The sequence below is a fragment of the Anomaloglossus baeobatrachus genome, chromosome 4 (genome assembly GCF_048569485.1).
Source record: "Anomaloglossus baeobatrachus isolate aAnoBae1 chromosome 4, aAnoBae1.hap1, whole genome shotgun sequence".
Classification (NCBI taxonomy): domain Eukaryota; kingdom Metazoa; phylum Chordata; class Amphibia; order Anura; family Aromobatidae; genus Anomaloglossus; species Anomaloglossus baeobatrachus.
This window is the reverse complement of record NC_134356.1, coordinates 321,309,702-321,453,880: the sequence shown is the minus strand read 5'-3', so window position 1 is coordinate 321,453,880 and position 144,179 is coordinate 321,309,702. Positions and strand designations below refer to the sequence as shown.

Sequence of the window (144,179 nt, the reverse complement as noted above, 5' to 3'; positions counted from 1 at the left end):
AGTCTCATCATCATCGTCATTCTGACCTTGACACACTAGTGGACAGAACAGGGGCCCTTCCTCCTGCACTTCTGTGTTGCTGTCTTGTGTGTTGACTAGTCCGCATGAAACAGGGAAAGTCCACTCCCGGTGACTTTTCTGTGGGAGCTGTGGCCCGCGAGATATGACCCTTGGGATTTTAACAGGCACTTGCAGACGCCCTATGCCCCGCTTTGGGCTTCCTTCTCGCTCTATCTGGGCTGCTAGTGGGACAAGACTTGGAATCTTGTCCCCTGCTGGTTAATTAGAAAGGTGCTTGCAGCTGTCCTCGCCCTAGGGTCCAGGCACCCTGACTGCGCACGGCCTCCGGACCGGATTCCCACTGTCGGCATCAGCGGGCTATAACCCTGCCTCGGTCCACTTAAGGTCTCCCGCGACCGGATGTCCGTCGCCTGTGGCCTTGCTCTGCCATCTGCCACCTAGTCAGCTCAGGTAGTCCGGTAGTCCGGGAGCTACAACCCCCGACTACCACTTCACTCCTCTCACTTCCACTGTCTCCTCTCAACTGAACACTATTTAACTGTTGTTCCCTCCCCTTGACACCTTAGGACCCCTAGGTGGGCGTCACCATCTGCCTGGCCCCACCCACTGGTGTGTCCCTATTGTCCTGGGGGGGTGACTAGGCTTTTGTGGCTGGTGTATGTACCTGTGTGTGGGTTTTGTTGGAGAGCCAAGGAGGAGGGAATCCTGCACCTGGAAGATGGATGCAGTCATCTGTGACACCCTGATTTTGTCAGGGCGTCACACAGCCACTCACCCACAGTCCAAAATAGTAAACAACCACGTTTCCAAACTGCTTTCCCTGCAAATGTTTAGGCTTGTGGACACAGATAATTTCTGCAACCGGATGGCGGCACTCAATCCCCAGCCCTCGCTATTTCTCCCGGTGTGGCGTCCTTTCCTTACACAACCTCATGTCCCATAACATCATCCGTGCCTCATAGTCATTTTGACTAGGCCTCTCACCGCTTTCATATAATTTTCCTGTTTAAGTCATTTAATAAAAGTGTTGTAAAAATCTTTAAAAAATTGGAATCAGACTGTCTCCTGTACGTCTGTTTATGCCTACAGTTAGGTCCAGAAATATTTGGACAGTGACACAATTTTCGTGAGTTGGGCTCTGCATGCCACCACATTGGATTTGAAATGAAACTTCTACAACAGAATTCAAGTGCAGATTGTAACGTTTAATTTGAAGGTTTGAACAAAAATATCTGATAGAAATTGTAGGAATTTTACACATTTCTTTACAAACACTCCACATTTTAGGAGGTCAAAAGTAATTGGACAAATAAACCAAACCCAAACAAAATATTTTTATTTTCAATATTTTGTTGCGAATCCTTTGGAGGCAATCACTGCCTTAAGTCTGGAACCCATGGACATCACCAAACGCTGGGTTTCCTCCTTCTTAATGCTTTGCCAGGCCTTTACAGCCGCAGCCTTCAGGTCTTGCTTGTTTGTGGATCTTTCCGTCTTAAGTCTGGATTTGAGCAAGTGAAATGCATGCTCAATTGGGTTAAGATCTGGTGATTGACTTGGCCATTGCAGAATGTTCCACTTTTTTGCACTCATAAACTCCTGGGTAGCTTTGGCTGTATGCTTGGGGTCATTGTCCATCTGTACTATGAAGCGCCGTCCGATCAACTTTGCGGCATTTGGCTGAATTCTGGGCTGAAAGTATATCCCGGTACACTTCAGAATTCATCCGGCTACTCTTGTCTGCTGTTATGTCATCAATAAACACAAGTGACCCAGTGCCATTGAAAGCCATGCATGCCCATGCCATCACGTTGCCTCCACCATGTTTTACAGAGAATGTGGTGTGCCTTGGATCATGTGCCGTTCCCTTTCTTCTCCAAACTTTTTTCTTCCCATCATTCTGGTACAGATTGATCTTGGTCTCATCTGTCCATAGAATACTTTTCCAGAACTGAGCTGGCTTCATGAGGTGTTTTTCAGCAAATTTAACTCTGGCCTGTCTATTTTTGGAATTGATGAATGGTTTGCATTTAGATGTGAACCCTTTGTATTTACTTTCATGGAGTCTTCTCTTTACTGTTGACTTAGAGACAGATACACCTACTTCACTGAGAGTGTTCTGGACTTCAGTTGATGTTGTGAACGGGTTCTTCTTCACCAAAGAAAGTATGCGGCGATCATCCACCACTGTTGTCATCTGTGGACGCCCAGGCCTTTTTGAGTTCCCAAGCTCACCAGTCAATTCCTTTTTTCTCAGAATGTACCCGACTGTTGATTTTGCTACTCCAAGCATGTCTGCTATCTCTCTGATGGATTTTTTCTTTTTTTTCAGCCTCAGGATGTTCTGCTTCACCTCAATTGAGAGTTCCTTAGACTGCATGTTGTCTGGTCACAGCAACAGCTTCCAAATGCAAAACCACACACCTGTAATCAACCCCAGACCTTTTAACTACTTCATTGATTACAGGTTAACGAGGGAGACGCCTTCAGAGTTAATTGCAGCCCTTAGAGTCCCTTGTCCAATTACTTTTGGTCCCTTGAAAAAGAGGAGGCTATGCATTACAGATATAAGATTCCTAAACCCTTTCTCCGATTTGGATGTGAAAACTCTCATATTGCAGCTGGGAGTGTGCACTTTCAGCCCATATTATATATATAATTGTATTTCTGAACATGTTTTTGTAAACAGCTAAAATAACAAAACTTGTGTCACTGTCCAAATATTTCTGGACCTAACTGTATATTGCCATTCTTCATGCCCATTTTGCTAGGCCTCGCATTGTCTGCATGTCCTTTACCCCTTTGAGTCAAGAATTAATAGTTTGTTCAACACAAATCCAAAACTGGAATCAGAGTTTCTCCTGTTCTTCTATTGCTGGCTGTACTGCCATACCTCTTGGTCATTTTCGCTAGGTCTCACATTTACTGCAGAACTTTTACCACTTTGAGAGTCATGAATTAACCCCTTCACCCCCCGGCAATTTTACGTTTTTCATTTTCGTTTTTTCCTGCCCTTCTTCAAAGAGCCATAACTTTTTTATTTTTCCATCAATATTGCCATATGAGGGCTTGTTTTTGTGGGATGAGTCTTACTTTTGAATACAACCCTTAGTTTTACCAAATAGTGTACTAGAAAATGGGAAAAAAATTCCAAGTGTGGTGAAGTTGCAACACTTTGAAATTGCACGATTGTTTTGGGGGTACTTTATTCACTCTTCACTATATGGTAAAACTAATGTGTCAGTATGATGACTCAGGTCAATACGGGTTCATAGATATAAAATATGTATTACTTTTTCTAAGGGGTTAAAAAAATTCAGAAGTTTGTACAAAAAAAGAATTTTGCTTTTGTAGCCATTCTCAGAGCCCCGTAGCGTTCTTATTTTTCGTGATCTGGGCTCAGTAAAAGCTTATTTTTTTTAATCTTGAGCTAGTATTTTTAATTAAACCATTTTTGTGCAGATGCTTCATTTTGATTGCCTGTTGTTGCATTTAAAAAAAAATGTTGCAGTGACCAAAAAACCTAATTTTGGCACTTGGGATTTTTTTCTCACCATGCCATGTACTGATCAGATTAATTTATTTTATATTTTGAAAGATCAGGTATTTTTGAACCCGGCGATACCAAATATGTGTTGAACTGTTAGTTTTTTTTTAAAATTTTTAAACTTATTTTTTTTTTACTTTCCTTTATTGATTTTACTAGTCCCCCTATGGAACTTTATCACTGCACAGCCTGATCGCCTGTGTATTTCTGCTGATCAGAGCAACATTGCTCTGATCAGCAGAGAAGCAATATTCCTATGAGAGCTGGCGCTCTGTTGGCTCTCACAGGAAATACATCACGCTAGTGTCAAGGGTCTTCAGCTGACCCTGTGCTACCATGGCTACCCATTGGCGCCCCGTGATAGCGTCAAGGTGCTGCCGATGGTGAAGGGGGAACGAAAAACCAAATACCAAATATGCCAAACTCTGGCCAGTGGCCCAAATCTATCCTGCAGGCTGATTTAATTTGGCCTGCAATGCTATTCTGTATGAAGGGCTATGTAGAGCTCATTTTTATGTTTGGAGGACTATGTGGGGCACATTATTCTGTATGGAGGATTATGTGGGGCCTGCGATTAGGGTGGCCCATGACATTGTCCAATTTTTTTTAATTTTGGCCCACTGTGTATTTGAGCTTGACATGCCTACCCTATAATATGCCATCTACTTTAGCCATAGGCAACATGGAAATACGATAAATGATGGCTTGGCTATTAAGGCTGGTTAGACGTTTTAGACGTTAGACGTTAGACATTTTTGGCAGCATTTGTAATGAGTTTGATGCAAATTAAAAGCTCATTTTATAGTCCCAGTTTATGTTGGCTAACTAAAATGGGAAAGTGCTGCATTTCTGAAAAAAACGTTAAGTGTGAATATAGCCAGGCAGTTTTTCTCTCTAGTTAAAGGGAAGGTGTCGTCAAAAAAAAAATTTAATAACTGAAAAAATGTAAAGTATTAATGTTTTAATGTTATGTTTAAATAAAATCATTTGTTTTTAGTTGAGAAAAATATAAAAACAAATTAAAGTTTGTTATAGTCCACTCTCAAACACTAGGGGAGCAGCTGCTGAAATCCTACAGAAATACCACTGTAGAAAAAGCCTGGATTACAGCTGCAGTAAAGTGGGAGGAGTCTGCACTCCTGTGTGTGTGATGTCACCTCCCCCTCCCAATCTCGGGGTTTCCAAAAGAATAAAAGAGAATGAAGTTTAGGATCACAGTGCGGAGCCATTTTGTTGGTGACCACAGAGTGATCCTAATATATCTAAAGTGTTACTAAGGTCAGCTGCATAGTGCCCCACTGTATCCTGCACTGCACTGTATCTTAATGCCTCCACAATGCCTGCTGACTGTATCCTAATGCCCCCACACTGCCTGCTGACTGTTTCCCAATGCCCCCACAGTGCCTACTGACTGTTTCCCAATACCCCCAGACTGCTTACTGACTGTTTCCTAATGCCCCACACTGCCTGCTGACTGTATCTCAATGCCCCCACACTGCCTATTGACTGTTTCCCAATGCCCCCACACTGCCTAATGACTGTTTCCCAATGCCCCCTGTGAGACTGTGACCGGGGTTATCTATGACGACCGGTATGTCTCGCCCCGGTTGTGCTCACTCCATGATAGAAAGTGGATCCACTCTAGGGTTAATGCTGTTTCCCTACAGGCTGAAGGAAGGGTTAAATAGAATCAGGAACGAGGGCAGGTGTGCCGGGTGTGAGGGAGTGAACAGAACTCCCTGAGTTTTCTGCTGGAGAGGCACATGTATTGTGTTATGGACTTTTGTTTGGACATTAAAACCGTGTGCTGTGAACCTTAATGCCTGGATTCCATGTCTTCTGCTGCGCAGCCGATCGTGCTACCTCACATATGGTGGAGAATGCGGGCATTACAGCCGGTGAGGTGTAGCATCCATCCCTGGTGACCCAGCTGCGCATGTCCTGGATTCGAGCGGCTATACTACGGCCCAAACCCGGCGACGCCATGGAGGACATACTAAAGCATTTGGCTCAGGCTAATGCACAGCAGCAACAGACCAATGCACACCTGCTCCAATCCTTGCAAGTGCAGGAAAGAAAACTCCAAGAACAGATGGATCAGGCCAATGCACGTCAGCAGCAATCCTTGCAAGTGCAGGACAAAAGGCACCAAGAACAGATGGAGCAGGCCAATGCACGTCAGCAGCAAGCCTTGCAATTGCAGGAAAAAAGGCACCAAGAACAGATGGTTCTCCTGGCCAAGTCGATCCGTGCCGGACCGACAGCAACAACCCCGGGACCGGGTGACGACGGCAGCGTCCGGAAAGCGGTGAGACAAGCGTTGCAAAAGATGACCCCGGGTGATGATGTGGAAGCGTTCCTGGCGGTGTTTGAGCGGGTGGCCGAGCGGGAAAAGCTGCCGACCCCGCAGTGGGCTGAGGTATTGTCACCCTATCTGACGGGGGAACCCCAAAAAGCGTACCTGGACCTCTGTGCCGAGGACGCCATTGACTATGTGACCCTGAAAGCCGAAATACTGGCTCGGTTGGGGGTGAATACCTATGTACGGGCTCAGCGGGTAAATCAGTGGTTCTATGAGGAAGCCAAACCCGTACGCTCCCAGGCCTATGACTTGTTGCATCTTGTAAAAAAGTGGTTGCAGCCTGACACTCTGAGCCCGGCGCAAATGGTGGAAAGGGTAGTAGTGGATCGTTTTGTGCGCACTTTACCCGTCACCGTTCAACGGTGAGTCGGACAGGGTGACCCGAGTACCCTGGACCAATTAGTGTCCCTGGTAGAGCGGCATGTGGCTACGCAGGACTTGATACGGGACACTGAGACTTTGCGTACCGCCCGTCGGTCCGGCCCCTCCAAGCCTAGGGCCAAGGACCCACCGCTGACAACGGTACAGGAGTCCCCTACCGTCCCGTCTGAGGCCGCGGCCGCCATTCCTGAGGTCCGGAAGGTTCTGTACCCTAAACGACAACCCGTCAAGGGGGTTTCCATCCCCATTAGATGTTGGCGGTGCCAGCGGGTGGGACATATGGAAGCCCAGTGTCCACTCACCACGGAGCCCATGGATTGTGGGGTTACCCGGCGAGGTTCAATGTATGCTCAGGTGGTGTGTACCGCTGACCTGGTCTCCCCAGAGATGGAGCCCCACTTGTGCCAAATACAGGTGAATGGATGTCCGGTTACAGGATTGTTGGATTCCGGAAGCTTAGTGACCCTTGTGCGATCCACCTTGAGAGCTAAAGTAAAGGCCACAGGACGCACCGTGGGGGTGGTTTGCATACATGGGGACCGCCGCGACTATCCCACGGGGATTGTCACCATCACAGCACCTTGCGGTCAGGTGCAACATGAGGTGGGACTTCTTAACACTCTTCCTTATGACGTGATCCTAGGAAGGGATCTGCCCTATTTTTGGACTTTATGGAGGGGACCCCCTAAGTCCCCTCAGATATTGGTCGGTCCGGGACCTGAGCCCTACAATCCTGAATCCGGGACACCTGCCGTAGGGGTCACCATGATAGGGACAGAGTGTGAACCCGATAGGTCGCCCCTAGAGGTATTGGCAGGAGAGGCTGAGACGGTCGAGCCCATCACGGAGTTGGAGGCGTCCCCGGATACGTTTGGGACAGCCCAACTCCAGGACCCTACGTTAATACATGCCCGGAGTCGGGTGACAGTAGTTGACGGGATGGCACAGCTGCCCGGTGCCCAGGTAAGGTACCCCCATTTCGCTCTTAAGCAGGATTTACTCTACCGGGTAGATGAAATACGGGGCGTAGGGGTAGAACAGTTGGTGGTGCCCCAGCCGCATCGCCGGCGGGTCCTCGACTTGGCTCATAAACACCTGATGAGTGGCCACCTAGGGGTCAAGAAAACGCAGGAGCGAATATTGCAAAGGTTCTATTGGCCCGGGGTCTTTGGGGAGGTAAAACGGTTCTGCGAAACCTGCCCGGAGTGTCAGCTTACTGCACCCCTGACCCATTTTCGCAGTCCGTTGGTACCGTTACCCATTATAGAAGTCCCTTTTGAACGGATAGGGATGGATCTGGTGGGGCCCCTCGTAAAGTCCGCTCGAGGGCACCAACACATCCTAGTGATCGTTGATTATGCCACCCGGTATCCCGAGGTGATACCTCTCAGACATACTGCAGCAAAGCTTATAGCTCGGGAGTTGTTTGCTGTGTTCTGCCGGGTGGGATTGCCCAAGGAGATCCTTACGGATCAGGGGACCCCATTCATGTCTAAAGTGACCAAAGAGCTATGCCGGCTACTCCAGATCAAGCAGTTGCGTACGTCTGTGTATCATCCTCAAACGGACGGTTTAGTCGAGTGTTTCAATAAAACCCTGAAAACCATGCTAAGAAGGGTGATTTCAAAAGACGGGAAAGACTGGGATATGATGCTTCCCTATTTGATGTTTGCCATACGAGAGGTGCCACAGGCATCCACGGGGTTTTCGCCTTTTGAATTGTTATACGGGCGACATCCCCGGGGATTGTTGGACCTGGCAAAGGAAACATGGGAACAAGAGCCCACCCCCCATAAAAGTGTGATTGAACACATTTTGGGTATGCAGAACCGCATAAGCGCGGTCATGCCAATTGTGAAGGAGCATTTACAGGAGGCTCAGGCCGCGCAAAGCGGCCGCTACAATAGACAAGCCACCGTGCGGACCTTTAAACCCGGGGATCGGGTGTTGGTATTGATCCCCACGGCGGAGAGCAAATTCCTGGCTCAGTGGCAAGGCCCCTACGAGATAAAGAAAAGAGTCGGGGTGGTTAACTATAAAGTATTGCAGCCCGGTAGGCGGAAACCTGAACAAATATACCATGTCAACCTATTAAAACCTTGGCAGGAACGGGAAAGCCTGATGGCTGTTTTTTCCCCACCTCCCTCCTCTTCGGGTCGTTCACATCCGGCTCCAGCGACCTCCGGAGAGGACGAACCGGAAGTAAGGATTGGAGGAGCCCTCACCAAGCAACAGAGGCGAGAGGCCAGACGGTTGGTTCAGCAGAACCCCGATGTCTTCTCCGAGCTGCCCGGTAGGACCAGTCTGATACGACATGATATTGTCACCGAGCCCCACCTGAAGGTACGCCTGAAGTCATACCGGGTACCGGAGGCTCGACGACAAGCCATATCGGAGGAAGTAAAGACAATGTTACGCCTGGGGGTCATCGAAAAATCCCGGAGTGAATGGGCTAGTCCGATTGTCCTAATACCAAAACCCGATGGCTCCTTAAGGTTCTGCAATGACTTTAGGAGATTGAACGAAAAATCCAAGTTCGATCTCTACCCCATGCCCCGGGTGGATGAGCTGATTGATAGGCTGGGACAGGCGCGATATTTTACCACGCTCGACCTGACCAAAGGGTACTGGCAGGTGCCACTAACGGAGTCCGCCAAGGAGAAAACCGCTTTTGTTACGCCGGAGGGTCTCTTCCACTATGTTGTCTTGCCTTTTGGGTTACATGGCGCTCCGGCCACGTTCCAGAGGTTGATGGACTTAGTGCTGGAACCCCACCAGGCGTATGCATCAGCGTACCTGGATGACATCATTATTTACAGCTCCGATTGGCAGACCCACTTGGAACAGGTACAAGCGGTGGTGGACGCGCTTCGAACAGCCGGATTGACAGCCAATCCCAAGAAATGTGCATTGGGACTCACGGAAGCCCGCTACTTGGGCTACGTGATAGGCCAAGGAGTGATTAAGCCCCAAATTAACAAGGTTGAGGCGATCCAGAAGTGGCCTAGACCCCTGACCACGAAGCAGGTTAGGGCCTTCCTGGGTATCGTGGGGTACTACAGGAGGTTTGTAAAGGATTTTGCGGAACTATCAGCCCCCTTGACGGACCTTCTCAAAGGCAAGAAGTCCGTCATGGTGCGCTGGACTCCGCAGGCCGAGGACTCCTTCCGGGCCCTGAAGGAGGTCCTGTGCGGACAGCCCGTTCTGGTCAACCCTGATTTCCGGAAGGAGTTCATAGTACAGACTGACGCCTCGGAGATCGGCCTGGGGGCAGTGCTGTCTCAGGTGGTTCAGGGGGAGGAACACCCCGTCACCTTCTTAAGTAGGAAGCTCACCCCTCCCAAGCGGAATTATAGCGTAGTGGAGAAGGAGTGCCTGGCGATCAAGTGGGCCTTGGAGTCCCTACGCTATTACCTGCTGGGACGGCAGTTTCGCTTGGTGACGGATCACTCTCCACTGGTCTGGATGAGGTCCGCCAAGGAACGGAATGCCCGGGTTACCCGGTGGTTCCTTTCTCTGCAAAACTTCCGGTTTACGGTTGAACACCGGGCCGGTAGGTTGCAGGGCAACGCCGATGCCTTGTCCCGCGGCCCGTGTTTGATGGCGGGAGTTCAACCCCGCACGCTTGAACTGAGGGGGGGGTATGTGAGACTGTGACCGGGGTTATCTATGACGACTGGTATGTCTCGCCCCGGTTGTGCTCACTCCATGATAGAAAGTGGATCCACTCTAGGGTTAATGCTGTTTCCCTACAGGCTGAAGGAAGGGTTAAATAGAATCAGGAACGAGGGCAGGTGTGCCGGGTGTGAGGGAGTGAACAGAACTCCCTGAGTTTTCTGCTGGAGAGGCACATGTATTGTGTTATGGACTTTTGTTTGGACATTAAAACCGTGTGCTGTGAACCTTAATGCCTGGATCCCGTGTCTTCTGCTGCGCAGCCGATCGTGCTACCTCACACCCCACACTGCCTACTGACTGTTTCCCAATGCCCCCACACAACCTAATTACTGTTTCCCAATGCCCCCACACTGCCTACTGACTGTTTCCCAATGCCTCACACTGCCTACTGACTGTTTCCCAATGCCCCACAGTGCCTACTGACTGTTTCCCAATGCCCCACAGTGCCTACTGACTGTTTCCCAATGCCCCACACTGCCTACTGACTGTTTTCCAATTCCTCACATTGCCTACTGACTGTTTCTCAATGCCCCACACTGCCTACTGACTGTTTCCCAATGCCCCGCTCAGCTCACTGACTGTTTCCCAATGCCGCATGCACTCACCTCAGACCTGCGTCTCAGCAGCCTGTCTTGTCAGACATCACAGTAAGAGCAGCGAAGGCCCGAGGTGAGCACATGCAGGGGGAGGGGGGTTATCATGGCAGAGTGCGGGGGATGGGGTGGTCATGGCAGAGTGCGGGGGAGGGGGGTCTCGGCAGAGTGCGGAGGAGAGGGATCGCGGCAGAGTGCGGGGGAGGGGGGTGGTCACGGCAGAGTGCGGGGGAGGGAGATGGTCACGGCAGAGAGCGGAGGAGGGTGGGGGTCGCGGCAATGCATGAGGTAGGGGGGTTCGCGGCAGAGTGCGGGGGAGGGGGGTCATGGCAGAGTGCGGGGGAGTAAACGGCAGAGTGGGGAAGCAGCGCGCCAGGATCAGTAGTGGTGCAATCACCGTTGCCTGGTGCCGATACTCACCCCATCCATCCCGGAGGGTGACAGGGGGAAAGTGCAGCACACAGCACACACTGTGTGCTGCACAAAGATGGCACTGATCTCCTCCCTCTGCTGTGATCTGGACAGCCCAGGGGCGCGTACATTTTACAGCAGACACCTTCTCTAATGTTACTAAATGGGGTTGGATTCCGACCACTGTCCTCTATGCCCAGGGGGCTGCCATAAAGGAAGTGAGTAACTGTCGTTACAAACACCAAATCCAAGATGGCAGCCCCCAGTGCTTCAGTAAAACTAGAATTAAATAAAAACGAAATAAACAGTGAATTTAATTTTGTATTAAAAATACTTGATTTCATAATCCCTATTATTAATACAAAAATAAAAAAACACGAGAACTTACGTTCAAATTTGCCTCAGAAACATATCATTATACAGGAAAGAATTTTAAAGAAGATTTTGTCAATTAAAACCTATGTTATTGTCGGCTTTGTATGTTTTATTGTCAGTCCATGAAAGGGACATAATACACAGAGATGTGTCCCGGCATCTTTCCCATGCTGTTTCCATTCCATTTCAGCGGTATTTGAATCAATTTCAGTGATTTCCAGGCTGCCCCATAGACCTCTCATGAGGGTCTGTAGGAAAAATGCTTGAGTTTCCTATTAACTATTATTCTTGTTACTTGAGAGGAGCATCCAAGCATTAGAAATTGCTTGGCTCAAGTAACGAGCACCCTAGTATTTTAGTCACTAGTAAAAATTTATTTTTTTATTTTCATGGCTCAACGTTATACAATTCTGTGAAGCACGGGGGTCAAGGTGCTCACCAAATAGCTAGATAAATCCCTTGAGGGATCTAGTGTCCAAAATACAATCACTTGTGGGGGGTTTGCACTGTTCAGGCACTTCAGGGGCTCTCCAAATGCAACATGCCATTCGCAAAAGATTCCTGTAAATTTTGTGTTCAATGGCGGGCCTTCGCTTCCAAGCCCTGCTGTATGCCCAAACAGTAGTTTTCCACCAAATGTGGGGTATTGGCGTAACCAGGAGAAATTGCACAATTTGTATGGTGCATTTTCTCCTGTTACCCTTGTGAAAATGAAAGATATGTGGTTAAAGCAACATTTTTCTGAAAAAAAGGTATTTTTTATTTTCGCAGCTCAACATTATAAAATTCTATGAAGCACCTAAAGATTCAAGGTGCTCAGCACACATTAAGATAAATTCCTTGAGCAGTCCAGTTTCAAATAGTGTCACTTGTGAGGGAGCTCCACTGTTTAGGCACCTCAGGGGTGCTTTAAACGTGACATTGTGTCTGCTACCTATGCCAGACAATTTTGAGCTCTAAAATTCAAATGGCATTCCTTCCCTTCTAAGCTGCATGCACCGAAACAATAGATTTCCACCACACATGGGGTATCGTTGTACTCAGGAGAAAATGCAAAACAAATTGTAAAATGAGTTTCTTAGTTACCCTTAAAGGGGTTACATTGGGGCAGGTAAGTAGATAGTGACCACTTACCTGCCCTGCTGTCAGCCCCTCTCCCCCAGCTCAGAGTGGTCATGTGACTGCTCCTGCCGCGATTTTGCTGCTTCCGGTCAAGTCATGTCAACAGGGGCAGGATCATATTGACATGCAAATCAGGGAACAGCATGCTGCCGCCCTGCTGGGCAGGTACAGTGCGTGGAGTCCCTGCCTCCCTTCCCCGCACCCTCCCACACATTCCCCCGCACCCCGTACTCTCCCCGCAACCTCCTCTGCCACTGCTGTTTGGTCCGTGACCTGGGGGAGGGGCCTGGCGGCGGCTGCCGTGGTGTCACCGCCAGCAGTGGGCCCCCGGCACAGGATCGCACATTCAAATGTATCGGCATCACAGATGCCGATACATTTGAAAGCACTGATTAGAGGAAGCGCTGCGCTGCCTCTCAGCACTGTCCCGCTGTCTGTGTCTGACAGTTCAGGACAGCGGTGACATCACTACTGTGCTGATATGTCCAGACCAGACAGCGCACTAACGTGGAGCAGCGGCGGGGACCGAGGAGGGGTGAGTATGTATTCCCTACATGTGTTCCCAATGGTGGGGTCGGTACAGAACACCATGTGTGTGTGTGAGGGGAGGGTTGCAGAGCCCGATGTGTGTGTGTGTGTGTGTGTGTGTGGGGTGCAGGGCCCAATGTGGTGGGGTGCAGAACCCTATGTGTGTGCAGGGTGCAGAGCCCGATGTGATGTGGGGTGCAGAGCCCGATGTGGTGTGGGTTGCAGAGCCCTATATGTGTGTGGGGTGCAGAGCCCGATGTGGGGCTGTTATTTCCAATGCTAGAGTGATAACAGGTCAGGTGCTGGGGCAGAAAACTGACAGGGAATGTGTGTGCAGGGGGCAGGCAGGGGGCGGGGCTAGACACTGAGGCCGGGCGATGCCAGCTCTGACTGAGGTTTAGCACAGGAAGTTTGGTTGTGCTGAATGTAAACAAACAGCTGCAGAGGATAAAGGGATAATTCAAGAGGAACAAAAGTTAAAAAACAAAAAATAACAATAAAGGGGAGATTTATATGACAATACAGTACGGATTAGCTTACCAAAAATTTTTGAGTTTATGTCGGACAACTCCTTTAAGAAAATGCAAAATTTGGGGTTGAAGTAAGATTTGTGTGGAAAAAAGTGACATTTTCATTTTTTCCTTCCCCATTTCTTCAATTCCACTGAAGCACCTAAAGGGTAAACTTCTTGGCTGTGGATTCCAGCAGTTTGAGGGGTGCAGTTTTTAAAATGGTATCACTTTGAGTATTTTCTAGCAGCTAGGCCTCTCAAAGTCACTTCAAATGTTATTTAGTCCCTAAAAAAAATTGTTTTGTAAATTCTGTTGGAAAAATTAGCAATTGCTGATGAACAATGAACTCTTGTAACTTCCTAATAAAAAAAAAATCATGTTTGAAAAATTGTGCTGATGAAAACTACACATGTGGGAAATGTTATTTATTAACTATTTGTGTGACATAACTCTCTGGTTTAAGGGCATAAAAAGTCAAAATTTGAAAATTACTAAATTATCACCAAAATTTCCAATATTTTCACAAATAAATGCAAAAAATATTGTCCTAAAACTACCACTATCATGAAGTACAATATATCATGAAAAAAACAGTCTGCGAATCACTGGGATTTGTTGAAGCATTCCAGAGGTATAACCTCATGAAGTGACTCTTCAGAATTAAAAAAAAAATGGCCCGGTCATGAAGGTGAAAGTAGTTTTGGGGGTGAAAAGGTTAAGAGCACCTCCTTCAGACCAAATAGCTATATTGGCCCACTTTCAATCTATGCTATGTACAGAAATGTCCAAAAGGTTTGCTAAACTAACTATAGACCTCACCAAAGAGAGTTGGGAGCTTGAACCTTTGCCTAGAGGATGAAATGGAACAAGCAGCTCAATTCTTCTTTCTCATGTAAAAGAAATGGCGATGTTACAAGAAAAATCAGTGCTTTTTACAATAAATTGGAGGACATTCAAAAGCTACGCTACATGAGCAATATCTGTATCCAGGGCATTGTACAAACAATCACAGACATAAATGAAAAAAACTCCAGCGGGTCAAAGACTTGGGTGAAGTAACAATACTTACATTTTTATTGGTGCAGGTTTAAAAATCCACATCACAGGTGGCCTCCACGGAATCAGGATAGTAAATTTTATATCACCAACGCATTTCAACATGAGAAATTGCCGTATGTTCTTATTCATGGATGCAATATCTGTATCCAGGGCCTCGTAGAAACAATCACAGACATACAATCGACTGTTACAGGCCTCCTCCGATAACACCCATCAATCATTTAGAGATGGATTGTATTCACCGAGCTCTAAGCAAACGGAAGTTAGACAGTCTACTCCAAGACATAGTTATTAAGGTGCTACTCTTGTGTAGTAATGGGCGATCCCCCCGATGGTCAGGATTGGGGAGACTCGCCCAATCGTTTTGTAAAGATCGGGATCGAGATAACATGATCTTGCGTCCAATCACCGATCTTGGACTTTACAGTTATGTGATGGGGCAGGGGGGGCTGTAAAATAAAGAATATAGTTAAAAATAAACATTGTCATTATACTCACAGGTCTCGCAACGCGTCCTGCAGACTCTGTCTCCTGCAGCTTCTTCTTCCGAGTCCAATCATCGCTGTACCACCCTGTAACCAGCACTGACTAAAGGACCGTCCGTGATGTCATCATAGCCATGTGACCAGTCAGATATGAATTTTGAATTACCTTGTTGGATACAAACTGGTCACATGGCTATGACGTCATGCAAGGACCTGTAGTGTCAGGAGATGCTCGCCCGTACTCGGTGCTCACCCAAGCATCTCAGTACTCGAGATGCTCGGCAAGCACCGAGTACCGGCGAGATGCTTGAACACATGCTCGGCTCCCCCCTCCCTGCATGTTGGCGCTCTACATGCAGGGATTGGTTGCAACACACTGTAATGCCACAGTCGGTGAATAGCGGCGCTGGGAATCAGCTGATATGAGATCACCATTGCTATAGTAACCCGCTCGTTAGGTTACTATGGGAATGGTGTCAGCGGTGATTTCACCGCTTACCAACCCGCAGTCTTTGCTCACTCATTGAGTGATTAGACAGCACGGGGAGCAGAAGCATCTTCCTCCCCCCATGCTGTCTGATATAGCAGAGCTAGATTGCTGACAGAAAACAGAAGACCAGGATCGTTGAAGGGTGAGAGGGAGTAATAAAGATGGAGTCCCTAAATGTGTCTGTGTATTTATTTCTAATACAGTATTTTTTCTCTGTGTGGTGTCTTTTTTTTAACCCTTTTTTGGAGATTCTTAATGGCTGGGTCAAACTTGGCCTTGGCTGGTAAAATAAAGCTGGTATTAACCCCTTATTACCCAACATGCCACCTGGCACCAGGGCCACTGGTAGATTTAGATACAGTGACAGAAGATAGTGCTTCTATGAAAGCGCCATTTTATGCAGCGGCTGCGGACTGCAATTCGCAGCGGGGGCCCAGACAGCTTGGACCACCCTGTGCTGCAGATTCCAACCTCCAGTTGCCTAGTTGTACCTGGCTGGACACAAAAATTGGGCAAAGCCCACGTCGTATGTTCTGCCAGGAGGAGGTACCAAGACACCGCAGGCAGCTGACAGTAGACTGTAGGCTGTGATTACTGCTCTCCTTGGACAGCACTGTCAGTGTTGAAGTACTGGCGGGGAGTGGGACATGGCCCCACACTTTAACACTAACAATGCCATCTGGGGAGTGCGGGCAGCCTGTGACTCTTAAAATACTGGCAGGGTGCAGGATGCGGCCTCGCATTTTAAGAGTGCTTCAGGTCACCAGAGGTCATAACGTGTGAACCCGGATATGACCTCCGATGAACTGAGTGACGTCACCGCTGCCAGCCAGGTCCTTCTTGTCAGTATTCCCTGGAGCCTGGAGAGATCGGACATGTTTTTAGTCTGTAGTAGAGCCAGGACCATCGTGGGATTATGTCGGACTTAAGTGTTATTGGGGTTAATAAAGTGGTGAAAGAGGGTGGTTTTGTATTTTATTCCAAATAAAGAATTTTTCTCGGTGTATGTGTATTTCTTTTTACTTTTAGGATTAGTGATGGGGGTCTCATAGAAGACTCTTCACATCACAAATTCTGGGCTTGATGACAGCTGTGCGCTGTTATTAACCCCTCATTACCCCAAGTGCTACCACAGTAAAGTCCCGGAACTGTCGCATCTAATTGAAGCGCCAATTCCGGCGGCTGCTGGCTGATACTTTTAGGCTGGGGGGCTCCCAATAACGTGGGTCTCCCCAGCCTGAGAACACCAGCCCTCAGCTGTGAGACTTTATCTTGGCTGGGTGACCGGCTGCTGTAATTGGTTGCAGTCAGACAGCTGTCACCCAGAGTGGGGGCAGGTTTGATTAGTGTGCAGGGGAAGCAGTGAATATGTATGAGCCTAATGAGCGGCTGTAGTGAATATGTGATGAGGCTAATGAGTGGGTAGGGAAGAAGAACAGAGGCAGCAGGAGCAGAGTGACAGCCGCACCGTGATCAGTGAGTATGAAGCGTTTGGAGAGACGCTGGCAATGTAATATGAACAAAATGGCGGTGGCCAGCCAATCACAGTAATGCCGCAGCCAGGCTCGCTGGTTCCTTTTTTTTTTTTGTTCCTTATGATTTTGTTGTTACTTATCTCCCTGGATCCAAGAATGTCAAGGCTGACACTATGTCCTATAGCTTTGTTTCGGAGTTGAGGGATGACTATCCAATCAAGATTCTTATTGAAGGGGTGGTGCTTGTTGCTCTTGGGGGTAGCTCTCAGGCAGCACATTCAGGATGCTCAGAACAGTGCGATGAAAGGTTTAACTATAAAAAAACTTTATATACCGCCCTCTTTACACATAGATCTACTTAATGAAGTACATGATTCAATTTAGCTGGATATCCAGGTTTTTCTGCTACTTGGAGATGTCTTTCTAGGTCCTTTTGGTGGCAGAATGCTCATATTGACATTGAGGAATATGTCTGTAAATGTACAGTCTGTGACAGTGCTAAAGCCTCTCACTAAGCTCCAGCGAATTACCTCTTGCCTAATGATGTTCCATCATAACCCTGGACCCACTTGCCCATGCACTTTGTCAACGACTCGCCTAGCTCTCATGGTAATATATCAATATAGGTGGTGGATTTAGCAAAATGGTCCATTTGGTCCAACTTAAAAAGTTTCCAATTGCTAAGAGCTTAACAATCTTGTTCATTTCTCATATCTTTAAATAGCATGATGTTTCCAGAAAGATTATTTCTGATAGAGGGGCTCAATTTCTGACTAACTTTTTGCATAGTTTTAGCTGCAGATTGGGTTTCAAGCTGTCTTTTTCCTCATGTTATCACCCTGAGACTAATGGGCAAACAGAAATGATGAACCAAAAGGTAGAACAGTATTTGAGATGTTTTGTTTACTCTAATCAGGAAGACTAAGTGGAATTTCTGCCTTTTGCTAAATTTCATACAGGGATCTAATTTTTTTTTTTTTTGCTGCTGGGGTCTTCATTCAGTTTTTAGGAACTTTTCAGGGTTACAGTCCTCTGTGCCAGATGATGAGAGATTTTATTTCCGATTTAATTAGGGTCTGGAAGGAGGTTGAAAAGGGTCTTTTGGTAGCTGGTGAACGGGCCAAAAAGAGGTGCTAACTGCAGCCTTGGGAAGGCTCTTGTCTTTAAAGGGGTGGTCCCAAGGCAGAAGAAATTTCAATCAAAATCCATATTTACTTATTGCTGACCCTTCACTGACTACACTAACTACTTTTGATTTTGTTTTCCTACTTATTGTCTGATGACACTTTGTTTGAAAATCCCAGTGCATGATTCTTATGCTGCAAAGGTGGAGTTTCCTTGATTGCTTATTGTCTGAGGTCTGTGTCTTCTATAGTACCGAAACGGCCCAGGTGTGTTAATTCTTGCTTCTCCTCTAACTCCTTTCCCATACAGAGTGGAACATGTCAGGGACACTCCTTTGCCCAGCTGCTTTTCCTTCTCCCCCTCAATCCTCTAGCTATTAGCCTTCATTTTGGTTGTGGTCATGTGCAAACCTTTCATGTTTACAGACAACATACTGATATTCCTCATCTCTCCCCACACTTCCCTACCCATCCTACTGCACCCTTCAGATTGGTGTTGGATTTAGAGGTTAACCAAGGTAAATACCAGTCACTGAATATTTATCTTCCAGCCTCATTAGATACTCAAATTTCAGGGTCTGACAAGGGATATGTATCATATTTGGTGGCTTTGCCCTAGAGTACGCAGGCTATGGATTAGAGAATATTTTCTCTTCCTCTCTTTGACTGGTCACAATTTTGAAAAAAACATTGAGAGTCTTTAATGAATAAATTATTAAAAAATGTTTCTAAACATGCCCACACACTCGTCTCACTTATATTACTTGGAACTAAGCAGTGCATTGCCTCATTTTAGATGAATCCAGGCCTGGATCTCTCAAAGATGAAAAGGCAAATCTCGCGGTAAATGATTAATGAAAACTTACAGCTTTGCTGATTGATAGGGAGGATAAGATCAATGAAATTGGTAACCCTGGCCTAGTACAGCAACCACACCTTTTATTCTAGACTGACATGTCTGTAGAATATTGAATGTTCCTCCAGCATAAGCTTCAATTAGAGTCAGCACGCTAAGTCACTCTTGGGTCACCCTACCCCTTGTTGACTTAAGGGGGCTTTACACGCTGCGATATCGCTAATGATTTATCGTCGGGGTCACGTCGTTAGTGACGCACATCCGGCGTCCTTAGCGACATCGCAGCATGTGACACGTACGAGCGATCTTAAACAATCGCAAAACAGACAAAAATCGTTGGTTTTGGAAAGGTCGTCCTACAGCCAAATATCGTTGCCTGTTTATTAGCGATGTTGTTCCTCGTTCCTGCTGCATCACACATCGCTGTGTGTGACACCGCAGGAGCGACGAACATTTCCTTACCCGAGTCCACCGTCAATAAGGAAGGAAGGAGGTGGGCGGCATGTTACGGCCGCTCATCTCCACCCCTCCTCTGCTATTGGACGGCTGCTGTGTGACGTCGCCGTGACACAGCACGACCCGCTGCCTTAGAAAGGAGGCAGATCAGTGGCCAGAGCGACGTCGCTGACCAGGTACAGGGGCGGACTGGCCCACCAGGAGGTCGTGAGAACCCCCGGTGGGCCCCTGCTATTGATGGCCACGCCCCCTAGGCCCCGCCCCCCTACCACCCCTGGGCCCCTATGGATATGTGTGAGAGGCCCTCCCGGTCGGTAATTTCACTAATCATATCGGCACATATCGCGATTTCAATTATATCGGCATCCCAGGTGCCGATACAATTGAGAGCAATGATGAGAGAGTGAGCGGCGCGCTCCCTCTCTTATCATTCTTCCCGATGTAACTGTCGGCGCTCTGACAGCTATGCAGCAGAGCGCGGTGACGTCATCACTGCGCGCCTGCTGAGAGGTCAGAGCTAGTGACAGCAATGGACGCACCGAGGAGATCGGATCAGCGGGGGAACGAGGAGAAGTGAGTATTAATCATTGTATGCTGCATGAGGGTGCCTACTGCTATCCAGCTCTGCGCTGTGCTGTATACAGGCTGTGTTATATTATATAGCACAGCCTGTATATAGCACAGTGCAGAGCCAGATAGCAATAGGCAGCCTCATGTAGCATACAGCTTGTATATAGCCTATATACAAGCTGTATGCTACATGAGGGTGCCTATTGCTATCTGGCTCTGCACTGTGTTATATACAGGCTGTGCTATATACAAGCTGTATGCTACATGAGGGTGCCTATTGTTATCTGGCTCTGCACTGTGCTATATACAGGCTGTGCTATATACAAGCTGTATACTACATGAGGGTGCCTAATGCTACTGGCTCTGCACTGTGCTATATACAGGCTGTGCTATATACAAGCTGTATGATACATGAGGGTGCCTATTGCTATCTGGCTCTGCACTGTGCTATATACAGGCTGTGCTATATACAAGCTGTATGCTACATGAGGGTGCCTATTGTTATCTGGCTCTGCAGTGTGCTATATACAAGCTGTGCTATATACAAGCTGTATACTACATGAGGGTGCCTATTGCTATCTGGCTCTGCACTGTGCTATATACAGGCTGTGCTATATACAAGCTGTATGCTACATGAGGATACCTAATGCTATTGGCTCTGCACAGTGCTATATAGGGGCTCTGCACTACATGAGGGTGCTTAATGCTATCTAGCTCTGCACTACGGTATATAGGGGCTATATACTACATGAGGGTGCCTAATGCTATCTGGCTCTGCACTGTGGTATATAGGGGCTGTATACTACATGAGGGTGCCTAATGCTATCTGGATCTGTATTGTGCTATATGTGGGCTGTATACTACATGAAAGTGCCTAATGATATATGGGTCTGCATTGTGCTATATGGGGGCTGCTTAATGTTATATGGGGCTGCGTAGTGCATATGGGGGCAACATAATACTATATGGAGGACAATGGGGGCTTCATAACACAATATGGGGGCTGCATACTACTATACCCCCAGAGCTGTATGTCCCCTCCACCCAGGTGCTGTTTACCCCCCAGAGCTGTATGTCCCCTCCACCCAGGTGCTGTTTACCCCCCAGAGCTGTATGTTCCCTCCACCCAGGTGCTGTATACCCCCTTAGAGCTGTATGTCCCCCCCACCTCAGAGTCACTGCCCTCCTCTAGAGCTGTATGCCCCCCATTGCTGTATACTCCCTTCATCAGTAATATGTATGCCCCCAGTAATGTGTATGTCCCCAGCCTCTCTTGTGATGTATATACAGCAGTGTTAGTGTGCTCTATGTGCAGCCATGTCTGTTAGACAAGCCGGGAGGTGAATGAGGCTGTTGCCGGCTTCCCAATATTAGAAATATATATACAGGATAAATATATAAAAATAATGTGTGTGTGTGTGTGTGTGTGTGTGCATGTATGATGTGTATCTATGCTTGTCAGTGTATATGACTGTGTCTAGATTTATGTCTATTTGTGTTTTTGTGAATTTCTCTTTAAATAAGTATGTGTACGTATGCCTGTATGTGTATGTATCTGTGCATGTCTATGTGTGGATGGGGCCCACTGAGACTATTTCGCCCAGGGCCCACAAAAACCTGGAGCCGGCCCTGTCTGCACTGACTGCTCCGGTATTCAGATGTATGCGTGTCTTTCAGGCGCGCATACATTTGTACAGTGCGGCCGGTGACAGGAGGCAGAGCAGCGCTGCTCAGCCCCACACCGCGAAGTACCGTCATCACCGGGGCTGCAGAGGAGCGTGCCTCAGTCCTGCACCGACTTCATCATCACCGGGCCGCAGCTGCAGGGATGAAGAGGAGGACGCACAGGTAAGCGCTGCAGAGGAGCCGAAGATGTACTTTTATATGAGCGGCTGCAGGTGTTGGAGGAGCAGTGTTATTTTACAAGTGGCATTAAGAAGCGGTGGGGGACTTTATGGAGCATATTATGGGTCAGTGGGGGACATAATAGGGCAGTGGGGGACATTATAATGCAGTGGGGGACATAATAGGGCAGTGGGGAACATAATAGAGCAGTGGGGAACATAATAGGGCAGTGGGGAACATAATAGGGCAGTGGGGAACATAATAGGGCAGTGGGGGACATTATAGGGCAGTGGGGGACATTATAAGGCAGTGGGGGACATTATGAAGCAAATTGGGGCATTATAGGTCAGTGGGGGACGTTATGAAAGAAATTGGGACATTATAGGGCAATGGGGGACATTATGAGGCATCAAAGATTGTGGAAGGCAGCATAGTATAATGAGGAGGGGGGGAATTTATACAGGGAAGTAGTTGGGGGAGATATTATAAAATGCAAATTTTTGGGGGACATTATGGAAAGGGGCACTTTGTGGGGCTATTTTGGAGAGGAGCAGTGTGGGGGGATATTTTGTGCAGGAAGCAATTAAGAACCCCTTCTGATTCCACTTGTTTCCCCAGACATTAAATAAAAGGGGCCAGGATGAGGGACAAAATTACTATATGGGGCCAGAAAGAGGGACATACATTATTAGTTTATGGTGGCACTTGGGGCATAATTACTGTAGGGGCAAATTAGGGGACATTATTACTGATGAAATATAAGTTAATTTTGAGGATACTGTCTCCAATGGGGGAACAAGAGTCTGACGTGTAGAAATTGGGGAAATAGTGAGGAAGTGCTCTGGGAGTGATTGGCTATAGGTGACTGTTATTTTCTGCAGAGTCGCGTCATGCAGGAGGAAGTGATGGCGGTCAGCACCGGATGAAGAGGAAAAGCGAAGATGAATAAAGTCAGCTAGAGACGTCACTGGTAAGTCAGTGTGTTACATGTACACACGCACTATACTGTACACTGTATACAGAGCTCCTGTGTATAATGTCACTGGTGAGCACTGTATTACCTATACACTATATACAGAGCTCTTGTGTATTATGGCACTGATGGCAATATTAGTGTTATTAGTGTTGTAGTTTTTATTCATGATCATTATTATAGTATTATATGTCCTTGTGTGGTAGTAATATGTCGTCTGGTCATGTTGTACTGATATTTGTCTCGTGTGTGGTATTATTTGGTCATTATGTGGTGTGGTAATAGTGTCACGGTATTTCTCCCTTGTATGTGGTTGTATTCGGTCACTATGTGGTCTGATTATGATGTGGCGGTATTACTTTCTTGTATGTAGTTATAGTCGGTCATTATGTGGTGTGGTTATAGTGTTGCGGTATTTCTCCCTTGTATGTGGTAATATTCGGTTACTGTGTGGTCTAATTATGATGTGGTGGTATTACTCTCTGGTATGTGGTTGCTTTTGATCACTATGTGTTGGTAGTATGTTATCTGGTCATAGTGTCACGGTATTTCTCCCTTGTATGTGGCTGTATTTGGTCACTGTTTGGTGGTAATATGTGGTCTGGTCACAGTGTGGTGGTATTTCTCCCTTGTATGTGGCTGTATTTGGTTAATATGTTGTCTGATCACTGTGTGGCGGTATTTATCCCTTGTATGGGTTGTATTTGGTCACTATGTGCTGGTCATATGTTGTCTGGTCACGGTGTGGCGGTATTTCCCCCTTGTATATGGTATTATTGATTTTGGTATAGTGGATTGTGTTGTGTATGGAGGTCACTTTTTCTCTCTATAAGGGGGAGATTATTTCCAGTAGAAATTAAATACTTAAACATTTAACCCCTCCCTGCCCTGTGACTATTACACTGCAGTAAATATGCACTTACAGAGGTTCTCCAGTGAAAACAAGTAAGCACCTTTACTAAGGCCACGTGCACACACTGAGTATTCAGTGCGTTTTTTACCTCAGTATTAGAAGCCTAAACCAGGAGCGGTAAAATCAGAGAAAAAGTGTAATAGAAACACGGGCACCACTTCTGTATTTATCACCCACTCCTGGATTTGGCTACAAATACTGATGTAAGACACTGACCAAACACTGAACGTGTGAACGTGGCCTAAGGATAAGTGATCATTTATTCATCAGTGGGGTCTGATTGCTGGGACCTGCACCGATCGTGCAACTCTTATCCCCCATTACACTGGAGCTCGTGTCCGACTCAACCCCTGATCCATTCATTCCCTCAGTGGCTGCGAGCGCTGCGCTTGTTATTATCTGGCAGCTCCACAGAGGATGAATGGAGCTGCGGTCACACATCCCACCCCACAGAGGATGACTGGAGCTGCGGTCACACATCCCACCCCACAGAGGATGAATGGAGCTGCGGTCACACATCCCACCCCACAGAGGATAAATGGAGCTGCGGTCATACATCCCACCCCACAGAGGATGAATGGAGCTGCGGTCACACATCCCACCCCACAGAGGACGAATGGAGCTGCGGTCACACATCCCACCTGCCATCTTCCGATCGGTGCGGTTTCCACTGGTCTGGTTCCACCGATCAATAAGTTATCACCAACCTAACCTGTGGATCGGTGATAACTTGTTTTCACCAAAGACCCCATTACTGCAAACTACTATTAATTATACATCCCAGTTATGGTGCACAATATAGATGTGCAGGAGCCGCCTGTGTATACAGTCAAAGCAGCACAATAATGGGGATAACACTAATGGGTGTTTATATTTATCTGTAGGGTGGGCCCCTGGAGTCAATTCCCCTGGTGGGCCCCAGACACCCCAGTCCGCCCCTGACCAGGTATGTGTGGGTGACGCTGCCGTAGCGATAATATTCACTACGGCAGCGATCACACAATATCGCACATACGACGGGGGAGGGTGCTATCGCGCTCGACATCGCTAGCCGATGCTAGCGATGTTGCAGCGTGTAAAGCTCGCTTTACTCTTGTCGCCTAATTCTAGGTCCCATTTCTCATCATATGCTTAATGACTGTCCTCAATAGACAAGTCTCATTTTACTTTTAAGTGCCTTCTAGGCGTGGCCCAATAGTTAACTACCTGGTACTATGCTGAGGGTCCTTACTTCTAACTATCATAATCAGTATTTTATTTCACTTGTGATACACAGGATACTGTTTTCTCTTAATCCTAATTATACTTGGAGGGGAACTGTTTTAAGCTTGGGAGAAAACACCAAAAATCGCAAAATGTTTTCACAACTTCACATTGCATATATGTTTTGAAACTATTCAAAAAGTTTTACTCTAGTTTTCTGGCTTTTTTATAGGGACTATATGATGCTCTAAAAGACTATGTACTTAGCTTGAGCTCACTGTTTCTGTTTAATAAAATGTGAGACGCAGAGGGGAAACCCTAAAAATGCTACGACAGAATTTGATATTCAAATCATTGCACTTGTTTGAAATAATCCATTATTTCACATGGTTTTAGCAGTGAAATATACAAAAAGGAACTTCCCAAATCATGTGAAAAAGGTAAAAAAAATACCTTTGTATGTAAACGAAAAATATCTACAAAGAAAAAACACCCAATATCATCAGTGTTCTGAATAAACTTTTCTTTTACCAGTAAAACAGCTTTACCATCTAATGCACAAATATCCATTGATACCAGTTGGCTTTAAACAAACAGATCCTTTTTACACAAAAAACGAGTTTACTCGGATATGCTTTTATTGTAAAGCAGTACACTTTGATCATATTTTTTTTAGAATACCACCGCAAGTCGGTTTTCTTGACTTGGATGAAAACAATGTGCATGAGTTATGCAGTTTGTTTTCCACTGCCTACAGCTGTCCATGCTGAGTTTAATGATGCTCTCCATCAAGACATCAAAAGTGAGCCGATTACAGGGAAGTTAATGAATCAAGGCTTTTTAGAACTCGGATACTGTATGGATCCCAGCCAGACCCTTGTTATGATCACACACAAACAGAAACATTTCCAGAGCACCACACAATAGATTGGGATGCCCAGAATAACCCTAGCTTCACATCAATACTGTCTAGAAGCAAAAAAAAAATCAGAGACTGCGATTAAAAATAAAAAGAATAACAAAAAAGAAGCTGTATTCTGCTGGTCACATTCTTCACAGTCAAAACACTGAAGCCAGGTAGCACGAGCATTTCTCATTAAATTCATGTCTTTCAGAAAATAGGTTTCATGAGTAGCTTCAATTCTTTTTTTCAAAATGTAAAAAAAAAAATAATTTTTACATTGTCCAACACGGAAATCCTTGCTTGTGGTTACCCTATATAAAGTGCTTGCAGCACCGTGCCTTGGAGAACAAGGTCACGTTACCAAGAGGAAACCACAGGCAAGATGCAGATGACCACTGTATGTGCAAATGCAAAACACTGCATGCTTTCCCACTTACATAAAAATATTACCATGATTCCAGAATAATACAGAACCTCTCACTCATTTATTGCCTCAGAAATAAACATATGTAAGCATTGTCCGGAGGAAGGTAAGTATTATGTAATCATGCCATATTATTATACTACAAAAGTGCTGTTCTGTAATGTAAAATGCAAGTGGAGACACATTTGTACACCGATTCTCCATTAATGAATAATACTAGAAACTTTACACTGAAGGCATACTATACAACCGTGTTTCTCTGAAAATAAGACAGGGTCTTATATTATTTTTTGTGCCAAAAGATGGGCTATGGCTTAATTTCAGGGGATGTCTTTTTTTTTCCATTAACAATTCACATTTCTTCTTGAACAAAAAAAATCAACATATATTCAAATATAACAATATACACTAGACAAACAATATAATCTGGCTAAGAACATGTTGACAAAATAGCTATAAAATAGGCTGGGAATAAACTCTTACAACAAAAAAAACTGTGTGTGACCACACATTGGAGTAGTATATTTTTATATTAAAAATACAAAAGCCTATATTGATTTAATTAAAATATGAAATCTCAATATGTAATAAAATACATTGAAAGAAGGTATATCAAGGAAAAATTCAGTAAACACCCAGGGAATTGGAGATGTAAGTTTAATCAGTATGCAAAATATACATAGGCACATATATCACATAGATTGCAGTTTATATGAAAGAGTGAAATATTATAAACCATGACACACAAAGGTCAGAGTAGTACCATGTCGTATGTGCCTTAAAAATGAATATAAAGCAGAAACTCTGTGAAGTCAAGGACACTGTGACCAATAAATAATAACATATAAAAACAGGTTTATATATTAAAATATAATGTCATCACACACACACACACACCGCACATACCCATGTAAATACAGTATACACACACTGCATATATGGTACATACCAACCTGTCAACTCTAAAGTTCCTCTAGACTCCTGCAGTTAGAGGACCTTTGGTGATATCACCCTGGCACTAGCCAAGGTGAGTCTACAATAAGCTTTCTCACTCCAAGGTGGTCAGTTCAGAATGAATCTAGGGTGTAGATTTTATAAGGACAATAGAGCTAGACATATAAAAGCAGCTATTTTCACAAAAACTGCCTCAGTTGACAACTTCTCTAGACCGCCAATCAACCACCGGATTGTGTTTTATCAGCAAAGCTAGGTCCAAAACAATGGGAGTGGGCAAATCCTCCACGGCGTAACAGGAAAGGAGCTCCTTCTGAAGAGTCCCTATGTGCAAATACACATTATGCATAACTTGGGAAAAACTTCTCTGGCTGAGAGGACCAGAATCAGTGGCCAGTATGAGAATGGATCTCAGTAGTGCACTACAGAAAAAACCATGGTCCGAGCAAAATGAGAATCCACCATGTTTACTCCTACCCCACTGTCTATGAGAACAGCAAGAGACTCAGATTTTGTGCCAAAAACCACATCAGCGGTTATGGTGAATTGAGATGTAAAGATGGAGAAAATATACACACGCAGGTCGCCTCTCTCCACACAACCTGGGAGGCACGGCTTTTTACTTATTTGGATAAAGATGGACAAACCTCTTAGACCAAAGTAAAAACGAGGAACAGCAAGCAACCTAGACTGAGGGGAAGCATCCCAATTGCGTGGGTTTGTCAAAATGCACCTGTGGAACCTTCCCACTAGGAGAGCAACTGGGGGTGGAATTACCATAGGTCTCTTCCTGAGGCATCTATCTATCCTTATACTAAGGGCTTCCAATAACCCTGGAGTAGCATACTGAGCCAGAGAGTCTAAGCCTACCTGACAGACCCGGACAAAAATTACTCCTAAAAGCAGGATCATTCAACTTGGTGTCAGTTGCCCACCTATGGAACTCAGAGCAGTACTCCTCAGCTGGCCGTGCCCCCTAATGGAGCTGACGGAGTTTAGACTCAGCAAGGGAGAAGCAATCAGGGTCATCATAGAGAAGTACCAGAAGGTGCAAAACATTTGTCCATTGACTGTAACGACAGAATTGGTTGGCAGAAATAAGGCCCAGAACTGGGGATCTCCCTGAAGGAGAGACACTACAATCCCCTCTCACTGTTCTTCACTCAATGAGGAATGAGAGCGGAGCTTGAAATATAATTTACAAGCTTCCTTACATACCATGAATTTATCCCTCCTCCAAAAAATCTGTCTGGGAGGGCAATCTTGGTTTTAGCCTGAGTCTCGGAATGAGTCCCGACCATCAGACCCGCAATTGGGTGCAGCTTTTGCACAACCTGAGGCAAAAGATCCATCACTTCCTTCAATAAAGTCAGGATCAGTTTTGCAAAAGACGCAGCCTTAGGTACAGTTAGGTCCAGAAATATTTGGACAGTGACACAATTTTCGCGAGTTGGGCTCTGCATGCCACCACATTGGATTTGAAATGAAACCTCTACAACAGAATTCAAGTGCAGATTGTACCGTTTAATTTGAAGGTTTGAACAAAAATATCTGATAGAAATTGTAGGAATTGTACACATTTCTTTACAAACACTCCACATTTTAGGAGGTCAAAAGTAATTAGACAAATAAACCAAACCCAAAAAAAAAATTTTTATTTTCAATATTTTGTTGCGAATTCTTTGGAGGCAATCACTGCCTTAAGTCTGGAACCCATGGACATCACCAAACGCTGGGTTTCCTCCTTCTTAATGCTTTGCCAGGCCTTTACAGCCGCAGCCTTCAGGTCTTGCTTGTTTGTGGGTCTTTCCGTCTTAAGTCTGGATTTGAGCAAGTGAAATGCATGCTCAATTGGGTTAAGATCTGGTGATTGACTTGGCCATTGCAGAATGTTCCACTTTTTTGCACTCATGAACTCCTGGGTAGCTTTGGCTGTATGCTTGGGGTCATTGTCCATCTGTACTATGAAGCGCCGTCCGATCAACTTTGCGGCATTTGGCTGAATCTGGGCTGAAAGTATATCCCGGTACACTTCAGAATTCATCCGGCTACTCTTGTCTGCTGTTATGTCATCAATAAACACAAGTGACCCAGTGCCATTGAAAGCCATGCATGCCCATGCCATCACGTTGCCTCCACCATGTTTTACAGAGGATGTGGTGTGCCTTGGATCATGTGCCGTTCCCTTTCTTCTCCAAACTTTTTTCTTCCCATCATTCTGGTACAGGTTGATCTTGGTCACATCTGTCCATAGAATACTTTTCCAGAACTGAGCTGGCTTCATGAGTTGTTTTTCAGCAAATTTAACTCTGGCCTGTCTATTTTTGGAATTGATGAATGGTTTGCATCTAGATGTGAACCCTTTGTATTTACTTTCATGGAGTCTGCTCTTTACTGTTGACTTAGAGACAGATAAACCTACTTCACTGAGAGTGTTCTGGACTTCAGTTGATGTTGTGAACGGGTTCTTCTCCACCAAAGAAAGTATGCGGCGATCATCCACCACTGTTGTCATCCGTGGACACCCAGGCCTTTTTGAGTTCCCAAGCTCACCAGTCAATTTCTTTTTTCTCAGAATGTACCCGACTGTTGATTTTGCTACTCCAAGCATGTCTGCTATCTCTCTGATGGATTTTTTCTTTTTTTTCAGCCTCAGGATGTTCTGCTTCACCTCAATTGAGAGTTCCTTAGACCACATGTTGTCTGGTCACAGCAACAGCTTCCAAATGCAAAACCACACACCTGTAATCAACCCCAGACCTTTTAACTACTTCATTGATTACAGGTTAACGAGGGAGATGCCTTCAGAGTTAATTGCAGCCCTTAGAGTCCCTTGTCCAATTACTTTTGGTCCCTTGAAAAAGAGGAGGCTATGCATTACAGAGCTATGATTCCTAAACCCTTTCTCCGATTTGGATGTGAAAACTCTCATATTGCAGCTGGGAGTGTGCACTTTCAGCCCATATTATATATATATATAATTGTATTTCTGAACATGTTTTTGTAAACAGCTAAAATAACAAAACTTGTGTCACTGTCCAAATATTTCTGGACCTAACTGTATATTGACTCCTTCACCCAAAATTTATGAGCTGGACATAATGTCACGCTGAGGCAAGGGATCGCCCGGAGCATCATAGAGGTTATAACGGTTACAGTAGAGAGGGGAGACGGGTCACCACCTGACACTAACCTGTGTCTGCACTCTTAGTTCCCTAACACCCCTAAGCGGGTCCTTCCAGCTGCCGCCGTCACATTTCTAGCGTATAGCTATCCCTCCACTCACCCTAGTTATTGTGAAGGCTGGTGAGTGCACTAGGCTACAATACTGGAGTAATAAGACACAGGGGAAGGAAGACAGACAGTGGAACAAAAATAAAAAAGATATACTCCAACTTCCCCAGTTGCAGTCAAGCAACAGGACTCCAGCAGCTAAAAGAATCTTTCTCACTCCAAGGTGGTCAGTTCAGAATGAGTCTATAATCAGCATCAGGTGATGGAACATGTGACTATTTAAGGGGAAGGGGAGTGGTCACAAACCGGTTACACCTGAGATTGGAGTAGCAAGGAACTTCCAGAAAGAAAAAGGTCCTTAACCTTTTCTGCACCAAAACAATGCAACTACCTTTAAAACGCTGAGTTTCAGAATACAATCTGAGACTTAGATCCCAAACTTGTCCAAAATCTCCCATGGACAAAAGGCCCATGAGACACTTTGATCTGACTAAAGGTTCTTAAGCAGTCTTAACCTCAGAATAGGAATGCTGGGAACCACTAAGAGAGTGGGGGCCCTGAAAAATTGCCCAGTTTACCCCATCTTCCACCTAACACTGAGACTGCATACAGCCTGTCTCCTCTTCAGTTTCTCTAGACTCCTGCAGTTAAAGGACCTTGCTGTCACCTTAACCAGTTTTAACTTTGAAATGGAAATGTTGGGGACTCCTAAGAGAGTCCTAGGCAATTCGCCAGACCCCAACCCCATGAGTCGGTCCTAACTGTAATTAGGGCTTATTTTTGGAGTAGGCTTATATATCAAGTATATTCGAAAAATCCTGTAAAACCACGCTAGGGCTTATTTTCAGGAGATGTCAAATTTTTGGAGAAACAAGAAATTATTGTCGGTATATGCTGATGTGGACAGAAGTGGACAACCATCTAAAGTCTGTTTTGCAAATCATTTTTTGGGTGTACTTAATGTATCCATTTGTACTGTAAAAATCTTAGTTCCTTACCAGTAATGGTATTTTCCAGAAACCATGACAGCACCACCATAGAGAAAGTCAGCCCATACAGGACAGGAAATCCCACTAAAATAAAAGGGTAGTACCTCTTCTCCACATCAGTTTGGTTACAGAGCCAGAGAGGCCCTCCAGAAAACATTAGTACATACCATCACCAAAAAACAATGCATAAGCTTTCTTAAAACAGTACACCCTCAATGTAATATGAACTGAAGAGGGAGGGAATATAATGGTGCTGTCATGGGTCCTGGAAGATCCCATTACCGGTAAGTAACTAAGATTTTTTCCCATCCCCCATGACAGCACCACTAGAGAGCTTTAAGTAGATAGAACCTAGGGAGGGACCACCACTTGTAGCCCCCTTCCTCCAAACAATAAATCAGACGTTGGCAATAGATCCAGTCTATAGGGCTTAAAGAAAGTAGAGGGGGCAGACCATGTCGGCACCTTACATATCCGGTCAATTGGCACCTATGCCCTTTCAGCTCAGAAACCTGACTCAGACCTGGTGGAATGGGCTGTAATACCTTCTGGCACAGGGAGGTCCTTGGCCACATAAGCTAACTTAATGGCCGCCTTAACCCACCTAACCAGAGTGGTTTTTGAGGCTGCAAGACCCCTTCTAGCCCCCTGGAAATTTATGAACAAGTTCTGGCTTTCCCGCTATGTCATAGCGGTGTCTAGGTAATGTAGCAAAGCCCTTCTGACATCTAGAGTGTGAAATCTCTCCTTTTTTTTCGTTCTGCTGAGAGATGCAAAAGGAGGGGAGAACGATCTCCTGAGACCTATGGAACTTATTTGCTGCTTTGTGTAGGTATGTCAGATCCGTTCTTAATATTACCCTATCCTCTAAGACCTGAGTATACGACGGGAAGAGGATAAAGGGGGCTTTACACGCAGTGATATCGCTAGCGATATCGCTGGTGAAAGCACTCGCCCTCGTCGTTTGTGTGTCACGGGCAAATCGCTGCCCGTGGCGCACAAAATCGTTAGGAGCCGACACACATAATTACCTGCCTAGCAACGTCGCTGTGTCTGGCGAACTGGCTCCTTTCTAAGGGGGCGGTTCGTTCGGCGTCACAGCGGCATTACTAAGCAGCCACCCAATAGAAGCAGAGTTGCGGAGATGAGCGGGACATAACATCCCGTCCACCTCTTTCCTTCCGCATTGCCGGCGGCCACAGGTAAGCTGTTATTTGTCGTTCCCGGGGTGTCACACGTAGCGATGTCTGCTGCCTCGGGAATGACGAACAACCTGCGTGCACAACAATCAACGATTTTTTGAAAAGGAACGACATGTCAACGATGGACGATAGGGTGAGTATTTTCCATTGTTAATGGCCGTTCCTTGCTGTCACATGCAACGACGTCGCTAACGATGCCAGATGTGTGTCACAGAATCCGTGACCCCGGCGATATATCGTTAGATACATCATTGCGTGTAACGGGGCCTAAAGGCCTGCATGTCACTAATCATCCTGGCTGGTGTCAATGAGACTAATAGGATCGTTTTAAGGGCAAGATCTTTAATTGAAGAGCCATGCAAGGGCTCAAAGGGACCTCTGTTTAATGAATCTAACATCAAATTCAAATCCCAGAGGGGAATCCTAGGCCCAGCTATAAGTGTTAAGCCCCCGTCACACATAGCGAGATCGCTAGCGAGATTGCTGAAACGTCACAGGTTTTGTGACGTATCAGCGAAGTCGCCAGCAATATTGCTGTGTGTGACAACCAGAAGAGAGCGGGCTCCTGCTGCCAGGTCGCTGATCGTGACAAAAACATTTTTTGCTTGTTGGTCTCCAGCTGTGCAGCACACATCGGCTTGTTTGACGGTGGGAGACCAACGAGCGCCACTTCTGAATGTGCAGGGAGCCGTCGTTACACGGGTCGCTGGTGGCTTATGGCTGGTCGCTGTGAAGATCTGCCTGATCTACAACTCAACAGTGACCATGTAGCGACATTCCAGCGATCCCTGCCAGGTCGGATCACTGGTGGGATCGCTGGTGCATCGCTATGTGTAACGGGACCTTTAATCTAGAACAGAATCTGATGAACCTCTTCACCCACGTGTTACTGTCCAGATTATGTTTTTATATTGCCCCAGACAAAATCTGCACTGTAAGGGTACTCACAGACAGTCCCAAATCCAACCCCCTCTGAAGGAACTCTAGGATGGACCTGATTGGCAACTCTCTCCAGCTGGAGAGAAACTTATTCCATATTCTACCATACATCCTGGTGATCACCACCTTCCTACTCTTCAGCAGGGTAGTCACTAGGGCTGGAGAAAAACTGTGCTCTAACAAGAGCCCCCTCTCAAGTTCCAGGATGTCAAATGGAGGCCCGGATCTTGAGGGTGGCAAATCGGCCAATGCATGAGCAGGCTTGGAATTTCCGGTAGAATCCACGGAGGGGGGGGGGGTGTCTGACAGGTGATTGACCCCAAAGAAAACACGGCTTTGTTGTCGGCCAAAAGGGGCAAACAAAATGACTCTGGCCTTGTACTCCCTGATCTTCCTCAAAACCACTGGTATTAGCAGGAGAATAGGAAAGGCATACAGGAGGCCCATCCCCCAGGATATCTGAAACACATCTACAACCAGGGAGTTGTCGTATGGGTTTATGGAGCAAAACCTGCTTAACCCACATCTTTCTGTAATCCAAGCAAATATCCCTCAATCTAGGGACCATTTTGCGAACTTCAATTGATACCACCACAGGTAGTCTGCAGTGATATTCTCTTTCCCCTTTATGTGGAGAGCCGACAGGGATAAAAGATGGTGTTGTGTCACGGTATAAATGTCACAGGTTGCTTCCATAAGGGAATCTGACCTTGTCTCTCCTGGTGATTTATGTAGGCTACCAAAACCTAATTGTACGAAAGTTCGCGGACATGTCGACCTTGAGGGACCAGAAGAAATTCTCTCAGACCCTTCCCAATTGCCCAGAGTTCTCTCAAATTGGAGGAAGCCTTTATTTCTAGAGAGCTCCATGTTCCCTGAACTACGCGTTCTCCCAAGTGAGCTCCGCAACCAAACTAGCTCACATCTATAGTGACTACGCCCAACACTGAAGCCACCCAGGGGACCCCTGACGATAGATTGTCCCAGTGCAGCCACCACCAGAGGGATTGCAAGGTTTGTAGGGACAGAACTACCTTTCCCTCTAAACAATTCCTTTATCGCTTTTGCGCTGTCAACACTTTCCACTGTATGTGACAAGAGTGGAGCTGAGCCCATAAGACTGTGGGAAAGCATGCAACGAGGGAACCTAGAAGGGACATGGCCTTTCTGAGGGACATGGATGGGTTGTCTATTGCTGAGGACACAAATGCTATAACTCTGTGTGCCTGTTCAGGCAGAAGATAGTTGAGACACTGAGTCCAGCAAGACGCCTGTCTCTGTAGTGGCTGCATGCTAGATTTTTCCACATTCACAATCCACCCCAACCGAGACAGGATGGACCTGACCCTCAGCATCTGGTTGTGACAATGTTGTTCTGAATGTTCTACCACCAGGCAATTGTCCAGGTAGGGCACTATAAGGGTGTCCTGCTCGTGTACATGGGCCATCATCTCCGCTGCGATTTTGGGGAAAACCCTTGGCACCATAGAGAGGCCGAAGGGCAGTGCCCTCAATTGGAGGTGCAAAAACTTCTGACCACTACCCTAGTACCTCTATCCTGAGATATTTCTGCTGGTATTTGTGAATCGGGACATGGTAGTATGCATCTTTTTAGTCCGATACTGCCATGAAGCAACCCAGGAATAGAAGTTTTATCCCTGTCTTCACCGATACCATCTTGAAGTGATGATGGGGCAAGAACCTGTTGAGTTTCTTTTAAATTGATTATGACCCTGAAGGAGTCATCAGGGGTTTTTTTTTACTAGACAAAGAGTGGAGTAGAAATCTGTCCCTTCCTGCTCTTTGGGAACATGGGCCAAAATATTCTTTCGTATAAGGGATGTAACTGTGACGACATGGACTCTGAGTGCCTAGCATGGGTTACCTTTCTTAACATTCAGACAGACATGAAGACAGTTTGTTTATAGATGGGGGATAATCCCTCATTGTTCTACAAGACTCTTGGGAGTTTAGTATTGAAGTTTTTGTTGACTCATGTAATTGTTTTGGCCACTGAAGCCAGACACCCAGATAACTCAATTATGCGAACTTCCCATTTTATTACTAAGTGAATTGCTAGAGGTGATGTAACTTACCTGTGTCACCCTTTTCTCTGGATATTTGAATACAGCTTGAAATTCATCCAATAAGAGAATCAACCTTGTACAACCAATCCAATAAGGCCTCAGTATATCCTAAGGGAAGGCGATGGCTATAAAAGGGGACTTCTTGGAGTCACCAGGGTTGATGGATGTTGCATGATCCAGTCTAAGCTCTTAGGAGCTGGCTAGGGGATCAGAACCAGGATGCCTTGTGGACTCGGTCTAGGGACTTTGTTTCCGACTAGAGGATCACTTGGCTACATGGCTTCAATCTAGGGACTTTGATTCCGATTGGAGACCATAACCGCAGTCTAGGGATTTCGACTCCGGCTGCCAAGATTATATCATTTTATCATACCAAAGACTCTTGCTACATGCTACCAATCTATGACTTGCGGATCCGATTGGCAAGCCATAACCAAACCTGGATTCTAACACTATATGGACTTCAGCATTGAATGCAAGGATTCGGCTGTGATATCAAGGACTACCTAAGGAAGGAATCCAGCTTGGGACAATCCATTCATCTGACTACAGACTTTGCAGACCTCAGCCAGCTTCCTAAATCTGGCGTTATTTCATTCTCGGTGGGTACTCGCCAAAAGCGGGGTGCTGCTGGATTGGAGTAAGTAGCCCTTGAAGCTCTGAGGCACGGAAATTTTAATCCCTGGTAAGCCAGCGGAAGGGTGAGACTCTGTTGCCTGTTACATTTGTGTGTTTTGCTGGTTATGTGTTATGTGCCGTTAATATTTTGGGGATCCAATAAAGTCTGAATATTGTGATTCCCTCATCCTGTGTTGTCTGAGTAGTGTTCCGCCAACGGTTAAGGAGGTTGGGCGTTCAGTTGGGATGAGCCCTGGGCCATGCTGTCTTTCTAAAGGCGGCCAGGCCAGCGGACGAGAGCACCCACTGACCCCTGTGTCTCCACAATTGGTGGCAGCAGTGGGACACTACTCAGCCTGGTTTATCCAGGGGAGCTGCAGAGGACTGGTGTTCGTGGACATCTGCCAGAGCTCAACAACCAGGGAGGCACATAAGCATACCTATCAGGCCACAGGGAAGGCATTAAGGTTTCGGACGCTGCCATGTCCAACCCCACCAGCTCAGCCATGGGACAAGGACCAGAGAGGAGTTACGACAGCAGCAGTAAATGGATGCTACAGGATCTGTGCCAGATGCGAAAGATTGACTACAGGAACGCTGACACTCGGTCGGACTTGATCCGGAAATTAGTCCATTGGGATGCCCAGAATGATGCAGAGGACGATGAGGATCCCACCGATATTGACCCAGAGGATTTAAACTATGTGCCGCATCATAGATCTAGTGACAATCGGGAATCAACTTGGTCCCAAATGGCCCAAGCCACAGCGTTGTTGGCTGCATTGGGGCCTAAATCCTCAAGAGAAGAGAGGGCTTGGGTTCTGGAATTTGTTTATGGGTTTCCAGCTGCTGTACTGCTAACACCAGCCGCTTGAGAAGGATGGCCCCGCTACCCAGCAGAAGCTGCACCAAAACAAAGGTCTACAAACAGGGCCTGTGACTTGCCCAATCTACGGCGCTGTTATACATGTGGGCACCTTGGACATATGGATACAGATTGTCTCCACAACTGAGGCCCCATGCTTGGAGCCCATCTGCCAGCTCAGCCGGACAAGGTCTGTGACATACAGAGCCAGGGACTACGAGACACTGGTTCCTCCATTACCCTGGTAAGCCCAGTTATTGTTTCCTCAGAAGACCATTTACCAGATTCCCAATTATCCATCTCCCTGGCTGAGGGCCAGCGCTCGGGCACCCCTCTGGCATGTGTGCAGTTGGACCTAAGGACCGACCAGGGAGAGGTCGAGGTGAAGCTTATGGACAGCATCCCTACACCAGTAATTTTGGGAAATGACCAGGGAGAGGTTGATGTGAGACTTGTGGACAGCCTCCCCATACTTGGTATTTTGGGGACTAACCAGGAAGCGATCGATGTGGGACTTGTGAACAGCCTCCCCACACCTGATATTTTGGGGACCAACCAGGAAGCGATCGATGTGGGACTTGTGAACAGCCTACCCATACCTGTCATTGTGGAGACTGACCACAGCAAGGCTGATGTGGAGCTTATGATCAGCATCCCTACACCAGTTATTTTGGGGTTTGACCTGGAAGAGGTCCATATGGAGCTTAGGGACAGCTTCCCCACACCTGTTATTTCAGGGACTAACCAGGAGGAAGTTGATGTAGGGCTCATGGATGGTCACCCCACTTCTGTTATTTTGAGGACTAACCAGGAGGAAATTGAAGTGGGGTTCATAGATGGCCCCACCAAGTCTGTTGTTTCGGATACCACCTAGAGGGAAGTGGAAGTAGAGCTTGTGGATTACCTGCTCACACCAGTTATTTTGGAGTATGACCTAGGACAAGGACTATCCAGCCAGTTTGTAGCAACCATCACCCACTTCCAAGCCAAGCAGGACCCTGATGTGGATCTTTCTAACATCTTTTCCAAGGATAATTCACATTCCCAGTCTCCATCATCCACTTCTGAGCCAACAACCGTGAGTAAGCCTAACCAGACTGTGGCTATTGTCTGGGGGAAGATTAATAGTAAGAAATTTATGCAAGCCCAACTCATGGACCCCACCTTAGTGCTTGTCCGCAATATGGCTGCTCAACCTGGGGGAGGTAATCAGGGGGAGGTGTATAGATGCGAGCCTCTGCTGCTGACCTCACCATTAAAAAGGACAATGCCATCAAGAGGAGAAGGGTGATCGGAAGCCCATCCTGTCTGGCTAATATTAAGAAGGGGGAGGAATGTGACGACATGGACTCTGAGTGCCTAGCATGGGTTAACTTTCTTAACATTCAGCCAGACAAGATGACAGTTTGATTATAGATGGAGGATAATCCCTCATTGTTATACAAGATTCTTGGGAGTTTAGTATTTTTTTTTTTTACTCAATTAATTGTTTTGGACACTGAAGGACAGACACCCAGATAACTCAATTATACGAACTTCCCATTGTATTACTAAGTGAATGGCTAGATGTGATGTAACTTACCTGTCTCACCCTTGTCTCTGGATATTTGAATACAGCTTGAAATTCATCCAATAAGAGAAGCAACCTTGTACCATCAATTCGATAAGGGCTCAGTATATCGTAAGGGAAGGCGATGGCTATAAAAGGGGACTTCTTGGAGTCACCAGGGTTGATGGATGTTGCATGATCCAGTCTAAGCTCTTAGATTCCCTCATCCTGTGTTGTCTGAGTAGTTTTCCGCCAACGGTTAAGGAGGTCGGGCGTTCAGTTGGGATGACCCCTGGGCCATCCCAACTGAACTGTCTTTCTAAAGGCGGCCGGGCCAGCAGACGAGAGCACCCACTGACCCCCGTGTCTCCACAGTAACCTCCTCTTCTTATGCCAGACGACTGTCCTGCGATTTTATGATGAATGTTATAATTAGAGGCCCCCGAGGAGGGGAGAGAAAATTCAGTCTTAGGCCGTTTCACACGTCAGTGAAAAACACTGACGTTCTTCACTGACGTGTAAAACACGCACATGTCCCTCCATGTTATGTGATTCACGGCACACGTGGGTTGTCCATGTGCAATCCGTGATCCGTGATTGCAAATGGACATTACTCACCTGCCTTCACTACTGCTGTCCATGGTGCTGAACTCCTCGGCTCTGCAGCGTCCGCCCACCGCTCTCTGCAGCTACTTCCAGGTCAGCTGTTCCTGCTTTCATGAATATTCATGCACCGGGCAGGAGCTGCAGAGAGCAGAGGCTGCACAGCGAATCGCTGGAAAGGTGAGTTGAAAATGTTTATTAATTGATATGTCAGTGTTTTTCTGGTACGTGTTTCACGGATCACACACGGATCACACCATAGTGTGGTCCATGGGTCATCAGTGATGCCAGAATAAAACTGACTTGTCTCCGTGCAGAATCACGGACATGCGTGTACGCTGCACGGAGACATGTTCAGTGAAAAATCACTAATGTGTGAGCAGACCCATTGATTATAATGGGTCTGCGTATGTCAGTGATTCTGGTAAGTATAAAAAAAAAGCACATACGTACCAGAATCACTGACGTGTGAAGGGGGCCTTAAGGGTGCTTTACACGCTGCGACATCACTAACGATATATTGTCGGGGTCACGTCGTTAGTGACACACATCCGGCGTCGTTAGCGACATCACAGCGTATGACACCTAGGAGCGACGATCAACGATCGCAAAAACGTCAAAAATCATTAATCGCTGACACGTCACTCCTTTTCATAATATCGTTGGTGGTGCATGCCGCTGGTTGTTCGTCATTCCTGCGGCATCACACATCGCTATGTGACGAACATCTCCTTACCTACGTCCACCGGCAATGAGGAAGGAAGGGGGTGGGCGGCATGTTCCGGCAGCTCATCTCCGCCCCTGCTCTGCTATTGGGCGGCCACTTAGTGACGCCGCTGTGATGCCGAACGAACCTCCCCCTTAAAGGACAGATTGTTCAGTGTCTCCAGTGACGTCGCTAAGCAGGTATGTGCGTGTGACGCTGCCGTAGCGATATTATTCGCTACGGCAGCGATCACCCCATGACGAAACAGCGACGTGGGCGGGTGCTATCGCGCACGACATCGATAGCTATCGCTAGCGATGTCACAGCGTGTAAAGCACCCTTTAAGCCATCTTTTACTATGTCGAAAACGCGACGAGGGAGGAACTTCCTCTGTTAGACGCTACTCAAAAGCAGCGTGCTGACCAATCAGAGGCAAGCGGCTCTTGCCTTTGATGTCAGCACGCTGGCAGAAGAAGCTCCGGGGCATTGGTCGCATGGTTACCCGATACACATCCTGTACCGGCGAACTGAAAGTCCCAGGAGGCCAGAGATAGAACGGAAGGTGAGGTGAGCATAATATGTGTGTGTGCGTGTATGTTTGTGTGTGTTTGTGTGTGTTTGGGCGTGTTTGTGCATGTGTGGAATGGCACAATAGGGGACCAGGATGGGACATTTAACAAGTTGTGGAACGCATTCTCTGCATTGCAATGATTTCCTATGGGAAATCTTGCTTTGCTGAACAAGTAACTTTGTTAACAAGCACACTCCCAGAACGGATTGTTCTCGTTAACCAAGGTTCCACTGTATTAACATTGAATGACAGTATTACTGTGAAAAGCCAGTTACGCTTTTGGTGATCGAACCGTTATCGAATATAACCTCGAACTGTCGAACTTGAAGCTAATTGTTTGGGTTCCTCGAACGACTCAAACATCACCTAAAACAGGTCGAATTTGAAACTGGCGAACAGTTCGATTCGAACACCGCTCAACTCTATATACAAGTATTAGTTTGACATAGTTTTGTGTACATATCTCTTTTGATTCAATTTCTTTCATTATGCAAATAGCAGTCTGCTGTGCTTTTTCATCCTGTAAATGTCAAAAATGTGTCACAGTCTGATATCATCTCGAGTGGATTTCGAATCAGTAGGTCACAGCGTGTTGTTCATTGCAGATTTGCTTTAGTGCCCACTCTTCGATTACCCTGAGTTAGAGCGTATTATTCCATCCAGTTCTAATAGGGTTAATGTTAATTTCTGTCCTACAGTGCTCTAACAGGTAGTTGTAACCGCAGCTGTAGCCACTCCTTTCTGCTATAAACATTGGCTCCTTACTTCTCCCTATGAGAGCTATGGCTCATACATACCTATGCTGTCCACTTTGAAGGAGCCCGTCTCTGGAGAAGCAGTGGTGTTGCTTCTGTTGCAGCTGAGAAGTTCCAGCTGGAGAAGATATGGAATGTTGTTGTGCCTTTCCCCACGTGTTTGTCTTTCCTTCTTCGTGTTGTCTTATTGCAGTGGCAAGACTAGCATCATACTGCCCTTCACTAGTCAGGGTGAGTTCAGGGCCTGTGAGGGCCTAGGCACGTGACTGGACATTAGGGGAAGGACCCATCTAAGGATGTTAGGGAGTGCAGGGATCAGCCTCAGGTGAGTGTTAGGAGGTGACCCTGTTCCCCTCTCCCTAGTGTCAGGGCTTTCTGTTGTATTGCTACCCTGGTGTTTCCTTAGTGTTGCACCGCTCACCAGAAGTCCTCTCCTACCTGGCGTGACACCTGCAGTCACATCATAACAGTAAAGCACCACTCAAGCGTGTGGTTTTTATTTCAGTGCTGGAGTGGTTCTTTAAAACTAAGTCAAGTGCCCCGTCTTATGCTCATCCTCCAGCATTTTCATCCTTTTTCAGCACATCTTCAATCCCGCAGCGCCATCTTGTGCCCGTAACTTCTGCCTGACTGGAAGTAAGAAGTTATGTCCGAAGCTATCACTGCAACTCTATTGAAGCAAGAACGAGGCTCTCATAGAGTTTAGTTGATTTGAGACCTCCGTCACGCTCCATGAAACGCTGGAGAAGACAGCAGGTCACCAGCGATGCTGGAAACATGAAAACTGTAGCAGGAGACAGCCATCAAGTGACTAACATTTAAATCACAACTCCTGCACAAAATAAAAGAATGAAAAAAACCTCTATTTTTGTAACATTTCATTCGTTTTTTTCTGCCATTTTCTTTCCCAGAAAACAAGTCACTTGATCTCCTGACACTCCTTCCTATGACTTTTAATAAAAGTTAAAAAACAAACAAAAAAACGAATGCAAATAATCTCCAGTCTCTAACTAGAGTAACATGTCTTGTGGTGGTACAACGCAGTTGTAAGTTGTACCTGATTCATTAAAAATGCATGCGCCTCTTTATGAATACGAATGTTGCCTTCCTTAAAGTGAACCTGTCAGATGCAATATGCACCCGGAACCACAAGCAGTTCTGGGTGCATATTGCTTAATTCTGCCTAACAGTGCCAGCCTATAGTAGCATAGAAAAAGTATTTCTAAAGATTCCATATGGTATGCTAATGAGGCTAGTGACTGATCACAAGGGTGTTAGTTTCCTTAGCTAGTCGGCCCCCTTAGCATGTAAGCACGCCCCTGCAGATCTCTTTATGATCTCTTTATGCATGCTACTATAGGCAGGGATTGTTAGGCAGGGATTAGCAATATGCACCCAGAACTGTGGTGCCCGTGCTGTCACCGGCCTCCCCCCCCGCGCGAGGATCGCGCTTTCAATTGTACCGGCATCGCAGTTGGCGATACAATTGAAAACAATGATGAGAGAGGGAGCAGCGCGCTCTCTCTCTTATCATTCTCCCCGCTGTGTCTGTCGGTGCTCTGACAGCTCTGCAGCGGGGCGCGGTGACGTTGTCGCGGGCGGAGGAGGGGACGCCGCGCTCTCACACTGCTCGGGTCCGGCTGCCGCGGCTGCTGCGGCCGGCCGCTGCTCGGTGGCTCGAGCGATGGGCCGGATCCTGGTGACTCAAGCGGCGCTCCTCGCCCGTGAGTGAAAGGGGGTTTGGGGTGTGGGGATTGTTAATTGTCCGTGACGCCACCCACGGTTGGGGTGATTGAGTGTACACCACCGCTGCTCTGGATGGGGATCCCGGGAGTGATGGTATGGAGCAGCCAGTTGTTGTGTTGCCCCTCCGTGGGTAGGGGTTGGTGATCCCGGGGCCCAGTGATGGAGTTGGGATGGTGGACAGGCGGGCTATGGGGCCTGTGGAGGTGCAGGGGCGCAGGGGCAGCGCTGTGCCGCACGGCACGGATGTACTCACTCAGCCAGTAAACACGACACAGTTCTCGGTAAACAAACGGCTGGTTGGACGGGTCCTTCAGACGGTTGCGCTGCTGATATCCCATGCAGTTGACGGTGACGGTCTCTTCCCTGCACCTATGTGTTGTTGTTTGGTAGCGATGGGTTCCCACCGGTAACCCGCTCCCCGGCTTGGTTATGAACCGGAGGAGCTCCACTCTTGCCCGCAGGCGCTGGCCCTGGGAAACTGGTGCCTTGGCGGTGCCGGTGTCTCCCCTTACGGTTGGACTGTTGCCTTCAAACAGGACTTGGTTGTTAGGAGACAGTCGTCCCCTTCACTGACGGATTTGGCAAATTATGGCGACTCCTAGCCTTGCCGGGATCCGAAAGGCCCCTGCCCTGGTGCTGACTAATCTTTGTATACCGCTCCGGTACCGCCGGGTCACCACCTGTCCACGGTCCTTTCGGCAACCTCCAATCAGTCTCGCCTGCAGACGGTCACTGCCGTCTGCCAACCTTGCTATCTCAGTCCGGGGCACACACACGGACTAACTTCAGGCTTCTTGCTGTCACTTTCTCTGTTGCTCTTACTTTAGCTCCTCTACCACTTCCTCCCACTTTCAACTTCCACTTCTATCTGCCTGGTTTTCCCGCCTCCAGAGCTGTGAACTCCTCGGCGGGTAGAGCCAACCGCCTGGCCCACCCCCTGGTGTGGACACCAGCTCCTGGAGGAAGGCAACAAGGATTTAAGTTTTGACCTAGTGTGTACCTGCAGGGAATGTGGGGTGCGTGTGGTGTTGTGACCTGTGACCCCTGGCTTGCCCAGGGCGTCACATTCCCCCTTAGCAAAACGCAGACCGTCCTTGGGCTGCCCGTCCAACACCGGTTTTATTTTCCTTTTTGTTTTCTGAAAAATAGAAAAACGGTAACATATTTAAAAGTTATGGCATCATCCCACACCGGGAGGTTCTCTTACTTAAACGGTTTCAAACGGTTTACGGTTACGGTTTCCGCTCTCTCCCACCCAAGCAACCTGGCCCTGATGCTGCCCCTAAAACCCAGGCAGCACCCCTTGACCCAAGTCCAGCACAAGTTACCCGAGCGGGATCTGTCCTTCCCCTCCAGAGGGTAGCCACCGGTTCCTGTGGTGGCTGGGCCCCAGCCGGCTCTACTGCGGGCCCTCCCTCCAACCTGCCTCTCCGGAGGTGGCAACTGCAGAAACGGTAACGGTAAAACAACTTATTTACATTCCACTTAACGTTTGTGGTTGCCCTGCAAGTTCACGGGCTTGTCCATGGAAAGTCCTCCATGCAACTTTTTAAACGGTCCCCACGGGGACAACGGTGTCGGCAACGACCGGTTTCAAATCACGGTTTCAGATCAGGTGACTGTTCGGTAATTATCATTTTTCATCATCTTTCAAACACTTTTCAAACTTTTTCAAACAAACACAGTGGTGGTCCCAACGGGGACTACTGCAGCGGGCATCCGCTGACCTTGAGGCGGCTACCACCGCAGGGGGTCGGCCCACTCCGGGACCGAGCGGTACATGGGGTTTTCCTTCCACTGACAGTTCAACACCGAACCGCTGACAGCCGTTAGGAATGGCGGCGGAGGCGACATACTTGGGACCTCTTCCTCCATCAACGACATTCTCTCCGGACCCCCGGCCGCGGTGCTGATGTCCGTCTCCCACTCAATCAGGGCCAGTTCTGGGGTTTGGGTGGACTGATCGCGACGCGGCACGGCCGCAGCGGCCCCTTGCTCACGGGCCCCCACCACGGCAACCATCCTTCGCATCTCCGCCTTCCAATCCATCAACTGCTGCAAGCTCTGCGCCCTCACCTTCAAGCAGAACCGACCCAACTCCCGCTCCAGCCACTCAGCGGTCCCGGCGGGGAGCTCACCTGGGCCGCAGTCTTCAAAAGCTACTCCTCCTCGTTTCCCCCAGAGCTTGGGTGCTCCGGTTGCGGGGATTCCCGCGCTCCAATTCGAGGACGCCGCCATCTCTCCATTCGTGTCCCTGTGTTTATAGCTGCGTTTACTTGCAGCCAGCCGCCATCGCGTCCCCCTTAGCTTCTTTCCGGCCCCTCCTCTATCGGGGTGGGGTTTTGGCCTTCGCGCCTCCACTACTCGAGAAGACGCTCGAGCGGGGACTTTTCGCGCCAAAGATGGCGGCTTCTGAAATTTTCTGGCCGGACACCTCCAGCGGTAACAAGGCGCATCTCTACCAGACGGCAGAGCGGTAAGATCCTGTTCGTGACGCCAAGTTGTCGCGGGCGGAGGAGGGGACGCCGCGCTCTCCCACTGCTCGGGTCCGGCTGCCGCGGCTGCTGCGGCCGGCCGCTGCTCGGTGGCTAGCCACAAAATTAGTGAAAAAATGACTGATCAAACACCCTTGATCACTAGTGCGGGGGCCAGGACCTTAGTTCTAGTGACCAATAGGGGTTCTAGCGATTTGGTACATAAGTGTTCTCATTCAAGGGAACTAGAATTTGATGGTGTATCCATTAGATCACCAAGGAATCCTTGGTGATCAATAATAATGACCAATTCTGAGGATAGTCTATCAAGATTTAAGTTCCAAAAACCACTTTAATTCCATGTCCGTGATGAAAATCTGAATCTTGCTAAATACTTTTTGCCTGATTCAGGGCCGGCTCCAGGTTTTTTGTGGTGGGCCCTGGGCGAAAGAGTCTCCGTGGGCCCCATCCACATATAGCCATGCACAGATACATACACATACAGGCATACGCACACATACCTATTTAAAGAGAAATTCACAAAAACACAAATAAACAGACATAAATCTAGACACAGTCATATACACTGACATACATAGATACACATACATGCACAGACAGACACATTAGAGATATTTCTAATATTGGGAAGCCGGTAACAGCCTCCATCACCTCCCTGCTTGTGTCCATCCAGCTCTTCCTGGGCATGTGTCTGTGCCACGCTGATTGGTGGCAGTCACTAACAGACATGGCCGCACATACAGAACACTAACACTTTTGTATATACATCACAAGAGAGGCTGGGGGCATACACATTACTGGGGGGCATACATATTACTGAGGAAAGGGGTATACAGCAATGGGGGGCATACAGGTCTAGAGGGGAGCAGTGGCTCTGGGGTGGGGGCCTACATGCAGCTCTGGGGGTATACAGCTCTGGGGTGGGAGGGACATACAGCTCTGAGGGATATACAGCATTGGGGTGGGGGGACATACAGCTCTGAGGGGGTGTACAGGAGTGGAGGGGACGTACAACTCTGGGGGTATAGTAGTATGCAGCCCCCATATTCCTCCATATAGTGTCATGAAGCCCCCATAGTCCTCCATATAGTATTATGTAGTCCCCATGTAGCACTATGCAGCCCCCATATGGCATTATGCAGCCCCCATATGGTACTATGCAGCCCCCATATGGCATTATGCAGCCCCCATATGACTTTATGCAACCCCCATATAACATTAAGCAGTCCCTATATAGCTTAATGCAGACCCATATAGCATTAGGCACCCTCATGTAGTATACAGCCCCCATATAGCACAATGCAGGCCCATATAGCATTAGGCACCTTCATGTAGTATACAGCCCCATATAGCACAGTACAGACCCAGATAGTATTAGGCACCTTCATGTAGTATACAGCCCCATATAGAACAGTACAGACCCAGATAGCATTAGGCACCTTCATGTAGTATAAAGCCCCATATAGCACAGTACAGACCAAGATAGTATTAGGCACCTTCATATAGTATAGAGCCCCATATAGCACAGTACAGACCCAGATGGCATTAGGCACCTTCATGTAGTATACAGCCCCATATAGCACAGTACAGACCCAGATAGTATTAGGCACCCTCATGTAGTATACAACCCGTATTAGCACAGTGCAGACCCAGAAAGCATTAGGCATCTTCATGTAGTATACAGCCCCATATAGCACAGTGCACACCCAGTTAGTATTAGGCACCTTCATGTAGTATACAGCCCCATATAGAACAGTACAGATCAGATAGAATTAGGCCCCTTCATGTAGTATACAGCCCGCATATAGTACAGTGCAGACCCAGATAGTATTAGGCACCTTCATGTAGTATACAGCCCCATATAGCACAGTACAGACCAAGAAAGCATTAAGCATCCTCATGTAGTATACAGCCCCATATAGAACAGTACAGACTCAGATAGCATCAGGCACCTTCATGTAGTATACAGCCCCATATAGAACAGTACAGACCCAGATAGTATTAGGCACCTTTATGAGTATACAGCCCCATATAGCACAATGCAGACCCAGATAGCATTAGGCACCCTCATGTAGTATACAGCCCCATATAGCACAATGCAGACCCAGATAGCATTAGGCACCTTCATGTAGTATAGAGCCCCATATAGTATTAGGCATCCTCATGTAGTATACAACCCCATATAGCACAGTACAGACCCAGATAGCAATAGGCACCTTCATGTAGTATACAGCCCGCATATAGTACAGTGCAGACCCAGATAGTATTAGGCACCTTCATGTAGTATACAGCCCCATATAGCACAGTACAGACCCAGATAGTATTAGGCATCCTTATGTAGTATACAGCCCCATATAGCACACTACAGACCCAGATAGCATTAGGCACCTTCATGTAGTATACAGCCCCATATAGAACAGTACAGACCCAGATAGTATTAGGCACCTTCATGTAGTATACAGCCCCATATAGCTCAATGCAGACCCAGATAGCATTAGGCACCCTCATGTAGTATACAGCCCCATATAGCACAATGCAGACAGAGATAGCATTAGGCACCTTCATGTAGTATACAGCCCCATATAGCACAGTACAGACCCAGATAGCATTAGGCATCCTCATGTAGTATACAGCCCCATATAGCACAGTACAGATCATATAGCATTAGGCACCTTCATGTGGTATACAGCCCCATATAGCACAGTACAGACCCAGATAGCATTAGGCATCCTCATGTAGTATACAACCCCATATAGCACAGTACAGACCCAGATAGTATTAGGCATCTTCATGTAGTGCACAGCCCCATATAGCACAGTGCAGACCCAGATAGCAGTAGGCATCCTCATGTAGTGCGTAGCCCCTATATAGCACATTGTAGACCCAGATAGCATTAGGCACCTTCATGTAGTATACAGCCCCCATGGTCGTCTGGCCACACTCACTTCTCCTCATTCCCCCGCTGCTCCAGTGTCCTCGGCGCGTCCACAGCTGTCGCTCTGACCTCACTGCAGGCGCACAGTGATGACGTTGTGACGCCCTGGGCAAGCCAGGGGTCACAGGTCACAACACCACACGCACCCCACATTCCCTGCAGGTACACACTAGGTCAAAACTTAAATCCTTGTTGCCTTCCTCCAGGAGCTGGTGTCCACACCAGGGGGTGGGCCAGGCGGTTGGCTCCACCCGCCGAGGAGTTCACAGCTCTGGAGGCGGGAAAACCAGGCAGATAGAAGTGGAAGTTGAAAGTGGGAGGAAGTGGTAGAGGAGCTAAAGTAAGAGCAACAGAGAAAGTGACAGCAAGAAGCCTGAAGTTAGTCCGGGTGTGTGCCCCGGACTGAGACAGCAAGGTTGGCAGACGGCGGTGACCGTCTGCAGGCGAGACTGATTGGAGGTTGCCGAAAGGACCGTGGACGGGTGGGGTGACCCGGCGGTACCGGAGCGGTATACGAAGATTAGTCAGCACCAGGGCAGGGGCCTTTCGGATCCCGGCAAGGCTAGGAGTCGCCATAATTTGCCAAATCCGTCAGTGAAGGGGACGACTGTCTCCTAACAACCAAGTCCCGTTTGAAGGCAACAGTCGCTAGAACCCCTATTGGTCACTAGAACTAAGGTCCTGGCCCCCGCACTAGTGATCAAGGGTGTTTGATCAGTCATTTTTTCACTAATTTTGTGGCTATGTGATAAATTAATATTGTACAATCCCTTTTACAAGAATATTGTACACTCATGATAGGGGAGGTGTGCATAAGTCAAGGTTTGCTGGAATTCCCTCAAGTTGTTTGCCACTTCTCCTTTCAAGCCTCCAACTTCCCCAAATTAATTTCTAATATAAGCATTTTCTCCTCTGAATTTGTTCTAGACAGCATTTTAATGTCTGTGTATTTTTATATCATAGGCCCAAAGTATTTAGGAGGATTCAGATAGTCATCATGGACAGGGAATTAAAGTGATTTTTGAAACTTAAATAGTGATTGCCTATCTTAGAATTGGCCATTATTATTGATCACGAAGAATCCCTTGTTGACCCAATGAATACACGATGAAATGCCTGTTCCCTTAAACGAGAACACTTATAAACTTAATCGCTAGGGCCCCTAATGGTCAATAGAACTAGGTTCCTGGTCCCCACACTAGTGATCAAGCTGGTTTTAGCAGACATTTTTCACTAATCTTGTGGATATGTGATACATCTATGTTGCAGGACAAACTGTTATACGAGAATATTGTACACTCATGAGAGGGGGAAGTGTGTATGATTCATAGTATGCTGGAATTCCCTCAAGTCATTTGCTACTTCTTATTCAAGCCTCCAACTTCCCAAAATTAATTTCTTTTTTTTTTTTTTTAAATCAAATAGTTTTTATTAACATTTTGGTTTAACAACAGATAAATTCCAGATAATATAGTTCTAGCGCTATACCCTGTATAACCTGGCCGGCAGCTAGATAGTGGCAAACACCCTTATTTATGCCAGAGAAATTAATTTATGTGTAAAAATAAAATTTTAAATATCAAATTTTATAAATATCTGCGCCAATATCAGTTAGTAATAAATGTCTATATTACGATTAATAATTTTTTAAAAATCTAGTCGCAATTCATCAAAGTCCATATATAAAGTGTTCATTAAAAGATGTTAGTTCTTGATAAAAAACTGTGGTAATTTATTTGCTGCCCAGAGGACTCTGTGCACTTAGATATTGGGATATGGAATGTTTGACAGGCTGGAGATAGTGATCCCTCTATAATATCAGACCTCCCTGTGCTGCAATTGCGACAAAATTTTTAAAACAGTGACATTTTCAAGTAATATTTATACAAGAATCTAAATGATCATTTAAAGAACTAAAATTTGTTTTTCTCACAATTAGCTAGTTTGGTACAAACACCAAACTCTACAACTATATGTATTTGGAGATTGTGAATTTTAGTTGTAAAGCCGCCTGCCGGGGCAAGAATTTATATATTTTCATATAATTCCTTTCTAATCCTTTGAATTAATAATATTCTGCCACATTAATTCAGGAAATTTCATATGTATTTTTATCATTTAATTTTTTTTTGTGTCCTTAATGGGTTAATTATATACCGTATTTTTCGGACTATAAGACGCACTTTTTTTCCCCCAAATGTTGGGAGAAAGTGGGGGGTGCGTCTTAGGGGTACTTAGCACACTACGACATCGCAGCTGTGATGTCGGTGAGGTCAAATCGAAAGTGACGCACATCCGGCGTCGCTGTCGATATCGTAGTGTGTAAAGCGTTTTTGATACGATTAATGAGCGCAAAAGCGTCAGAATCGTATCATCGGTGTAGTGTCCGACATTTTCATAATTGCGTGGCAGCGACGGTACGATGTTGCTCCTTGTTCCCCTGCGGCAGCACACATCGCTGTGTGAGAAGCTGCAGGAGCGAGGAACATCAGCTTACATGCGTCACCGCGCCTCACGCCGGCTATGTGGAAGGACAGAGGTGGGTGGGATGTTTAAGTCCCGCTCATCTCCGCCCCTCCGCTTCTATTGGCCGCCTGCCGTGTGACGTCGCTGTGACGCCACACAACCCGCCCCCTTAGGAAGGAGGCAGGTCGCCGGCCAGAGCGACGTCGTAGGGCAGGTGAGTGCATGTGAAGCTGCCATAGCGATAATGTTCGCTACGGCAGCGATCACAAGATATCGCTGCTGCGACGGGGGCGGGTACTATCACACTCGGCATCGCAAGCATCGGCTTGTGATGTCGTAGTGTGCAAAATACCCCTTATAGTCTGAATGTAGGGCTGCGGGGAATGAAGGTGCTGCGGTGGAGCCGGTCATCAGCAGCACGAGCAGGCTGAAGCAGCCTGCCGTGACCACGTGGACCCGCTCATTTAATATGGATGCCCATCATCTCTCAGCACTGAAGCCATCACTGACAGGTGGGCGGGGTGATGGGCGGAGAATGCGCGCGTATTAAACAGCCTGCCCACATGATAACCCCTGGCAACTACAGCCTAGAGTGATCATGTGCGGCTGTATTCACTGCCCCCCGCGCATCATCATCAGCGCAGGGTGCAGTGAATCAGTATAACTTACCGGCCACAATCCCTGCAGCATCGCGATGTCCTCCTGTCTGTGCCAGCGGCGGCTGTGTGGAGACTAGTGGTGCGCACAGCGATGACATCATCGCTATGCGCATATGTCCACATGCAGCCGCTGGCACAGACAGGAGGACATCGTGATGCTGCAGGGATCGTGGCCGGCTCCACACAGGTAAGCGGCGCTGCTGCTGACACAGACGGAGGAGGAGCGATGCTGCAGGGAGTGAGGTGAGGTGAGTATGAACGTTTATTTTTTTTTTATATGCCACAGAATGTGGGCCGTATACCAGAATGGGGGTATATAGCAGGATGGGGGTATATAGCAGGATGAGGGTATATTATGAGCAGGATGGGGGTATATTATGAGCAGGATGGGGGTATATTATGAGCAGGATGGGGGTATATTATGAGCAGGATGGGAGTATATTATGAGCAGGATGGGAGTATATGAGCAGGATGGGGGTATGTTATGAACAGGATGGGGGTATATTATGAGCAGAATGGGGGTATATGAGCAGGATGGGGTATATAGCAGAATGGGGCCATATGCCAGGATGGGGTATATAGCAGGATGCGGCCATATGCCAGTATATAGCAGGATGCGGCCATATGCCAGGATGACGGTATATAGCAAGATGTGGGCTATACCAGGATGAGGGACATATACTGTATATACAAGGCAGGAGGATAATTACCAGGATGGGGTACCTTAGTAGAGAATTTGGGGACATTAGCCCCATAACAGTATCAGCAGAAGATCCTCGCCCCATAACAGTGTGTCATGACCACATTTTTTGCTTAAATTTTTATTTTCCTGTTTTCCTCCTCTAAAACCAGGGTACATCTTATGGTCCGGTGCGTCTTATTGTCCGAAAAATATGGTATATTTTTTTGGTGAAAAGTAAAAAGTGCAAATTTTAAGAAAATTTCAAAAATATTGTTTCCTTTCGGTCTATTTTACTCTATTAATCATAATATAGACGTTTATTACTAACTGAAATTGGTGCAGATATTTACAAAAATTTTATATTTAAAATATTATTTTTACACAACAGATAAATTCTGCATACATGCAAGTATGCCAAACATAGAACTACATTTTCATCATAGTTTTGTAACCCCCTCACAGTACCTAAGATACAGAGATAGGGAGAGAAGAAAAAAAGGAATGGGAGCAGGGGGAAGGAAAGAAAGAGAACAAGAAAAAAAAAAAGGAAACACAGAAGAGCAACTAAGGGGGCCCGTGGACCAGAGGTAGTCCAAGGAGACATATTTTGGATTCAGCAATACAGTATAACCAATCCTTCATGTAAAATTACCACACGAGTTCATTTATCCACTAGGGAGGGCAGTCCTTGTCCCCTCCCCCCACCGAGCATCTCTTTTCCTCTCAGCATCAGTCCCGGAGGATGACCCCTTTCGGCAACATAAAGTCAAGTAGACCCGAAGCTAGTAGAGAGGAAGAACATAGGGGAGATCTCAATCCCCCATGAAAAGAATAACATAAAATAGAAGTCAGCTTCATTCAACAGGTGGGCTCCGCTGCCTCCTTGATTCCCGGCTGGTTTTCTCATGTTTGTCTAACCATCCCAGTGCATCCTTTGGAGCTTCAAACAAGTGTGTAGATTTCACAGCCACCACTCGGAGTTGTGATGGGTACAGCATCGAGTAGGATATATCCAGCTGATGCATTCTGCGCTTAATGCTTAATGTCCAAGAACTGTGCCCTCTTTTTTTGGACCTCTGCCGAGTAATCAGGGAATAGCAACACTTTCTGACCATTTATAGAAAGATTTGGGACGTTTCTTGCTGCTCTTAAGATAATGTCTATCTCTGTAGTACAGGATCTTCATAAGCACCATACGTGGAAGGCCTGATACAAATCCCTTTGAATCTAATATCAATATTTTTCTAAGGTATATTGATGACGTGATAATTGTCTGGGAGGGAGGGTTGGAAGATATAGAAAGATTTACTTATTACATGAACAATAATCCCTGTAATATTTTTTTTTTACCCATCAAACTGATCTTATTTCAATTTCCTTCCTGGACCTTCAATTGACAGCTAATGCTGGTACTGATAGTGTGGATTGTGACCTATTCAGAAAGGCAACTGCAGGCAACTCCCTATTATATGCCTCTAGTTGCCATCCACACCATGTCATCAATAATATACCTGTGGGAGAATTCATTAGGGCCAGATGCACATGCACTTCTGAATTCTCCTACCAGAAGTAATGTGATATTATTAAAAACAGATTCAAAAACAGGGATTATTCCCTAAAGGTTATTGACCAAGCAAAGCTAAAATCTGAACAGAAAAATAGAGCGCAATATTTGGAACAAAAATCCACTTCTTTTCCTGTGTCTGCACAAACTTCTCCTCAGGTAGTTTTTTCAACCTGTTTTAGTAGTGATTATTATCATGTCATCGATATTGTCAAGACATTTTTACCTATCTTACAGGTTGACAACACCTTAAAAAATATATTGGCTAATGGTGTGAGATTTGAGTCTAAGCGCAATACTACAATAGCAAATCGCATCTCACCTAGTGACCACACAATGCTCAATAAAAATATAAGTCACTGTTCACAAAATTGGTTACACACATTAGGCTCCTACAAATGTGCTCAAAAAAATTGTGGTTTATGTAGGTTCATGCTTAATACCACCAAATTTACATCTTGTGCTAATAATCGAGAATTTATCATTAAGTCATTTATTAATTGCGGTACCGCTGCGGTGGTCTACATCATCACCTGCACGAGCTGCCACGTCTAGTATATGGGAAATACCTCCCGTACATTACGCCGTCGCATCTCAGAGCACGTCTATGATGTAAACCATACCACTACACGGAGCTTGTCTGCCGCATCTAAACATTTTTTAAATGTGCATGCTGGCAATCTGACATCGCTCAAAGTGAATGCTGCAGAAAAAGTGATCCTCCCTAAAAGGGGTGGCGATTTGACAAAATTGTTACACCGCTGCGAAGCAAAATGGATAATTTTACTTAATAGCAGAATGCCGTATGGGCTCAATGTGAAAAATGAAATTTCAAATGTTTTGTAAAAAGTCTCTCATGTGCTACCTATTCAGTCGTATTTCTACACATGTGATGTCATTTCTTTGATTTTTTTTTTTCTCTTTTAAGGGTATATGCACACATTGGGTATTTGCTGTAGATAGTTCTGCACACAAAAAAAATGAAGCGTTAGAAGGAAAAACGCTGCATAAAATATGTAATTTTTGACATGTTTATACTTGTGGATGTTTTCCTATTAATCCACAAGCGCTACAAAAAATGCTGATTTAACATGCTACAGGTGTGAAGAAAAAAACCCCACTTTTATGATTCAAATCCTCAAGAGGAACAAAAATGAGCATGTGCATGAGATTTCAGAAATCTCATTTCATTTACTGGTACTGTAAAGGGCAGCTTTTTAACCCTTGAAAAACGTGCATATAAGGCTATGTGCGCACGTTGCGTATTTGCATGCAGTTACGCTGCTATCTGCACCGCAGCGTAACTTCATGCGTCCTGCGTCCCCAGCATAATCTATGAAGATTATGCAGGAGACGTGAACACGTGGCGTATTAGAGCGCAGCGCTTCGGCTGCTGTCCGAAGCACGCGTTCTAAGAAGTGACATGTCACTTCTTTCCTGCGCTCTGCATGCAGTCCCCGCTCTGTCTATGGGAGGGGCTGCACTTAAAGCGCATGGAATCAGCTTTTTTTTTATTTATTACTGACTCTTTCTGCAGCGATTTGAAGCGCACGTGTGCTATTCAAATCGCTGCAGACATTTCTGCAGGGCAGAACGCTACGTGCGCACATAGCCTAAAAGTATGAAAAACGCAAGGTGTGAACAAGCCCTAATAATGAGCCAGTGATTTTTTTCAACTACACACATTACCCCCCAGTCTTTGAATTCTCTTTGTACCAACCTCTGATGAGGAACACATCAGAATTCTACAACTCATGCTCGACTCATTAGCTTGTAAAGGTTAATAAAATAGGTTTTATAAGACGTATTCCTCATATCAAGGAATATACAGTAATTAGTGGGGGAGGCACCATAAAAGAACAACTAACCGAGGGTCATATTCCCTAGCAACTGCTCTGTAGTATAAGTAATATGGAAGACTAGAATGCAGATATATGGCAGCACATTACTGTTCAAAAATAATTAATAAAAAAATCTATGGATTACATAGTAATAAATACCATATGATATTTCCAATTACAAAGCCTACAACAAGCATATGTGGACAGTCGTGGGTTCTAAGTGGTTCTCCTAAACCGGATGATAAAATTACAACCAGTTTGGAGAACTTTCACCAAACACTTGCAGTTTATAGAAGCTTCTTGATGTCGGTGTCGGACCTTATCCTAAGACGGGTCTCACACAAACGTAACACACGAATTATGCCCACATTACAACACCCATTAAAGTGAACCTGTCAGCAGATTTCGTGACTATAAGCTGCGGCAACCACCAGTGGTCTCTTATATACAGCATTCTAGAATACTGTATATAAGAGCCCAGGCCGCTGTGTAGAACATAAAAATCACTTTATAATACTTAAACAGTCAGTGCGGTGCAGACTGGTTGAATGAGTGTCTCCATTCTCCGGGTGCAGCGCCTCCTCTTTTAGCCATCTTTGTCCTCCTTCTTCTGAAGCTTGGGTGCATGACATGTCCTATGTCATGCACACAAGCCAGCATTGAGGTCTTGCGCACTTTGATCTACCCTGAGCAGGGCAGATAAACGTATTGTAGTGCGCATGCACAGGACCTGAATGCCGGCTAGTGTGCAAGACATAGCACTCGTCATGCACCCAGGCTTCAGAAGGAGGACAAAGATGGCTGAAAGAGGAGGCGCCGGACCCAGAGACACTCATCCAACCATAAAAGTATTATAAAGTGATTTTTACGTTCTACACAGTGGCCTGGGTTCTTTTATACAGTATTCTAGATGGCTGTATATACTGTTAGGTCCAGAAATATTTGGACAGTGACACAATTTTCGCGAGTTGGGCTCTGCATGCCACCACATTGGATTTGAAATGAAACCTCTACAACAGAATACAAGTGCAGATTGTAACGTTTAATTTGAAGGTTTGAACAAAAATATCTGATAGAAATTGTAGGAATTGTACACATTTCTTTACAAACACTCCACATTTTAGGAGGTCAAAAGTAATTGGACAAATAAACCAAACCCAAAAAAAATATTTTTATTTTCAATATTTTGTTGCGAATCCTTTGGAGGCAATCACTGCCTTAAGTCTGGAACCCATGGACATCACCAAACGCTGGGTTTCCTCCTTCTTAATGCTTTGCCAGGCCTTTACAGCCGCAGCCTTCAGGTCTTGCTTGTTTGTGGTTCTTTCCGTCTTAAGTCTGGATTTGAGCAAGTGAAATGCATGCTCAATTGGGTTAAGATCTGGTGATTGACTTGGCCATTGCAGAATGTTCCACTTTTTTTCACTCATGAACTCCTGGGTAGCTTTGGCTGTATGCTTGGGGTCATTGTCCATCTGTACTATGAAGCGCCGTCCGATCAACTTTGCGGCATTTGGCTGAATCTGGGCTGAAAGTATATCCCGGTACACTTCAGAATTCATCCGGCTACTCTTGTCTGCTGTTATGTCATCAATAAACACAAGTGACCCAGTGCCATTGAAAGCCATGCATGCCCATGCCATCACGTTGCCTCCACCATGTTTTACAGAGGATGTGGTGTGCCTTGGATCATGTGCCGTTCCCTTTCTTCTCCAAACTTTTTTCTTCCCATCATTCTGGTACAGGTTGATCTTGGTCTCATCTGTCCATAGAATACTTTTCCAGAACTGAGCTGGCTTCATGAGGTGTTTTTCAGCAAATTTAACTCTGGCCTGTCTATTTTTGGAATTGATGAATGGTTTGCATCTAGATGTGAACCCTTTGTATTTACTTTCATGGAGTCTTCTCTTTACTGTTGACTTAGAGACAGATACACCTACTTCACTGAGAGTGTTCTGGACTTCAGTTGATGTTGTGAACGGGTTCTTCTTCACCAAAGAAAGTATGCGGCGATCATCCATCACTGTTGTCATCCGTGGACGCCCAGGCCTTTTTGAGTTCCCAAGCTCACCAGTCAATTCCTTTTTTCTCAGAATGTACCCGACTGTTGATTTTGCTACTCCAAGCATGTCTGCTATCTCTCTGATGGATTTTTTCTTTTTTTTCATCCTCAGGATGTTCTGCTTCACCTCCATTGAGAGTTCCTTAGACCGCATGTTGTCTGGTCACAGCAACAGCTTCCAAATGCAAAACCACACACCTGTAATCAACCCCAGACCTTTTAAGTACTTTATTGATTACAGGTTAACGAGGGAGACGCCTTCAGAGTTAATTGCAGCCCTTAGAGTCCCTTATCCAATTACTTTTGGTCCCTTGAAAAAGAGGAGGCTATGCATTACAGAGCTATGATTCCTAAACCCTTTCTCCGATTTGGATGTGAAAACTCTCATATTGCAGCTGGGAGTGTGCACTTTCAGCCCATATTATATATATAATTGTATTTCTGAACATGTTTTTGTAAACAGCTAAAATAACAAAACTTGTGTCACTGTCCAAATATTTCTGGACCTAACTGTAAGAGCCCACTAGTGGTGGCCGCAGCTTATAGTCACTAAATCTGGTGACAGGTTATTTATTATTATAGCGCCATTTATTTCATGGCGCTTTAGAAGCAAAAAGGGTATCCATAAAAAAACAAGTACAACAATCATGGGCATTACAAAAACAGACTGGTACAGGAGGAGAGAGGACCATGCCCGTGAGGGCTCACAGGCTACAGGGTCAAGGTACAATAGGTGAGGACAAAGCTGGTTGCGCAGTGGTGTAATGGTCTGATAGTTAAAGGTGCTTTACACACTGCGACATCGCTAACGATATATCGTCAGGGTCACGTCGTTAGTGACGCACATCCGGCATCGTTAGCGACATCGCAGCATGTGACAGGAGCGACGATCAATGATCGCAAATACGTCAAAAAACGTTGATCGTTGACACGTCACTCCTTTTCATAATATCGTTGGTGGTGCATGCCGCTGGTTGTTCGTCGGTCCTGCGGCATCACACATCGCTATGTGTGACACCGCAGGAATGACGAACATCTCCTTACCTGCGTACACCGGCAATGAGGAAGGAAGGAGGTGGGTGGGATATTCCACCCGCTCATCTCCGCCCCTCCGCTTCTATTGGACGGCTGCCATGTGACATTGCTGTGACGCCGACGAACCGCCCCCTTAGAAAGGAGGCAGTTCGCCGGCCACAGCGTCGTCGCAGGGAAGGTAAGTCCTTGTGATGGGTGTAAGCGATGTTGTGAGCCACAGGCAGCGATTTGCCCGTGATGCACAACCGACGGGGGCGGGTACGCTCGCTATCGATATCGCAGCGTGTAAAGTGCCCTTTAATGTAGGTTGTAAGCTTGTTGGAAGAGGTGGGTCTTCAGGGTCCTTTTGAAGTTTTCCACAATAGGCGAGAGTCAGATATGCTGAGGTAGAGCCTTCCAAAGTATGGAATTGTGGGAAGAGGAGATGAGAGGGGAGTAGAGAAGGAGATCTTGTGAGGATCTGAGGTTGTGTGCAGGTAGGTACCGGAAGACTAAAGGCCTCTTTACACGCAACGACATCGCTTACAAGATGTCGTTGGGGGTCACGGACTTCGTGACGCACATCCGGCCTCATTAGGGACGTCATTGCGTGTGAAACGCACGAACGACCATTAACGATCAAAATTACGTACCTTATCGTTGACACCGTCCATTTCCCAAATATTGTTTCTGTTGCAGGACGCAGATTGTTCGTCGTTCCTGCGGCAGCACATGTCGCTACGTGTGACACTGCGGGAACGAGGAACTACATCGTACCTGCAGCCGCCGGCAATGAGCATATTCCGCCCGCTCATCTGCGCCCCTCCGCTTCTATTGGATGGCTGCCGTGTGACGTCGCAGTGACGCCGAACGAACCGCCCCCTTACAAAGGAGGCGGTTCGCCGGCCACAGCGACGTCGCTAGGCAGGTAAGTCCGTGTGACGGGTGTAAGCGATGTTGTGCGCCATGGGCAGCGATTTTCCCGTGATGCACAACCGACGGGGGCGGGTATGCTCGCTAGCGAGATCGCAGCGTGTTAAGTGGCCTTAAGGCTAAGACCGCACTTTGCGTTTCCACCTGCGTTTCAGGTGCTTTTTAGGTCAGTTTTGAGCACCTTTTTCATGCCAAAAGGCATGCGTTTTGATTTTACAGCAAAGTCTATGGTAAATGTTGATTTTCAGACCGCACTTTGCGTTTCTAAACGCTGCGTTTAATTTGCATATTTTGTGGCAAAGACCATGCGTTCAAAGAAGCAGCATGTCAATTGTTTTTGCCATTTCTGAAGCGTTTTGATAACATTGAAGTCAATGAGAAGTGTCAAAAAGCAAGCAACATCAAAATTCCAGCGTTTTACATGCTTTTTAGGTGCAGAAACACTGCGTTTTTAACTTCAAAAACGCATGCTTTTCACACATTAAAATAATGGAATATGTCCCTATACACACACACACACACACACAGTCCGACAATTAAATTAGTGAAAATGTTTTTATTGCTATTTTTGCAATAAATTTTATTAATCCGCTATATTTTCAAGAAATTTAACATATTTCATTGTTAATTTATAAATTATATCTGTTTCTTATTTTTTTCTCTTTTTTTCAGTCTGTTTGACTATTAAATCTTTATTTAGCAGTGTCTTCATGTTCAAAACGCATCTGTCGAAACGCAAGGGAAAAAGCATCTGAAAACGCATCTTAACCCCTTAAGGACGAAGCCAGTTTTGTACTTAATGCCCAGGCCATTTTTTGCAATTTTGACCAGTGTCACTTTATAAGGTTATAACTCTGGAACGCTTCAATGGATCCCGGTGATTCTGAGACTGTTTTTTCGTGACATATTGGGCTTCATGTTAGAGGTAAATTTAGGATGATATTTTTTTATTTTATTTGTGAAAAAATCTGAAATTTGACAAAAAAAATTAAAAATTTTGCAAGTTTGGGGGGCGGAGCCGGACATGACTGTGTAAGGACGCTTTCTCTCTGAGCTCCTCACTGCAATCCCCCATAAAACTGGTTTTTACTGCTAAAATGGGCAAATCCTCTAACAAAAAGGCTAAGCCCAGCACCATGAAGCGGCCACCTTCATCCCAGAGCAATATTGGAGCCTATCTCACCCGCTCCCGGGAGCCTGGGACAGCACCACAGCCAGGACGGGAGCTGAGGCCTGCAGACCATGATCCTTTACCAGGCTCGTTGCCTAAAATCACGGCACCTTCAGAAGCCCGGAGGATGGGAGCAGTGGCCGGGAGTTCTCGGGCCATGGAAGAACCCACAGCGGGAGCCATAACTGCGGTGGCTAACAGGGGAAGCCCGACGCTGAGTGAGACAGCAAAGCCTGCGGCGCCATTTCAAGATGGCGGCCGCGCACGGAGGGAACAAACCGGCGGTTCAGTAGTGGAGGTCAGGACACCCACAGCCAGTGCCTTACCTGCTACGCGTCCCATTGCAAAGCTGCAGGATCCGGTGAGTTCACACAGCTCGCGTGTGGTCGGTGCGCATGAGAAGCTGGGAGCTGCGGCCGAGGAGAGCGGGGCGCACGTGCATCCAGGCACAAGCGGTGACTCACCACTGCAGGCCCGTGCACGGGAGAAGATGTCGCCGCGTTGTGTAGCAGAGGAGATGAACACACCATCCTTGCACACAGGTGCTGTGGAGGGGGGGTTGAAAACGGCTACAATTCACTCTGCTAACCCTGATAAGTTGCCTGCCTGCAGTTCACAGATGCTGGGTCTGCGTGAGGGCTCAGCAAGGGGAGCCCTAACTAGAGACTGCGGTGGTATTACATGCACCTCTCCCCTACCAGAGATTAAAGGGCCCCTGGAGAGCATTGGGGAAGGAGAGGGTCCATATAGTCCCCTGGTGGCTGCAAATGAATCCTGGGGAATTCCCCAGGGGGAGACATTCCCCACCCATTCAGAGAGCTGGTCCACAGGTTCCTCCTGGGCAGAAAGCCTGGCAAGCCCAGGTGAAGAATCAAGGAGGGGCACTCTGATGCCCATGAATAGTGGGCTACAGGTGCTGGGATCTCCCCCACTCCAACATGCATTAATGCCACAAGCGTGGGGAGGCATGACTAACCCCCAGGGTACTCAGAAAGTGATATATGGTCCGGCGTTTCAGGACTCTTTTCGGGCATATGCCAACATACCCCATACTGATGCCCCGAGGGGTGAGGATCGTCCGGCATCCTTAGCAGATTTGCGCTTGCTGTTACAAGCGATGCCCACCAAGAATGATATTGCAGCATTAGCCAACCAAGTAGTGGCGGAATGTAAACAGGAATTCACCCAATTGCGGTCTGAACTTTCCTCACTCTCCCATAGGGTAGATACCCTTGATGAGCGTCAATCAAATTCTCAGGTCTCTATTCAATCTATCCAAGAGACAGTGAAAATCCAGTCCAAACAATTATTTGCCCTCCAACAGCATGTAGATGATCTGGAGAACAGAAACAGACGAAACAATCTACGGGTTAGGGGATTGCCTGAGTCCATTGCCGCCCCGGATATTCCTGTAGTTCTCTGCTCAATCTTTAATAGCTTACTAAAGAGACCACCAGGAGCTTCTCTTGAACTTGACAGAGCTCATCGGGCCCTACGTCCCCCAGACCCAAAGGACCCTCGGCCAAGAGATGTTGTATGTAGGGTGCATTTTTTTGCCGCCAAGGAGGCCATCTTGCTTGCCGCTCGGAGGAAACAGAACTTATCATATAATGGTTCAGCCATCCGCATAATGCCTGACCTCTCGCGGCACACTCTGGCCCAGCGTGCTACCCTTAAGCCTCTTCTGGATGTCTTAAAAGAGAAGGGCCTGCCGTTCCGATGGGGATTCCCCTTCTCCCTATCGGTACAGAAGGACTCACGGTGGTGGATCTTACGTTCCCCTGAGGACTTTCCGGCATTCGTCGCGAACCTTGGCCTTCCCACCATTTCCATCTCAGAATGGCCTACAACGCTGCTACAGCCTTGGGTTCCTGGGGGAAAAGCCAGCACCACCAGGCCGATCCCACAGAGTGATTCCAGTAGAGGGCTGCCACCTAGAGGAGATAGGGGCCGCAGATCGGGCCGCCCTCGGCAGCAGAGATAGACAAGCTTGGAGGTCGTGCATGCCTCCAGGACCTGCATTACTTTCCGTTACCTGAGATAAATGTCTTTTTCATTCTGACCTCAAGTCTAGTTATCGCCCGTATTGCACAAACATCTGATACTTTTGCCAGTGTTTATGGTTAACTTTATTGTTGCAAGTATATATGGAGCTCTGTTCGGTTATGTCTGAGAGCTTTTTTCCCCAAATAGGTTGGGATCCCCTGTCCTGCCGAGTAATGGCGGATATGTTCCCTAGGAACGTTTGTTCGGTCTTAGTTTATTGTGCAAGGTTTTTATGCCTGCTGTTATTTTTTTTCCTCTCCCTTCTACATTCTTCTTCTAATCTCAAGACTTTTCTTCTTTCTGTCTTTGGCGGCCGGGCTGATCACGCCCGATTTCTTTTTTCATATATTTCTAATGTCTCATTCCCCTATAGATGGCGGACCTCACCATAGCTTCTCTCAACGCCAAGGGCCTCAATGTCCCGGAGAAAAGGTCGCAGATACTTTACCACCTTCATAAACGAAAGGTGAGAATAGTATGTTTCCAGGAGACCCATTTCAAACAGGGACACTCCCCAACCCTCAAGAATAAATACTATCAGACATGGGTAACCTCAGACAATCCGGACTCCCGTTCTAAAGGTGTAGCGATAGCCATTCATAAATCCCTTCCCCATCAAATCTTAAAGTGCACGACGGATAGCCTTGGAAGATATATTATACTGTCACTGAAGGTGGGGGACCAAACACTTACAATAATCAATGCATACGCCCCAAATTTAAGGCAGGATAGCTTTGTTGCACGGCTGGTAGACGTTGCGATCCCTTTGATACAAGGTACCGTAATTTTATGCGGCGACCTTACTGTCACCCTGGACCCCACATTGGATAACTCCAGGGGGAAATCCAGCATTGCTTACTCTACCATTAAACGTATCAAAAAAGCTTTATTTCGTATCCAAATGTTCGATACTTGGAGACTACAACACCCATCCGACAGAGATTATAGTTTCTATTCCCACACGCAGGACTCATATTGTCGTATCGACTATATATTTCTACAGCATAATGCCCTCCCTTGGATACGACATACCGGGATGGGTAACATACTATGGTCTGATCACGCGCCGGTCTATTGTACGATCGAAATTCCCTCTCTCTCGACCCCTAGAGGGTCATGGCGGCTGAACGAGTCGTTGCTGCTGGATGAGCTCTGTGTTACGGATGTTCAGACCTCTATTACTAGGTTCATAGAGGACCACTCAGTGGACGACACTGCTCCCACCTATAAGTGGGAAGCATTGAAGTGCGTTCTACGAGGCATTTTTATTAAACATGGGTCCCGCATTAAAAAAGAAAGGGCCCAAGACATAGTAAAAGCTCTTCATAGGGTTTCTGAACTGGAGCTCATCCACAAACGTGCCTTATCGGCCCCTATTCTACAGGCCCTATTACACGCTAGGATTGAGGTTAAAAAGCTGCTGGACTCTTCTTATAAACGACTATTACAGGTGGGTAAGGGGAGGTTTTATGAGTTTGGGGATAAGCCAGGCAGACTGCTGGCCAATGCGCTGAGAGATAGGAGAGCTCACACTCTCATTCCATGCATCAAGAACTCACATGATGAGCTACTTTATGCCACCCCTGACATCTCAAATACTTTCCACGACTTTTATTCTAGACTATACAATTTACCTGTTGGACCTCCTGAGTTAGGTGAGGGGCGCCCCCCCATGCCCTCGCCATTTAGGCAACTCGACAGCTCTGTAGTTGAAGACCTGGAGAGTCCTTTTTCATTGGAGGATTTATTGGCGGTGATCCGCGACACACCTGGCAACAAGAGCCCTGGTCCCGACGGGTTTCCCGCCAAGTTTTACAAATCCTTTTCAGAACAGCTAGCACCCTTAATGCTTCTCTCCTTTAACTCGATTTCAGATTTAGTCCCTTTCCCACCCCACTCCACCACGGCCCATATTTCTCTACTCCTTAAGACTGGAAAAGACCCCACGGCATGTAGTAGCTTTAGACCTATATCTCTCCTTAACGTAGATTTAAAAATTTATGCCAAGCTCCTGGCAAACAGACTTAGCCCTCTGCTGCCTGACCTGATTCATTTGGATCAGGTTGGTTTTGTCCCGGGTAGGGAGGCAAGGGATAACACCATAAAGACCCTGGACCTGATCCATCATGCACACACCAAAAAGCTTTCCCTGATGTTGTTGTCTCTGGATGCTGAGAAGGCTTTCGACAGAGTCTCCTGGCAGTCACTTTCTCAGACACTGGAGCATATAGGCTTGGGGCCGGTGTTCTCGTCCAGGATTATGGCCTTGTACCATTCTCCGGCGGCACACCTTAAGATCAATGGCACTCGGTCGAGACCCTTCTCCATCCATAATGGGACCCGACAGGGGTGTCCTCTGTCACCTTTGTTGTACATCCTAGTCATGGAACATTTGCTGTCCGCCATTAGGAGCAATCCAGATATACAGGGAATCAATATCGCCAATCGGGAGCATAAGTGTGCCGCTTTTGCCGACGATCTCCTCGTTTATCTGTGCAATCCTCTTAAATCTCTCCCGTCACTAATGTTGGAACTAAACCGCTTTAGCAGGTGGTCCAACTTCAAAATCAATTTTGAAAAATCAGAGGCCCTAAATATTTCCTTGCCTCAAACAACTATAGATGCTATAAAACCAAATTTCCCCTTTAGATGGCCACCCCACGGCAGTATTGGTTACTTGGGCATTCATATCCCATCCGATCTGACCAGGCTCTTCGCACTGAATTATCAAAATTTTCTGTCAAAACTTGAGGGAGACTTAGTTTCCTGGCAAAGGGGTACTCTTTCTTGGTTCGGCAGGATTAGTGCTCTCCGGATGACGGCCCTGCCAAGACTGTTATATTTGATACAAACGGTCCCGGTTTATGTTCCGGCGGCATATTGGGCCAGGATACAGCGCTTATTCAATCAATTTGTTTGGTCGAAGAAACGCGCCCGTCTAAGGAGTAGCGTCCTGACTAGGACCAAGAACGCGGGTGGGGCAGGGTTGCCCGACTGTAGGCGGTATTATCTGGCAACCGCTTACGCCAGAGTTTTAGACCTGTTACATAACTCTAGTTCCAAGCTTTGGGTTAGTCTGGCTCAGGATCTATGCCCTTTATCAGTGCCGACCCTGCCGTGGACCTGGCCACTCCTTACTAAACATAAGATTAACATGTCTTATAGCACCAAACAAACACTGAAATCTATACACGCTACACCACTTCGCGATCGCCTGATCCAGCCCAGGGGTCCCCTCATGCCCCTAACGGATAACCCAGAGTTTATACCAGGGGCATCATCCAACAACTTTCTGGGCAGCTCAAAACAAAACCCTTTGAGACTGAACCAGGTAGCCCCGGAGGGTTCCCTTCTACCACTCTTGAAGATTGTAGAGAATCGTACTTTTAAATTGCGGTTCCATTTTGAATACGGTCAACTTAAACATTTTATAACCTCACAAGACAGTGTTATGGCCCATCCCCCGCTTCCGACATGTTTTGAAAACCTCTGCGCGGTTTCCTCCGATACACGTCATGCAATATCAAAAGTGTACAAACTCATGACAAGCGCGACAGAGGTATCTCTTCCCCGCTTTTGTACGGCTTGGGAGGAGGAGCTCAATCAGACGTTTGGGGGGGATCAGTGGGAGCGCTGTTTCCGTCTGACACACAGGTCCGTGGTTGCCACCAGGATGCAAGAAACTAGTTATAAAATACTTTCCAGGTGGTACAGGGTCCCAGCATTTTTGCATGCTTGGTGTCCAGAAGTACCTGATACCTGCTGGCGTTGTGGAGCGCAGGGGGGCACCATGTCCCACATCTGGTGGTATTGCCCGAGCCTAGCGGTCTTTTGGAACAAAGTACTAACAGCCATACGGGAGGTCACCGGGATCACAGTCCCTGGTCGTCCAGAGGCAGTCTTATTGTACATCTTTAATGTACCAGAAAAGATCTACAAAAAATCCCTCCTGGGTCACCTCCTTCAGGCAGCCAAGACGGTGATCCCGAGGCGTTGGAAGGACCCTGCTCCCCCCACGTTAGATGAGTGGGTATTGGAAGTGAATGTGATTCACCGTATGGAGATGGTGATGGCCCAGTCACGTGGACAGGCAGTAGGGATGGCCACTAAATGGTTTCAGTGGGAATCATTCCTGTCTGGCGGAAAATTTCTTGACCTAATTTAATCTCCGGTGACTGGGTACTCTGGCCCTTTTCCCCCTGTTATCATACTCCACCCATCCGACAAATTTTGGTCCAACGGACTATGTATCAGACCCGGCCGACACACTTTTTCTTCCTCTATCTCTTCTTCTTTTGCTGTCTTATCCCTCCTTCTCTAAATATTATGACTGCTGCTCTTCTTCACCTTCCCTTTCTGTTCCATTATTTCTTTTTATGTCTCTCATGGTTTCAATTGAATTCCCATGTACTATGTTAATCATTTACATTCTGCCTTCAGGTCTACGATGGTGTTGTGTCGTTTAGACCTTTGATCTATTTCATTTGTCAAAGCATGGATGTATATTTTCTTTCTTTTCTTATTATAAACTCAATAAAACTTTTAAATTGAAAAAAAAAAAAATTTTGCAAGTTTCAAACTTTTAATTTTTATGCCCATAAACCGGAGAGTTATGTCACACAAAATAGTTAATAAATAACATTTCCCACTTGTCTACTTTAGATCAGCGCAATTTTTGAAACAAAATTTTTTGGGGTTAGGAAGTTAAAAGGGTTCAAAGTTCATCAGCAATTTCCCATTTTTTCAACAAAATTTACAAAACCATTTTTTTAGGGACCACATCCCATTTGATGTGACTTTGAGAGGCCTGGGTGACAGAAAATACCCAAAAGTGACACCATTCTAAAACCTGCACCCCTCAAGGTACTCAAAACCACATTCAAGAAGTTTATTAACCCTTCAGGTGCTTCACAGGAACTAAAGTAATGTGGAATGAAAAAAAATAAAAATTAACATTTTACCTTAAAATGTTACTTTAGCACTAATTTTCTTACTTTTTCAAGAGGTAACACAAAAAATTGGACCCCACACTTTGTTACCCACTTTCTTATGAGCGCGCCAATACCCCACATGTGGTCAGAAACCTTTGTTTGGGTAAATGGGAGAGCTTGGAATGAAAGGAGCAATATTTGAATTTTGGAAAGCAAAGTTGACTGAAACAGATTGCGGGCACCATGTTGCTTTTACAGATCCCCTAAGGTACCTAAACAGCAGGAACCCCCCTCAAGTGACCCCATTTTGGAAACTAGACCCCTTAAGGCTTCTATCGAGGGGTATATTGAGCATTTTGGACCCACAGGTACTTCACAGATTTTGATAACGTTACTTTGTCATATTGAAAATTGTAATTTTTTTCTCAAAAATGTTGCTTTAGCATCAATTCGCTCACTTTTTCAAGAGGTAATTCCAAAAATTTGACCCAAATGTTTGTTACCCACTTTTTTATGAGCGCGGTAATACCTCACATGTGGTCTGAAACCTTTGTTTGGACAAATTGGAGGGCTTGGAACAAAAGGAGCAATATTTGAATTTTGGAAAGGAAATTTGGCTGAAAAAGATTGCGGGCACCATGTTGCATTTGGAGGACCCCTAAGGTACGTAAACAGCAAAAAAACACCACAAGTGACCCCATATTGGAAACTAGGCCTCTCAAGGAATTTATCTAGATGTTTGGTGAGTACCCTGAACCCCCAGGTGCTTCACAGAAGTTTATAACGTTGAGCCATGAAAATAAAAAAATAAAATTTTACCACAAAATTGTTACTTCAACCAGGTAGCTTTTTTTTTCACAAGGGTAACAGGAAAAAAATCACCATGAAATGTATTCTGCAATTTCTCCTGAGTTTGGTGATATCTTATATGTGGTGGAAATCAACTGTTTGGGCACACGGCAGGTCTTGGAAGGGAAGGAGTGCAATTTGACTGAACATTTGGCTGGAATAATTAGCGGACGCTATGTCGCATTTGGAAAGCCCCTAAAGTGCCTAAACAGTGGAGGCCCCCCACAAGTGACCCCATTCTGGAATCAAGAAACCTCAAGGCTTTTATCTAGGTGTATATTGAGCATTTTGAATCCACGAATACTTCACAGAATTTGATAAGCTTAGGTTGCCATATTGAAAATGTTCATTTTTTTCACAAAAATGTTTCTTTAGCATCACATTTCTCACTTTTTCAAGAGGCAACAACAAAACGTGGACCCCACAGGTTGTTATCCAATTTCTTGTGAGCGCAGGGATACCCCATATGTGGCCAAAAACCTCTGTTTGGATATATGGGAGGGCTTGGAATGGAAGGAGCACCATTTGAATTTTGGAAAAGTTGAAATAAATTGCGCGCACCATGTCATATTAGCAGGGCCTCTTGGTTACCTATACATTAGAAACCCTCCACAAGTGACTCCATTTTGGAAACTGGTCCCCTCAAGGATTTTATTCAGGAGTATAGTAAGCATTTTGAATCCACAGGTACTTCACAAAAATGTTGCTGTAGCAACAAATTTCTCACTGTTAGGCTATGTGGCCATGATCCAGCGACACGGCGTCTAGTACACAGTGTCAGCCTTCCTACAGAGATGTGAGTGTTGTCCACGGGAGAACGCAGCTGCCCATGCCAACGATTTGGGTTCAGGCTGCTGTGGAGCTCTATGCTACCTGCAGAGCACACTCATCTCCGCAGCATAAATTGACATGCTGAGGCTTGGGAAGCTGCGCCACAGGTCGGTTTATGCTGTGGAGAAAAGAAGCACAGTGGGCACGGGATTTCTAAAAATCCTTCCACTGTGCTTCTACTGCACAACGCAGCGTTATGGACGCAGGGAACACACTCTGCGCCCAAAACGCTGCAAACCCTGATTGTGGGCACATAGCCTAAAATGCTACAATGGATGAATGGATGTCAAACATATATAACGTCCCACCCCCCTGCATATTCTAAGCTGGCGCCCTTTAGTGCCTTTCATGTGGCACTAAAGGGTGCCTAGCCTTGTATTTAGCCCAAAAAGAAAAAAAAAGAATTAAAATAAATGACATGGGGTCCCCCTATTTTTGATAGCCAGCTAGGGTAAAGCAGACAGCTGTAGCCTGCAAACCACAGCTGACAGCTTCACCTTGGCTGGTGATCAATTTGGAGGGCTCCCCAAGCATTTTTTTTTTAATTATTTATAAATAAATAATTAAAAAAACAAAAACAAACATAGGGTCCCCTCAAATTAGATCACCAGTCAAGGTGAAGCTGACAGCTGGGGTCTGGTATTCTCAGGGTGGGAAGAGCCATGGTTATTGGACTCTTCCCAGCCTAAAAATAGCAGGCCGCAGCCGCCCCAGAAGTGGCGCATCCATCAGATGCGCCAATCCTGGCGCTTCGCCCCAACTCATCCCGCGCCCTGGTGCGGTGGCTAACGGGGTAATAAATGGGGTTGATACCAGATGTGTAATGTCACCTGGCATCAAGCCCAGCAATTAGTTATATCACAGCGTCTATTTGATACCAGACATAACTAATTGACAGTAATAATAAAAAAAAATTGACAACAAAAAAAAAATTTATTTGAAAAAACACTCCCCAAAAACATTCCCTCTTTGTCCAATTTATTGAAAAGAAAAAAAAAAATCAAGTCCCTGCTGTAATCCATTGTGAAAGTCCCGCGGCGATTCTGGACCTTCTAGAATATGGGAGGCACGTTCAGGGAACGTATCCCCCATTTTCTAGGAGTGCAGACCATCCATTTGAGGAGAGTGGGTGCAAAGAATTTGCACCCACCCTCCCCGGGTCACAGCTACAGACTCTGTGCAAGCAGCAGCAGCAGCAGCCAGCGTCTGAGTCACAGACACAGGAAGCTGACAGCCGCGCTCTGCAGTGTGACCGGCATGCACTGTGAAGGAGGGGGCCGCGGGGGATCAGAGCTAACAGGTACGGGGGACACCGGGGAACACCGGGGTGGGGATAGGGGGTGACTTGGCAGGGCCTGGGGAGCAGGTTTATGTCGTATGTGTCATAGCACATGCGACAGAAACCATAGGAAAGGCGGAAATGCGGCCGGCGCGCTGCTGTGCGCGCCGGTATGTGCAGCGCCATGTTAGATTTTCGGGAGGAAGGGGGGGTGGGGGGACACTTTAGCGACACCGGGGGACCGGAGAGGACCGGGGGAGGAGATTTATCTCCCATCTGACATGTTTGTTTATGCCAGATGGGAGATAAATGATTTTTTACCGGCGCGGTCATTTACTGTAACCTGATCATCGGTATACGGTGTATACCGGTCATCAGGTGAGCGGGGACCGGAAAAAACGGCCAGAATCATGATCTCCAGGGTCTCAGCTACCCCCGGCAGCAGAGACCCCGGAAATTTTCTGACTCTGGGGGGCGCTAGACCCTTTTTTCCGACCGCCGTTAAAAAGCGGCGGATCGGAAGAAGTACCCTAATTTGTCGCCGTTAAAAGGCGTATCGGCGGTCGTTAAGGGGTTAAACGCGGTAAATACGCATGCGTTTTCTAGCGCTAAAGTTATGAAAAAGGCAACTTTGGTCAAATCAATTAAGCCCAAAACGTGCGTTTAGAACTGCAAGTAGAACAACGCAAAGTGCAGTCTTAGCCTAAGTCACATATGTAAGGAGACAGGTTGTGGATGGCTTTGTATGTCATGGTTAGTGTTTTGAACTGGAGTCTTTGGGCAATGGGAAGCCAGTGAAGGGATTGGCAGAGAGGAGAGATCGGGGAATAGCGAAGGGAAAGGTGGATTAATCCGGCTACAGAGTTTAGGATAGATTGGAGTGGTGCAAGTGTGTTGGAAGGGAGGCCAGAGAGCAGGAGGTTGCAGTAGTTGAGGCGGGAGATGATGAGGGCATGTACTAGTGTTTTTGCTGATTCGTGGTGAAGGAAAACACAAATCCAGGAGATATTTTTGAGTTGCAGTTGGCATGAGGTGAAAAGGGCTTGGATGTGTGGCTTGAAGGATAGAGCAGAGTCAAGGGTTACTCCGAGGCAATTAGCTCAGGACATGCAAGCGCGCCTGGCTCTTGTTATATGGATAGGGCGGTGCCATGATGTCTGCCATTGCCCACAGGAGCCAGGCCCAACATGAAGGGTTCTGGAGATGACCCGAAAGGCTGCATACCCAGATAGGGAACCTGTTCAATGGTTAGGAGTCCCGCTGACCATGACTAAGCAATGATGAGATTTCTGTGCCTTCCATGGAAATGAATGGACATTACAGGAACAGTACAACAATCTATGAAGATGGACGACCACAGAAGTGAATGGGCATTATGGAACCTGCAATGTTTCCACCCCCGTGATCCAGGACAGCACTCCCATAAATTCTAGTAGGTAGTCCTATCTTGGTAATGGAGGGCATATCCCTTTAAATATTGGAGCCTACAGAGTAGTGTGCACAGGCTGCGGCCACCTGCCAGGCCCAGTCCCTGCCTCTACCCACAGTCCCTGAAGTATCCTACACCAATAGCAATGCCCGGCCGGAGCAGCTCACACACCGCAGCCCGCACTGCCGGAGCTCTCCAGGACTGAGCAGCACGTACACAGCCAGCTGCCCGGTACAGACAAAGAGCAGCAGTGTGCAGAGAGGTGGGCGGTCCGAGGCGTCTCATTGGCGGGGCCAATAGTCATTCAGCAGCCAGCCCCGCCCCACTCACGGGGTTCTTCTTTCTGCTAACATTTCAACAAACAAGTCAAAAATCCCTGAGTAGAACAAAACAAGCTGTGATTGGCTGACTACCGGCCTGTAAAACGAGGGAGACTTTTCATTGGTCAGGCCAGGCAGCAGCTGCTCGGAGTCTGGCCTATCGTAAGCTGCGCTTGAGGTGACGCGCCTGTTGCTGGTGCTGTTAGTTAAATTGAGGGGGTGTGGAGGGCTGTTGTTTGTAGCCGGGGAGCAGAGATGGAGCCGGGCAGAACGGTGCAGAGCGGCGGGGATGTGCTCTCCGGCAGCAGTATAGAGAGGACCGGCACACCGCCAGTGCCAGTACCGTCTGCCCGGGACATGAAGGTGGAGCAGGAGAAGCTGTCCGGAGTGGTGAAGAGCGTGCACCGGAGCCTGCGGAGGAAGTATATGGAAGGTACGGGCAGGCCCAGACACGGGAGGCTGCAGTCCTCGTTCTCCCCTCAGGCTGTCTGCCCACTGTCCTGGGGCAAGCCTTTCATACAGTGCAGCCCTGGTGACGTAATGGAACCCGAGTGATGTCATAATACGCTAGTAACTTAATGCAGATCAGAACAGTGACGTCCTAACACTGGTGATGTAATATTACCCATACAGCGCGGCCCGGTGACGTCCTAACCCTCTGGTGATGTAATATTACCCATACAGTGCGGCCCGGTGACGTCCTAACCCTCTGGTGATGTAATATTACCCATACAGCCCGGGCCCGGTGACGTCCTAACCCTCTGGTGATGTAATATAGCCCATACAGTGCGGGCCCGGTGACGTCCTAACCCTCTGGTGATGTAATATTACCCATACAGTGCGGCCCGGTGACGTCCTAACCCTCTGGTGATGTAATATTACCCATACAGTGCGGCCCGGTGACGTCCTAACCCTCTGGTGATGTAATATTACCCATACAGTGTGGGCCCGGTGACGTCCTAACCCTCTGGTGATGTAATATTACCCATACAGTGCGGCCCGGTGACGTCCTAACCCTCTGGTGATGTAATATTACCCATACACTGCGGCCCGGTGACGTCCTAACCCTCTGGTGATGTAATATTACCCATACACTGCGGCCCGGTGACGTCCTAACCCTCTGGTGATGTAATATTACCCATACAGTGCGGCCCGGTGACGTCCTAACCCTCTGGTGATGTAATATTACCCATACAGCGCGGCCCGGTGACGTCCTAACCCTCTGGTGATGTAATATTACCCATACAGCGCGGCCCGGTGACGTCCTAACCCTCTGGTGATGTAATATTACCCATACAGCCCGGGCCCGGTGACGTCCTAACCCTCTGGTGATGTAATATTACCCATACAGTGCGGGCCCGGTGACGTCCTAACCCTCTGGTGATGTAATATTACCCATACAGTGCGGCCCGGTGACGTCCTAACCCTCTGGTGATGTAATATTACCCATACAGTGCGGGCCGGTGACGTCCTAACCCTCTGGTGATGTAATATTACCCATACAGCCCGGGCCCGGTGACGTCCTAACCCTCTGGTGATGTAATATTACCCATACAGTGCGGGCCCGGTGACGTCCTAACCCTCTGGTGATGTAATATTACCCATACAGTGCGGCCCGATGACGTTCCTAACCCTCTGGTGATGTAATATTACCCATACAGTGCGGGCCGGTGACGTCCTAACCCTCTGGTGATGTAATATTACCCATACAGTGCGGCCCGGTGACGTCCTAACCCTCTGGTGATGTAATATTACCCATACAGTGCGGCCCGGTGACGTCCTAACCCTCTGGTGATGTAATATTACCCATACAGTGGCCCGGTGACGTCCTAACCCTCTGGTGATGTAATATTACCCATACAGTGTGGGCCCGGTGACGTCCTAACCCTCTGGTGATGTAATATTACCCATACAGCCCGGGCCCGGTGACGTCCTAACCCTCTGGTGATGTAATATTACCCATACAGCCCGGGCCCGGTGACGTCCTAACCCTCTGGTGATGTAATATTACCCATACAGTGCGGGCCGGTGACGTCCTAACCCTCTGGTGATGTAATATTACCCATACAGTGCGGCCCGGTGACGTCCTAACCCTCTGGTGATGTAATATTACCCATACAGCCCGGGCCCGGTGACGTCCTAACCCTCTGGTGATGTAATATTACCCATACAGTGCGGGCCCGGTGACGTCCTAACCCTCTGGTGATGTAATATTACCCATACAGTGCGGGCCCGGTGACGTCCTAACCCTCTGGTGATGTAATATTACCCATACAGTGCGGCCCGGTGACGTCCTAACCCTCTGGTGATGTAATATTACCCATACAGTGCGGGCCGGTGACGTCCTAACCCTCTGGTGATGTAATATTACCCATACAGCCCGGGCCCGGTGACGTCCTAACCCTCTGGTGATGTAATATTACCCATACAGTGCGGGCCCGGTGACGTCCTAACCCTCTGGTGATGTAATATTACCCATACAGTGCGGCCCGATGACGTTCCTAACCCTCTGGTGATGTAATATTACCCATACAGTGCGGGCCGGTGACGTCCTAACCCTCTGGTGATGTAATATTACCCATACAGTGCGGCCCGGTGACGTCCTAACCCTCTGGTGATGTAATATTACCCATACAGTGCGGCCCGGTGACGTCCTAACCCTCTGGTGATGTAATATTACCCATACAGTGGCCCGGTGACGTCCTAACCCTCTGGTGATGTAATATTACCCATACAGTGTGGGCCCGGTGACGTCCTAACCCTCTGGTGATGTAATATTACCCATACAGCCCGGGCCCGGTGACGTCCTAACCCTCTGGTGATGTAATATTACCCATACAGCCCGGGCCCGGTGACGTCCTAACCCTCTGGTGATGTAATATTACCCATACAGTGCGGGCCGGTGACGTCCTAACCCTCTGGTGATGTAATATTACCCATACAGTGCGGCCCGGTGACGTCCTAACCCTCTGGTGATGTAATATTACCCATACAGCCCGGGCCCGGTGACGTCCTAACCCTCTGGTGATGTAATATTACCCATACAGTGCGGGCCCGGTGACGTCCTAACCCTCTGGTGATGTAATATTACCCATACAGTGCGGCCCGATGACGTTCCTAACCCTCTGGTGATGTAATATTACCCATACAGTGCGGGCCGGTGACGTCCTAACCCTCTGGTGATGTAATATTACCCATACAGTGCGGCCCGGTGACGTCCTAACCCTCTGGTGATGTAATATTACCCATACAGTGCGGCCCGGTGACGTCCTAACCCTCTGGTGATGTAATATTACCCATACAGTGGCCCGGTGACGTCCTAACCCTCTGGTGATGTAATATTACCCATACAGTGTGGGCCCGGTGACGTCCTAACCCTCTGGTGATGTAATATTACCCATACAGCCCGGGCCCGGTGACGTCCTAACCCTCTGGTGATGTAATATTACCCATACAGCCCGGGCCCGGTGACGTCCTAACCCTCTGGTGATGTAATATTACCCATACAGTGCGGGCCGGTGACGTCCTAACCCTCTGGTGATGTAATATTACCCATACAGTGCGGCCCAGTGACGTCCTAACCCTCTGGTGATGTAATATTACCCATACAGCCCGGGCCCGGTGACGTCCTAACCCTCTGGTGATGTAATATTGCCCATACAGTGCGGGCCCGGTGACGTCCTAACCCTCTGGTGATGTAATATTACCCATACAGTGCGGCCCGGTGACGTCCTAACCCTCTGGTGATGTAATATTACCCATACAGTGCGGGCCGGTGACGTCCTAACCCTCTGGTGATGTAATATTACCCATACAGTGCGGGCCGGTGACGTCCTAACCCTCTGGTGATGTAATATTGCCCATACAGCCCGGGCCCGGTGACGTCCTAACCCTCTGGTGATGTAATATTACCCATACAGCCCGGGCCCGGTGACGTCCTAACCCTCTGGTGATGTAATATTACCCATACAGCCCGGGCCCGGTGACGTCCTAACCCTCTGGTGATGTAATATTGCCCATACAGTGCGGGCCCGGTGACGTCCTAACCCTCTGGTGATGTAATATTACCCATACAGTGCGGCCCGGTGACGTCCTAACCCTCTGGTGATGTAATATTACCCATACAGTGTGGCCCGGTGACGTCCTAACCCTCTGGTGATGTAATATTACCCATACAGTGCGGCCCGGTGACGTCCTAACCCTCTGGTGATGTAATATTGCCCATACAGCCCGGGCCCGGTGACGTCCTAACCCTCTGGTGATGTAATATTACCCATACAGTGCGGCCCGGTGACGTCCTAACCCTCTGGTGATGTAATATTACCCATACAGTGTGGGCCCGGTGACGTCCTAACCCTCTGGTGATGTAATATTACCCATACAGTGCGGGCCCGGTGACGTCCTAACCCTCTGGTGATGTAATATTACCCATACAGTGTGGCCCGGTGACGTCCTAACCCTCTGGTGATGTAATATTACCCATACAGCCCTGGCCCGGTGATGTCCTAACCCTCTGGTGATGTAATATTACCCATACAGTGCGGCCCGGTGACGTCCTAACCCTCTGGTGATGTAATATTACCCATACAGTGTGGCCCGGTGACGTCCTAACCCTCTGGTGATGTAATATTGCCCATACAGCCCGGGCCCGGTGACGTCCTAACCCTCTGGTGATGTAATATTACCCATACAGTGTGGCCCGGTGACGTCCTAACCCTCTGGTGATGTAATATTACCCATACAGCCCGGGCCCGGTGACGTCCTAACCCTCTGGTGATGTAATATTACCCATACAGTGCGGGCCGGTGACGTCCTAACCCTCTGGTGATGTAATATTACCCATACAGTGCGGCCCGGTGACGTCCTAACCCTCTGGTGATGTAATATTACCCATACAGCCCGGGCCCGGTGACGTCCTAACCCTCTGGTGATGTAATATTGCCCATACAGTGCGGGCCCGGTGACGTCCTAACCCTCTGGTGATGTAATATTACCCATACAGTGCGGCCCGGTGACGTCCTAACCCTCTGGTGATGTAATATTACCCATACAGTGCGGGCCGGTGACGTCCTAACCCTCTGGTGATGTAATATTGCCCATACAGCCCGGGCCCGGTGACGTCCTAACCCTCTGGTGATGTAATATTACCCATACAGCCCGGGCCCGGTGACGTCCTAACCCTCTGGTGATGTAATATTACCCATACAGCCCGGGCCCGGTGACGTCCTAACCCTCTGGTGATGTAATATAGCCCATACAGTGCGGGCCCGGTGACGTCCTAACCCTCTGGTGATGTAATATTACCCATACAGTGCGGCCCGGTGACGTCCTAACCCTCTGGTGATGTAATATTACCCATACAGTGTGGCCCGGTGACGTCCTAACCCTCTGGTGATGTAATATTACCCATACAGTGCGGCCCGGTGACGTCCTAACCCTCTGGTGATGTAATATTGCCCATACAGCCCGGGCCCGGTGACGTCCTAACCCTCTGGTGATGTAATATTACCCATACAGTGCGGCCCGGTGACGTCCTAACCCTCTGGTGATGTAATATTACCCATACAGTGTGGCCCGGTGACGTCCTAACCCTCTGGTGATGTAATATTACCCATACAGTGCGGGCCCGGTGACGTCCTAACATTGGTGATGTAATATTGCCCATACAGTGCGGCCCGTTGACGTCCTAACCCTCTGGTGATGTAATATTACCCATACAGCCCGGGCCCGGTGACGTCCTAACCCTCTGGTGATGTAATATTACCCATACAGCCCGGGCCCGGTGACGTCCTAACCCTCTGGTGATGTAATATTACCCATACAGTGCGGCCCGGTGACGTCCTAACCCTCTGGTGATGTAATATTACCCATACAGTGCGGCCCGGTGACGTCCTAACCCTCTGGTGATGTAATATTACCCATACAGCCCGGGCCCGGTGACGTCCTAACCCTCTGGTGATGTAATATTACCCATACAGTGTGGCCCGGTGACGTCCTAACACTGTGGTGATGTAATATTACCCATACAGCCCGGGCCCGGTGACGTCCTAACCCTCTGGTGATGTAATATTGCCCATACAGTGTGGGCCCGGTGACGTCCTAACCCTCTGGTGATGTAATATTACCCATACAGTGCGGGCCCGGTGACGTCCTAACCCTCTGGTGATGTAATATTACCCATACAGTGCGGGCCGGTGACGTCCTAACCCTCTGGTGATGTAATATTACCCATACAGTGCGTCCCGGTGACGTCCTAACCCTCTGGTGATGTAATATTACCCATACAGCCCGGGCCCGGTGACGTCCTAACCCTCTGGTGATGTAATATTACCCATACAGTGCGGGCCCGGTGACGTCCTAACCCTCTGGTGATGTAATATTACCCATACAGTGCGGGCCCGGTGACGTCCTAACCCTCTGGTGATGTAATATTACCCATACAGTGCAGCCCGGTGACGTCCTAACCCTCTGGTGATGTAATATTACCCATACAGCCCGGGCCCGGTGACGTCCTAACCCTCTGGTGATGTAATATTACCCATACAGTGTGGGCCCGGTGACGTCCTAACCCTCTGGTGATGTAATATTACCCATACAGTGTGGGCCCGGTGACGTCCTAACCCTCTGGTGATGTAATATTACCCATACAGCCCGGGCCCGGTGACGTCCTAACCCTCTGGTGATGTAATATTACCCATACAGTGTGGGCCCGGTGACGTCCTAACCCTCTGGTGATGTAATATTACCCATACAGTGTGGCCCGGTGACGTCCTAACCCTCTGGTGATGTAATATTACCCATACAGCCCGGGCCCGGTGACGTCCTAACCCTCTGGTGATGTAATATTACCCATACAGTGCGGGCCGGTGACGTCCTAACCCTCTGGTGATGTAATATTACCCATACAGTGCGGGCCGGTGACGTCCTAACCCTCTGGTGATGTAATATTACCCATACAGTGCGGGCCCGGTGACGTCCTAACCCTCTGGTGATGTAATATTACCCATACAGCCCGGGCCCGGTGACGTCCTAACCCTCTGGTGATGTAATATTACCCATACAGTGTGGGCCCGGTGACGTTCCTAACCCTCTGGTGATGTAATATTACCCATACAGTGTGGGCCCGGTGACGTCCTAACCCTCTGGTGATGTAATATTACCCATACAGCCCGGGCCCGGTGATGTCCTAACCCTCTGGTGATGTAATATTACCCATACAGTGTGGGCCTGGTGACGTCCTAACCCTCTGGTGATGTAATATTACCCATACAGCCCGGGCCCGGTGATGTCCTAACCCTCTGGTGATGTAATATTACCCATACAGTGTGGGCCTGGTGACGTCCTAACCCTCTGGTGATGTAATATTACCCATACAGCCCGGGCCCGGTGACGTCCTAACTAGAGTTGAGCGCGGTTCTCCAGTTCTAGGCTCGAGTGATTTTGGGGCCTGTTCTAGATCGAACTAGAACTCGAGCTTTTTGCAAAAGCTCGATAGTTCTAGAAACGTTCGAGAACGGTTCTAGCAGCAAAAAAACAGCTAATTCCTAGCTTGGTTTCCGCTGTAATAGTGTAAGTCACTCTGTGAATCAAACTATTATCACATTTCAGTGTATAGTGTGCGTGAACAGCGCCTTCAGATCACTGCTGTTTGTATAATGGCGATCGCCATTTTTTTTTTTTTTTTTTTCCTTGTTTTCCTTCCCTAAGCGCGCGCGTCTTGTGGGGCGGGCCAGCATGTCAGCCAATCCCAGACACACACACAGCTAAGTGGACTTTTAGCCAGAGAAGCAACGGTATGTGTGATAGGATGTCCATGTCACATGTCCCTGCATTATAAAAACGAGTATCTGCCCGTCCGGACGCCATTATCTCTTCTGCGTCTTTGGTGTCAGACATCACTGGCGCAGCTCCGTCCTTTGTCCTATCGCCGATATAGCTGTATGCGCTCCATACACAGCGCTGGACAGCTTAGGGAGAGCACTTTCTATCAGTCCTTTTAAGGGCTCGTACCGGCAGGGTCAGAGCCATAGGTGACAGGTCCTGAAAACAGAGACAGCGTCTGTGTAGCCAAGGTCAGGGATTTCCTCCCTGCATTTCCCTATTAGGAGGGAATAGAAAGGCAGGCTTCCATTCCTCTACCCAGAGCCCCACAATCCTGCCACTGTACCCTCCTGTCCTCTGCACACTCAAACTCTTTTTAACTAAGCCATTATACTAGCAAACAGTCAGTGTACCTAGTGGCATCATAGAACTGGCTGTTGTACTCCATTAGTGCCCCACTTGTGCAAATCTATGTGCAGCACCTCTGCATGACACCCTCCTGCTCTGTTTTTAATAAGCTATAATGATAGCACAAAATACTGCCATTTAGTGGCATCATAGAACTGGCTGTTGTATTCCATTAGTGCCCCACTGGTGCCAAGCTATTTCTAGCACCTCTACATGACACCCTCATGCACATTTTGCTACGCTAATGTTATAGGAAACTCAGGGAATTCATTGCTGCATTTGATAATTCGGAGGGATAAAGTGAGGCTTCCTTTAGCTTTTCCTTCTGTTCATAGACAGCATCTCCAAGTTCACACCCGAAGAGCAATTTCTCCTCCACGTGTAAGTGTGGAGAGGCAGCTAGTGCGCATGCGTGTGCCGATTTACCCCAGCTGCAGCCTAATTACAGTGTTTCGCCTAGTGAGTATGCTCAGCCTGACTGTGCCATTGCTAAGGCTAAGTCTTCATTTCGGGATACAGCGCATGCTCCCACACTTAGTGCGAAAAGCCTCTTTGCACAGGTACTTGCATTCCGTGCCGGGTCTAAGTCCTGTTTTGTTCCTAGACACCATGCTAAAGCTGATAGTCTTTTTTCAGAGACTGTATTTCATGCTACTGAGCATGCTCAGGCACTTACTGCATCAGAGACTAGGTCCGGTAATGAACTCTTTGGCCCTGCCCCTGATGTGGGGGTCCCATATAGACCACAGGGCATCAGGTGTCCTCCCAAATGGCTTGCAGAGGCCCGCCCCTATGACTTGTCACCGCATTATTGATGGTCAGACGATGACTGGTGAGGTGTTTGGGTCGTGGCAGCCATGAGGTCATTATTGAAGTTGCGGTTCCAAATAGGACGCTAGTTATGCCACTCATGACGTGTGATTCTGCTTTTGTCTGCAGGAGGTGCATTGTGGTCCACCCTGGTTTGGGGCGGACCCAGGTTATAAAAGGGGCTGGAGCCAACAAGGAGGTGCGCATTCTTCTATTATGCTACGAAAGAGCACACCTCCATGTGTTGAACCCATTGCGGCTTTAGGCCAGAGGTAGGCAAGGATAGGGTGTCGATGCAGGCCACCACCACAGTTGGTAACGCAGAACGGTTAAGACCAGCTCCTGTCCTACCAGTCCTGCTTGTGCAGCCCAGTGGCATTAACAGGCGTGCTGCTGCTGATGCGCCTGCTGTCCACAGGTCTGGCCCCTACGCACACGGTCAGCGTACTCAATGGCCCCTGTGTTGTTAACAGGGAGTTCCTGGGCTGGGTGGGCATGTGGACCCTGTGACGCTAACAGGGCTCCCAGTCTCCAGATCCGAATGGCGTCTAACTCGGTTCAGGCTACTATTAGTTTCATAGCCACACAGCTCTGTATCCTCCACCGAACCTTCCAGTTGACAACCTCTCCTTTTTCATCTGGGAGCACGGTGGACATTGACTGCTGATGGGGATATATACCTTTCTCTTTCTTTTCTTATTAATTTTCGTTATATAGCGGTAACATAGTATATACCACCTTATCCAAATCTGCCAGTCCCACTGTAACAGATGGTGTTTCTTCAGCAAATGTTACTGTTGCTTAACCACCAAATCCACGGACCAAAACTTTTTTCCCCTTTCCAACACACCTGTTCCCCTTTCCACTAGCATCTGTCCTTTTTCAACTCATTTTGGTATATGACCAAAAGTGCAACTCTGCAGGGACACCGTACTCAACGCCATCTCAGCACAGCAGCCAGCCCTCGGTCCCTCAGATGTGGACAAGTAAAAGACCATTTCCTCCTATCCATGACAAAGCGTTGAGATTCACTCTGTGCAGCACTGGTGTTTAGTGGAAAAGTAGATCTAAGATTGCGTACCACATTCTGCAGATACTCCTGTATACGTGCGTCCATTTCTATGGCAGGAATTATTTCGCCAAATTTTGTCTTGTACCGGGGATCTAACAGGGTGGCAACCCAGTATTCTGGATTACTTTGAATTCGTACAATCCGAGGGTCATGTTGTAGGTAGTGCAGCAAGAAGGCGCTCATGTGTCTTGTGCATCCAGGAGGACCAAGTCCTTGGTGTGTTGGTGGCAGAGAGGTGAGAATCGTGCCTCCTTCCTCTGCCCTCTCCCCACAACCTCGCACAACCGAAATGTGAGCAAGCTCTCACTCATCTGCTGAGTCTTCCATGCCCATCGCCAGTTCGTCCTCCATTTCTTCATGGGCTCCTGCACCGTCCTCAACACTTTTTGCTGATACTATGTGCCCTTGTTAATCCCTCTCCCTCACCATGACTGCCGCCTAGGTGCCGCTGACCATCTGGACCTCGTAGATCTTGTTATCCCTTCCGCATATGACTCCTCCTGTACTTCCTCCCCTTCCTCTTGTCCCAACACCTGACTCCGAATAATAATTACAGTGTGCTCCATCATGTAGATGACCAGAATTGTCACGCTGAGAATGACATTGCCAGTGCTAAACATCTTCGTCGACATTTGTAAACTGTGTAGCAGGGTGCATAGGTCCTTGATCTGACACCACTCCAGCAGCGTGATCTGCACCACCTCTGGATCAAGTTATCCCAGGCTATATGTCATAACGTATTGCAGCAGGGTTCGGCGGTGCTGCAACATGTGCAGATTCAAATTCCTGCGTGTGGGCACATCGCATTTCAGGCGTTTAACCACCAGACCTAAAGACTTCTGTAGCGACGAAAGTTGTTGAGCTGCTGTGTGCGCACGATGGACGTGAGCACATAGCGAGCGTGCCCGCTGCACAAGGCCATGTAGGCCGGGATGGTGTTTTAAAAATTGCTGGAGAATTGGGTTCAACACGTGAGCCATACAAGGCACGTGTGTCACATTGCCCTGACGATGGCCCGCAGCCAGGTTTGCATCATTGCCGCACACGGCTGTTAAGTCACCAACTGAGTCCGCTCCGTCAATTTGTACTCCGGTCGCCAGGTGACAACGTGTTCCTTTCATGCATAGTGCTGATGATGGGAGAGTAGTCGATGCCAGCGGCGCAGGTGGACGCAGGTTATGCTCACCCACTGGGCTGCATTACCTTGACAGATGCAGAATCTCTGGCTGAATGTAGCTGGTGGGTATCTCACAGATGAAATACCATCATTCAGCTACAACCAATGGGAAGACACCACACCCTTTTTTATGCCCATCCTGTCTGCAGACCACTGCCAGACATAGCTCTGCTTTTACCCCCAGTTCAGTTTTATGATTTTGTGTGCTTGTTACCTGACTACTTTTCCTGCTTGCTGTTTATGTACCTTTTTGGCCGATCCGCATTTCACCTCTGCTTGTTTTCTGATTAAGTCCTGGCCGTCCCATTCTGTTCCTGTTCCTCAATTAATGTTTTGACCCTGCCTGACTACTATTCTCTGGAACTGCAGCCTTCCACAGGTATTAATCACCTTGGGCCCTGTGTAATTCCTAATCCCTGTATAGGGGTTAAAGGGTTTCAGGGTTCTAGGGGTCCTGCTTGGTGAGTGGCTTCCCTCTAGCCTATCATTTACAGCCCATCTGAGTGTGTGGATCAAGGAAGGCGTTACACCGTGCTCTCTGCAGAAGGCCATGTGGGCCAGGATAGTGCTTTAAAAATTGCTGGACAACCAGGTTCAACACGTGAACCACACAAGGCACATGTGTCACATTGTCACAGCGAAGGGCCGCACCCATGTTTGCATCATTGTCGCACCCGGCCTTCCCTGGCTGCTGGTTGAGTGGAGACAACCATTGATGAAACTCGGTCTCCAGAGCTAACCGTCCACAACTTCTCAGCGGTGTGACTCACATTTCCCATACATTTCAAAGTAAACCTTTGACTGCCTGATGGCATTGAGCTCTGCTGCCAGCATAGTAAGGAGGTGTGTGGTATTCCTTGTGCGCAGTTACAAGGAAGGGTGGCCTGACCACACAGGGTTTGCGCCAAGGTGGAGGACCCACACGAGGTTGAAGAGGCAGAAGCAGTGTATTAACTTCTACATACAGAAGAAGGATTGACACAACTCGTGGGGACGGCAAGACTTGTACAGCAGACCCTTCTCCATCTCTCCCCACAGTAACCCATTGCCCAGTCGGCGACATGTAACGCCCCTGTCCATGCTTACTGGGCCAATTATCTGTGGTGAAATGCACCCTGTCACACAGAGTTTCTCAAGGAATCAGTGATGTTTAGTGCGACATGCTGGTGTAGCGCGTGCACGCCTTTGTTGGAGAAGGAGTGGCGCCTGGGCATCGGCTCTTGGGGCACTGCGATGGGCATAAGGTCTTGAAAATCCTCGGTTAAAAAGGTTGGAAAGGCAGCATTTTGGTAGCCAACAGTTTCCAGATGCTGAAAGTCAACCTCTAAGCCATGTCATGCCCTTCTAAAAGCATGTAAAACACAGTAAGGGGACTCCAACCACAGTCTCCCTAGTTGCCACTAATTGGGCCACACACACCCCACTTGACTGGCATCAGTTGACCCAATTTTCAAGATGAAAAAGATGCTTTGCATGAAGCACTCTCAAAAATACGCGTGCCTTTCCCGTCCCCTGGCTGACCCAGGGGAAGACAAGTCCTCTGAGAGCCATGATTTGTTCATTTTGGTTCTTTTAGAGACACAGCGAGGGGACTCCAACCACAGTCTCCCTCGTTGCCACTAACTGGGCCACACACACCCCACTTGACTGGCATCGGTTGAGCCCCCTTTTGAAAAAGAAAAAGATGCTTTGCATGAAGCACTCTCAAAAATACGCGTGCCTTTCCCGTCCCCTGGCTGACCCAGGGGAAGAAAAGTTCTCTGAGAGCCATGTCCACATTGTCTGTCAGTGGACAGACACGTGTGCTTATCTGCCAGCAGACCCCCAGCAGCACTGAAGACAGGTTCCGAGAGAACGCTGGCTGCAGGACACGACAAGATCCCCAAGGCGTACGTGGCGAGCTCAGGCAATTTATCAAGATTGGAAGCCTAAAATGAGCAGGGCTCAAGTTGCACAATAATGGAATCTATGTTTCCTTGCATATATTCATATATCTGTGTGTCCTCCTCTTTTTCCTTGTCCAGCTGTTTTGTTTTAGCATGAATATATGTCCTTGTCACTTTCCCATGTGTTTGTGTTGTGAGTTGTTTGTCACCTTTTGGACACCTTTTGAGGGTGTTTTCTAGGTGTTTTTCTGTGTTTGTGATTGCCTGCCATTGTTTCCTATGCAGTTCGAGTTCGGTTCGTCGAACGTTCGATGAGCCGAACTCGAACGGGACCTCCGTTCGGCGAACCGACCTCGAGCCGAACCGGGACCGGTTCGCTCATCTCTAGTCCTAACCCTCTGGTGATGTAATATTACCCATACAGTGCGGCCCGGTGACGTCCTAACCCTCTGGTGATGTAATATTACCCATACAGCCCGGGCCCGGTGACGTCCTAACCCTCTGGTGATGTAATATTACCCATACAGTGTGGCCCAGTGACGTCCTAACCCTCTGGTGATGTAATATTACCCATACAGTGTGGGCCCGGTGACGTCCTAACCCTCTGGTGATGTAATATTACCCATACAGTTCGGGCCCGGTGACGTCCTAACCCTCCGGTGATGTAATATTACCCATACAGTGTGGGCCCGGTGACGTTCCTAACCCTCCGGTGATGTAATATTACCCATACACTGCGGCCCGGTGACGTCCTAACCCTCTGGTGATGTAATATTACCCATACAGCCCGGGCCCGGTGACGTCCTAACCCTCTGGTGATGTAATATTACCCATACAGTGTGGGCCCGGTGACGTCCTAACCCTCTGGTGATGTAATATTACCCATACAGTGTGGGCCCGGTGACGTCCTAACCTTCTGGTGATGTAATATTACCCAGACATTGCAGCCTTTTTGATGTTTATAATTCTCTGGTTCTTGTGTGGAAAGTCTAGCAATTTCATGACAACTTGGGTGCAAAATGATTTGCAAGAGCTTGTTCTGGTGGCCAGGTCCGTATCTCCTGGACAACAGGCCTTTGAACCTCCTACCTCCCTGGAAGTTTATGGGGCTCTAATTCGGCAACTATGGCCAACTGATGTGGCCACTGGAGGAGGGTCCTGTAAATCATTTTGCTGAACTTTGTTCTTTAGGACAGGTCATCAATATAAGACCAGTGGCGTCCCAGCATCCTACACGCCAACCGATTGGCCGTTTGTAGGAGTGAATGGAGCTAAATGGCACAGCGTCCTCCACTTTATAGTGCATGTTCCCGGGTACTTCAGCTCAGCCACTATTCACTATCTCCTGGAAAAGAACTGTACTGTTCTGCTTTGTTCACAGTTTACATCAGCCCAGAGCTGAAAACAGCTGATTGGTGGGGTGCAGGGTGTACTTTGCTTCTTTACCACATAAATATCTTATCTAATGTCTGCTTTCCGTGGATGAAAGGCGATTTACGACCTGTAGGCTTGGGTGCTAAAACTACTTTGCCATTATCTTCAAAAAACAGACTTGTGTCTTACAACATCATGAGTATTTGTGGTGTGCAGCAATTTTTTTTTCCTTTATCAGCTTTTTAGTCATCTGAGGTTTTTTTGTATATAAAACAGGTCAAAGTTTGAAAACTCGAAGTAATATATGTACCACTCACAAAGTTAGGGATACAGTGGAACCTTGGTTAACGAGAACAATCCGTTCTGGGAGTGTGCTTGTTAACCAAGTTACTTGTTCAGCAAAGTAATATTTCCCATAGGAAATCATTGCAATGCAGACAATTCGTTCCACAACTTGTTAAAAGTCCCATTCTGGTCCCCTATTGTGCCATTCCACACACATAAACACACACACAAACTCACACAAAAAATCAATTATGCTCACCTTACCTTCCGTTTCCTCGCCGGCCTCATGGTTCTTGTAGTTCGCCGCTACAGGATGTGTATCGGATAACCATTGTGACCGATGCCGGACTTTACACTGCCAGAGCGCTGACGTCAAAGGCAGGAGACGCTTGCCTCTGATTGGTCAGCGCGCCGCCTTTGAGTAGCGGCTAACAGCGGAAGTTCCTCCATCGTCGCGATGCTTACCGATACACATCCTGTAGCGGCGAACTACAAGAACCATGAGGCCGGCGAGGAAATGGAAGATAATGTGAGCAATAATATGTGTGCATGCTTGTTTGTGTGGACTGCAAGAGCGGGTCAGAGCCGTATGGAACCGGAAGTGTGTGCGGTGAGTATTTGCTCGTTCAGCAAAGCTTGCTCGTAAACGGAGTTACAAATTTACAGCAAGCTTTGCTCGTTAAGCGAAATACTCGCTAACTGGGTTACTCGTAAACCAAGGTTCCATGGATTTGCCTTTTGGGTGAAATTTTATATAAAACGTAAAAAGTTCACGCTACAGTGATATTATATCGTGGAAGTAGTCTGAACTGCTTCCGTAACTGTGTTTTCCTCAAAATAAGACACTGTCTTATAATATTTTTTTGCCCCAAAAAATGCACTGGGGGAAGGGCTTATTTCAGGGGAAACACAGGTTGGGAGATTGAGTTTACCCCCCCCCCCCCCACAAAAAAAAGGCAGGCCCTTACCCCCCCAGGAGAATCTTACTTGTCAGATCTCAGACATCTGTATCATTTCCAGATCCTCAGCTCGCACTCCCTGGAGGTCTTTGTCCTCTCCATAGCGGTCCTCCCCTGCTTCTGGCCATCGCGCAGACACATCGTGCATGTGTGTGTGTGTGTGTGTGTTCCACCGCAGGTCCTCGCGTTCCACAGCGTCCCTGTCATTCCTCAAATCTAAAAGCCCTCCTGACTCTGATGGCAGATGTCAATGAGAAAGAAGGATTGGTTGGCGTTCAGCATAGCCACTCTTGGGGCTCATGCGCACGTAACTGCTGAATATTCTGCAGCAATTTGACAGCACATGTGCGCTTCAAATCGCTGCAGAAACACTGCATAATGGATGCATTTTTTTTTTTTTTTTTGGTAGAGAAAAGCCGATTTCATGCGCTATGGCTGCTGCACCCACCATAGGCAGAATTGGAGCTGCATCCATAGCGCACAAAATAATTAACATGCTCATTTTATGAACGCACGGATTTGGGTCAACTTTTTAGCACCCAAATCGCTGCGTTCATAAAAGCATTGTGCGCACGTCTCATGCACAATCTTCATAGATTGTGCTGGGGACGCAGGATGCATGCATTTACGCAACGTGCGCACGAGTCCGGAGATAAGTTGCTACTAGGAGAGTCTGCCAGTAGCTTACACCCCTCTCCATATTAAGAAAAGCTGTTCGCTGTGCTGGGTATCTTGGGATTTGGGGGGGCAGAAAGAAAAGCAGTCATCTGAAAAATATTAGGCTGACAACAATCTAAGTCGAGATTTACACATCCGGATTTCTTATGAGGCCGTTGAGCTTGCAGCCATCTGTGCATCGCGTTCCACACTTGGATGAGAAAACATGGATGTGTCACACTAAGGTGTATGATGGGCCCCATAATCTGTAGCCTACAGTTGGCCACGACTGCCAATATGTAATGTGTATGGGGACCTCCCGACTTTTCCCTGACAGCGAATGATAATGTGGGAGAAAAACAATTGGCCTGTTTAGGTTTCAAACATCCGATCCTTTTGTTGTTTGGGGGATGTAAAGGTGTTATTAGACAGTATGACCTCTTAACGATAGCGACTTGTGAGCAAATGGTTATCGCATAACTATTAGAGATGAGCGAGTACGAGTTTCAGTGTTTGTACCAAATACAGACTTTACAAAAAAAAAATAACAAAAAGCAGCGTTCGGGTGCTTTAAGTATGCTGACCATTTGAGCAAGCATCAGGTACGCTCGATGCTCGGCCCAGTGTGAGCCGCTTGTAATGTCTGAATGGCTCGCACTGGGGGTAACAGCATGATCGGATGTTGTGTGCATCAATAAATAAATAAGGAAGGACCCACCCCATATGTGTTCTATTTATGGCTGGCTGCATGTGGGTGGAGACCCAAACTACACAATTAGTGACTTCCATTGGTTATTAGGTCCAGTCTGGGTCCCAAGCTGAACTTTATGTAAAGTCTGGCTGGACCGACCTTCCATGAATCCGCTCATCTCTAGTTGCTATTGTGCGTACAAGTTCATTATTACAAAATCAAATGTTCGCTCGAAAGATTGCTTTTGTGGTCGATGGAAAATTGCTAGTTGTTCATGAAAGCATGTATTACAGCTTAAGGCTATGTGCGCACGTTGCGTACAAGCCCTGCAGATATTTCTGCAGCGATCTGAAGAGCACATGTGCGCTTTAGATCGCTGCAGAAATGTCCGTAGAGAAAAAAAAAAAAAGCCGATTCCATGCGCTCTGCCCCCAGCTCCTGCCATAGACAGAGCAGGAGCTGCCGGCAAAGCGCAGGAAAGAAGTGACATGTCACTTCTTTTTGCGCAGCGCTTCGGCAGTAGCCGAAGCGCTGCGCTCTTAGACGCCACGTGCGCACGGCCCCTGCACAATCTCCATAGACTGTGCAGAGGACGCATGCAGTTACGCTGCGCTACAAAGCGCAGCGTAACTGCATGTTTTTACGCGACGTGCGCACATAGCCTTAAGGGAAGGTGTCGCGGTTTTTTATTTTTGTATTAAAAATCGTGATTATGAAATCAAGTATTTCTAATACAAAATGAAAATTGCAGCTTATTTAGTTTTTATGTAATTCTTATTTTACTGGAGGCACTGGGGGCTGCCATGCTGGATTTGCCGTGTGTGTAACGACAGTAACTCCTTCCTTTATGGCAGCCCCTGTGCATAGACTCTGATAGTCGGGCTCCGACCCCATGAAGTACGTTACAGTGGGCTTGTGCTGTGACCTGGACGCGCCCCCTGGGCTGTCCAGAACACAACAGAGGGAGGAGTTCAGCGCCATTATTGTGGAGCTCACAGTGTGTGCTGTTTGCTCCACTTTACCCCTGTCACCCGCCGGGATGTGAGTACGGGCCGCCTCCCCCTCCCCTCGTTATTGTTTCCGATGGCATCCCATCCCTCCGTTCTCCCCAGCCCCCAGCTACTGACGCTGCCCCTCCCCCCCCCCCCCCCCGGTGTTACCGTCTCCAATGACACCCCACTCCTTTCGTTCTCCCAAGTCCCCTACTCTGCCCGCTGCCACAGCTCCCCCAGCTCTGCTCTGTTTGTGTGTGTATCACTAGGTCCCCATCAGGGGTGATTGAGTTTGTGTCGGCGCTTGCGATGCTGTGCAGTGAGCTTCCAGGACCTGCGAGAGGATCACATGGGAAGCATGTGATATCTCCGGATATTGTGAGTGTGTGTGCGCGCGATTGTACAGGTATGTGCGATATCGTTAGTGTATGTGATCGGATGTGTGAAATGCCGGACGCAGGGGAGGATGGCATGCAGCACAGCTGCCTGGAGCGCCCACCGGAGGTCACAGGGAGGAATGATGTGAAAGGTGTGTGTGTGTGGCACAAGATCCCCATCAGGGCTGACTGTGTGTGCGCGCGCGCCACTGCATGTGAGTACCTGTGTGTGTGTGTGTGTGTGTGTGTGTGTGTGTGTGTGTGTGTGTGTGTACCGGTGATACTGTCTGTACGGCTGTGTATCTAATCCTGTCGTGTGATACTGTCTGCTGAGCCGTGTATCTAATCCTATGTTGTCTGATACTGTCTGCAGGGCTGTGTATCTAATCCTCTCCTGTGTAAGGGGTGCTTCACACACAGCGAGCTCGCTGCCGAGATCGCTGCTGAGTCACGTTTTTTGTGACGCAGCAGTGACCTCATTAGTGATCTCGCTGTGTGTGACAATGAGCAGCGATCTGACCCCTGCTGCGAGATTGCTGCTCGTTACACACAGCCCTGGTTCGTTTTCTTCAAAGCCGCTCTCCCACTGTGACACACAGATCGCTGTGTGTGACAGCGAGAGAGCGACAAATGAAGCGAGCAGGGAGCAGGAGACGGCGTCTGGCAGCTGCGGTAAGCTGTAACCAAGATTAAACATCGGGTAACCAAGGTGGTTACCCGATATTTACCTTAGTTACCAGCCTCCGCTGCTCTCACGCTGCCTGTGCTGCCGGCTCCGGCTCTGTGTCCCTACATGTCATTCTCTGTTATCTGTTGTAAACACTCAGATTAGGAGGGGGGAGGCGTGCCATCACACACAGGAGAGCAGACTCCGCTCACTTTACGGCAGGCTGTAATCTGAGCTTTTTATACAGTGGAAATTCAGTAGGATTTCAGAAGCTGCTCCCCCTAGTGTTTAACAGTGGAAAATATCAAACTTTTTAATTTTTTTTTTTTTTTATATATTTTGCACAATTAAAAAAAAAATAAATATTTAAACAAAACATTTAAACATTATTACTTTACATTTTTTCCAGTTATATATATATATATATATATATATATATATATATATATATATATATATATATATATATATATATATATATATATATATATATATATATATATATATTTTTTTTTTTTTTTTACGATCCCTTCCCTTTAAGATCAGACCAAGATATCAGCACTTGAGGGTGCTGTTAATGTGAATTATGGGTATGTGTATTGTAATGATTGGTGTCAAGTGTGTGAAAAAATGGAGGAATCTTTACACCCACTCATAATGAACCGGCTTCACTAGTCACACCATTGCCACCATGGCAAATTGACAAATTGGTTCGATTCTCATGCTGGAGAGTTGTATGAGCGCTGTTTGATTGGTAATCCAAGTGCAATGTGTGTGTGGTGTGTGGTGTGTTTTTTTTTGTTTTTTTTTTTTTTTTGATATAAAGGCAAATCATAGTTTATTTGAAGCCACGTACAATGACTTGTGAAAGAATTCGGCTCCCTTGAATTTTTCCCACATTTCTACAATGGAATGGTTCACAAATAAATGTATCCAGGTGTTAGAATGGCCAAGTCAAAGTCCAGACCTGAATCCAATCGAGAATCTGTGGAAAGAGCTGAAAACTGCTGTTCACAAACGCTCTCCATCCAACCTCACTCAGCTCGAGCTGTTTGCAAAGGAAGAATGGGCAAGAATTTCAGTCTCTCGATGTGCAAAACCGATAGACACATATCCCAAGCGACTTGTGCTGTAATTGCAGCAAAAGGTGGCGCTACAAAGTATTAACTTAAAAGGGATGAATAATATTGCACCCCAATTTTCAGTTATTGTTTTTTTTTTTTTTTTAAAGTTTAAAATGAGCAATAAATTTCATTCAACTTCACAATTGTGTCCCTCTTGTTGTTGATTCTTCACCATAACATTAACATGTTTATCTTTGTTTAAAGCCTGAAATGTGCGAAAAGGTTAAAAAATTCAAGGGGGCCGAATACTTTCACAAGGCACTGTATAAGAAAAAAAAAAAAACTATTTAAGGGCTGTCCTCCACACTCCTCAATGGGAGTAAAGCCATTTGGGATGTGTTTGGCAAACTACATGCTTAGCAGATCTATTTTGGTAAGTTTGTTTGTTCATTCCAAACATTTGAACATACAGTATTTAACCTTGAACACCACGGAGCGTATACTGCTGCACTGGGTTTTATCCTGCAGGTTTGGCGAGACCTACCCAGATGCTACTACGAGGAGGCGACGCAGCATCATCATAATCAGCATCTCAACATTAATATGCCGTGCCATGGTGAGCCTGTACTCTGTGGAGTTGGATTTTTGGATGCGTTTTTCTCGCACAGCACATGGATGTATGATGAGTGATCCATGTGCGGTCCGTTTTATGTTTTTTTTTTTTTCACTTTTTTTCTCTTGCACCCATAGGCTTGCATTGGTGAGTCTCGCCCAAGATACCCTTGTAATCGCAGCATGCTGCAATTTTCCTTTTCTTGCCCTTTATTTTCTTCCCCTTTATTTGTTACAGTCCGATTGGAGCTGAAAAAAAACGCGGATTAGAGCTGCCTTATTGATTTAACATTGGTTTGAGGCCAATGTGAGATTTTCTGACATTGCACTCGCACGCGTCATACGCAAGTGTGACTCCAGCCTAAGGCCGGGGCCACACTGGGTACTAGTGCGATCCTCGCATGACACTCAGCTCACGCTGGCAGCACAGCAGAGCCAAGTGTCATGCGAGTGTCTCTGCGACTGAGGTCAGACTGTGCGAGCGGACCTCAGCTGCGGGGGGGTGGGCCAGTGCTGCGGAGGGGAGGGATTTATCTCCTTCTCTCCTCCATAGCCAGCTATTGCCATTCTCTCCCTGCACTCATGGTACACCGATGTACCGCAAGTGCAGTGCGATTATTTATTTATTTTTCTTCTCTCTTGCCCCATACACTTGAATGCGTGTGAGAGTCTCGCATTAGTCACAGCATGCTGCGGTTGTTTTCTCAGTCCAATTAGGGCTGAGAAAATAATCGCTCATGTGTGCTGACACACAGGCTCATATTGGTCTGAGTGGAATGCGATGTTTTATCACACTCCACTCGCACCGTTTTTCTTGCCGTGTGTCTTAGGCTGGAAACACATCTATGCGTGTAAAATCGGTCCGACTGGGCTGAAAAAAACTCGGCTGATTTTAGTTCACAATAGTTCCGAGCGCAACGCAAGTGCGATGCTTTTTCTGAATAAATTTAATGATTTTACTAGCGTGTGTAATGCGTATTTTTTTACTATGTCATCTGCCATTCAGCTCTGTTACATGGCCGCTGACAGCAGACAGACAGCCATGTAGCAGAGCTGAATGGCAGATGACGGCAGACACGGAGCTGCACGATCAGAATGAACTCGGGTGAACTTCACCCGACTTCATTGTCATGCTGCGGCTCTGTCTGTGCCGCGTCCTGATTAGCGGTCACCTGTGAAGGGCTCACCGGTGACTGCTAATGCCCTGAGTGACTGAAGTTAGCAGCCCTCTCTCATACTCACCGATCCTCGGCGCGGAACTGCACGGCGTTCACACTGCTCCGGCGGCTTTTACTATTTTGAAAAAGCCGGCTGCTCATTAAACAATCTCGTATTCCCTGCTTTCGCCGCCAACAGGCGCCTATGATTGGTTGCAGTGAGACACGCCTCCACGCTGAGTGACAGGTGTCTCACTGCACCCAATCACAGCAGCCGGTGGGCGTGTCTATACTGTGCAGTGAAAAAAATAATTAAAAAAAACGGCGTGCGGTCCCCCAATTTTAATACCAGCCAGATAAAGCCATACGGCTGAAGGCTGGTATTCTCAGGATGGGGATCTCCACGTTATGGGGAGCCCCCCACCCTAACAATATCAGTCAGCAGCCGCCCAGAATTGCCGCATACATTAGATGCGACAGTTCTGGGACTGTACCCTGCTCTTCCCGATTTTTCCCTGGTGCGTTGGCAAATCAGGGTAATAAGGAGTTCATGGCAGCCCATAGCTGCCACTAAATCCTAGATTAATCATGTCAGGCGTCTCCCTGAGATACCTTCCATGATTAATCTGTAAGTTACAGTAAATAAACACACACCTGAAAAAATCATTTTATTAGAAATAAAAAACACTAAAATTCCCTGGTTCACCAATTTAATAAGCCCCAAAAAGCCCTCCATGTCCGGCGTAATCCAGGATGGTCCAGCGTCGCTTCCAGCTCTGCTTCATGGAGGTGACCGGAGCTGCAGAAGACTCCGCCGCTCCTGACAGCTCCACACAGCTAATGAAGGGAATAGCGCGATCAGCTGAGCTATCACTGAGGTTACCTACTGTCACTGGATACAGCGGTGGCCGCAGGTAACCTCAGTGACAGCTCAGATGATAGTGCTACTCACCTCAGTTGCTGCATGGAGCTGTCAGGAGCGGCGGTGTCTTCTGCAGCTCCGGTCACCTTCATGCAGCAGAGCTGGAAGCGACGCTGGACCATCCTGGATTATGCCGGACATGGAGGGCTTTTTGGGGCTTAATTTAAATTGGTGAACCAGGGAATTTGTGTTTTTTTTTTTTTTTTTTTGGTTTTTTTATTTTTTTTGTGTGTGTGTGTGTGTGTGTGTGTACTGTAACTTACAGATTAACCCCTTCAGCCCCCAGCCTGTTTTCACCTTAAAGACCCGGCCATTTTTTGACCAATTTTGACCAGTGTCACTTTGACAGGTTATAACTCTGCAACACTTCAACGGATCCTGGCGATTCTGAGCTTGTTTTTTCGTGACATATTGTACTTCATGTCAGTGGTAAATTTAGGCCGATATGTTTTGCGTTTATTTGTGAAAATTTCGGAAATTTGGCGAAAATTTTGAAAATTTTGCAATTTTCAAAATTTGAAATTTTATGCCCATAAATCTAAAAGATATGTCACACAAAATAGTTACTAAATAATATTTCCCACTTGTCTGCTTTACACCAGCGCAATTTTTGAAAAAAAAAAAAATTCCGTTAGGAAGTTAGAAGGGTTCAAAGTTCATCAGCAATTTCTCATTTTTCCAACAAAATTTACAAAAAAATTTTTTAGGTACCACATCACATTTGGAGTGATTTGAGAAACCTAGGCGAAAGAAAATACCCAAAAGTGACCCCATTCTAAAATCTGCACCCCTCACTCTGCTCAAAACCACATCCAAGAAGTTTATTAACCGTTTAGGAGCTTCACAGCAACCAAAGCAATGTAGACGAAAAAATGAAAATGTTACTTTTTTAACACAAAAATGTTACTTTAGCCATAAAAATTAGTATTTTCACAAGGGTATCAGGAAAAATTTATCATAAAATGTATTGTGGATTTTCTCCTGAGTACGCAGATACCCCATATGTGGTGGAAATCAAATGTTTGGGCACACGGCAGGACTCTGAAGGCAAGGAGCGCCATTTCACAGCAAAATTGGTTGGAATTATTAGCGGACGCCATGTTGCGTTTGGAGACCCTCCTGAAGTGCCTAAACAATGGAGCTCCCCCACAATTGACCCCATTTTGGAAACTAGACCCCCCCCCCCCATACAAAAAAAATTAGTTTGGCAAAATAAAAAATACAGACAACAGTAAAAAAAAAAAAAAAAAATGAGCGCCTGCCACTAAGACCAGTGCCAAACGTGAGAGCAATGCACGAGTCTCGCATCATCCACTGCAGTCTGGAAGCGAGCAACTGCGCTGGATAATGCGATGCGGGTGGGCAAATGAGAAAGGGCGCAGCGGATGGAAGATGAGAGAGGGCGCAGCGGGTTGAGGAGCGGCAGAGGATGGGAAAGGGCGCAGCGGATGGATGATGGGAAATGGCGCAGCGGGTGGAGGAGAGGCAGAGGATGGGAAAGGGCGCAGCGGATGGAGGAGCGGCAGAGGATGGGGGGGGGAGGGAGGTGAGAAGGGGATACCTACCTTACAGGAGGGATCTAGGCAGCAGGATCACAGCAGACAGAAGAGGCAGCAGATGAAAGAGGCAACAGATTGAGGAGGGTGAGAGGGGGCAGTAGATTAAGAGGATGGGAGAGAGCAGGCAGCAGATCGGGGAGGGGGGTAGAGTCTGATGGGGGAGAGAGAGATGGCACATGGAGGAGGGTGGCTTGCAGCACATGTGGGGGGAGGGTGGCTTGCAGCGGTACATGTGGGGGGAGGGTGGCTTGCAGCGGTACATGTGGGGGGAGGGTGGCTTGCAGCGGTACATGTGGGGGGAGGGTGGCTTGCAGCGGTACATGTGGGGGGAGGGTGGCTTGCAGCGGTACATGTGGGGGGAGGGTGGCTTGCAGCGGTACATGTGGGGGGAGGGTGGCTTGCAGCGGTACATGTGGGGGGAGGGTGGCTTGCAGCGGTACATGTGGGGGGAGGGTGGCTTGCAGCGGTACATGTGGGGGGAGGGTGGCTTGCAGCGGTACATGTGGGGGGAGGGTGGCTTGCAGCGGTACATGTGGGGGGAGGGTGGCTTGCAGCGGTACATGTGGGGGGAGGGTGGCTTGCAGCGGTACATGTGGGGGGAGGGTGGCTTGCAGCGGTACATGTGGGGGGAGGGTGGCTTGCAGCGGTACATGTGGGGGGAGGGTGGCTTGCAGCGGTACATGTGGGGGGAGGGTGGCTTGCAGCGGTACATGTGGGGGGAGGGTGGCTTGCAGCGGTACATGTGGGGGGAGGGTGGCTTGCAGCGGTACATGTGGGGGGAGGGTGGCTTGCAGCGGTACATGTGGGGGGAGGGTGGCTTGCAGCGGTACATGTGGGGGGAGGGTGGCTTGCAGCGGTACATGTGGGGGGAGGGTGGCTTGCAGCGGTACATGTGGGGGGAGGGTGGCTTGCAGCGGTACATGTGGGGGGAGGGTGGCTTGCAGCGGTACATGTGGGGGGAGGGTGGCTTGCAGCGGTACATGTGGGGGGAGGGTGGCTTGCAGCGGTACATGTGGGGGGAGGGTGGCTTGCAGCGGTACATGTGGGGGGAGGGTGGCTTGCAGCGGTACATGTGCTGCAAGCCACCCGCCCCCCATATGTGGGGGGAGGGTGGATTGCAGCACATGATGGGATAGGAGGTGTAGTGGCGATGGAGAAGGGGCAGCCGATGAAGGAGGCGGCGGCCGCCGATCGGGAACAGTGGGGGCCGATTCGGGGGCAGCAGCGGCTGAAAAAGGTGGGTGCGGCGGGGACAGTGGCGAGCGTGGCGGCGGGGACAGCGGTGGATCGGGAGCGACGGCGGGGACAGTGGCGGCGGGGACAGCGGTGGATCGGGAGCGGCGGCGGGGACAGTGGCGAGCGTGGCGGCGGGGACAGCGGTGGATCCGGAGCGGCGGCGGGGACAGTGGCGGCGGGGACAGCGGTGGATCGGGAGCAGCGGCGGGGCTGGCGGTGGCATCTGAGACAGCGGCGGTGGCGGGCGGGGGTATCTGAGACAGCGGCGGTGGCGGGCGGGGGTATCTGAGACAGCGGCGGTGGCATCTGAGACAGCGGCGGTGGCGGGCGGGGGTATCTGAGACAGCGGCGGTGGCGGGCGGGGGTATCTGAGACAGCGGCGGTGGCGGGCGGGGCGATCTGAGACAGCGGCGGTGGCGGGCGGGGCGATCGGAGACAGCGGCGGTGGCGGGCGGGGCGATCGGAGACAGCGGCGGTGGCGGCGGGGCGATCGGAGACAGCGGCGGTGGCGGGCGGGGCGATCGGAGACAGCGGCGGGGCTGGCAGGGCGATCGGGGAGAGGGGCGGGCGGCAACTTACCGATGGGCACCCGCAGAGACCGCTCTCCTCGGCTTCCAGGGACGGTCACAGGCCGCAGATCCACATTGATTGGAGAGAACGGTCACAAGACCGGTCTCTCCAATCAGAGCTGGGGGCGGGTGAAGCACCGATCACCCAGCTCCAGCCAATGGCCAGTGCTACAGCAGCACTGATCAGGGCTGGATTTAAATGTTCCAGCCATTTTCAATGGCTGGAACATTACAGTGACTGTAATTGGCTGAGCGGCGTTTGTCAGCCAATCACAGCCTCTGTAGGTTCGGGGAGGAGGCACCACCCCTCCTGAGGTCAGGCAGAGGTCCCCTCCATCCCGAATCTACCGTTTAATCAAAGAAATTGGACTCCCCGGGGCTCCGGGACCGCGATTTCGCCATGACGTACTGGGTACGTCATGGGTTGTTTAGCACCATGTCACCGTGACGTACCCAGTACGTCAAAGGTCGTTAAGGGGTTAATCATGGAAGGTTTCTCGTGGAGACGCCTAACATGATTGCTCTAGGATTTAGTGGCAGCTATGGGCTGCCATTAACTCCTTATTACCCCGATTTGCCAACGCACCAGGGAAAATCGAGAAGTGCCGGGTACAGTCCCAGAACTGTCGCATCTAATGTATGCGGCAATTCTGGGCGGCTGCTGACTGATATTGTTAGGCTGGGGGGCTCCCCATAACGTGGAGCTCCCCATCCTGAGAATACCAGCCTTCAGCCATATGGCTTTATCTGGCTGGTATTAAAATTGGGGGGACCGCACGCAGTTTTTTTTTTTTAATTATTTTAATTATTTATTTCACTGCACAGTATACACGCCCACTGGCTGCTGTGATTGGGTGCAGTGAGACACCTGTCACTCAGCGTGGGGGCATGTCTCACTGCACCCAATCATAGGCGCCTGTGGGCGGGAAAAGCAGGGAATACGAGATTGTTTAATGAACGGCCGGCTTTTTCAAAATAGTAAAAGCCACCGGAGCGGTGTGAATGCTGTGCAGCGCCACGGAACGGTGAGTATGAGAGGAGGGGAAAATGACCGACAGACTGTGAGAGAGGGACAGAGATAGTGACGGACCGACAGAGAGAGAATAGAGACCGAGAGGGAGAGACCGACTGACAGAGAATAGTGATTGACAGACATTGTGACACATCACTCGTTTCCAGTGTTTTAGGAAACATGCGAGAAATGTATTTAGAAAATCGCATGTCACTAGGATGGTGTGAATGCCGTCCCGTGACATTTATTATTTACACGCTCCCATAGACTTGCATTAGAGAAACTCGCAGTAGAAACTCGGAAAAAAGCAGCATGCTGCGATTTATTTATTTATTTATTTATTTTTTTTTTCTTCCCTCTCTTCCTCAGTCCGATTTTTGGACTGAGACAAAAAATCGCAAATGCGAGCTGAATCATTGACTAACATGTGTCCGACTCCAATGAGAGTTTTTCTCGCATTGCTCTACTGCGAGAAACTCGCAAGTGAGAAGCAGCCCTTAGGCCTAAGTGTTGCTTCACGTTATTGAGGTAGAAGGATTTGATAATCCACCAAAGAAGGGCAGAAGAAGGTGGGCGAAAAGGCTATGAGAGCGTGAAGTTTTCACACCAGTCTCTGGTGAACGACTGGCATTCTAAATCATACGTAAACGCGCTTTCGAATTCAGCCAATGGTGAGACGTTGTAACTTGGTAGCCACGCCTTTTCGCACGCCCACCAAAGACTAAACCACTTGTCCAATGCAATGTCTTGACAAGGTGTTAGCAATTTACTACACTGTGAAATGTAATGCCGACAAGCGATCCTTTTTAACCAAACTGAAAGATCTGGTTTTGCGGCAATCGAACAATATTACGATCGCTAGAAACTTACACATTGCGAATATTGCTGTCTTTTAATATGATATTGTAATAATTTTTTTTTTTTTTTCGCCCTGTTTAATAAGGGCTTAAGCCGGTGCCAGAGGAGTTTTTCGTTCGATAGCTGTATCATGTTTACATGGGTATGGAGGTCTCATATACATCTTACACTGGGTTTGCACACAGCATTTTGATTTTTGAAATGTTTTCTGTGGCATTTTGATTAGTTTTTATGAAAATATATAGCCCTGTGCTATTTTTTTTTTTGTATTTATAATGGGTGTTTTTTTTAAAACAAACAAAAAAAAGTTGACAATCCTGTCCAGCTTGAAGGAGAAGTCCTTGCTTTGTACTTCTTTTACATTCACTTCTGGCTTGAAACTGCCACAAAAATGGCTTGAATGCTGCATGTGAAACTAATTTATATAGTTTTATGCAGGCATTTTGTCATCTCCATTTCAAATTAATATGACAAAAGCTACAATTCTGACTTTCCAGCACTGCAAAATGGCAAATCAGCCTTGTTACAATGGTGTTAGTATTTTTACATAGTTTGTACTTGGTGGTTATCAGAAATAGATTTTCGTAAAAGACAAAACTACCGTATATATTGGTAAGCGATATTTAGAACATGGAAACCCTCTGAAACTAAATTTTCCAGCCTATTATTTGGGGCTACAAATGTTTTGTTTTGACCTTCCTAAAAAAAAAAATAAAAAAAATATAAATATATATATATAATATATGTGTGTGTATGTGTATATAATGTCAAACAAAACATTTGTAAACATTATATGTATGTGTGTATGTATATGTAATATAGAATATATATATATATATATATATATATATATATACACACACACACACATTAATATATATTTATATTATATTATATATATATATATATATATATATATATATATAATGAAAGTCAAACAAAACATTTGTAAACATTATATGTATGTATATAGAATATATATATATATATCATGTCACTTCTTTCTTTCATTTCTTTCACTGTCTATAGGGAGAGGCAGCATGCAGAGCGCACGAATTCTGCAGGCACCAGGCGCTTCAGAACTGACCTTTTCAGCTGCGCTCTGAAGCGGACCTTTTGTGTGCGGTGCAGAGCGCACATAGCCTTAGAGAGAGAATGTTTTATTCCCTCTGGAAACCTCGGGCTGGAAAGATCAGGCTGCATTTTGAACACGCCCTATCACATGACAAGTTAGGTCATACCGGGCAGGAGCCCGTACACTCTAGCATCTACCACGAAATCAGACACAAGCGAGCAGATCCCACCCACATTTGCAGCAATCGTAATGTGAGCTAGCAGTACACTAGGTTTTCATGGCAAATTGAAGCAGCTGCTCCTCCTAGTGTTTACAAGTGGAAAATATTAAAACTTTTTAAATTATTTTTCGTATTTGATGCTATGAAATAAAATAAAACATTAATACTTTTACATTTGTTCAATTTATTGATGTTTTTTTGTTTATGGCACATTCCCTTTTTAATCTGAGCAGTGATTGTCCTAGAGTAATTGGGTGGGGTGTATGTAATATTTGATTACTCATGAACCATTTCACGTGACGGTTGATTATTTTCCCCTTCTAGATTTGTTTGCTCTGTAAACTGTATGACTAAACAGATTGCATAAACATGTTTGTAGTGAGGAAGCGCTGTCCTTGTGACTGGCCTAATTGGAGTCCTTTCACAGAGAACGCTTTGAAAGACTGTGTAATCTTGGGAATTTGTACTCCCAATCATACACCATTCTGTTCTCCCACATATATTGAGGAAGTTAGATTATAATGAAATAAAAATCAAACATTTGGAAAGTCATAATTCTCGATTGATGATGTAGTATTCATTTACGCCATTCAGCTAAACATCCAGTGTGTGGGCAATGGGCAAAAAATGTCTCAGAAAATGTTATTTTTATGTTGTTCATTGAGCATAAAAGTCTCCTAGAAACAGGATTCTCCATATCGGTGCGATTAAACTTGTACAGTGGAACCTCGGTTTACCAGTAACTTGGTGTGCGAGTATTTTGCTATACGAGTATAGCTTGCTGTAAATTTTTAACTCAGTTTACGAGAAAGCTTTGCTGTACGAGCAAATACTCACCGCACACACTTCCGGTTCAGTATTTTCACTGCGCTCTGACCCACTCTTGTAGTCCTCACAAACACATGCGCGCACACATGTTCCATCGCCAGCCTCCCGGTTCTTGTAGTTCGCTGGCACAGGATGTGTATCAGGTAACCATCGTGACGATGGAGGAACTTCCGCTGTCTGCCGCTACTCAAAGGCAGCATGCTGGCCAATCTGAGACAAGCGGCTCCTGCCTTTGACGTCAGCTTGCTGGCAGTGGAAGCTCCAGCATCAGTCGTGATAGTTTGCCGGTACAGGATGTGTATCTGTTAACTACAAGAACCAGGAGGCCGGCAATCAAACGAAGGTAAGGTGAGCATAATGTGCTTGTGTGGAATGACAGAATAGGGGACCAGGATGGGACATTTAGCAAGTTGTGGAAGGAATTGTCTGTATTCCAATGATTTCCTATGGGAAATCTTGCTTTGCTAGACGAGTAACTTGGTTTACAAGCACACTCCCAGAACGGATTGTTCTCGTTAACCAAGGGTCCACTGTATAGGTCTTTTCATTTTTATATCTGTAGTTTAAAAGGGATTTGTCAGTAGAATTATCCCTCCTAAGGAGTCTATATGGGTATGCAAGTCATAGAAGGCTAAGTAAAATATCTGTAATCCAATGTCTTATTCCAGGGAAAGCTATGTTTTTCTCTTGTATGTAAATGACCTGTTAAAGGGGTTGTCTACAATTCTAACAACCCCCTTCTCCATCCCTATGATTCACCCTAACAAAAAATAACACCTATATTTGCCACCACATGTTCTCCTTGCAGTCATTCGGCACTGGCTTTGCTCTCCTCCAAAAGGACATCATTGGATAACCGGAGGAAGTGATAGGACAGCTGCAGCTATCTCCTGATCTCACTGTGTATGATTACTGACACTGTACAGCATTGAACACCTCTGCAGTTATCTTCTAGTGTTTCAGCTTCCATCTCACAGGCAGGCAGTGCAGCAGTACAGCACAGCTGCAGCTGCAAATGTGTTTGTAATGAGACAAAGTTCAGTTCTACCGTACTGTATATTAGTTACATATCTCAAACTGGTAATGTCCCCTTTCATTTCATCGGCTTTCGAGGCAGATTCTTATGCAGGTCAGTGTCTGACTCGTAGATCTTAACAATTCCTTGACATATAATAAAAAAAAGTGGATTTCTCTGGAATAAGACACCAGATCGCAGATATCAAGGTGTCATTAAATTACGCTTCCTATGAGCTACATGCCAATATAGACTGCTTAGGAGGATCCTGAAAGATTCCTTTAAGTGTTGAACATTAATAAAACTTGGAAAACAGCAATACAAACTAAACTTTTTTTTTTTTCTTTTTTTATAAAAGGTGTGTATGTGTTTATTTTTACACCAGTGGAACTATGTAAGGGCTTGCTTACATGGCAAGGTGATGTTTTTACTGATACAGTACTATTGTGGTGTACACATGACATTTCGTAATGCATTTTTTTTTCTTTGTGCAGTTGTAGCGTCCGGAATTTGGCTTTTTTTTTTTTTTTTTTTTTTTTACAGGATTATGCGTTTTTTTTTTTTTGTTTTTTTTTTCCCTGTCAATATATGAGGGCTTGTTTTTTGCGGTACAAATTGTATTTTTCAGTGACACCATTCATTTTATTACATAGTGTACTGCAAAAAGGATCGGTGAATTCCATGTATGGTGAAATTGCATAAAGTGCAGTTCCACAATGGTTTTTCAGGTTTTTTTATTTACTTGATCTGTCAATATGATTTCACAGGTCAGTATGAGTATGCAGATACTAAACATGTATAGTTTTTTATTTTATTTAACCTCTTTATGGCCATGGATGTGTGGTGAGCCGACGGTGATCCTGCACCTGCATATGTCTGCTGATTTGAACAGCAGACATGTTTAGCGAACATGTGCAGGTGTATCCGCGATCCACCCACGCCTGCTGGCCCATTAGATCACGCTGTCAAAATGTGACATCGCAATTTTTAAATGACTGTGGTGGAGGTTGGAGATCGCGCCGTTCCCCGCTATCGCCCGCCCTGTGACTCGATCATGGGGAGCCGATGGTTGCCATAGTAGCGACATATGAAAAAAATAGTTCAAATCACCCCTCAATCGCCCTGTTTTGAAAATAAGTAAAAATAAATAAATTAAAAATTACACATTTAGTATTGCTGCATTCAGAAATGCCCGATTTTTATCAAAATATAAAATCAATTAATCTGATCCGTATATGGCTCAGCGAGAAATAATTCCATCAAGGTTCAATGAGCCATCAAGTGTGGGAAAAGATGTGGGCTCAGCATGTGAGCCTGTATCCAAGGCTGGGACATAGCCGATTGCGTAAATATACGCCCCCTCTCTTGAATGGGTTGAATGGAATCTGTTAGCAGAGTTTTGCTATAATCTGAGAGCAGCATGAAAACCTGGTTACAGTGGTTTGTCACTTGCTTGGCTGTGTATTTTACCATTTGAATAAAATCAAATGTTTTTCAGCAGGAAATGTATCCCTACATGACTGTGTCTCATGCCATTTAGTCCACTGCTGTGTGTAACCTTGCTCCCACCATTCATTGCAGTTTTCTGTCAATGTAAAAAGCTAAAGGAAGCTGCCTGCCATAAGTGTGTTTATGAGTTACACAGATCAAAGGTTGGGGGCATTGGATCACTGCCTGCATTTCCCCCACATACACACTATGAGCTCATAATGGAAGCAGGTTATCTGATGAAGAGCAGATATGGAGTGATGTTTACATAGTAATTAACAGGTAGCGGTCAATGTTGGGTCACCATTTAGGTCAGCACATGCAATGTTTCCCTGAAAATAAGACAGGGGCTTATGTTCTTTTTGCCTTTGAAAAAATGTGCGAACACTCATTTTCAGGTTGTGTCTTTTATATTTGCCTGCTGTATTAGTGCCCGAGGATTGCCCCCCCCCCCCACCCCCCCAATCCTCATCTCTCCTGAGCTGACAGTGACCGCTACATAGAAATACACGCGGTCACTCTCAGATCAGGAGTGCCGTCACTGATGATTGCATTGAGTAGGTGCCGACTAATTAAGTAAATGCATATTCACACACTTTCCCACCTGGAATCCCACCCACCATTATGAACCCTACACTCACACTCTACGCTTGCCGTACTGTATTACAGAATCAGGATTGCATCCCAATCCTCGGTGGCTCTCCTGAGCGGAGAGTGGCAGCTGCCTAGACATACACACTATCGCTCTCAGATCAGGAGTGCCGCCAATGATTGTGGTGAGCATGCACATGGCTAAGTGAATGGATAGTCCATCTCCTCTCCTGTAATCGCACTGCACTCTGTTTGGCTATGTGCGCACAGTGCGTTTTTCGCGGCGTTTTTGGCCTCAAAACTGCAGGACTTTGCTTCCCCAGCAAAGTCTGAGTTTTCATTTTTGCTGTCCGCACACATCTGTTTTTTTTTTTTTTTTTACCTGTGTTTTTGAGTTAAAAAAAAAATGGACATGTCAGTTCTTTCCTGCGTTTTCCCCCCATGCAATTGGAAAAATGCAGCAAAACGCAGAGATCAAAAACACACCAAATCGCGGCAAAAACGCATGCGTTTTTTATGCGTTTTTTCGACGCAGGTGCGTTTTTGTGTGTTTTTAGCGGCCAAAAACGCACAAACGCAGCATCAAAAAGACGCAGTGTGCGAACCTAGCCTTTGCCTGCTGTATTGCCAGCCTGAGGATTACACGCAATAATCGGTGAATCTCTTCAGCTGAGCTTGACAGCGTATATCTGTGCAACTATTACAATCAGCTCAGGAGAGCCACCAATCATTGCGATGTGATCCTGGTACATAGACTGTAAGCGTACGAGCAGGACCCTCACTCCTCTTGTTTTCTGAATTTTGTTATTTGTATTGGCTCATGTTGTCTGTACATGTCCCCTCTGAATTGTAAAGCGCTGCAGAATATGTTGGCGCTATAGAAATAAATATTATTTTATTTATTATTATTATAGTAATGCTGTACAGCAGGCATAGAATCTGAGCGCTGGGCGGTATTTTGGGTGACTATTAATTCACTTAATTAGCTTGGACTTAGAGCAACGCAGGCAGACAATGAAAGTTTTGTATCCTGAAATAGGGCTGCACAAGTGCCTCCTCGTTTAAGGGGTTCAAAAGTAAGGCTATGTGCGCACGTTGCGTACAGTCACTGCAGAAATTTTTGCAGCGATCTGAAGAGCACACGTGCGCTTCAAATCGCTGCAGAAAATGTCCGTAGTGAAAAAAAAAAAAGCCGATTCCATGCGCTCTGCCTGCAGCTTCTCCCATAGACAGAGCAGGCAAAGCGCACGGAAGAAGTGACATGTCACTTCTTAGAACTGCGCTCTAAAACGCCACGTGCGCACGGCTCCTGCATAATCTTCATAAATTATGCTCAGGACGCATGCAGTTACGCTGCGCTACAAAGCGCAGCATAACTGCATGTAATTACGCAACGTGCGCACATAGCCTAATTGGACAAATTTACTTTATTAAAAATGAACATTTTTATTTGTAGTACTCAGTAGAGAAAATTCTTTGCAGGCAATGACTTCCTGAAGTCTGGAAACCATGAAGGTCGCCAAACGCTGTTTCCTTCTTTTTGTTGCTTTGCCAGGCTTTAATTGCAACTGACTTCAGTTGTTGCTTATTTGTTGGTCTTTCTGCCTTACGTTTTATCTTTGTAAGCATGTGAAATACATGTTCAATGTGGTTGAGATCTGGTTATTGACTCGGCCATTGCAGAATATTCCACTTATTTGCCTTAGAAAGCTCCTGGGTTGCTTTCGCTGTATGTTTTAAGTCGCTGTTAGAGCTGAGCGGATTGCTCATAATCCGGGTCCGGCGGATCCGTCACGGGTTGTGAAAGGTCCGGATCCGATCAGGAATGTGGAGAGGATCCGGGGAAGAGAGAGATAGAGATCGAACCCGGATCGTGCAGCCGGATTCCCGGGTCGAGGTGTGACCCGGATCGGACCCTGAAACCGCGCGGATCCGGACTTTTACAGTTCGGGTCGGCTCAACACTAGTTGCTGTCCATCTGTACTGTGAAGCGCCATCCGATCAACCGTGCTGCATTTGATTGAATGTGAGCAGAAAATATTGCTCTGTAAACTTGAGTTTATCCGCCTGCTTCTGTCTTCAGTCACATCAATAAACACTAGTGACCCAGTGCCATTGCAAGCCATGCATGCCCATGTCATCACACATCTGCCACCATGTTTTACTGAAGATCATGAGCCGTTCCAAGCCTGCTCCATATTTCTTCCTTTTTATTTTGGTACAGATTGATCCTTGTCAAAAGAATTTTTTCCGGACCTAGGCTGACTTTTTTTTGTGTCTTTTTGGGTAAAGTGTAATCTGGCCTTTCTGTTTTTAAGGCTGATTAATGGTATGCATCTCGTGGTGAACCCATTGTATTTGTTCTTATGAAGTCTTCTCTTTATGGCAGATTTATATACTGAAACACCCACTTCCTGGAGAGTGTTCTTCACTTGGGTGGATGTTGTGAAGAAGTTTTTTTTCTTTGCCATAGAAAGGATTATGGGATCATCCACTGCTGTTGTCTTTTCTGGATGTCCAAGCATTTTTGAGTTCCCAAACTCTCCACTGAGCTCTAATGCCCGCCTCCCATCTTTCTTTTTTTTTTTTTTTTTTTTTTTATTATTTACTTTCCCTTACTAATCTAGTGCGTAGTGGTAGCTGCAGGCTGCCATTAACTCTTTTTTTTTTATTACCTCGACAAACACCTCACCAGGGCAACGGGAAGAGCCATGTGCAACGCCAGAATTGGCACATCCAATGGATGCGCCACTTCGGGGGCAGCTGTAAGCTGCTATTGTTAGGCTGAAAAAGGCCAAATAACCATGGCACATCCCACCATAATAATATCACCCCCCAGTTGTCTTACCATACCTTGACTGGTTTTAGAAAAATGGGGGGCCCCCCGTGTGTGTGTGTGTGTGTGTGTGTGTGTGTGTGTGTGTGTGTGGTTTGTGTTTTGTGGGTTTTTTTTTGTTTTTTTTTTTTTTTAATTCTTGTATATGCGGAATCCCCTCTATTTTTCATAACCATCCAAGGTACAGCTGAGGGTTGCAGCTGGTGCTGTTCCTGTGCTGGATATGAAAAATGATGTGGGGGGGACCCACATTTTAAAATTTATTTTTTTTTTTATATAAAAATAAATAAATCAGCTGGCCAAGCTAGCCATCACTCTATCAAGCTATTCAGTTATTTATTTATATCTAGTCCAAAGGTCTCAAACATTCGGCCCCCGAGGCTGCTTGTTGCGGCCCGCAGACGCCATGACGATCGCAGCTCTATGCCCGGGGCCAGCGCCGGCAGGACTTTACTACATTTGTATCATTTGCGGTGCCGCGCAGAGGAGATGTCTGCGTTATACCTATGGCTCCTGCCTGCCAATCAGATGCAAGGAAGTGATGTCGCTGTAAGACGTCACCTCCTCGCTCCTGATTGGCAGGCAGCAGCCATCTCCTCAGCGCGGCACCACAAATGATTCAATTGTAGTGAAATCCTGCCGGCCCCGGACATAGAACTGCGATTGTCACAGGCCACAAGAAGCATGTAAGATACGTGCGGGGCCGTATGTCTCCTCCGCAGGAGACCACAGTGGCCCGTGCCCGCGATCAGGGTTCGGAGCGCTGCGATCTCCTTGCAGTATTCTCCCTAGGGAGGGCATGTGGCTCTGCAGCATAAATTCACATGCTGCGGCCTCTGCAAGCCGCACCGCAGGTAAGTTTTCACAGCAGGCCGCACGAGCACAGTGGGCATGGGATTTCTAGAAGTCCCATCCACTTTGCTTGTACTGCACCGCAGCGTTTTGAACACAGCTGAAACATGCTACATTCAAAACTCTGCAAACACTGATTGTGGGCACACAGGGAATGGAGGAAAGGTGAGGAATTTTTTTTTTTTTTTTTCTCATATTACTAAAGATTGGGCCCAACATTACAAGGATGGGCACGATACTACAGGGATGGGCACAATACTACTGGGCACAATACAAGGATGAGAACCTTACTACAGGGCACACGGATGGAGGATATTACTGTGACATGGAGACAAGATGTTAGCTAAGATTACTATAAGATGCTGCTAATTGTAAAACAATATTACAAGAAGGTGATAAAATGTTAAAAAAAAATTCAAAATAAAGCTTTTTTTTATTTTTGCCATTAAAAATGCTCTTTTTATATTTAAACTTATTTAAACTTAACTAGTTCATGTTTTGTCATAATAAACAAATAAAAAATGTTCAAAAAAGTGGTCCAAAGGTGTATAGAAAAAAAAAACATGGAATCATTAAAAATGTCACTTTGTCCTACAAAGAATGCGGCCCCCCCTCAAGTTTTTTTTCTATATGCGGCCCATACACCCAGCCGAGTTTGAGACCCCTGATCTAGTCTGTTCTTTCTATCAATCTATATTTTTTTTTTTTTTTTTTTTTTAAAAAAAAAATCATTAACAATAATGCTGCAAAACATCATGCGTTTTTGGGCCACAAGCTGCATTTTCAGGAATAAAGATGCACTTAGGGTATGTGCGCACACTGCATCGTTTTTCTAACAGTCCTATTTGGACAAAATGTGAAGGCTGCAGCTGTTCTGTAGTCACAAGACAGTTTATGCTGGGGGACAATAATTACAAAACTCTGAGAATGTGACCAGTTGGTAGGTTGGGATCCCAAGGCTCAGACGTTTCCTATATCCCCCTAAAATGGCAATGAACTGTCTTTGACCCTGTCCAAGAACATGTAGTTTTTGGATAGAAGATGAGCAGTACATGGCCTAATATGTGTTTTGTAGTTTTTTGGGTTTTGTTTGTTGGAACTGAACTATGTAAATTGTTTTATTTTTTTTTTTTTTTTTTTTCCCATCTTTTTGTTAGATGCTCACAAGTGAACAAAAAAAGCGGTTAGTGGCTTAGTAGCCTTATTAGTAACATCCATGCGTCGGCGACTTCATTAATTAATCATTTACAACACATTTGGCATTCTGTTAATAAACAGTAGATTTTATGAGGGTCTTCTGCTGCAATATCATGACCTGCCAGCGAGGGAAGGCTTTGTCTGGAGCACACCTGAGTCTTATTACATTTATTCTCATAGTACACGACGCCAGAACTGAGCTAAACATAATTTTAACAAATATATGAAGCCTTGTCAATAATCCTGTTAAATCCATACACTAAGGCTATGTGCCCACGCTGCGGAAAATGCGCGGATTTCTCTCGGAAAAGCCGTGGATTTTCCAGAAATCTGCAGCACATCCCCAGCCATTTCTATGGCATTTGGGAAATGCTGTGCCCACGCTGCGGATTTTTCCGCAGCGGAAATCGTGCGGAAAAATCTGCAGCATGTCAATTATTGTTGCGGATTTCTCCGCAGGGTCCCATATACTTACCTGCCTCACCAGAGTCACTTTCTCCGTCCGGTGTACAGGAACGCGGTGTGAATCCAGGTACAGGAAGGAAGAGGTGGGCGGAGCCTGCACGAGCTCCGGTCATGTGACAGCCGGAGCTAGTTCAGGCCCGCCCACCTTCTCCTGCAGACTCAGAGAGTGACCCGGCTGCCGGAAAGCGAGGTGCTGCATAATGGAGGTAAGTATGAACTCCCCCGATCACTGCAGCACTTGTTCTGCATTGAGGATGCAGTGCCAAAGCCATGGTACTGTATCCTCAATACAGAAAGCCCGCACCATATCCGCAGGACATTCCGCAACATGGAAACAGACAAAAGTTGTGGTGCTGTTTTCTGGGAGCTCCTGCGGAATGTCCTGCGGATATATCTGCAGGACACTGTCCCCGTGGGCACATAGCCTAAGAGTTTTAACAAAATCCAGCATGCTGTGTTCTGACACTCCAGTGATGGGAGCACAAGACCTCTGGAAGGTTTTACATGCAGCAGAATGGCTCTAATTTTTGTCATTACAAATTTACAGGCATTTAGATTTTCTTTTTACAGAGATCTACAGTGCTTTGCGAAAGTATTCGGCCCCCTTAAATTTTTCAACCTTTTCCCACATTTCAGGCTTCAAACGTAAAGATAAAAATGGTAATGTTATGGTGAAGAATCAACAAGTGGGACACAATTGTGAAGTTGAACGAAATGTATTGCTTATTTTAAACTTTTATAAAAAATAATAAACTGAAAAGTGGGGCGTGCAATATTATTCGGCCCCGTTAAGTTAATACTTTGTAGCGCCACCTTTTGCTGTGATTACAGCTGCAAGTCGCTTGGGATATGTGTCTATCAGTTTTGCACATCGAGAGACTGAATTTCCTGCCCATTCTTCCTTTGCAAACAGCTCGAGCTGAGTGATGTTGAATGAAGAGCGTTTGTGAACAGCAGTTTTCAGCTCTTTCCACAGATTCTCGATTGGATTCAGGTCTGGACTTTGACTTGGCCATTCTAACACCTGGATACATTTATTTGTGAACCATTCCATTGTAGATTTTGCTTTATGTTTGGGATCATTGTTTTGTTGGAAGACAAATCTCCGTCCCAGTCTCAGGTCTTTTGCAGATTCCAATAGGTTTTCTTCAAGAATGGTCTTGCATTTGGCTCCATCCATCTTCCCATCAATTTTAACCATCTGCCCTGTCCCTGCTGAAGAAAAGCAGGCCCAAACCATGATGCTGCCACCACCATGTTTGACAGTGGGGATGGCGGGTTCAGGGTGATGAGCTGTGTTGCTTTTACGCCAAACATATCGTTTGGCATTGTGCCCAAATAGTTCGATTTTTGGTTTCATCTGACCAGAGCACCTTCTTCCACATGTTTGGTGTGTCTCCCAGGTGGCTTGTGGCAAACTTTAAACAGCACTTTTCATGGATATCTTTGAGAAATTGCTTTCTTCTTGCCACTCTTCCATAAAGGCCAGATTTGTGCACTGTACGACTGATTGTTGTCCTATGGACAGACTCTCCAACCTCAGCTGTAGATCTCTGCAGTTCATCCAGAGTGATCATGGGCCTCTTGGCGGCATCTCTGATCAGTCTTCTCCCTGTTTGAGATGAAAGTTTGGATGGACGGCCCGGTCTTGGTGGATTTGCAGTGCTATGATTCTCCTTCCATTTCAATATGATTGCTTGCACAGTGCTTCTTGGGATGTTTAAAGTTTTGGAAATCTTTTTGTAACCAAATCCGGCTTTAAACTTCTTCACAACAGTATCACGGACCTGCCTGTTGTGTGCCTTGGTCTTCATGATGCTCTCTGTGCTTTAGGCTGTGTTCACACACTGCGTTTTTTACCTGCGTTTTTGGTGCGTTTTTGCTGCAGGAATTTCTTGAGAAATTCTTGTAACCTTTCTGCAGACATTCCCCAGCCAAACCTATGGCAAAAATAATTAGCTGTGCACACACTGCGTGTTTTTCTTAAGAAAATTCTTTCTGTAGATTTTCTTAAGAAAAAGAATGAGCATGTCACTTCTTTTCTGCAGCTAACTGCGTTATTTGCCATAGATAGTGGCACAATAACGCAGGGAGCAACCAGCGGTAAGAGCGCAGGAGAACACTGAGACTATCACAGAGCAGGTGCATTTATATGGAGACTAGATTACACACTGGTGGATTATATTTATCATCATCAGTTATTTAGGACAACATTGGATCATTCAGAGATCCTCAATGAACTTCTGGAGTGAGTTTGCTGCACTGAAAGTAAAGGGGACGAATAATATTGCACGCCCCAATTTTCAGTTGCTTATTTTAAACTTTTGTAAAAAAGAATAAATAAATTTCGTTCAACTTCACAATTGTGTCCCACTTGTTGATTCTTCACCATAACATTAACATTTTTATCATTTATGTTTCAAGCCTGAAATGTGGGAAAAGGTTGCAAAATTCAAGGGGGCCAAATACTTTCACTAAGCACTGTACTGGCTATATAGGCTTCCTATTCAAATCGGATTTCTAATACTGTTTATTGTTGCAGCCGGCGATTTTGATAAAATATGGAAAGAACACTGCAAAGATGAAGGAAGACTTGGTGAATATGCTGTTGCAATGAAAAACTTAGCAGGTAATCACTGGTCGAAGAAGTGTGAAGGCGAAGGCCGAATTGAGTGGTGCCTCGGGTAACTATCAAATCACTTTTATATTAATATTTTAAATGTGTGTATGTAAAATGTGTATGTTTACTTCGTGCCTAGTCAGAATTACGCCTTTTCTGTATAACACAACCATGATGTAACACTAGGAGCTGGCTCTGGACTTGTCCTGCATCTCAAAGGCTGATTAGTTATTCATTTTATCTTAACAAAAAGGATGAACTGTGCCACCAATCATTTTCCTCACACTTTATACATAATTCCATGTAATAAAACCCTCCCCACAAAATTCATAAAATTGAAATAGTCATAGTATACCCCAAACGTGTGCGGCATTGTCCTCCCCTCAGAGTAATAACAATAGCGGAGAATACAGTGAGTCACTTTAAAATGGATCTGTACTTTCAAGAACATTTTGAAAAAAATGAACACAAGGTTTTTTTTGTTGCTTTGTCTTTTTTTTTTTTTTTTTTTTTTTCCTCCCTGTAGTAATCTAGCTTATCGGATATATCTGCTTGCTTCTCCATTTATCAGTCACCTGTCCCCTACCTCCTGATCTCTCCATTCACTCTGGAGAAAATGCTCAATGTCATGCTCGGACAAGATTAACTGCTGGCTCGCTTTTGTCATGTGGCAGTGTAGAGGAAAGGGCAGAGGAGAAGAAAGAAGCAGTGATAATAAACAATTTCAGGGAGTCAGTGGCGTTTGAGCTTTCTAACAAGTCGTTTACCTCACCCCAGAGCTGGGTTCACATCTAGACAGCTCAGTATTGCAGTAGAATTTCCTCTGTGTCTCTGCTGCTTCTCTGTGTGCTAAAAGAATGGATGAAGTGCAGGAATCCATCTTTTGTTGTGAATCGGGAGACTCTCCCACCAGGTCAAAATAGATTGCAAATTAAACATACAGACTGCAAAGGGACTCTACTGCCATACTGTATACATGGCCTCTTGGCCACTACATGGACCGGTGCAGAGAAGACTTCTATTTACAGCTGAAAGGGAGGTTGTGTTATCTGTAAGGCTAGGTTCACATTTCTGTTTTGCATCAGTCACATGCGTTGCTTGATGCTTGTGACTGATGCGTTGGACAACGGGTGACAAGAATTGAAATTCATTCAAGAAAGCGGATTCCGTTGTAAAACGAGTGATCGTTCACAATAGCCGGCTGCCGGCTTTTGAGAGCGATCGGCTGATCTCCCGGCCGCCGGCTTTTGAGAGCGATCGGCTGATCTCCCGGCCGCCGGCTTTTGAGAGCGATCGGCTGATCTCCCGGCCGCCGGCTTTTGAGAGCGATCGGCTGATCGCTGCTTTTGGAACGTTTTCGTGTATAGCTATGCTGGTTTGTTTTCTAAATATCTACAAATCTTACACCAATTATTACATTTGAGATAAAAAAGTTCCACAACTTGCTGAATGTTTATCAGGTACAGGTGTGCTGGCCTATTATTTGTTATTTATTTGTTGGGGGGTTTTTTTTGTTTTCATTTTCTAAAACTTGATATTTTGCATACTTACGAATTGATTGCAATTTTTAATGATTATCTTTTCCAGTGTCTGCCAAGAATATTTCTACAATGGAGGCAAAAGAAAAGCAATTGAAAAAGATGCAAGGAGAGCCGCCTTAAGTAATCCTCAGCCTCCTAGCTCTCATAGTTCTCTTATATCTGCCCCTGATGTTTCAGATATCTCCACAGAAAATCAAAAGTATGTATATTTTTGTGTGTAGAGAGTATTTCTAATGTAGGCAAACTGATATGCATGTGAAATTTTTAGGGCAGTACAGCAAAGAGTGCATTTCACTGTTATCAGTCAGATGAATGGCTTAATGGGCTAGGGAGCAGAGGCGCTTGCTCCACACAGCGCGGGCTAGGGAGCGGAGGCGCTTGCTCCACGCAGCGCGGGCTAGGGAGCGGAGGCGCTTGCTCCACGCAGCGCGGGCTAGGGAGCGGAGGCGCTTGCTCCACGCAGCGCGGGCTAGGGAGCGGAGGCGCTTGCTCCATACAGGGCAGGTCCCTGCTGTGTTGCACAGGCAGCACCCAACAGTTACTGATGCTATCGCAGCAATCTCCGATAGTGTCAGTTTAACTTCTTAAATGTTGCTGTTTAAACATGTGGCATTTAAAGGGCCTGCAACATGGCATAGTGGGTATTAAAACAGCCTCTGTATTTACTATGTTATTCCTATGAAGTCCAACCTGCATCTGGGTTTTATAGGAGACCAGTCATTTTACAACGCACTGCAGTATGCATTATGGAGGCAGATAGCTGTTCGCTTTTCTGACCAGATACTATATAATTGTGCTTTTCTGTTCGTGGGAGAGTAGATGGCTTGTGTTCCTGTATTTTTCCCATTCATGGCAGAAGCCTGCCTCATTTGTATATTGTGAGAGCTGATCCGTCATGTACACTGTTGCAGAGGGACAGCTGCTCTCAGCCTGGTGCTGCCAGGTAGGTGAATATTGCTGTAGGCGGACTACAAACAGAAGAACAGAGCTATTCATGCTTCAGTACAGCACGCTAGCTAGCACTTCATAAATTACAAAACTTATTTTGGCTTGACTAATTGCTTCGTCCAGTGGATAAATGACTGGATATGATGAATTACCATATGCTTTTGTTTGCTTACATATAGCATGTGCTTTAGTGGCTAATTGGTTTACTTCACAATTATTTACCTTGCTCAGCTTTTGTATCTGTTGGCTTGAAAAAATGTGGTGGGAGATTTTGGGATAATTTGTCATTACTGTATACCGTATTCTTCTCAAAACAAAGAAACCTTGTGGATTTCCAGATCAAATTCCCATCCATGCAGTATTGTACCAATTTATTGATCTTGTATCTGTATGTACACATCAGGGTTGTGGAGTCGGTAGGCCAAACCTTCGACTCCTCACTTTCCCTTGCACCGACTCCACGACTCCGACTCCCATATATATTGCTTATAGTTAAGTAAAAAATGTATTGTAGTGTAATGTGAACGTCAGACATTTAATCATTTTTATGATGCAATAATCAAGATATTTAGAACATAAAATATGTTTATTGGAATACAACTTTAGAACACAAAAAACTGTAATTGTAAATGTTATACAATATGTAATATACAGTAGATTACATGTATATCTTGTGTATGTATAATATATTATACAATTTATTAGTTTTTTGCATTCTAAAGTTGTATTCCAATAAATATATTTTCATAAAATGTATTAAATGTCTGATGTTCACATTGTACTGCAATAAATTTTTCACTTAAATATAAGCAATATACTAAATGTTATTATTTAGTATGTTTTTGTTGAAAACTGTTTTTTTGCCACTTACATAGTTTATTACATAGTGTATTACATAGCGTTATATATAATACTATGTAAGTGGCAAAAAAACAGTTTAACAAAAACATAGTAAATAACATTTGTGCAGTCTATGAATTTGTTCTAGGAAATAGAATTGCCTCCATCAGATCCTCCTTCATAGATAACCTCAAATGTGACCTAATAATTGTAAGGCTAGAGAACAACCTCTCTACAGTAACGTGGGTTGGAGGCAAAGCCGTAACCACATGGGCAACATCTCTAACAATTTCCGGGTATAAAGGAATTGCCTCATGCACAGTCAGTTTTGATGAATGGTTGAAATTTTCTATTTCTTTGAGAGCAAGTGAAAAAAGTTTACTGAAATCGGTCAATCTGCTGCTATAGGAGACTAAGTGAAATTAAAGGGAACCTGTCGGGTCCAATATGCACCAAGAACCACAACCAGTTCTGTGTGCATTTTGGTAATCCCTGTCTGACGGTCCCTGTTTACACTAGCATAGATAAAGAGATCTTTAGAAATACTCAGTGCTCATGACCCCGGAGTTCGGGTCATGCGCACTATGAAGACTGGTGTACGCATCCTGGCTTCAAACCGAAGTAGTGCGCATGACCCAAACTCCAGGGTCGTGCACACTGAGCCGAAATCTCCCGTCAGACGCCATTGCGGCGGAGAGGTGAGTGAGATCATCCTGTGACTCGATGTATTCATTAGCATGTTGGCACACCCACAGGGGCATACTAATATGCTAATGTGGGCGACTAGCAAGGGAAACTAACACCCAGGGGACTAGTCCCTGCGCTCATTAGCATAAGGTAAAAGATCTTTAGAAAAAGTATTTCTAAAGATCCCCTTATTTATGCTAGTGTATACAGGGACGGTTAGGCAGGGATTAGCAATATGCATCCATAACTGCTCGTGGTTCTGGGTGCATATTGCACCTGACAAGTTCCCTTTTAAAGCACCTCTACAGTGGTGAAATAAAAAAAAATGCTGCAGTGACACTTCAGCTTGTGCACAGCAATGTCAAAATGGCTTACAGCGCATGTTTTGTCTTTTGTAACTTCTTTTACTGCTTGAAATGGCTAAAACAAGTGACATGACCATTCTTCAAGCAGCCTCCACTATATTTTGTATGCAATTTAAAAAAGAAAAACTGGCTGCAAAGCCTCCTTAAGGCTACGTTCACACTCTGCATCTTTTCTTAACCACAAAGATAGTGTTTTTGGCACCAGAAAACGCACCCACGGCAAAACGCATAAAAAAATATGCGTTTTTACCGCGTTTTGCCCAATGCGTTTTAAGTCAATTCTATTGACTGGAAGGGCGCAAAAACGCAAAAAGAATTGACATGCTGCATCTTCAAAAACGCAGCCAAGATGCACTGTAGAGACAGCAAAATAAAAATCTCATAGACTTTCCTAGGAGAAGGAAATGCCTGCATTTAGGTGCATCTTTGAGACCTCAAAAATGCAGTAAAAGAGGCAGTGTGTGTGAACATGGCTTTAGAGATGTCATAGGCGGCTGTGTGCACATACCCAGGAATGTTATTTTCTCCCATATTGATCTATGGTGTTTTCAATGGCATTAGTTCAGTAAGCTGAATGTAAAAGAAATGTTTTCTGAGTATTGCTGCACATCATCTCATATGTCTGGACACATCATACTAATCTGCAAGAATAAATTCTTACTAAAGATGAGCGAACCAAAAATGTAAAGTTCGGTGTTGGTACCGAGCACGAACGTTAGGCCTAAGACATACGGCATGAAAATCGGTGCGAGTGGAGTGTGATAAAACATTGCATTCCACTCGGACCAATATTAGCCTGTGTCAGCACACATGAGCGATTATTTTCTCAGTCCTAATCGGACCGAGAAAACAATCTCAGCATGCTGCGACTGTAATGCGTTCCTTGTTTCTCTTGCACCCATTTAAGTCTATGGGATGAGAGAAAAATCGCACTGCACTCGCAGTACACTGGTGTACCGCGAGTGCTGGGTGAGAATGGCTATAGCCGGCTACAGAGGAGAGGGGGAGATAAAGCCCTCCCCTCCTTAGCACTGGTCCACCCCTCCTCAGTGCTGGCCTGCCCCCCCCACAGCTGAGGTCCGCTCGCACGGTCGGACCTCAGTCGCAGGGACACTCGCATGACACTTGGCTCTGCTGTACTGCCAGCGTGAGCCGAGTGTCATGCGAGGGGATCGCAGTAATCCCAGTGTGGCCCCAGCCTCACAAAAGAAATCTGTGTTCGAGTTTGGGTGCTTTACGTATGCTGACCACTCATGTAAGCATGGCTATGCTCAGGTACACTGGATGCTCAGCCCGGTGCGAGACGCATTCAATGTTTGTTTCTCACTGGGGGTAAAATCAGCATTAGATGAAGCATGTAGAGGGGAAAAACCCCTGCTCTCCCCTCCCCTGGAAGTGTCCTGTTTATGGCTGGCTGTATGTGGACGGACAGCCAAACTGCCCATTCATTGACTTTATTGGGTTCAGGTCCAGTCGGGGTCCAGAAGAGAACTTTATCTAAAGTATGGCTGAACCCAAACTTCAATAGCTCCGCGCATCTTTAATGCTTACTAAAGAAAATTTGTTTGGTCACATGAAAAATGTTCTAGGTTTGTTCTCATGTAAGACTGCATTCACATATCATGTCAATTTAATAGAGCCATAGTTTTTTGGCTTGTGTTTTTTTTTTTTCTTCCCCCCCTATGGGTCTGCGTACAGCATACAGACTTTTCACATGGATGTGTGAATGCAGCCGTAAGAATCCACTGCAGAACATCTGCATATTGCAGTAGCAGCATTGTAGATGATTTACCAAATCTCATTCAGTTTTTTTTCTGCTGCATCTTATGCCACAGATCGCACTCCTCTGCAGCCTTTATTCAACAATGTTAACGTGTACCATTTTGGTGCAGTTTTGCAACATACGTTGGTGTACCATGAACATTGACAAAACGCCATGGAAGCAACATATGAAGTATAAGAAATGTGAATGAATTTTTAACTAACTTACTGTACAGTAAGATATTGTATCCATCCCAGTGGTGTCTGCAGCTGACATATCTTCTGTCTATAGACCTCGGTCTGGCAGGATTAACTCCTAAACTGTCCATTCGTTTCAAGTTTCTTATGAATATTCAGCCCCTAAAAATCAATACTACATCTGTTCTTGTCAAGCTTTAACAAAATAGTGGTAGCATTAGATTGAAAGAGGTAGCACAAGCCTCTACCAAAGTTCACAAGTCGCTTAATTATACTACATATTGAAAAAACCCTGACCACAGCAGAGATTAAATTTGTCATTGCCAATACTAAGCTAGATGCATAACTAATCTTGACAGTCTTTTAGCTTGTTGAAAGGCTGATTTTCTAAAGAGCGTCTGACAAATGAGACTGAGTTTTGTTGGTTGTCCTTGGGACAACTACTTTCAGTTCCCTTTGCACTAGTTTTGATACATTTTCCCCAACGTGTGATGTCAGTCTTAACTTTGAGACTACGCTCCCAAGTTGAACTTTTGGGACTTTTTGAAGTTACAGATTTTCTGTAACATTTCTGCACCTGTTGTGTTTTTTCGTTGCATTTTTAAAGGGAATTTGTCAGTAGGATTCCGTGTTAAACTATATGGGCACATACTGTAGATCATAGAAACTGAATAAAATGATATCTTGATAGCTGCAATCAAACGTCATATTCCAGAGACATTAACATTTTTCTTATATGTAAATGAGCTGTTCCAGCTGGACACTGATCTGCATTAGTTTATGCCTCCAAAGTTTTATTTTTAATAAGGGCATTACCAGTGTGAGACATGTACCGTATTTTTCGGACCATAAGACGCACTTTTTTTCCCCCCCAAATGTTGGGGGAAAGTGGGGGGTGCGTCTTATGGTCTGAATGTGGCTGCGGGGAATGAGGGTGCTGCGGTACTGCGGGTCATCGGGGACACGAGCAGGCTGTAGCAGCCTGCCGTGACCACGTGGACCCGCTCATTTAATATGCACGCCCATCCACCACCCATCATCCCTCAGCGCTGAAGCAGGCCATGACAGGTGGGTGGGATGATGGGCGGGGGATAAACAGCCGGCCCGCATGATCACCCTTGGCAACTACGGCCTGGAGTGATCATGTGCGGCTGTATTCACTGCCCCCCGCGCATCATCATCAGCGCGGGGAGCAGTGAATCAGTGTACAGTACTCACCGTTCCCCTGCAGCCTCGCTCGTTCTCCCGTCTGTGTCAGTGGCAGCGCCGCTGAGTGGAGCCATCCCCGTTACCTTGCTGTATCGCGATCATCTCCTGTGCCGTCGGCTGGGTGGAGACTAGCGGCACGCACAGCGATGACGTCATCGCTGTGCGCACGTGTCCACATGCAGCCGGCACAGACACAGGAGATGATCGCGATGCAGCAGAGTAACGGGGACGGCTCCTCTCAGCGGCGCTGCCGCTGACAGACGGGAGGACAAGTGATGCTGCAGGAGAACGGGGACGGCACCACTCAGCGGCGCTGCCGCTGACACAGACCGGAGGACGAGCGATGCTGCAGGGAGTGAGGTGAGCTGAGGTGAGTATGAACTTTTTTTTTTTTTTTCTTTTTTTTATGTGCCACAGGATGTGGCCATACACCAGGATGGGGGTATAATATGATCAGGATGGGGGTATAATATGATCAGGATGGGGGTGTAATATGATCAGGATGGGGGTGTAATATGAGCAGGATGGGGGTGTAATATGAGCAGGATGGGGGTGTAATATGAGCAGGATGGGGGTGTAATATGAGCAGGATGGGGGTGTAATATGAGCAGGATGGGGGTGTAATATGAGCAGGATGGGGTCGTAATATGAGCAGGATGGGGTCGTAATATGAGCAGGATGGGGTCGTAATATGAGCAGGATGGGGTCGTAATATGAGCAGGATGGGGTCGTAATATGAGCAGGATGGGGTCGTAATATGAGCAGGATGGGGTCGTAATATGAGCAGGATGGGGTCGTAATATGAGCAGGATGGGGTCGTAATATGAGCAGGATGGGGTCGTAATATGAGCAGGATGGGGTCGTAATATGAGCAGGATGGGGTCGTAATATGAGCAGGATGGGGTCGTAATATGAGCAGGATGGGGTCGTAATATGAGCAGGATGGGGTCGTAATATGAGCAGGATGGGGTCGTAATATGAGCAGGATGGGGTCGTAATATGAGCAGGATGGGGTCGTAATATGAGCAGGATGGGGGTATAATATGAGCAGGATGGGGGTATAATATGAGCAGGATGGGGGTATAATATGAGCAGGATGGGGTCATATGCCATGATGGGTTATATAGCAGGATGCAGCCATATGGCAGGATGACGGTATATAGCAGGATGAGGGACATATACTGTATATACAAGGCAGGAGGATCATTACCAGGATGCGGCACCTTAGTAGAGAATTTGGGGACATTACCCCCATAACAGTGTAGGCAGCAGATCCTTGCCCCATAACAGTGTGTCATGACCACATTTTTTGCTTAAAATTTTATTTTCCTATTTTCCTCCTCTAAAATCAGGGTGCGTCTTATAGTCCGGTGCGTCTTATAGTCCGAAAAATACGGTAACTAAGGCTCCTTTCACATTGCTTTTTTCTCTACGTCCACAGGTCCCGTCGGGGCATCCGTCCGGACCACCCCTCCCCCACTCTGCAAAGCGTGCTCCAGACGCATGCGCCCGACAGGGCCATTCACTGTTATGGAGCGCACTGTGTTAGCGTGTGCTCTGTTTTGTGCCATTTTGTCCACATATAAGTTTCTGCAGACTGACACCCGAACGTAGGTGGTCTACGTTCGGGTGTCCGTCTGCAGAAACGTATATGTGCACAAAACGGAGCACACGCTAACGCAGTGCGCTCCATAACAGTGAATGGCCCTGTCGGGCGAATGCGTCCGGAGCACGCTTTGCAGAGTGGGGGAGGGGCGGTCCGGACGGATGCCCCGACGGGACCTGTGGCCGTAGAGAAAAAAGCAATGTGAAAGGGGCCTAACACAGAACTAAACTTTGTCTTCTTACAAACCATACTAGCAGCTGCAGCTCTCACAGCTCTGCTGTATTACATTAATATTACAACACTGTCTGCCTGTGAGATGGAGGCTAAAGCTGAGGGGAACCTGCAGATGTGGCAGTTATAATCACACACATTTCTGCAGTGATATCGGGAGAGCAGAGAGCAGACATTGCACTGGTGTACCCCGTTTTACTTAAAATAAGCCCTGTAGGCAGATTCTCATGCAGATCAGTGTCTGGCCCATAGCCTGGAACAACTCATTTACATGTAAGAAAAACATGGATTTCTCTGAAATAAATCAGATCGCAGATGTATTCAGCTTCCTATGACCTACATGCCCGTATAGACAACTTAGGAGGGTTGATCCTGCGCAAATCTTAGTTTTTGATGCTTCCTAGTATTTGGCTTTGACAAAATTTGCCATGTGCGGATTACATGCATTTTTGCTGCGTTTTTCCAGCGGAAATGCACTGAATGCATATTTTTGTTTAACTTGCAGATTTTCCACATCCAACGCAAATCGCAGATCAGTTTATATGGCGTAAAAAAAAAAAAGCATAGTGGGCATGAGTTTTCTAGAAATCTCATACTTTGCTGGAACTGTTAGACACTGTTTTTGATGCAGCGAAAATATGCAGAGTTAAACTCCTCATGGGCACACAGTCTTAAGGGTATGTTGCACACTTTTTTTTTTTCTTTTTTGTTAAGAGAGCCATCTGCGCACACGCTAACTCTGGGCGCCAGTATTTGAAGCCGCAGCACAGCTGCCGTAACCCCAGCACAGCTGCCACAGCATTGCCCCCGCTTCCTGCTATCCCTCTACACCAACTCCCAGTAAGCTATAATCTGATTTTAAGATGCAACCCTCATTTTCCTCCCAAATGTTTGGGAGGAAAAGTGTGTTGTATAATATATGTTGTAAACCCATTTTACCAGAAGGGGTGGGGCCTCAGCCACCAAAGCTGGATACCAGGTCACATAGTTATGACCTCACCAGAGGTCCTGCTAGAAAAAGGGAGTTGTTTGTATAATACTTATGCTAATTCAAACAGAGGGAGGGGATAACTATGAATATATGATCTGCTCCATTGCAGCTGTCACTCAAGAAGCTGCTCATTTTTATAAACTTTTACTTTCTTGGATTTCAAAACCTAAACATTCGAGCTGACCACTAAAGGTATGTATAGAATCAGCCTGATAGTGCCAGTGTAGCACTGGGTTTAGCTTATATATGAAAATCGTGGTGATTGGTTCTCTGGTGGTGGCCGTAGCTTATAGCCAAAAAATGTGGTCCCATGTTCCCTTTCACTGTTATTTAAAAAAAAAAATGTGCTCCGCTGTATTTTCACTGTCCAGCCCGATGCAAGCAAGCAACTGGGGGCTGTGCTTCTCAGCGGGATAAGGCTGAAGCATTCTCTGCCCCTCCCGCTGAGAAAAACAGTCCTCAGCTGCCCCTGAAAATGGCGGCTCCGTTGTGAAGCGCCATTCACAGGTGCTGTACCGAGGCACATCCAGCTGCCCTGATGCATTTGGCTGGCTGGGTAATACGGGGTTAATGCCAGTTTTCTGCAAACTGGCACTAAGCCCGAGGTTCATAATGTCATGCCTGTGTAGACACAGCCATTATGAACCTCCATTTGGGAAAAAAGAAAACACAACACCTTTTATTAAAAATTTTAATTGAAAGAAAAACACACATACATCCCTGATTGTCATCTTTATTACTCCCAAGCCTCAGAGGTTAATCCAGGACAATATCACAGGAAAGCTCTCTGCCGGCTGCTGGGAGCGGCAGAACTCACTGGCCGGGTCAGCTCAGTTCATAGCTGAGCTCGGGTCAGCTGACTTCACAGCATCAGCTGACCCGGGCACAGAAGTCAGCCGGTCAGCTGACTTAATTCGCGAGCGCGGGCGGGTCAGCTGAATAGTCGGCCGATGTGCACTCATCTGACCCGGGCACGGACGTCAGCCGGTCCCAGCAGACGGAAGAGAGCTTTGCAGCATCTCGTACACTGACGGCTGCTGGGACCGGCTGACGTCCGTGCCTGGGTCACATGACTGCACATCGTCAGCTGTCGGTGTGCAGTCAGCTGACCCGCCTGCGCTCGTGAATTAAGTCAGCTGACCAGGGGTCTGATATCAGACGTTCCCAGCTGCCGGAAAAGAGCTGTGCAGCATTTAATAATACACTGACGGCTGCTGTCACCGGCTGACGTCAGTGCCCGGGTCAGCCGGGTGCACATCGGAGCTGTCATGGATTATCGTCGGGGGATTCAGGGAGTAATAAAGATGGCAATCAGGGATGTATGTGTGTTTTTCTTTCAAATAAATTTTTTTAAAAAAGTGTTTTCTTTTCTTTATTACCAAACGGAGGTTCATAATGGCAGTGTCTACACAGGCATGACATTATGAACCTCGGGCTTAGTGCCAGTTTGCAGAAAACTGGCATTAACCCCGTATTACCCAGCCAGCCAAATGCATCAGGGCAACTGGATGAGCCTCGGTACAGCACCTGTGAATGGCGCTTCACAACGGAGCCGCCATTTTCAGGGGCAGCTGAGGACTGTTTTTCTCAGCGGGAGGGGCAGAGAATGCTTCAGCCTTATCCCGCTGAGAAGCACAGCCCTCAGTTGCTTGCTTGCATCGGGCTGGACAGTGAAAATATAGCGGAGCACTTTTTTTTTTTTTTTTTTTTTTTTTAAAAGAATTGTGAAAAAAGACCTGGGATCCTGTTTTACCAGCTAAAAGCAAGCAGCCTGTAACTAGCTGCTTTTAGCTGGCAATCCAGAGTCCGGACACAACACTACTACACTGCCACTACTCTACACTACAAAATGGTGAAACTTCCTCTTCCTGAACTATCCTACATCACTTCCTGCGGATTTGTTTGCGAAATCCGCACCAAATCCGCAGGAAAAAGAGCCTGTGGGAACACCTGCGGATTTCTTGCGGATTTTACACCTTGCATTGACTTGCATGGGAAAAATCCGCAACAAAATCCGCAACAATAATTGACATGCTGCAGATTTTTCCGGATCAAAATCCGCGGCAAATCCGCAGCGGAAAAATCCACAGCATGGGCACAGCATTTCCAAAATGCCATTGAAATGGCTTGGAAGTGCCGCTGCTGCAGATTTTCGGTAAATCCGCGGCAAAATCCGCGGTAAATCCGCAGCGTGGGCACATAGCCTTAGCCTATCCCTACACCTATTCTAACCTTTTATTTGATGCACTGGTATCAGATGAGTCTGGCTTACGTTTGGGAGCCATAATGAAGGGTGTTATGGCGTGCAGAAGACTCGTTTTCCTCTGTACAGCACTGGACTCTATTCTTCCGCTGCTGCACGTACTTGCACGTAGAGCGTCGTAACCACGAAACAACTCTGTAACTCGAGACCGTCGTAACCCGAGGACTACCTGTACTTCTCTACATACTAGAGCTTGTATTGTGGTCAGCCTGGAGAGCACAAGACCATACCTGCCTAAAATGAAGGTGGGGAGGGGGGGAAATCTATGTATTTCAAAGCTTGGATGAAACCAACTACACAACTAGAATATTGCTAGTTTTAGCAGGCGTTGCACTTTTATAGATTAATTATTCTGATCTGTTTCATCTGTTCATGGTTTTCCATTGCTGCCTCTCGGTAGGAGCTTCTATTATTTACACGTGGGGGATGCAATCTCTTCTGATCATATGTGGACTCTGTAATGATGATTTTGATTTTAGAGCTGTCTTATCACCTTGATCAGGATGGATAGTTTTAAGATCTTTGCTTGACGTTATTCAGACCACTCTGTCAATTGATATGGTGCAGAAAACATAATGAAAAATTGTAGAAAGTCTAGGAATTGACAAATGTTATTGTAGATTATCCATTTAAGCTGCCATACATATACGATGGCTGTCGTATGAGCACAAACATGCACACTCCAATCAACTAGGCAATCCAAAGTCATCAAAACAGTCCTTGTTGCCCATAGCAACGAATCACAATCCAACTTACATTTTTAGAACGACGCTGGTCAAATGAAAGCAACACTGTGATTGGCTGCCGTGGGCAACAGGATTTATTTTCAATAGCGGTGGTAATCATATGCAGTAAAGAGGAGGCGACATCTGTCTGTTTCATTTATTTTCTTTTTCTTGGATACACTAATACTATTTGTGTCTTTTATTAGCTTTCATCTTCCTGGCAAGATCCGGTTGCTTGATGTAGGCAGCTGCTATAATCCTTTTATGAAGTATGAAGACTTTCTGGCTGTTGGTATCGATATTGTGCCTGCTGTTGAGGTAATGTATTTTCTTCTCACATGAGGACCATCATAGTCATTTTGCTTTGTGGGTAAATACTGTGGTGCGGCGAAATACTGTGCATCTATTTTAAAAACGGAAAACTGACAAATGTACCCGTCCTCTTTTATTAAAAACCTCCCTGGGGATGTCTGCAGTTGCAGTATCCTCTGTAATAATCGTATTTACACATGAATAAAGCTGGCTGCTGTCGCCTGTCTTCAATAAAACTACCTAAAGGAGTGTTTGGTATTCTCCACCCCCCAAAAGAAGCAAATCAAACTAATTACACAGTTATATAGGGGATTCATTTCGTATAAACATCATTGCTGTATCCCATTAAGTGATGAGAAAGGGCATTTTATTTCACATGTTAATGCAGGCACTTGGGAAATGGGGTTGTCCTAGGAGTGGACAGGACAGCACCTTTTTAATTTGCGTTTTAGGGGAGACTGAATCCCTTTAAGTTAGTCGGCTATCATAATAAGTGACGGGTATTACACATTTTCTAATTTGAGAGAGACCTTCACGGACTATGGATGGTGATCTACATTTGTTATTTAAAGAAGAGTCTATCAAAAATATAACTGAGGTCAAATATATGTTAATGAAGTCACATCCACCAATTATCCATTTGGACTTAACCCAGGATATAAGTGACAGCGATGAGGTGTCCACTGCCAGATATGAGGCAAACCACGGTGCCAAGTCCCCCTGATGTCATTTCTGCATAATAGACTCTCTAGCTGGCAACTGCTGTTGATTCTATATGTGGCACCTGATCCAGTTAATGGGGAAACTGCAAAAAAGATGCTGTTTAATTGCCTTCTTAAAGGGGTTCTCCAGGAAATATAATAAAATACACATTTAACCACTTAACTGCCAATACGTTTTAAAACACCGGCCATTAAGGTTATTTATTCCTCACTGCCTTTTTAAAACAAAAGGAAGAAATAAGTCTATAGTGCCCCCTGAAACCCCCCCCCCACCCCCACAGTCAGAAAATCTACAGGGTTTCGGTTACCGGTGGTAGCTGAAACTCTGGAGATCACAATCCGGGATAAGGGAAAATTTTTACTGTCCCTGGTCACGTGAGTGGCCCCCTCCTCTTCTTGAGCTTGTAAAATGGCGGACGCATGCATTGTGCTCCCATCGAAATCTACCTCCACTTGGTTTCTCTCACATCTTACCTAAACAAACATGTCAGAAGAGAGAAATGTCCTCCCCTGGCCCCTCTCCTGTTTGTGAAATAATGGGCACATACACACTGCGCCCACCAAAATCTGCCTCCTCCACCTAATTTCTATCTTCTATGACATGCTATAAAGCATGTTACATGAGAGAGTAACGTCCTCCCCCAATCCCGCCATAAAATCAGTTCTCCACGGCCCCCTTTCTCCTCTTCTTGCAAAATTGCATGCACAGTGCGCCTGCTGCCATCCGCCTCCCCTTGGCTACTGACATTGGTACACTAGTAAAAATAATAAATCCTATCAAATTAGGGTTGGGGTTACAAACTAGGGTTGGGAGCATTGGGGTTAAAGAAAATTTTATATATGTAGCATACAGCTTGTATATAGCACCGCCTGTATATAGCACAGTGCAGAGCCAGATAGCAATAGGCACCCTCATGTAGTATACAGTTAGGTCCAGAAATATTTGGACAGTGACACAAGTTTTGTTATTTTAGCTGTTTACAAAAACATGTTCAGAAATACAATTATATATATAATATGGGCTGAAAGTGCACACTCCCAGCTGCAATATGAGAGTTTTCCCATCCAAATCGGAGAAAGGGTTTAGGAATCATAGCTCTGTAATGCATAGCCTCCTCTTTTTCAAGGGACCAAAAGTAATTGGACAAGGGACTCTAAGGGCTGCAATTAACTCTGAAGGCGTCTCCCTCGTTAACCTGTAATCAATGAAGTAGTTAAAAGGTCTGGGGTTGATTACAAGTGTGTGGTTTTGCATTTGGAAGCTGTTGCTGTGACCAGACAACATGCGGTCTAAGGAACTCTCAATTGAGGTGAAGCAAAACATCCTGAGGCTGAAAAAAAAGAAAAAATCCATCAGAGAGATAGCAGACATGCTTGGAGTAGCAAAATGAACAGTTGGGTACATTCTGAGAAAAAAGGAATTGACTGGTGAGCTTGGGAACTCAAAAAGGCCTGGGCGTCCACGGATGACAACAGTGGTGGATGATCGCTGCATACTTTCTTTGGTGAAGAAGAACCCGTTCACAACATCAACTGAAGTCCAGAACACTCTCAGTGAAGTAGGTGTATCTGTCTCTAAGTCAACAGTAAAGAGAAGACTCCATGAAAGTAAATACAAAGGGTTCACATCTAGATGCAAACCATTCATCAATTCCAAAAATAGACAGGCCAGAGTTAAATTTGCTGAAAAACACCTCATGAAGCCAGCTCAGTTCTGGAAAAGTATTCTATGGACAGATGAGACAAAGATCAACCTGTACCAGAATGATGGGAAGAAAAAAGTTTGGAGAAGAAAGGGAACGGCACATGATCCAAGGCACACCACATCCTCTGTAAAACATGGTGGAGGCAACGTGATGGCATGGGCATGCATGGCTTTCAATGGCACTGGGTCACTTGTGTTTATTGATGACATAACAGCAGACAAGAGTAGCCGGATGAATTCTGAAGTGTACAGGGATATACTTTCAGCCCAGATTCAGCCAAATGGCGCTTCATCGTACAGATGGACAATGACCCCAAGCATACAGCCAAAGCTACCCAGGAGTTCATGAGTGCAAAAAAGTGGAACATTCTGCAATGGCCAAGTCAATCACCAGATCTTAACCCAATTGAGCATGCATTTCACTTGCTCAAATCCAGACTTAAGACGGAAAGACCCACAAACAAGCAAGACCTGAAGGCTGCGGCTGTAAAGGCCTGGCAAAGCATTAAGAAGGAGGAAACCCAGCGTTTGGCGATGTCCATGGGTTCCAGACTTAGGCTATGTGCGCACGTCGCGTAAAAACATGCAGTTACGCTGCGCTTTGTAGCACAGCGTAACTGCATGCGTCCTGCGTCCCCTGCACAGTCTATGGAGACTGTGCAGGGGCCGTGCGCACGTGGCGTTTAAGAGCGCAGCGCTTCGGCTACTGCCGAAGCGCTGCGCAAAAAGAAGTGACATGTCACTTCTTTCCTGCGCTTTGCCGGCAGCTCCTGCACGGTCTATGGCAGGAGCTGCAGGCAGAGCGCATGGAATCGGCGCTCACTACGGACATTTCTGCAGCGATCTAAAGCACACATGTGCTCTTCAGATCGCTGCAGAAATTTCTGCAGGGCTTGTACGCAACGTGCGCACATAGCCTTAAGGCAGTGATTTGCCTCCAAAGGATTCGCAACAAAATATTGAAAATAAAAATATTTTTGTTTTGGGTTTGGTTTATTTGTCCAATTACTTTTGACCTCCTAAAATGTGGAGTGTTTGTAAAGAAATGTGTACAATTCCTACAATTTCTATCAGATATTTTTGTTCAAACCTTCAAATTAAACGTTACAATCTGCACTTGAACTCTGTTGTAGAGGTTTCATTTCAAATCCAATGTGGTGGCATGCAGAGCCCAACTCGCGAAAATTGTGTCACTGTCCAAATATTTCTGGACCTAACAGTATATACAGCCATCTAGAATACTGTATAAAAGAACCCAGGCCACTGTGTAGAACGTAAAAATCACTTTATAATACTTTTATGGTTGGATGAGTGTCTCTGGGTCCGGCGCCTCCTCTTTCAGCCATCTTTGTCCTCCTTCTGAAGCCTGGGTGCATGACGAGTGCTATGTCTTGCACACTAGCCGGCATTCAGGTCCTGTGCATGCGCACTACAATACGTTTATCTGCCCTGCTCAGGGTAGATCAAAGTGCGCAAGACCTCAATGCTGGCGTTAAAACGTTACAATCTGCACTTGAACTCTGTTGTAGAGGTTTCATTTCAAATCCAATGTGGTGGCATGCAGAGCCCAACTCGCGAAAATTGTGTCACTGTCCAAATATTTCTGGACCTAACTATATATATATATATATATATATATATATATATTTTTATATTACTAGTATTAAATTGGATTTAGTTGTGTGTTTTTTTTTTTTCTGCTTTTTTTTTGTTTGGCAGGGATTTAAAATGGCGCAGAATTTTACTGTGGCACAAGCTTAAACGCCGCTTGCCTCTGACCGTTCCACAACGGATACGGAATCTGAAAAAGTTCTGCTTCAGACGCAGACAGTGACGACTCTGCTTCCGGCACGGGATCTCACAGCCCGATGGTAGCTGAGTCACTCATCACTGCTGAAATGTCAGAGGCAGGGCCAAGTACTACTGTCCCTCGGCTCAATTGTGGTATGCCGACCAGCCATTTTCCCCCGCAAATTCCCCCTTTTGTAGCAGGCTCTGGTTTCCAACTAGATTTCACTAATTTTGCCCCCTTTTTGATTTTTTTCAAAATCTTTGTAAACCATGATTTACTAAAACTTTTGCCCACCAAACAAATGTATATGACCATCAATAAATTTCCTAAAATGCCATCCATCCATCCATTCCTGGATCCCCACAACTGTTCAGGAAATTAAATAATAAAAAAAATATAATATATTAATTTGGGGCATTACCCTGAACATGGGTATAGTAAGAAAACATAACAACCCACTCTGCATTCCTACTGGGCAACTAATCTGTCCACAGCACCCTTGTATTTACAGCTGTCGTGACCCAATCCCAATATGAAGCACTAATGAGTTTCCTCCATTTTAGTGACCATTCCCAACCCCCTCAAGAAATGACCCCAATTATGATCACCTAAATAGAGACCCCCTTTTTTTCCCCTCCTAAAGATTAGTTTCTAAATTCCTATACCGCAGAGCAAAATGTTTGTTGATGAGTTTCAAGGGCCATCTGTCATTTCTCCAATATATCTCCTCCAAGCTCGATAAACGTGGTGTGAAATTGTACAAAATGTGCAAAAGCACAAGCAGGTACACATGCACCTTTTTCATTTATGAAGGTAGGGACTGCACAATTAACCCACTAAACTACAAATTTGCTTTCCAAAATGAAGATATTGTTCTTTATTTATTATTATATTTCTCAGAGAACCCCTCTTAACTTCATAGTATTAAACCTTTGGGGACTGTTGCACCAGAAAATAGGGGAACTGTTATAATTATATTTTGCCATTTATTTTGTATTTTTCTCTTCTAGACTGTGTACAAATGTGACTTCCTGAACTTGCAAATCCAGAGGCCACTTCAGCTGGCACCTGATGCTTTTGATGCCTTCCTGAAGCAGCTGAAGAGTCCCGTAGATTACTTGCCTGCTGAACTATTCCATGTTGTAGTCTTTTCTCTACTCCTTTCTTACTTCCCGTCACAGTACCAACGGTGGATTTGCTGTAAAAAAGCTCATGAACTACTTGAACTCAATGGCTTGCTGCTTATTATTACCCCAGACTCTTCTCATCAAAACCGGCACGCAATGATGATGAAGAGCTGGAAGATTGCTATTGAGTCTCTAGGCTTCAAACGAATGACCTACTCCAAATTTTCTCATATGCATCTTATGGCGTTTAGGAAAACCTCACTGAAAACCACAATCGATTTGATCACAAGGAACTATCCAGATATGTTGTACATCCCTCAAGATTTCAATACCGCCACAGAGGAGGAATCTTCAAGCCCTTGCGGTACGCGATCTGAAGTAGAAGATGAGCAGGTAGCATATACTTTTTCTGAGTTGCCAGATGCTCCTTATGATTCAGATTCTGGAGAAAGTCAGACCAGCTCGATGTCATTCTATGAGTTTGAAGATCCTATACTCCTCATGAGCTAAGATGGGCCTGGCAACTTCCAATGCTGACAACGTGGCAGAGACTTGATTCAAGATAAAAAGTTTACAAAGTTTGCTATTTTTCGTACTCCTGTATTTTAGAGATTTTTACTGTAGTGGAGAACTGGATAATTGTTTGTAGTACCAGATATACGGTTAGAACATTTTTCTTTTAGTTTTAATAAGAACACAAGGTACTTTCTACCTGTTGGAGGTCACATGAAGCATGGTTTCTCTATATGCATATCTTCTCAGATCACATTTTGTACACCGTTATTATGCTCCGAGTGGCGCAGCTAAAGAATGAGAACATTGCATTTAGATTTCAGAAATACTGACTTGTCCTTTTTTGTTTCTGAATTATGTTTTATGTGCACTAGTCAGTTGTAGAAAAAAAAAAAAATACACGGTCTACCCATTACCCATGGGCAATACTTTTCAATGGGATTCATTTCCAAATGATCAAAGAAAGGGGGTGGGGGGCAATATATACTGTATGGGTGTACACAATGACGTGTAAAATCCTAACAGAAGTGATGGCTTTCACGAGTGAATAATATTGCACAGATGCGTAGGAGTAATAGTTCGGGGATGATATATGTTGCACACAATGGTTTTTATGATCTGGGAGGGATTTTGGACATGTTTTGACTTATGAGAGTTTTTCTTTTCTGTTTTACCTCGTATTGTAACTGCACTGAAACAAAAAAAAAAGTTTGATTTGCTAAATATGTTGTCTTTCAGTTAGTTTGTTTTTTTTTTTGTTTTTGTTTTGTTTTTTTCCTTTCATTTTGGTAGTTTTGAAGAATTCTAGAGATGCTTGTTTTTTTGCCTTTTGTGAAAGTGAAGAATTAAAGTGTAATTTCAAGTATATGAGAAAAGGTTTATAGCGCACAAGTACAAAGTAAATGTTTTTCTATCCCATGCATTGCAGATTTTGCTTCTAAATGGTAGTATGGACTGTCTGCAGTATGCTTATATCGATGCATTAGGAGACAATCCGGCTGTATCTCCTATCCTGCCATATCCAGTAGGGCTCGCAGCACATCCTACGGCACTGGCTCCCATACAGTGCATTACAGAAACTGTACAGTACAGGCTATACTGCAATTTGGAAGCAAAATGTGCTATGCAGTTATTTAGAAAAACAATAATGCCGCACATTCCTGCACTATAATAATTATTCCATATAATTAGAGATACACTTTAGTCAGTGGTACTACAATATAGAAAATATTGAGATTCATATTTTCATTGATCAATACCAGTACTAAACTTTGCTAAAATATTGTCTTCCTAATAAAACATAAGACTACATTAAGCAATCATAAATGTGGGTATCTTTTTTTTTTTTTTTTTTTCTTTTTTGTCTTTGGATATCTTTAGTGTGAAAAGTATTTTGTGTTCTACCTTACACAGGATTTAGAAAGTAATTTACCAACTGCAAAGCACACAAATAATGCAGTTATAAAAGGAACAGCATACTGCAATGCAGAGGTGGGGAACCTTTTTACTGCCAGGGGCCATTTTGGACTTTGGACCAACCTATCGGAGGCCTCACAAAATTATCAACTTGAAAATTACCCTGCTGTTTGGTCAAACATGTAATTAACTCACCCCTACTGTGGTGGCTGGAGTTTCTTCTCTTTGCTGCGATGGAATGTTGGGTGATATTGATCATATTGCTTCTCGCAACTGATTGTCCAGGTTTGTCTCAGTCTAGAAAGGCTGGGGCATAGACCTCACCGGAGATGCTGTGGGATACACATCACAGGAGCTGCTGGGGCGCATAAATTAAAGATGCTGGGGCACATACAGTACATCACCGGAGGGGCTGGGGGCATATACAACGGAGGGACTGACTGGGGCACAAGGACTGCACTGGCGGCGGTACGGGGAGGGGGGGGGGGGGGACATGGACAGCACTGAGGAAGCATAGACCTCTCCATGGGGGCACGGACAACAGTGGCGAGTACACAGCACTGGGGGGGTGGCACAGAGCACTAGGGGGACACAGACAGCATTAGGTGGTGCAGACAGCACTAAAGGGACATGGACAGGACTGCAAGTCATAGACCTCACGAGGGGGGGGGGTCACAGACAACAGAGGGCGTTACAGAGCACTGGGGGCTAGCAGACTGCACTGATGGGTGCACAAACACTACTAGGTTGTACCCAGCACTGGGTTGCGGACTCGCTGCACTGCCGGGGGGGGGGGTTGTCACACAGCACAGGTCCGGGAGGCATGTACTGCAGGGGGCCCTTAAAGCTGCTGCTCCTCTGTGTTCTGTGGGACAGGATTGCATCTTGCGCTAACCCACCCACAAGGTGAGCCCTGAACATGCTGGCACAGGTCAGCTTGAGGATCTCTTGGTATGCGTATGCAGCTGTGTGCGCGTCCTTGCATCACCATTGGGATTTAAAATGCTGGCAGCTGGTACGACCGCAGCTGCTGCCTGAACACTGTGGTCCGCAGAAAGTAATCATAGACCGCAGGTTCCCTACCCCTGCTGTAATGCATAATTCTTCACCAGGTTTTTGCCACCTAATCTGAGGGCAGCATAATACAGAGACCTTCATTCCAGTGATAAGTTACTTACTGGGTTTCTCGCTGTAGTTTGAATAAAATCACTGATTTACGAGCAGGAAATTATTAGTAGAGTACTATAAAACCTGACGCCAGGTAGTTCTCCAAATTCATAAAGCTCTGTATAACTCGCCCCCCCCCCCCCCCATACATCACTAGAGATGAGCGTACCCGTTGAAATTTGGTTCGGCAGGTTCATCCGCACTTTAGATAAAGGTCTGTTCTGGACCTGCACTTGACCTGAACCCCAATGGAAGTCAATAATTTATTTGGTAAACCATTCACTCGAGCATCGCTGTACTCGGGTATGCTTAGCCACCGAGCATACCTGAGCACAGGGATGCTCTAGTGAATGGTTTACCAGAAAAAAAAAACAGTCTTTGAGTTCAGAGTTTGGGCGGCAAAGCCCATGTTAAGAACGAACACCGAACTTTTCAGGTTCGCACATCTCTATACTCCAAATGTGCCACACCCTAGTAAAAGGAACTAAAAATGTTTTTAGATTAAAAAAAAAAAAGTGCATATATTTCTGCATCCAAAATGCTTAAAATACAGTGGAATCTTGGATTACGAGCATAATTGGTTCCAGGAGTGTGCTCTTTAACCAAGTTACTCTTATATCAAAGCAAATTTTCCAATAAGAAATAATTGAAACGCAGACAATTTGTTATACAAACTTATTACAGTAATACATTATAATGTACTGTTCATATAAAATTACAGTACACTAATAAATACTGTACAGTAAAAACATATAAAACAAATTAAACTGCACGTTAGCTTATAATAGAATTGTTTGTGTGCAAGAGGTACAGTACAAGCAAAGTGTTGCACTGGTTATCAAAGTACAGTACTGTATTCAAAAATGCAAATTCATAGACATGCTATATAGTACCGTATTTCTCGGACTATAAGACGCACCTGACCATAAGACACACCCTGGTTTTAGAGGAGGAAAATAGAGAAAAAAAATTTTAAGCAGAAAATGTGGTCATGGCACACATATGGGGCGAGGATCTGCTGCTGACACTATTATGGGGTAATGTCCTGCTCATATACTGCCCATGCTGCTCATATACTCCCCAGCCTGCTATATACCCTCATCCTGCTCATATACTCCCCATGCTGCTCATAATAAACCCCTATCCTGATCTTATACCCCCACCATCCTGGTGTATGGCTGCATCCTGTGGCACATAAAAAAATAAACGTTCATAGTCACCTCACTCCCTGCAGCACTGCTCCTCTTACCGTCTATTTCAGCGGCAGCGACGCTGAATGCAGCCGTCCTCCTGCAGCATCGCGATGTCCTCCGGTGATCTGTGCCGGCGGCTGCGTGTTGACACGTGCGCACAGCGATGACATCATTGCTGTGCGCGCCGCTAGTGACAAGTCAGGTGACCGGCACAGACAGGAGACCGCGGTGCTGCAGGGGAACGGTGAGTAATGTGTACTGATTCACTGCCCCCCGCACTGATGATGATGTTCGGGGGGGCAGTGAATACAGCCGCACATGATCACTCCAGGCTGCAGTTGCCAGGGGTGATCATGTGGGCCGGCTGTTTATTCCCTATCACCCCGCCCACCTGTCAGCGCCGACTTCATCGCTGAGAGATGGGCGGGAGGATGGGAGTGCATATTAAATGACCGGGCCCACGTGGTCACGGCAGGCTGCTACAGCCTGCTCGAGCCCCCGATGACTCGCTCCACAGCAGCACCCACATTCCCCGCAGCCACAGTCAGACCATAAGACGCACCCCCAACTTTCCCCCAACTTTCCCCCAACATTTGGGGGGGAAAAAGTGCGTCTTATGGTCCGAAAAATACGGTATATACTGTACTGTACAATGGTATACTGTATACAGTACATATGGACAAGCAAAGCATTAATCTTAAACCAAATTATAAATTTGTAAAAAGCTTTGCATGTCTTGCAAAATGCTCTCAAAGTTACTCTTAATCCACGATTCCACTGTATATCAGATTATTCTACAATTTTGTTTTTCTAGTAATCAAACATCCTTTCCAGGACCACATGACAGCACCACAGGAGTTGCTTCCTCTGCCCTCTACAGGGACAGGAACACAAGAGGTTAAAAACCCCTCCCCCCTCCCAACCTCTCCAGTGTTTTTCCGGGATGTACGGGGTCCAGGTGGATCGGGGGGGGGTGGGAGGCTCGCTCTACTCTCTCTCCTTCCGGTCTGTCAAAATGCCCCGGGCCGATACCTTGCAGCGCGAGGTCCCTCAGTCGCGCCGTTCGAGCAGGAGCTCCCGGCGCCTGCCACTTCCCTCCGAGGGAGGGCTCTCTGCCTCCTGCCACCAGCCACGCGATACTTCCGGGCACGGCGTGGAGAACGCCGGCGCATGCGCAGACGCCGTACTTCCAGTTTCCGGGTTACTGTGGCCCGGGAGTTTGGCGCGAATTTGAAATCGGGAGTTCGGACGGCAGGACGATGACCGGGCACCTTCACTCAGGTAATAAAATCTGGAAAGGTAGGGGAGAGGGGAGTGCATTGATTTTCGCTATGCTCTGCATGTCAGCGCTGCCTGCGATGGAAGACAGTGAACGTTTAGACACCAAAGCCCCTAGGGATGCCCAGGTCTCTAAGTGTCAGTCCTTCAGGGTTTCATTGCCCTGTCAGCCAGGAGACTTGTCTGAGCCTTGTTCTTTTTTGCAGGGTGGAGGTTCTTCTGTGGATTCTGGCACCATCCCCAAAAAGAAATGTACCACTAAAGTTAGACGTTGTGCGGTGTGTGATGTTAAACTCCCTGACACCTGTGTTAAGAAGCTCTGCGAGACCTGTATTGCAAAACTGATGTCTGAGGAGCAGACTACCCTCCTGTCGGACATGAGGTCCAAGATACGGGAGGAGGTTCAGGCTGTCATTACTAGCCACGTCCCCCCACCAGAGCCCCTGGCGCCTCCTAAACAAAAACGTCCACGCCATCTAGAGTCCTCAGAGGAAGATGAGATGTCCAGGAACTCCGACTCCCCAGGGGAAGATGAAGTCCTGGGTCCCTTGCCAGAGGAGGAGCGGCGTTACTTATTTTCCGCAGGCAATACGGATGAGTTACTCCGTGCCGTACGGAGAACTATGATGGTGGAGGATACGGAAAAGCCGCAGACCATACAGGATGAAATGTTTGGGGGCCTCTGGTCTCAGCGCCACAGGGTCTTTCCAGTAAATCACCATGTGCGTGCAATGATCCTGGACGAGTGGGAGGAGGCGGAGAAAAGATTGCTTGTTCCTAGGGACTTCAAAGCCAGACTGCCGTTTGAACCCGATGACATCAAGGAATGGGAGGATGTTCCCAAAATTGATGTTCCCGTGGAGAAAGTCGCACGGAAGACATCAATCCCGTTTGAGGACTCCTCGGGTCTCCGGGACCCCATGGATAGGAATGCTAATGGCCTTCTTAAAAAAGCTTGGGAGGCTTCTGCAGCCACCATTAAGGTCAACATTGCCGCTACTTCCGTGGCTCGGTCTATGTCCCGTTGGTTGTCGGACCTGGAAACTCAGGTTCGGGATAACGTTCCTAGAGACGCCATCTTGGAATCCCTTCTTATGCTGAAGCTAGCAACCGGATTCATGACAGATGCTTCCGCGGAGTCTGTGCGTTTTTCTGCCAGGAATGAGGCCCTTACTAATTCTGCCCGCAGGGCCATATGGTTGAAAACCTGGTCTGGTGACAGAGCGTCTAAAAATAAGCTGTGCTCCATCCCCTTTTCGGGTGCCCGGTGTTCGGTCCTGCTCTAGATTAAAGGCTTCCGATAAAAAGGGCGGTTTCCCGGAGGTTAGACCTCCACGTTCCCTTCCCTCACGGAGGTTTCGTCCCGCTAGGCAGGACTATAAGGGTAGGGGTAAGACGGGCAGGTGGGGTTTCCATAAGGGCGGCCCGGATAGGCAACCCCACTTCGAACCCTGAAGAAAGCAGGATAGATCCTGACGCCATTATCGGGGGGAGGCTCAGCAAGTTTTTGGGCAACTGGCAACAGATAACCTCCAATCTATGGGTCCTTCGAGTGGTGGCGGAGGGTCTACGGATAGAATTTTCAGGGACCCCCGCCCCAACCCGTTCCTCCTGACGAAACCACAGTCGCAGTCCCTGGCCAGCCGCCTATGGTCGGATGTGGATACCTTACTACACACCGGAGCAGTCCTCTCGGTTCCGATCTCAGAACAGTTCCAGGGCCACTATTCTTCCCTATTCTCTGTTCCCAAACCCTCCGGAGAATTTTGGACGATCATAAATTTAAAGCCCCTCAATCGGTGGGTCTGGTACAAAAGATTCCGGATGGAATCAATAAAATCCACCATCCCTCTTCTCAACACGCATTCTGTCATGGCCACGGTAGATCTGAAAAACGCATACTACCACATAGCCATTCACCCACACTACCAGAAATACCTGAGATTTGCGTTAGAGAGGGACGGAGTAATGTATAATTTCCAGTTCCGGTGCCTTCCATTCGGTCTCTCTTCTGCTCCCAGGGTGTTCACGAAGATAATGACGGAAGTTGTGGCACACCTGCGAAGATCTGACGTGTCCATCGTCCCTTACTTGGACGACCTTCTGCTGTTGGCGGATTCCCCGGAGGAGCTCTCCCGGAAAATCGCCACCACCTTGGCTCTGCTGCCGTCCCTCGGCTGGATCATAAACGATCAGAAGTCCAATCTCAGGGCGGAGACGAGAAAGGTGTTTCTGGGCATTCTTCTGGACTATGATGCGCGCACATCCTTTTTGCCGTCTCAAAAAGTGGACGACATCAGGTCAAAAATCCGGACCTTCGGCCGAAAGAACCAGTGCACCGTCAGAGAGGCCATGAGCATCCTGGGCATGATGACTTCCTGCATCCAATGTGTTCGCTGGAGTCAATTTCACTCCGGGCCACTTCAAAAGCTGATCCTGTCATACACTGTAGGGTCCCGCTGGTCCCTCCATTGCAAGATTTCCCTGACCCCTCAGGTCATTCAAGGTCTCAGATGGTGGATGTGCAGGAAAAATCTTCAATTGGGCGTTCTGTGGGACTGTTCCCAACCGTCACGCTCACAACCGATGCAAGTCAGACGGGCTGGGGCGCCCATGTGAACTCCCTTTACTTTCAAGGCAGGTGGCCCCTGGAGGTGTCGACCCAGTCATCCAATTTCAGGGAGCTACAAGCGGTCTGGCAGGCTCTGCAGGCGCCTCCCTTATTCCACGGTCGCCATGTTCGGGTCCTCTCGGACAATGTTACGACGGTAGCCTTCCTTCATCATCAAGGGGGCTCTCACCACCTACCCCTGCAGGCTCTGGCATCGCAGATCTTTCAGTGGGCAGAACACACTGTTCTCTCCATCTCGGCTATCCATCTCAGGGGCTCGGACAACCATCTCACGGACTTCCTGAGCAGGCACACGATCGACCCCTCGGAATGGGAGCTGAATGACGGTGTCTTTCAGGATCTAGTCAAACAATGGGGAAAACCCCAGGTGGATTTGTTCGCGTCCAGAACCAATGCAAAACTAGAAATATTCTTCTCTCTGAATCCCCGGGATGCTCCTGCTGCGATCGACGTCATGACCCAGCCATGGTCCATGGGACTGGTGTACACCTTTCCACCCCTGCCGTTGCTCCCCAGAGTACTCCGGAAGATTCAACAGGACGGAGCCCATGTGATTCTCATAGCCCCGTTTTGGCCCAAACGGAGCTGGTCCTCTTTGCTCAGAAACCTGTCAGTTGTGGATCCGGTCCTCCTTCCCCTGACGGGCGATCTCCTCAGCCAGGGTCCAGTGCTTCACCCGGACCTGGATCACCTTCAGCTGTTGGCCTGGATCTTGAAGGGAGGTTCCTGAGACGGAAAGGCTTGTCGCTTGATGTCATCTCTACACTCCAGGCAAGTCGTAAGCAGATTACCCGGACCATCTACGGGAAGATCTGGAAGAAATTCTCCTTTCTGGGTGAAAAACCTGCTGACAGTTCTCGGCCTCATATTCCGAAAATCTTGGATTTCCTACAACTGGGATTCCGCAAGGGTCTTACGCCTAGCACTTTGAAGGTCCAGATATCAGCGCTCAGCGTGTTCTTTGACATGCCACTGGCGTCCAATCCCTGGATTGCCGGATTCGTGAAGGGGATTCAGCGCCTTCGCCCTACGATTCGGCCCACGGTGCCTCCCTGGGATCTGACCTTGGTGCTCAATGGCCTTTGTGATTCTCCATTTGAACCCTTGTCTACCATTTCGATGGAACATTTGTCCTTCAAGACAGTGTTTTTAGTGGCCATCACCACGGCTAAGCGGATTGGTGAATTACAGGCTTTGTCTATCAGTGACCCGTATCTTCAGGTTCTGGATGACAGTATTGTGCTGAAACTTGATCCGACGTTTCGCCCCAAGGTGGTCTCCTCTGCTAACCTAGAACAGGAAGTAGTTTTGCCATCCTTTTGCCACAACTACACGAACCAAAAGGAACAGCGGCTGCATTCCTTGGATGTGAAGCGAACAGTACTGAGCTATTTGGAGGCCACCCGGAACTGGAGATTGGACTCCACCTTATTCCTTCAGTTTAGGGGAAAATATCGAGGCATATCGGCATCTAAGGCTGTCCTGTCTCGATGGGTTAGATCCACAATATCCTCAACCTATCAATTGGCGGGTAAGACCCCGCCAGATCACGTTAGAGCCCACTCCACTAGATCACTATCTACCACATGGGCAGAAAGGGTGGGGGCTTCTCTGGACCAGATTTGCAAAACTGCCACTTGGTCAAATCCCAACACCTTTTGTAGACACTACAAGTTGGATATTCTGTCCTCCCACCAGACCTCGTTCGGTAGCAAGGTGCTCCAGGCAGTAGTCCCCCCCCCCCCCCCCCCCGAGGATAAATTAATTTGGTATTCTCTCCTGTGGTGCTGTCATGTGGTCCTGGAAAATAGGAATTACTACCTACCGGTAATGATGTTTCCAGGATCCATCATAACAGCACCCTTATTTCCCTCCCCTTTGTTTCTACTGCGTGTGCATTTACATTGTATGTAGCTCTCAAGCATGAATAAACGTGGTGTTATACCCATCCTGGTGTGGTACTTGAAAAGCCACTGGAGAGGTTGGGAGGGGGAGGGGTTTTTAACCTCGTGTTCCTGTCCCTGTAGAGGACGGAGGAAGCAACTCCTGTGGTGCTGTCATGATGGATCCTGGAAACATCATTACCGGTAGGTAGTAATTCCTATTTTCCATCACCCCCCCTCCAAAAAAACAGGAATAAAGACTTGCACCACAAAAACTTAGCCGCGTGTAGATGTGTTACATATACATATATTATATATATATATATAATATATATACATATATATATATATATATAATATATATATGTGTGTGTGTGTCTGTGTGTGTGTGTGTATATATGTATATGTATATATATATGTATGTGTGTGTATATATATATATTAACTAGCTGTATTACCCGCCTTCGCCCGGGTTAATAACTGTTAACAAAATGGAATGTATTAACAAATGTATTCTGCACACAAAAACCACAAAACAAATAGAAATGTAATTATTAAAAGGCAAAAACTAAGCTAATAGAAGCATTTCACAACATATATTTCAACACCACAGATATTCCACACAGATTTAACTAAATTGGCCAAGTAATGTGCTCTGTCTGTCTCTTTCCAGGTCAGTCTCTCTCTTTCCTGGTCAGTCTCTCTCTTTCCCCGTCTGCCTGTCTCTCTGTCTCTTTTTTTTTTTTTTTGTCTGTCTCTATCTCTGTTTCTTTCCCAATCCGTCTCTTTCCCAGGTCTGTCTCTTTCTGTGTCTTTTTTCCTGTCTATCTCTTTCCCTGTCTGTCTGTCTCTTTCCTTGTCTGTCTCTATTTCTCGGTCTCTTTCCCCGTCTGTCTCTATCAAGGTCTGTTTTCTTTTTCCCCCATCTATCTTTGTCTGTCTCTCTGGTTGTCGCCTCCTTCCCTGTCTGCCTGTCTCTGTCCCTGTCTGCATGTCTCTGTCTCTTTCCCCATCTGTCTCTTTCCAGGTCTGTCTCTGGCTCTCAGTCTCCCCACTGACATCTTATTACCTCACATATGAATGTCTTTTG

The 144,179-nt window shown here is 46.6% G+C and overlaps 1 protein-coding gene across 1 annotated transcript; it reads left to right on the top strand.

Moving 5' to 3' along the window:
* The first annotated feature begins 72,850 nt into the window (after positions 1–72,850).
* Positions 72,851–134,825, top strand: SAMTOR (S-adenosylmethionine sensor upstream of mTORC1). The gene is made up of 5 exons (XM_075342504.1): positions 72,851–73,065; positions 113,907–114,048; positions 115,572–115,724; positions 127,556–127,667; positions 132,891–134,825. Exons 1-5 carry the CDS (start codon positions 72,888–72,890, stop codon positions 133,515–133,517), a joined length of 1,212 nt encoding a protein of 403 aa, XP_075198619.1. The 5' UTR covers positions 72,851–72,887; the 3' UTR covers positions 133,518–134,825.
* Positions 134,826–144,179: the final 9,354 nt, after the last annotated feature.

Bases quoted from the DNA above. Each gene is read 5' to 3' on its own strand.
- SAMTOR (XM_075342504.1), top strand. From the start codon at position 72,888: ATGGAGCCGGGCAGAACGGTGCAGAGCGGCGGGGATGTGCTCTCCGGC. The intron at 114,049-115,571 runs GTAACTATCAAA...TATCTTTTCCAG, and splicing joins CGAATTGAGTGGTGCCTCGG to TGTCTGCCAAGAATATTTCT. The intron at 127,668-132,890 runs GTAATGTATTTT...TTTCTCTTCTAG, and splicing joins ATATTGTGCCTGCTGTTGAG to ACTGTGTACAAATGTGACTT.